This window comes from Theobroma umbraticum, unplaced genomic scaffold (genome assembly GCF_002168275.2).
Source record: "Theobroma umbraticum cultivar Fairchild unplaced genomic scaffold, ASM216827v3 scaffold_50.0, whole genome shotgun sequence".
In the NCBI taxonomy this organism is placed as follows: Eukaryota; Viridiplantae; Streptophyta; class Magnoliopsida; order Malvales; family Malvaceae; genus Theobroma; species Theobroma umbraticum.
In genome coordinates, this window is record NW_018397261.1 from 2,612,445 (window position 1) to 2,756,623 (window position 144,179).

General features: G+C 33.5%; 11 protein-coding genes and 3 pseudogenes across 23 annotated transcripts; 9 read left to right on the plus strand and 5 right to left on the minus strand.

Annotated features, from left to right (window-relative positions):
* Positions 1–14,198: 14,198 nt before the first annotated feature.
* On the plus strand, positions 14,199–31,342 carry AGL8 (AGAMOUS-like 8). Of its 2 annotated transcripts, none has more exons than XM_021429807.2 (8): positions 14,199–14,666; positions 29,325–29,403; positions 29,686–29,750; positions 29,858–29,957; positions 30,041–30,082; positions 30,428–30,469; positions 30,571–30,683; positions 30,856–31,342. In XM_021429807.2, exons 1-8 carry the CDS (start codon positions 14,482–14,484, stop codon positions 30,962–30,964), a joined length of 735 nt encoding a protein of 244 aa, XP_021285482.1. In that variant the 5' UTR covers positions 14,199–14,481; the 3' UTR covers positions 30,965–31,342. The 2 variants fall into 2 exon arrangements, with proteins under 2 accessions (XP_021285482.1, XP_021285483.1); XM_021429808.2 differs by having other exon boundaries at positions 30,840–30,980.
* A 7,237-nt stretch (positions 31,343–38,579) lies between these two features.
* On the plus strand, positions 38,580–39,947 carry LOC110418567 (Adenine nucleotide alpha hydrolases-like superfamily protein). The gene is made up of 3 exons (XM_021431330.1): positions 38,580–38,911; positions 39,024–39,103; positions 39,517–39,947. Exons 1-3 carry the CDS (start codon positions 38,590–38,592, stop codon positions 39,799–39,801), a joined length of 687 nt encoding a protein of 228 aa, XP_021287005.1. The 5' UTR covers positions 38,580–38,589; the 3' UTR covers positions 39,802–39,947.
* Positions 39,948–49,482: 9,535 nt separating this feature from the next.
* On the minus strand, positions 49,483–53,787 carry LOC110417860 (ADP/ATP translocase ER-ANT1-like). Its single transcript, XM_021430427.2, has 4 exons — positions 53,633–53,787; positions 53,164–53,450; positions 50,489–50,858; positions 49,483–50,054 (listed from the first exon to the last, which is right to left on the minus strand). Exons 3-4 carry the CDS (start codon positions 50,567–50,569, stop codon positions 49,743–49,745), a joined length of 393 nt encoding a protein of 130 aa, XP_021286102.2. The 5' UTR covers positions 50,570–50,858; positions 53,164–53,450; positions 53,633–53,787; the 3' UTR covers positions 49,483–49,742.
* A 4,265-nt stretch (positions 53,788–58,052) lies between these two features.
* GAUT11 (galacturonosyltransferase 11) lies at positions 58,053–62,764 on the plus strand. The gene is made up of 2 exons (XM_021431402.2): positions 58,053–58,697; positions 60,921–62,764. The coding sequence occupies exons 1-2, from the start codon at positions 58,545–58,547 to the stop codon at positions 62,373–62,375; spliced, it is 1,608 nt and encodes a 535-aa protein (XP_021287077.1). The 5' UTR covers positions 58,053–58,544; the 3' UTR covers positions 62,376–62,764.
* A 1,309-nt stretch (positions 62,765–64,073) lies between these two features.
* On the plus strand, positions 64,074–65,379 carry LOC110418468 (flavonol sulfotransferase-like pseudogene; annotated as a pseudogene).
* A 10,977-nt stretch (positions 65,380–76,356) lies between these two features.
* Positions 76,357–77,403, plus strand: LOC110417964 (flavonol sulfotransferase-like pseudogene; annotated as a pseudogene).
* An 847-nt stretch (positions 77,404–78,250) lies between these two features.
* ASPGA1 (N-terminal nucleophile aminohydrolases (Ntn hydrolases) superfamily protein) lies at positions 78,251–81,813 on the minus strand. The gene is made up of 4 exons (XM_021430823.2): positions 81,290–81,813; positions 79,927–80,160; positions 79,350–79,436; positions 78,251–78,977 (listed from the first exon to the last, which is right to left on the minus strand). The coding sequence occupies exons 1-4, from the start codon at positions 81,449–81,451 to the stop codon at positions 78,498–78,500; spliced, it is 963 nt and encodes a 320-aa protein (XP_021286498.1). The 5' UTR covers positions 81,452–81,813; the 3' UTR covers positions 78,251–78,497.
* A 1,553-nt stretch (positions 81,814–83,366) lies between these two features.
* Positions 83,367–93,749, minus strand: LOC110418084 (UBQ, helicase-c and DEAD-like helicase domain-containing protein). Of its 2 annotated transcripts, XM_021430698.1 has the most exons (27): positions 93,544–93,749; positions 92,779–93,453; positions 92,315–92,426; positions 92,111–92,208; positions 91,277–91,435; positions 90,780–90,848; positions 90,419–90,541; positions 90,190–90,339; positions 89,976–90,107; positions 89,786–89,865; positions 89,521–89,615; positions 89,376–89,443; positions 88,862–88,963; positions 88,712–88,770; positions 88,495–88,602; positions 88,313–88,388; positions 87,650–87,786; positions 87,406–87,565; positions 87,128–87,307; positions 86,926–87,042; positions 86,162–86,317; positions 85,559–85,726; positions 84,889–84,998; positions 84,571–84,694; positions 83,988–84,083; positions 83,846–83,908; positions 83,367–83,767 (listed from the first exon to the last, which is right to left on the minus strand). In XM_021430698.1, the coding sequence occupies exons 1-27, from the start codon at positions 93,688–93,690 to the stop codon at positions 83,705–83,707; spliced, it is 3,627 nt and encodes a 1,208-aa protein (XP_021286373.1). In that variant the 5' UTR covers positions 93,691–93,749; the 3' UTR covers positions 83,367–83,704. The 2 variants fall into 2 exon arrangements, with proteins under 2 accessions (XP_021286373.1, XP_021286374.1); XM_021430699.2 differs by lacking the exons at positions 83,367–83,767; positions 83,846–83,908; positions 83,988–84,083; positions 84,571–84,694; positions 84,889–84,998 and having other exon boundaries at positions 85,717–85,857.
* Positions 93,750–94,795: 1,046 nt separating this feature from the next.
* On the plus strand, positions 94,796–99,268 carry LOC110418503 (D-aminoacyl-tRNA deacylase-like). The gene is given in 10 exon segments (XM_021431247.1): positions 94,796–94,971; positions 95,082–95,262; positions 95,352–95,429; positions 95,432–95,493; positions 95,825–95,888; positions 96,011–96,063; positions 96,680–96,735; positions 97,306–97,380; positions 97,603–97,791; positions 98,583–99,268. Coding segments are annotated over 10 exon segments (1,008 nt in total). The 5' UTR covers positions 94,796–94,815; the 3' UTR covers positions 98,677–99,268.
* A 14-nt stretch (positions 99,269–99,282) lies between these two features.
* On the plus strand, positions 99,283–100,029 carry LOC110417965 (dirigent protein 22 pseudogene; annotated as a pseudogene).
* A 183-nt stretch (positions 100,030–100,212) lies between these two features.
* BASL (breaking of asymmetry in the stomatal lineage) lies at positions 100,213–102,466 on the plus strand. The gene is made up of 5 exons (XM_021430373.1): positions 100,213–100,372; positions 100,673–101,010; positions 101,134–101,232; positions 101,541–101,707; positions 101,806–102,466. Exons 1-5 carry the CDS (start codon positions 100,285–100,287, stop codon positions 101,912–101,914), a joined length of 801 nt encoding a protein of 266 aa, XP_021286048.1. The 5' UTR covers positions 100,213–100,284; the 3' UTR covers positions 101,915–102,466.
* Positions 102,467–102,568: 102 nt separating this feature from the next.
* On the minus strand, positions 102,569–106,088 carry MPB2C (movement protein binding protein 2C). 2 transcript variants are annotated; one of them, XM_021430370.2, is made up of 5 exons: positions 105,735–106,088; positions 105,443–105,526; positions 104,148–104,492; positions 103,360–103,578; positions 102,569–103,020 (listed from the first exon to the last, which is right to left on the minus strand). In XM_021430370.2, exons 1-5 carry the CDS (start codon positions 105,951–105,953, stop codon positions 102,829–102,831), a joined length of 1,059 nt encoding a protein of 352 aa, XP_021286045.1. In that variant the 5' UTR covers positions 105,954–106,088; the 3' UTR covers positions 102,569–102,828. The 2 variants fall into 2 exon arrangements, with proteins under 2 accessions (XP_021286045.1, XP_021286047.1); XM_021430372.2 differs by having other exon boundaries at positions 102,569–103,017; positions 105,735–106,087.
* A 2,292-nt stretch (positions 106,089–108,380) lies between these two features.
* Positions 108,381–113,163, plus strand: LOC110417556 (uncharacterized). 9 transcript variants are annotated; one of them, XM_089783741.1, is made up of 6 exons: positions 108,382–108,546; positions 109,464–109,697; positions 109,901–109,979; positions 110,378–110,925; positions 112,106–112,527; positions 112,615–112,723. In XM_089783741.1, exons 4-6 carry the CDS (start codon positions 110,380–110,382, stop codon positions 112,721–112,723), a joined length of 1,077 nt encoding a protein of 358 aa, XP_089639867.1. In that variant the 5' UTR covers positions 108,382–108,546; positions 109,464–109,697; positions 109,901–109,979; positions 110,378–110,379. The 9 variants fall into 9 exon arrangements, with proteins under 9 accessions (XP_021285631.2, XP_021285633.2, XP_021285632.2 ...); XM_021429952.2 differs by adding an exon at positions 112,813–113,163 and having other exon boundaries at positions 108,383–108,546; positions 109,464–109,979; positions 112,615–112,712; XM_021429956.2 differs by having other exon boundaries at positions 108,381–108,546; positions 109,464–109,979; positions 110,326–110,925.
* A 109-nt stretch (positions 113,164–113,272) lies between these two features.
* On the minus strand, positions 113,273–118,555 carry OBP4 (OBF binding protein 4). 2 transcript variants are annotated; one of them, XM_089783742.1, is made up of 2 exons: positions 117,281–118,555; positions 113,273–116,801 (listed from the first exon to the last, which is right to left on the minus strand). In XM_089783742.1, the coding sequence occupies exons 1-2, from the start codon at positions 118,291–118,293 to the stop codon at positions 116,798–116,800; spliced, it is 1,017 nt and encodes a 338-aa protein (XP_089639868.1). In that variant the 5' UTR covers positions 118,294–118,555; the 3' UTR covers positions 113,273–116,797. The 2 variants fall into 2 exon arrangements, with proteins under 2 accessions (XP_089639868.1, XP_021285636.2); XM_021429961.2 differs by lacking the exon at positions 113,273–116,801 and having other exon boundaries at positions 116,887–118,552.
* Positions 118,556–144,179: the final 25,624 nt, after the last annotated feature.

Genomic DNA, 144,179 nt, shown 5'->3' on the forward strand with positions numbered 1-144,179 from the left:
AGTTACACTTGAAGGTCCTCAAGCTAAAGCATACAACCTTTATCAACCTTATTTCCCTTACCAACGTTATTATCCCACCTTAAACAATATTTGCACAAACCTCTATCCTTACCAATAGGCCCCACAATCAGCTTTCCATACAAGTGTCCAACCAATACCACCAACACCATCACCACTAAGCCTATCCACTACTCGACCAAACAATACTAAGGAACCTAGAAATACTCCAAAGAAATTCAACCTTAGTCCCATATCTTATACAGCTCTGCTTCCTCAACTAATTGAGCGTCACCTCTTAGCAAAGGTTTACTTAAAACCTTGAAAGCCACCTTACCCAAAGTGGTATGATGTGAAAATTCAATGTGATTATCACTATGGGATTCAAGATCACTCAATAGAAAATTTTGCAACCTTGAAACGTAAGGTGCAAAGGTTGGTTAAAGCTGAACTTTTAAACTTTACAAAGAAACCTAAACCAAATGTCAATGAAAACCTTTTTCCCAATCACTCAGGGGCATCAATGAGTGCTGTGGGAAATGAGGTATCTCAGTACATCAAACAAAATGTGAGTGAAATTTAAACCTCAATGGAGGAAACATAAAAAGCTTTAGTTAGTGTTGGCAGGATTCAACCAGTGTGGATGGACCAACATCTCAAATATCCAAGATACAATTCCAAGCATGTATGTAAGTACCATATGGGAATCAATGGACATTCCATTCAAATATGCAAAGCCTTTTGCCAGAAAATGCAAGAGATGATAGATTCATCCACAATTGAGTTTTACAAAGAATGCGGGGAAAACTTAATAAATGCAATGGTAGAAGATTCATACACTACTCTTTAAGGTTTTGACTATTGATTACAAAGAGAAGACAAATTCAAAGGTCAATGCTATTAAGCCTTGAGGTTCCTAGCCTTTTTCTCTATTAAAGCAATAAAGCAGTCCTTTGGGGGTACGATTACAGTATCATCTCACAAGGGATATTTAATTATTTACTTCAAGAGAAGAGTGATGCTAACATAATTGATGTTAGAGGAATAACTCAAAGTGGGAGATGTTATAGCCCTAAACTATGTGGAAACGTAGAGAAAGCAAAGGTGACAAATGAGAATATAGAATGTCTGTCACAAGGGTAGGCGAGTCAACCTATTGTTGTACAAGCTCTGGAACTCAAAAACTAGTAACGGAGAGAGAAAATTGTGAATTTCTCAAGTTAGTCAGCATAGTGAGTATAGCATTATAGAGTAGTTCAATCGAATTCCAGCTCGCATATCATTATTGTCACTACTCTTAAACTTTGACCTTATCGAAATGCCTTGCTTAAAGTACTCAATCAAACCCATGTGCCACATAACATATTAGTTGAGAATCTAGACCACATTATCGGGAATGTTATTGCAACAAATTTCATAACTTTTAATGACAATGAGATTCCACTAGATAGCAGAGGATATGGTAAGTCGCTTTATATAACCACCAAATCTAAAGACCATATCATGGCTAAAGCCTTCGTTGATAATGGCTTCGCACTGAATATTATGCTGTCAATCACGCTAGCTAAACTTCCTGCAAACATGTCCTACATGCAAAAATCCATATGATTATAAAAGCATTTTATGGAACCAGACGAGAGGTAACTAGGGATATAGATGTACTGATGCAGATTGTCCCTCGCACTTTTACTATTAGATTTCAAGTTATGGACATTATACCATCATATAGTTGTTTATTGGGTCGACCATGTATACATATGGTTGGCACAATACCATCATCACTCCATCAAAAAGTCTAGTTTGTAGTGAATGATTAGTTGACAACAGTCTCAAGCAAAGAAGATATCTTTGTCACAACATCACCATCAAGCCCTTTCTATCGAAAATGTAGAAAAAGAAGTGGAATGCTCTTTTAAATCTTTTGAAGTTGTCAATGCTACTTATGTAAGTGAAGGATCGATGATACCTACCCCACGATTATTGAAAAATTCAAAGATGGTAATTAAGCAAACAGTGGGCAAAAGATGTTGTGCTAGTTTCAAACTTGGTAAAGAATTGCAAGGAATCAGAAAACTGATGGTATTAAAGAGAAAGAAGAGAATTTTGGTTTAAAGTATAGGCCCACAAAAGAATAGAAAATGAAAATGATAGTTGAGAAAAAGAGAAAAAGATTGGATCATTTCCAAGGCACTGAACTAGAAATTGAAAGATTGAGTATCCCTCATCTGAATGAAACATTTCATTCAGTTGGTTGCACTTACCCTAAAAGAAGTCTTGAGGATGCCTTCATTGATTTCTCAATTCAAGCAATCGAGGATAGATAGTCAGAAGTAGAAAAGGAAACACCATTGGTATACTAGGGATTATTAGACATGACACTGAGCAATTGGAAGGTAATTGAGTTGGCAGTTATCTATGACCCTCTTAGGTAGATATGCAATCTTTGATGCTTATGCCCAAAAACATTAGAAAATTTTAAGAAGAATGGGTTTTCTTTGTCTCTTTGTTGTTAAAATGACCCAAGTGGTCCTTTACTTATGCCCAAAAGCACTAGGAAGGTTTTAATATATGAAAGGCGTCTTTTGTTTTATTATTTTAATAAAATGATTTGTGCGATGCATTTTTATATCTCATTCATTTAATTTTCATACATCAATTTCATCAGCTACATTCCTACACCTTTTCCCATTTTACTCATTTTTAAGGGTCTAAATAATGAATATGAAGACAATGAGAATAATCTAGGATTTGATTTTGAAAGAGATATACATATTGATGAACTTAGAAAGAATGTGGATGATTACACCTTGACCCCTGATTTGCTAAGACTTGTCAAACAAGAATAAAGATAGATTGTACCCCATCAAGAAATCTTCAAGACAATTAATTTAGAAGATATAGAGAATAAAAAAGAAGTTAAAATTGGCACATCACTATCATCACAACAAAAGCAAGATTTAGTAAAGCTGTTTCGGGAATATGTAGATGTATTTGCATGATTGTACTAGGATATGTCAGGACTTAACACAAACATTGTAATGCATAAGTTGCCATTGAAACCAAAATGTAAACCAATCAAGCAAAAATTAAGGCACATGAAACAAAGATATTCATAAAAATCAAAGAAAAAATGAAGAAGTAGTTTGATGTTGGATTCTTGGAAGTGGCCAAATATCCAAAATGGGTGGCTAACATAGTCTCTATCCTAAAGAAAGATGGAAAGGTTAGAATGTGTGTTGATTATTGAGACTTGAATAAGGCAAGCCCAAAAGATAATTTTTCATTGCCTTATATTGATACTCTGGTAGATAATACAACCAAATATTCCATGTTCTCATTCATGGATGGATTCGAAGGCTACAATCAAATTAAAATGGCCTCAGAAAATATGGAGAAGACAACTTTTGTAACTATGTCGGGCACATTCTGTTACAAAGTCATTCCTTTTGGGTTTAAAAATGCTAGGGTTACCTACCAAAAAGCCATGGTAACACTCTTTCATAACATGATGCATAAGGAATAGAAGTACATGTTGATGATATGATGACAAAATCTAAAAGAGTGGAAGTTCATACGATTGGTCTTTAAAAATTATTTGAAAGATTGTGAAAATACCAACTCAAGTTGAATCCATCTAAGTGTACCTTTGGCAAAAATACCAATACCAATTGAATCCATCGAAGTGTACCTTTGTCACTACTTCTAGAAAGTTGTTAGGTTTTATTGTCAGTGAGAAGGGAATTGAAGGTTGACCTAGCTAAGATACAAGCTATACAAACCTTGTCACCCCTTCATACTCAGAAAGAAGTAAGAGCATTCTCAGGAAGGTTAAACTATATCACTCATTTTATTTCTCAACTTATGACCAAATGTGATCCAATTTTCAAGCTACTTGGTAAACATGATTCTGGTGAATAAAATGAAGAATGTCAAACAACATTTGACAAAATTAAAGAGTACTTATCCAATCCACCAGTATTAATGCCACCTATGCTAGAGAAACCTTTCATTTGTATCTAGTAGTGCATGATAAATCCATGGGATGTGTACTAGGGTAGTAGGATGAAACTGGTAACAAAGAGTATGTCATTTGCTACTTGAGCAAAAAGTTCACTGATTATGAATGTAAGTATACACGGCTCAAAAAAAATGTATTGTGATTTAGCTTAGGTAGCACGTAGACTTAGGCAATATATGTTGCATCACACAACTTAGCTTATGGCAAAAATGGACCCCATAAATTATATCTTTGAAAAGCCATCTTTGTCAGGAAGGATTATATTGTGTATGTTAACCTAAAAGTAATAAAGCAAAGTGTAATGGTTGATTTCCTTGCAGATAGAGCAGTTGATGATTATGAACATATAAAGTTTGATTTCCCAGATGAGGATTTGATGTGTATCTCACAAATTGATAAGAAGAGTCCCATAATGAATAAAACGTGAAAAATGTTCTTTGACGGAGCCTTAAATGCTTTGGGGCATAACGTTGGGTAATCTTAATTTCTCCAAATGGGGATTACTATTCAACTACCATTAGGTTGGATTTTCAATGCATTAATAACGTAGCAGAATATGAAGCATGTGTTATGGGATTATTGGCAGCAATTGATAGAAGAGTGGATGAACTTGTGGGATATGGGAATTTTGCTTGGTTATCTATTAGTTACGAGGAGAATGGGAGACAAGAGACCCAAAGTTAGCCCTGTATCAGAGGTATATAACAAAGTTAATGAAGAGATTTTGCAAAATTAGCTTTAATCATGTGCCTCGAGATGAAAATCAAATTGTTGATGGATTAGCTACTTTTATTACAACGTTTAAAGTAAGCACCAACTTTAATATCCAACCCTTGCAAATGAACCTACATGAATTACCAACACACTGCTCAAGTGTTGATGAAGAAATAGACAAGAAGCTTGGGTATCATGATATCTTATAATATATCAAATACCAACAATATTCAGAGCACAACTTGGAGAATGATAAAAGGATCGTTAGAAGGTTGGCAATGGGATTTTTCCCCAATGGGGAAGTTTTATGCAAGAAAAGCAAAGATCACGTGCTCTTGAGGTATGTAAATGCCATTGAAGCCAAAAGAATAGTTGAAGAAGTTTATGAAGGAATTTATGGTTCTCATGCAAATGGACACAAGATGGCTAGACAAATAATGAAGGCAGGTTATTACTGATTTACATTGGAAAATGATTGCATTAACTATGCTAGGAAATGCCATAAATGCCAAATTTATGCAGATAAGAGTCATGCTCTACCAGTTCCTTTACATGTCATCGCTCGTCCATGGCCTTTTTCCATGTGAAGAATGGATGTAATTGGACTTATTACCCTAAAAGCCTCAAATAGGCATCAATTTATCTTGGTAGTTATTGAATATTTCACGAAGTGGGTGTAGGCAGCATCTTATGCTAGTGTTACCAAGTTAGTCATCTTTAAGTTCATAAAAAAGGAGGTACTATATCAATATGGGCTCCAAAAAGAATCATCCTGGATAATGCTCAAAATATAAACAACAATATGATGTGTGAAGTTTGTATTCAATTTAAGAGTAAGCACCATAATTCAGCACCATACCGTCAAAAGATGAATGAAGTAGTAGAAGTGACGAACAAGAATATCAAAAAGATCATCGAAAAAATGATAGTCATATACAAAGATTGACATTAGAAGTTACCATTTGCATTACATGCATATCATACTATAGTCCAAACGTCCACAAGAGCAACCTCGTTTTCACTAGTATATGGAATGGAAGCAATAGTTCCACTTGAAGTGGAAATCCCTTCTTTGAGAGTCTTGAGGGAAATTGAATTAGAAGAAGCTGATTGGGTTCGAGATCGTTATGAGCAATTGAATCTTATTAAAGAGAAAAGGTTAAGAGAGCTTTTTCATGGGTAGTTATATCAAAAAAGAATGATATGAGCAAATGACAAGAAAGTTCGCCAGCGTCGTTTTAGAGAATAAGAGCTGGTCCTTAAGAAAATCCTACCTATTCATCGTGATTCTCGAGAAAAATGGACACCAAATTGGGAAGGTCTGTATGTGGTAAAAAAGGCCTTTTCAAGAAGCACCCTAATTTTGACTTAGATGGATGGTGATGATTTGCCAAATCCAGTAAACTCAGATATAATTAAGAAATATTACACTTGAGGTGTACACATAAAAAACAAAAAAACAAGAAAAACAAAAAAAAAAGGATTCAAGTTGAAATCTCCAAAATGGGTGATTTGAACACAAAAAAAGGCACCTATGTTGTAAACCTGAAGTTCACATAAGCAGTTGGCAAGACAGGGGCAAGATCTATTCAAACGCACTCAAAATATCAAGGACATCAATGAATGTGTTTCTTTCCAAAAGAAATCTTAGATCAATTTGAAATTATTCGAATGTTCATTATTTGGATATAAATTTGCTATCTCAGTCACATTTCCTTTTTAATTGTAATGTCCCTTTGAACTTCAATAAAATATATTGTCTCCAATTACCCCATTCCCACCAATTTCCCATTTTTCCATGTACTGAGGAGATTTGAAAGTGTATTGCATTGGTCATTAAATTAAAATGATGATGAACAAAGGACTAAGGTCATACATTAAAATCATTCGAAAGAAAGCAATAGGTGATTAATAAAGAAGGAACGAATAGACTTAATCTTTTGATGATGAAAAAGTGAAAGTAGTCAAAAGAGAAAGGAGGAGTTTAGCGAAATGCAGAGATTTCAAGATCAAACTATAATTTCATTGAAGAAGACAAGAAAAGGGATCAATGATGGAAATTGAGGACCTCTGAAAAGCCATAAATATGGATGCATGACATTATCATAGTAATTAAGCATTTGCATACCATGACAACATTTTACATTATATGTTTATTCCTTTTTAAGTTACATAGCCTCAGTCAAGATGAAAAGTTTTAAGTTTAGTAGCCTTATTCGAGATAGGGAGTTTTAAGTTACATAGCCTCATTCAAGAAAAGAAGTTTTAAGTAATGAAACCTCATTCAAGATAAGGAGTTCTAAGTTACGTAGCTTCATTTAAGATGATGAGTTTTAAGTCACGAAACCTCATTCAAGATGAGGAGCTTTAAGTTACATAGCGTCATTCAAGGTGAGAAGTTTTAAGTTATATGGCCCCATTCTAGATAAAGAGCATTTTCTTTTTATAATAACCTCATTCTAGGTGAAGAGTCTATATCTAAAGTTACATAGCTTCATTTTAGATGAGGAACCTTTTCATTAGAAAATTATTTTGGCCAGAATGGTGTCTATGTCTTTGCATAATTTCTAATTCCCAAGAAATGTGCAAAGAACAGTAGCTGTAGACACCCCAGTTTGTCCGGGTGTAGCAATTTTGGAAAATAAACAAAAAATATAAACATCAAGAAAATATAAAAAAGAAAAGAGAAAAATACGAAAGATAAGATATGCTTATGCTAATCCCACTTCCAGAATAAGTCCAAAAAAGATTAAGATCAAATCAAAACTCAGAAACCAATTCAAATAGAAGTGCAACACATTACCTATAAATATAGCCAAGCTTCAGATTAAAAGGGGGAGGAGAGAAAAGGGAAAAAAATGGAGTGGTGGAGTTTCTTGATTTTAAAATTTTTTATTTTTCTAGATCTAGGAAAATCGCCTTAGTTTCTCAAGAAACTATTTCAATTAAAGAGATGAGAACATTAAGAGGATTTTTCTAAGAAGATTTGGTAAAATTTTATTGTCGGTGAACGATGGCTGATGAAGGTGGACAGTGGTAGACATGGTGGCCGAATTTTGGAAAAGGAAGAGATTTTTTTTTAAATGGGAGATCCTCTTAATTAGAGAGAGAAAAAGAAGTAGGAAATAAAGGAAAGGAGAAAAAAAGAGCTTTTATACTATAAACAAAATGACGTAGTTTTGTTTCATCTAAAAAGAGGAAGTTTTGTTGGTTAAATTTTATTGATCTAGCCCACACTTGTTATTTTGCCCACTGCAACTTATTTGGGTAACTTTGACCTAATAGGTTGGTTTCTTTTTGGGTTTTTTAACCCAATTAGGTGAGTTCTTGTAATTTTTTTATTGATTTGTTTTTAAATATTTTGAATTATTCTCTTTTATGAATTTTTTTTATTTTTTTTAGTCTTTCAAAATTAAAAGCTAATACATAATTTATGTAATTTTTCCAATGATGAAATCTTAAGAAATCTAAAAGTGGCATTTTAAGAATTTATAGGTGAGAGAATTTTTCAAAACTTTACCATGAGATTTTAGGAAATTTTCAATATTAAGAATTTTTATTTATTTCAAAAAACTAATAAATTAGAAATAGGAAGAGGAACTAAAATTAAAATATTAAACTAGATTTTATTTAATAAGGTTCAAAAGGACACATAATTGATAAGGTACTAATTAAATAAGCTTGTGAGGGTGCTAATACCTTCCTCACACAAAAAGGACTTTCGAGCCTAATCTGATTCATAGACTAGAACTTATTATTTTAATTAGCCTAAGTTAAGCCTAGGACATAAAAAAAAAGATTTACCTAGGTGGTCAATCACACCTAATCAAAAAAGATTGACGATGACTCCTTTTAAGTTAAACTGTTGAGTTCTAAAACTCACCACATTATGACAACAGTCTTCACTACTATTCACATCTTTAGTGGAGTGCCAACCAAAGTCCTGAAAAGTAAATCACCATATTAGCTACTATACCAAAAACCACCAAACTATGATTACTTTATAGTTTTTAGATGCCTATGCATTGTTTCCACACTAGCACATAATAGAAAAAAAATTGACAATACAGCCAACAAGTGTGTTTATAAGGTATCTAAATCACATTAAAAGGTACAAGGTTTACGATCTACATGTGTAAAAGGTCATAATATCAAGGAATATTGTCTTCCATAAGAATATATTCCCATTTGAAAATTTATTGCTTGATTCACAACGTTCATCATTTTATCAAACAAATGGTGAGCATACTGCTCCTATAGGTATTTTTTATTCAGATATAACAAATTCTTCCCTTCATGATCATACATTATCTGAATTACCTTTAGATGAACTCTTGTCAGGCTTAAAACATGCCATCACACTAGAAAAATGAAATTTATTCTCATAGTTCATCACTAATGCCTAGGTTACAGGTTAGTGACTTTGAAACAGAAACCATCATTGAACTAATTGATCCTATTCTAAGCTCAAGAAAAGTTTTAGACAAAGACAAACACTCAAGTATTTAGATGCTTAATACACAAAGTTACCCTCTCATACAAATTCAATCACATCATACCTTATAACTAGTTATTTGTCATGCCACAACCTCTCATTAGAACATCAAGCGTGCACAATAGCCTTATCAAATGTTCATGAACCAAATTCTTACTAAGAGGTTGTGAACTGCTCACATTGGAGATATGCCATCAAAGTTAAGCTAAAGGCTTTGGAGGACAATGAAACATGGAGTGTGGTTCCATTACCCTCAAACTCTTATGCAATTGGATACAAATAGGTGTACAAGATTAAGCCAAAGGCCAATGGAGAAGTGGAAAGATATAAGGCTCAATTGGTAGCCAAAGGATATAAACAAATTGAAGGATTTGACAACCAAGAAACCTTCAGCCTGGTGGCAAAACAAACCATAGTCAAAGTTTTCTTGGCCTTAGTAATAGCAAACAAATGGTCACTATCACAATTGGACATAAACAATGCCTTTCTAAATGAAGAGTTGAAAGAGGAATTATACATGGAACTTCAACAGGGGTACATGACCAAGGGAAGAATTCAAGTGGATGTAAACTGGTTTACAGATTGCACAAGTCCTTTATGGACTGAAGCATGCATCTAAACAATGGAATGTTAGGCTAATAACTTCCATTTTAAGATATGGTTTCAAATAGTAAATGTCAAACTATTCTTTGTTCACAATGAAAAAATAATATGGAAATTTTATTGTTCTTTTCGTTTATGTGGATGACATTTTAGTAGCGAGCACATCTGTTAAAGCATCAAATGAAGTGTAGTACCTAAAATCAATATTCAAACTGAAAGATCTAGGAACTGTTAAATATTTCCTAGGTCTTAAGATTGATCAATCAACTAAAGGAATACCCATTTACCAAAGGAAATATACCTTAAACTGAAAAGGAATAAAAATTAGATAATCCTACTAACTACTAATAACTGATAGGGAAACATTTTTATCTCACTTTTACAAGACCTAATATCTCATATGCAATGCAAGTTCTCTCTTAGTTCATGGAAAAACTAGGGAAAAAGCACCTAATGGCATCTCACAAAGTATTAAAGTATCTAAAGAAAGCTCCAAGCTAAGGAATTATGATGAAATCAGATTCCAAATTGAGAATATATGGATATTTAGACAGTGATTGGATTTGTTGTCCAAAGACTAGAAGATCCACAACAGGTTATTGCATATTTATTGGAGAATCCTTGGTAAGTTGGAACTCAAAAAAGTAGGTAGTGGCCAAGAGTTCAACAGAGGCAAAGTGTAGATCCATGGCCACCACATGCTGTGAAGTTATTTGGTTGAAGCCATTGTTAGTAGATTTTGAAGTTAATCATGATGAAGTAGTGACTCTCTATTGCGACAATCAATCAGCATTGCACATATGCGAAAATCCAGTTTTTCATGAACGAATGAAACACATGGAGATGGATTGCCACTTCATCAGAGAAAAGGTCTTAACTGAATTCATTAAACCGACACACATTTCCACTGATTCATAGATAGCTGACTTATTGACTAAGGCCTTACAGCCAAAGCAGTTTTATTGCTTACTGCTCAAGATAAATGTTCTCAATGATCACGCTCTTCTTGAAGGGGGGGTATTAGATGTGAGCTATTGATAAATAAAATTATAAGATAAGCAGAATGAAGAAGGCTAAGACTTGCAGAAGAAGAACTTCAGAAATAATTGAACAAGATTGAAAGAGCTGTATGCACCATTTCATTGAAGAAGAAAATAAAGGAGGAATGGAACACACCGTATCACTAATGCTTGTCTTCTATAGTTACCATTTAAAGCTTTATTCTTTTCACTTTACTTTTTTCAAATGTTAGTTAGTCTATTATTAATAGTTTATTCATTATTATTTCTCTCTCATCAATTGATTAGCTGAAAAATCTTTGTATATATAGTTTGTAATTGAGCTTTTCCCTAATGAGAATTTCTTGACATTCTCGCATATTCTCTAACTCTTTGTGTGCTTTCTTGGGTATTTTTATCAGGGCCATTCTCAAAAATCGCTGTGAATTTCAATGCTGGGAGTAGGACAACTATGTCCAATGTAGTCATGGGATTTTGCATGATTTTAACACTCATGTTCTTGACTCCACTCTTCAGTTATACACCTCTGGTAGCCCTATCTGCTATTATCATGTCTACTATGCTTGGATTAATCAACTATGAGAAGATGATTAACCTTTTTAAAGCTGACAAATTTAAATTTTACATTTGCATGGCGGCCTTCCTTGGCGTTAGTTTCATAAGCATGGAGGTCGGGCTCATGCTTTCTGTAAGGATTTTCTTTAATTTTTTGATAAGCTCTTAGAAGAAGAATTGAATGGACAATATTTTTTGTTTTAGCTTTCTGAACCAAAATATTTTCTATTAGTTTAGGTGGGACTTGCTGTACTAAGAACACTATGAAATCTGACATTTACACTCGTAGTTGAATTTTTGTAAAGGTAAATGCTTTACATCAAGCTTTCTACAATGTACACTTCAGTTTGGATATTGAACATGATTCTTTTATTTTGTTTGCTGTTGGCTTTAACTTTGATCACTCATTGTTGCTTTGCTATTGTGAATCACTTCAATGAAGGTGCTGTCACAATAAATCACTATTATTGGATTGATTTTTTTTTATTTGCTCGATTTGTCAATTGTTGTGCTGCTATAGTTACTGTTATGTACTGAAGGTGCTTATGAAATTAAACTTGAAAAAATGTTTTTGCTTTTGTTTGAGTGTTATTATCATCAATGGCATCGATTATGGTTTTCTTACGATTGATGTGAATCAACTATATTCCCATCCATTCTGTTCCGAAACAGAAAATCTAATTTATTGACTTGCATTAAAAAGGGCATTCCAAACACATCAATTGCCATGAATTGTTTACGGGACAATCCAATTTACTTTGATATATTGGAACACATCACATTCTTAGGTTTATATTTGCGATTCAAGGCTCTATCACTTTCACCAATGCATAGAGGTTGCGAAATTGGAAGAGCTTCGTTGATTTTAGAAATTTGATATCTCTTAATTTGCATATATTTCATAAGTTAAAGCTGCTTACAATCTACCGAACAAACCATGTATTGTGATAGTGCTAAATCGAAATGCAAATCAGGCTAGATGAAATTGATGTACAGACGAGAATGGTCTAAAAAATTATAAAAACACTCAATACTTTTAGAGTAAGACTTCTTTTTTTATGAAAATAATTGTTGGGGACAATGAAACCTTGGGTTGCTTATTGATGCATAGAACAATTATTTTACAGTTTGTAACAATTTTTGTACATTTTGTAACGAATGTTATTTGTAGATATATTGAATATTAATTACCTGTCAAATTAATTAGCAAGATTGTTGCATTTTTTTAATAACATTTTGCTTATTGATGAATGCAGAATAATTTGTACATGTTATGATAATTTTTGTGTATGTATTAACAAATATTACTTGTATATAGGTCAAATAATAATCAATAAAATTATATCAATAACAATATTTACTTTTTAACTTCAAATATTTATAAAATTTTGCAAGCCAGCACTGGACTGTTCTAATTTGAATTTATTTCTCAATCAAAGTCGCGTCATATATGGTATTGCTTTGTTTGCGTGTGAGGTTGTAAGGGAAAGAGTTTCCACTCCTTTTTAATTGGTTCTTCTCACATCTTTTTTAGCGAAATTGTTTTCCTTTTTCTTCTTTTTTTTTTTTAATTTAACTACAAGGAAATGGATATTTAGTAAGTAATCTGATTTTTTTAAATAAGAAAAAATTATAATTCTGTCATTTTATTACTTTAATTATTTTGTTAAATTAAAATTAAAAAATGTAAAACTACTTAACTTAAAGTTCTTAATCATAATTAAATTTAAATTTTAATCTTGTTTTAAAAATTCCAAAAAACCTCTCGAGTGACAAACAATTGAATTCCAGACATTAATAATAATATCATTAAGTACCAACATTGACTTAAAACACCACAAAAAAAAAAACCAGAAAATTAAAAAGAAAAGAAGCGGTGGAAGAAGGCCGATGTGACACATCACGTATGATTGGTTTTAAAAAAAATACCCACGTGGGCCTACAAGGCAACAGCCACAAGTGTATGAGAACCAATAGAAACAATTAAAATAATAAAGAAACTTTTGTTAACGAAATTTTTAGCCATACTCTTTTAAATTATTATATTAATTATATGAAAATTTATTACATTAATTATTACTTATTATATTTAGTAAAGAAATTGCAAATAATATTTCAAATTAATCTTAAAAATGTATTTGGAACAATTGCTAACAAAGCTTTACTTTTACTAACAGTCTTTAAAAGCACTTTTTTAAGTTAATTAAATATTATTTATTATGATAATTTTATATTAAATACAATAATTATTATTAACCTGAAAATTTTTAATATATTAAAATAAAAAATGATACTAAAAAATGCTCTTAAACCATTTAAAAAAATTTAAATAAAATTTTATTCTTATATTATGTTTAATTAAAATAATATTTTTTTATTTTAAATAAAATAAATTTTTATAATTAATAATTAACTAGTTAAAATTTCACTTATATTTTATACAGATGTTACACTGATATAATGTTAGTATATTTATTAATATATCATATTAATATCATGATAATATAAATATTATTTTAATAAATAATATTTAAATTAAATAGATCATTAATTATAAAAATATAATTTCCGTACATTAAAAATAGTTGGAAATGCACGGACAAAATGTAAAATCCATGAGGCCTAGAGGGCAGACAATAACGACTGTTTCAGGGATTGAGCCAATGAGAGTTCGACAACGGTTTTTACGAAACCACCCTTGTTTTGCAAAACCATCCATTTTCTGCATCCAATCTGCTTTTCTGTCTCCAAAGTGGTTTCCGTCTTTTCCATATATATCTCATGTTGTACATATGTATCAACAGATATAAATGACACCTCCCCTCCCCCACTTCCTCCATTATGATTTCATCCCAACGTTTGTGTTAAACAGCTTAGCCTAGCCAGCAGCCAAAGAGAAAATAAGGCAACCATTTTTTTTTTCTTTTTTGACTAAAGATACCCAGAGAAAGTGATCAAGAGAGAGGGCAAACTCTCTCTCCTCTCTCTAAACTGAACTCACTGTCAGTTTCCCGTTTCTGGGTTGTTTTCAGTTGAGTTGGTGGAGGACTTTCGCGAGGAAGAAAGGAAAGGATATCATCATGGGGAGGGGTAGGGTTCAGCTGAAGAGAATAGAGAACAAGATCAACAGGCAAGTGACTTTTTCAAAGAGAAGGTCCGGTTTGTTGAAGAAAGCCCATGAGATCTCTGTCCTTTGTGATGCTGATGTTGCTCTGATTGTCTTCTCAACCAAAGGGAAACTCTTTGAATACTCAACAGATGCTTGGTACGGTCTTTCTTAATTTAATCAATACTACTTCCTTTCTTATTCTATCTTCTTTTCTTATTTCTTTTCCTTCTCAAAGTCTTCATATTTCATGATCTTTTCTTAATTTTCTCTTCTTATTTTATTATTCTTCTTCTATGCTTGATGTTGGATCGATAAATGAAATTGTTTTCTGAATTGCCGATAACAGCATAAAGTGCTTTGATTTTAGCTTTATTCTTGAGTCATGCGTAAAAGAAGAAAAATAATGCAAAAAAAAAAAAAAGATCAGCTGGTACTGAAGTCTGATCATCTTTGAGATAAACAGTAAAAAAGCACACTGAAAATAACACAGAGGTAGCGAGAAAGACAAAAATGGGAAGGAGGGAGAGAGAACTAAACGTGCAGAGGAGATCTCGTTGTGGATATGTTAGGGTACAATCTTAGAACTCCTACTTCAGGTGTAGGCTTGTCTTTGTTTTAGCAAAAGCTTCAAAAAATTATAGTAAACCGAAGGAAAAAAAAAGTTACTCCCATAAACTAATTATTTCCAGTCAACTCTACTATAATGTTCTTGACACTTTCTAAATCATTGGCTAAACTCTTATAAACAAGTCATATGGCTCATTCAACCAGGGAAACTACACTAAAACAGGATCAAGTAGAGCACAGTCCAGTAACTTTCAAAAGAGAAAAGGGGTACAATGGATTAACAAACATGTTTGAAAGGAACAGAAAGAACAATTTACCATTAAACACTAGAGAATTTTCTTGTTTAGCAAAACAAACAGTTGGACAAATATTGGCACATTTAACAAGAAAGAATTGAAACTAATGATAGTTGTCTTAGCTTCCACCCGGTGAGCGGTGGGCCTGAAGGCTGCCAAGTGGTTAACTTGACAGCTGCTTCATGTAACAGTGAGCCGTACATGAGATAGTATAAGACTAGGACACTTGGACCGAAGCATGCTATTGATTAACTGGTTATAATATTCGAAGGGGAAGTTAGGGACGGTAGTCTTTCATTCTCTTTTGGGCAAATACCTATGGTCAATAACTTATGGATAATGTTTTTCTTTTCAGAAAATAAATAGTTCCATTGTTACTCTTTAATGTGTGAAAATCATATGCATCTAACTTATTCCAATGACATTCTTATGATGGAAAAGGTTAAAAAAATTACAAAAAAGAGTTTGGATGGAGTAGCAAGTGAGTTGGAGAGGGTGTGAGTGAAGCCTACTATATGCTTTGATGGTTCCTATCCCAAAATTGAACATATATGATCAGTGATTCCAATTTTTATATGTTGAGTTCCCACGTACCTACTCTAGAGTTTATCGGCTTGCTAGCAAGCTCAGGTCTTTCAAGCGCAAGCCTATAGTGAGCAATCACCTCTTGTTGGACATAACTGTTTAGTTCAAAACCCTGGTCACAAAGAAGATAAAAACAGTCAATGTATTTCTTGGTTAGTGATGCTAAAAGAAGAAACTATTTCTACAGTTAATTAGAAAGCATACTTGAGGATACTTTTGTTATTTATTTATTTTTTGTTGAATTGTTCATTTTATTATTATTGTTTTCCTTCTTATTTTGAAAAGCAAGAAGCAAAAAGCATGTTTGATATAAAAATAAATGATATTGATGCAGAAGTAGCAAGTTTTCTGAACAATAAAGTATATGATTTTATTTTATTTAAAACAATAATGTTAAGAGTTAGGTTTTTTTTTTTAACACCATGTATTCATGTTTAATCAATTTCATAATTTTTATTTATATCAATTGCTTTTTTATTACTTCGTAGCAAATATTTAGAAAATAGAAAACAAATAATAAAAGTAACAATCAAGGCTTGACCCTCTTTAAGAGGGATAAGACTCAAAATTGGGTGCTCTTGCCCAAGAGTTTCTTGTACATACCTCAAAGAAAACCCAATGTAGATTTAACTATTTTTGAGTGTATATTTTGATAGCATGATTAAATAGTAATAACACTGAGGCAAAACAATGATTGGTGACTATTTTGCCTTTACTTGTTGCTGCTATGGAAGAAATCATTGTGATGAATATTTAGACTTGGTTTTAGCTAAAGTGATTAGCTTTTAGGCAAAAGCGGAAAAGTGCAGATAATGCTCTTCTCTTCATAAATATTTCAAAAAGTTAATATTTATTTGAATTAAAAATATATATAAATCTAATAATAAAAAGATAAATTTAACTTCATATTACCAATTATATCAAATTGGGCTAAGGTTGAGGACGTGATTTGAGGGACTTATAGCCTTGGTCAAAGCTAATACAGCATCAGAGTTCATATACTATGAACTGGAGATAAAACACCTGGACAACCAACACCCATTGAAACTAAGTAAAATTACATTACAATCTCAACACAAAACGCATGACAACTGAAACATTCATACAGAAAACCAACAAGGCCCATGTCTCACCAAAACTCCTATTATCAATATGCACTAAACATGTTTTGTCTATCAACTCCCCTTTTTGCAAGTGCATCTGTGAAATGATTAGTTTTTCTGTAGATCTGCTTATATATCCGACTTCTACAATCAACTTCAACATCTGTAAAAACCTTTCAGAATACCTATTACCTAGTATCCGTTTTCGTAATTCATAAAAGTGCAATATAAGAGTACAACTTTTTGCTCCATACTTTTTCCTTCCTTTATATGAATAATGTTCTTTGTTACCTAGCACTACGGTCCATCTGAATTGTAATTTGCTAGCATGTGAAACTAGTAATACCACAATTATTCTAAACACAAACTGAGAAATTTCTAATTTCCCTGACAAAACCCCTAATTTCTAATAAGTTCGAGACTCATGAGCTTCTTCCATCTCTGTGTTTTCTTTAATTTGGGCTGTTGCAAAATTTGGCAATCCAATCACTTGATTCAAGTTCCATCCCTTCTCTTTTTTTCGCGGTTTCACCCATATGTTTTCCTTTTCTACCATTTTCAATAAAAGATAAACTGAAATTTTTAACCTTTTAAACTCATATCATTCTTCTTAACATTTAAATTAATGTAATATTTTGTTAGATAGAGAGAGAGAGAGGGAGGGAGGGAGGGAGGGAGATTTCAAATGGTTATGAGAAAACAATATCCTTTTACATTAGGTTAAGTTTTCAGGTTTCATGTAATGCACATAAATAATAATAGTAGGCGTGAATGTTATAATGAACCCTAATTCAAACGGGTGTTAGGTGTAGGATAGTTTTTATATGGGGACAAGATTTAAGTATAGTTTGTGAAACGAAATTCATAATGTTCTCACTTGCAAAACTAGTTGAAAATTAAAATTAGAAACAAAGACAAGTTGTGACATATCAATTCATTTAAGAGGATCAACTTTTGTATGAGTGAATCATTTTGATGTGAGTAGGAGTTTAAAGTTTAAAGCTTATGTGAACTAGATGGTGTGGCAACTGATAATTGATAGTTTTACCCTCAAAATTCACTCCCTTCACGTGCGTGGCTAATCTAGACATTAAGGTTGCATTTGGTATGAGGGAAGTGGGGCACATTCCCTGCAATGTGTTCAATTAAATTACAGTGTTTGTTTTGTAACAGACCACTGCAATGTAAGATTGCAATGCAATCACATTACAGCCAAGGGATGTAATGTAATTGCAGTCCAAAACCAATGCAATCATATTACATTGCACTCTGCAATGTTCTTAAAGATAATTTTACCCTTCAACTTTATTACCTTATTAAAAATATTTTATAATGTTATAATTAAAATAAAATATATAATATAAGAATAAAAATTAAAATAAAATAAAATATAAAAAATTAACATTTATATAATATAGGTAAAACAAATTAAATTAAAATATATAATATAAAAAATATATTAAAGAAATGAAAATAAAATATATAAGATTATAATAATAAATGAAAATAACATATATGACATTAAAAATATATTTAAGATATGATATTATATAAAAATTAATAATAAAAATATAAATATATTAAAAATAAAATATAAAATATTATAAAAATAAATAAAAATAAAATATATGACATTAAAAATATATTTAAGAAATGATATTATATAAAAATTAATAATAAAAAATATAAATATATTAAACTTGTATTTTAATAATTAAGGGTAATTTTGAAAATTAACATTACATTCCCAGTAAAGTACTTGTAAACCAAACACTGTAATGTTATCTTCCTTACATTTTAATTATTATTTTTCTTGTATAACAAACATTGTAATGTTATTTTTCCTGCAATTACATTACTTGCAATCGCATTACTTGCAATCACATTACCTATAATCACATTGCATTGTAAAATACCAAACGATACCTTAGTGTTTTTAGGAAAAAAGTAAAAAATTAAACTTGTGACAAACCTACTAATTTTAAGAATTGTGATTGATGATTGGTGAATAAATTCCAACAAACAATAATTTATGTGCTTTTAATAACTCTCCAGTTGCATGCGTAAAAAATAGGGTTATTGCGGGGATGGCACATTCTGGCCCTTCAAACCATCAGCCCCACCAGAAATCCAAACTTTCACCCCAAACTTGGTATAAAAATGAAATGTTAAGGATTTAGGGTTGAAAGATGGGAGTAAATTTAGTTGTGAAATTATATTAAATTTATGTGGACAGTGTTTCAATTGGATCTTAAGGACAGATAAGGTTTTATGCTTTAATGAGCCTGTTAGCTATCTGTGTCTAGCATGCATAAAGAAGTTCATATGGGCATTAGTTAGTCGGATCTCGAGATATGATTTAGGTAGTTTGTTTGATCTACAGTTGTCAATGAGACCTGATAAAGAAGTCAAGAACCATCCTCTTTGTTTATATAAGACCATACAAGCTACTTGATAAAAAGTTTGTAGTAGCTTTTGCATTCCATAAACAAAAACCATTTTCTACAGAAATTTTTATGCCTACTGTTAGCTTGCGCAATTTTCTAGTTGTTTGTTCGATACTTGTTTGATTTGTTGGAGAAATCAAACCTTGAACAAACCACACGCAAGAAGCTATATCTCAGTTGCCTTAAGCATGTAAGATGTCATTGTGGAGCATCGGTTTCAAGGCAAACTTAAGTAGAATTTAGCACTGAAAGGATTGTTTTCATGGAAAGGTGAGGTTGTGCTGTACTGAGCAAGTAAGAATCGATGAGGGGCAAGAGCACTGGACCATGTATAGTGCATCCAGGTATTGTCACAAACAAGGAACTAGGGAAAGTACGAAAGTTGAAGGATAGAAGTATGATTCTGGAAAAATGAAGCACAAGTATACTAGAAGGTAGGGAAGCAGAGTATGTGAATTGGCAGGTAGGGAAATGGAAATAATATGTTTCAAGTAAAGCCCTTGTTATTATAACAAAGTGATAAAATTTGTACTATGTCATCCTCATAGATGAATTAAAACAAGGAAAAGATAAAAAAAATCAATATCCAAGCTAAATGGTTAAGCTAGAAAGCTAAAGAGATAAGTTTTGTTAAAATTAATGTTGCCATGCCTCGCTTGTCATGCATGCATCTCCTTAGTAGATTCATTCACATAACATTAGGTGGTGTCGCTAGTTTTGAATGTAACAAGTGGTGTTGAGCAAGTTGAGATGGAGTTTATTAGCTTGCTAAATCTAGAAGGCACAGTGAGCCAAATTATGCAACTGTCCAGTGTCAAATTGTCATGCTTGGATCAAGTGTGTTTTGTTCAAAGGCAAGAACAAGATGTACTATCCATGGCGGTGGAAGGTTTATTCTTGAATCAATCACAGCATGAAAATCATTCTCACTTTGCATTCAGTAGTGGTCAACCTTGAGAATGTGTTTTCAGGGAGTCCAAAAACTTGCCAACCAATCCAATTCTGTGGGATCTCCACATTGTAATTGCTCCAAAGTGCGTTGATATCATTTGATTAAAAGATCAACTTGTTTACACTTAAATTGTTTTCTAACAAGTCTTTTGAACAATTAAAACATCAAGGTAGAGTTCGGGATTCCAAGATTTGACCCTAACGGGAAAGAGTCATCTAAAGGAGGAGAAAGTTGTGTATTAAATCATGGAAGATATAAAAAAAGAAGAAAGAGAAGGACAATATATAAAGTTTAAATAGGAGAAACAATAAGGAACGCTGGAGAAAAAGAAAACTAGTTCTATTCCACTTCTGCTAATTACATCAGATGCAGCACATATATAAAGACTTGACCCATTATCATTAATCTCTTAAAAAACCTCCAACTACTTACAAAAACAATCCTACCACTAACCTATTACTGTTATAACAGAAAATCCTACCACTAACCCATTATTAATCCATTACCCATAAAACCAGGAACTAAACTATTTGACTTAGTCAACAGAAAAGCAAGTGCAAAAAGAACTAAACTATTTAACTTAGTCAACAGAAAAGCAAGTGCAAAAAGCAATGTGTAAGATGTACTAATTTTTAACACTCCCCCTTAATGCATGCTTACGATCAATAGCCTCAAGAACAACTCTGAAACATTCAAACTTGGGTTTTCCTAAGCCTTCATGAATATGTCAGCAACTTGATCATTTGTAGAAACTCTTTTCAACTCAGTTTCTTGATTTAGCACCTTCTTTTGAATGTAGTGATGATGAACTTCAATATGTTTTGTCTGTTCATGAGAAATTGGATTTGATGCAAATTTGATGGCACTTTCATTGTCACATTTGATTTGCACAGCATAGTCAATTTTGCATATTATGTCTCCCATCAAACTCTTCAACCACGTGCACTCTTGTGCAGCCATAGTTGCAGCCACATATTCAGCTTCTATGCTAGATAAAGCAGCCGCAGATTGCTTCTTGCTACACTAGGGAATTACTACTAAACCAATGTTAAAACAATAACTTGAAGTTGAACATAGATCATTTGCATCTCTAACCCAATCTGTATCAGTAAAACCAGTCAACAACAAATTTTCACAACCCTTGCATAAGATCCTGATTAAGAGAACCCTTTACATAACGCAAAATTCTTCTTGCTACATCTAAATGAGGTTTCCTTGGACACTGCATGAACTGGAAAATTACACTAACAAAATAAGTAATTTCAAGTTTTGTGATAGTTAAATCTATAATATACTAAAAGGAAGCCCCAAAAGAGCTTCCAAGTTTGGCTATGTTGTGGCTTTCTTTGGATGACACTTGTCTGGGATATGTTTGGTATTTTTTGATTTGTTGAGGATGCATGTGTGGTATTTTCTTTTTATGCCAACTAAAACCAATGCATGGTCTGACTTTGATTCAATTGAGTCATACTCTAGAAAACATCAACAGGCAAGGAAGCAAAGTAAAAACCGCTCAAAAAAAAAAAAAAAGAAAACAGAATCTTCAGCTCCTACTAATGTGAAGCTAGAATCTAGCTAATCCCTTCAAAATCACCCCCCATTAAAACTTAATCTAACACCTTTTGGAAGAATAAAAACACCCAGATCAAAAATAATACATTAAATACAAAATAAATCAATTTCAGATTTAATTTAGCAAAAATTATTTGTTTTTCAGATCACTTATTGCAAAAGAAAGAAACATGAATGCATAAAGACTAAACTTAAAGGGTAAAATACCTTATTCTCTTAAATTTTAATCAAAATTATGTAGAGATTTATTAATTTTTGAAATGGATACTTCGCACCAAGAGTGCAAACATCATTAATAAAAATTATGAAACAGCAAAAATACCCTTTCTTTCTTTAAATATTTAAAAGTTACTATTATATTTTGAAAAAAATAAAAAAAGAGCACCGATTGATGCTCCCTTTGGGGAGCTAGATTTTTGGCTCCCCAAGGGAGCATTGGGCTTCCTAAGGGGGAGCACCCAGGGAGCTTCGGTGCTCCCTAAATAGGGATCTTTTTTTTAATTAATAAAAAAATAATTATTATTATATAATAATAATTATAAAAATTAATCAAGCATAAAATTATTTTTTTATTGTTATCACGTTAGCAAGTTGATGAAATAACTAACAGTTAATTAATGACTGGACTTATTTGTTCTATGAAAAATATTTTTTTAAGATGGAGTGTTCATTTCAAAAACCTTCGTGTAATTTCAATCAAAACTTAAGAGGATAAAGGTATTTAACTCAAAATTAAATGAGAACTATTGAATTAAAATTACCTTATTCAATGGATAATTAGAGAGAGAAAGAAAAATATGTTTTTTTTTAAGAGAGACGGATACGGATAGGATAGATTTTTAGATATTTATACAATTTTTAGAGTGAAAGAGATCTTGCACTTTGAGAAGAATGGTGGCTAGGGTTTTTTAGAAAGAGAGGAAATTGGTGGCAAAATGAAGAAAAGAGGAAAGGGAAAGAAAGAGGGAGTCGTTATCGGAAATGCTTAGGCCGGTGAAGGCAAGGGCTCTAAGGGTTGAGGAAGGGAGAGAGGGTTTAGAGAAATGGGTTGGTTGCTAGGGTCAATGGGAAAAGATAAAGAAACGAGCAAAAATGAAGAAAAGAGAAAGGGGTTGCCTGCTAGGATTAGGTTATGATTTTATAAGAAAACCAAAACCATGTAGTTTTATGGATACAAAAAGAAGAACAAGAAGAGGTGGGTAGGATTCATCAAAGTCCAAACCAGTTCAGCTTTAGGCTTAGTCAATTTATTTTATTTATGTAATTTCTTTTTTTTATGTATGAATTAAATTTATGAAATTACTTTAAAAAAGGATAAAAATAAAAAAATGAAACTATTTTTTTGATAAGTAAAAAAAAATAAAACAATTGATTGAATAAAGTAAATAATGACTTACTAAAATTATTGAGGGATCCAAAAATTATTTTGACAAGGTGGATTAATTCTAAATAATTATAAAGGCATAAGGTAAAAAAGTAGAAATTAAAATTCAAGATTATTTACAAAATTTCATCATTAAAATTAAGAAAATTTTAATATGTGTAATTACTATTCATTTTATTTTGACTTTCAAAAAAAATATTCATTTTATTTTAATAATTTTATTATATAAATTATGTAGCTTTTTTTTTATTTGGCTACCATATAAATTATGTAGCTTATGAATAATGACTTTCAATATATTAAATTTTCTTAATTTTCATTTTATTTCACTATTAGAATCAGCATAATTAACAAAATATGATTATATTATAATCACATATACTAAGATATAAAAAATCAAATGTTTTTAAAAATTAAAAATTATTTAAATAAAAAAGTTTGCTTAGTAAGACATGGGAAAATATTTTTAAAATATTGCTATTTTAAAATAATTATCTTTAATTTATAATTATTACTATTATTTATAAATTTTCAAATTTAAAATTACTTTTTTTTACTATTTTTATTTTTATTTATAATATTATGTAATTTAAATTTTTTTTTTTATAAAAGAACGACACCCATGCAAAGCGGTGCACCACTCTAGTAAATTAAACTACTAACAAGTTGTCGAAAGTTTCTAGCCTCCTTTAATAGCTACCCTTCATCTTCCATCAACTTGAGATCAGGCTCCATTGAAGTAGCCTTTTCTTTTGACTCCCTTATGCCAAAACATTGTAAGCTTTGAGAAACGAAAAATTGATAATCTAATTTTTCAACCTCTAGACTAAGAAAGCAGCCAACTTCCCACAGATTTTTCATTTCAAATAGAACAGCTAAGTCATTTTTCAGTCAAGTAATTTCATCTTCATTATCTCCAGTGATTATCATGTCATCCACTTACAATAAGACCAACAAATGCATATTCTATTCCAATTTAATGAACAAACTAGAATCTGCATTAGAAACTTTAAACCCACAAAAGATAAAGTACTAAGCAACGTTACCATACGAGGCATGTGGTGATAGTTTAAACCATGCAATGCCTTCTTCCAACAACAACTATGGTGAGGAAATTTCTTTGAAACAAATCCTTGTGGCTGCTCCATGAACACTTAACGATCCAACTCCCCATAAAGAAATTCATTCTTTACATCAAGTTGCCATAGCTTCCATCTTTTAAAGGTAGCAAGAGATATAATGGATCTCACTGTCACTATTTTTGCTACACGACTGAAACTTCCCTCGTAATCCAAACCATGGTTTTGGGAAAAACCACAAGTGACTAAGCAAGCTTTGTATTTGTTGATTGTCCCATTTGCATTTTTCTTCAATTGATAAACCCATTTGCCAACGACTAGATCACAGTTTCTGGTTTTGGCACTAAGTCCCATGTTTGATTTCTGTTTAAAGCTTCAATTTCCTCTTGCATAGCTGCTTCCCATTCTAGATGATCTTTGGCCTTCTCATAACATGCTGGTTCTTCTTCATTTGATGCTTTTCTAAAAAGACATGAAGTAATAGCGGAATGATTTTAGATGTACTTCATAGTCTTTGAGGTAATTTGGTCTTTTTTTCTCCCTTCTAGACCTTTTTACTGCTTATTGCTCACCATCTGAATTAGAGACATTTGGCACTGGATATTCATCAATGTTGGAATCCTGCACGATTTTTTTAGGAACTAGCGACAAATTTCCTTGGTCACCACCAAGAACTTCTTGAATTGAACTTTATGGTGGTGCATAATAAGATGAAACTTCATCAAACACAATATCTTTAGACGTGACACACTTCATTGTTTCTAGATCTATACACCTCCACCCTTTCCTACAAGAATTATAGCCAACAAAAATACACTTCTTTGTTTTCGGGTCAAGTTTAGTTCAATTAGTTTTTGGAATATGAAGATAACAAATTGAACCAAACACCCGAAAGTAATTTACATTTGGCCTTACATCATATAGTCTCAAAAGGAGATGTTTCAGTACCTAGCCATAGAGGTAAATGATTTATTGCATGGCATGCGCTTTGGACAGCTTCAGCCTAAAGCTCTTGAGGAAGATTTTTATCATGCAACCATGAAAAATTTGCAAAGGTGAAATAAGCAAGCTTTCTTTCACCAACTTCATTCTGTTGAGGGGTATTTACACATGTCAATTGTCTCAAAATGCCATTACTATCACAGTGTTGGAAAAAACCCTCAGACATAAATTCACCTCCATTGTCACTCCGTAACCATTTAATTTGGATCCCAAACTCCTTTTCTACACCATTTTTGAATTCAACGAACTTTAATAATGCATCACTCCTTTTCGAAAAATTTCACCCATGTGTACCTCGAACGAACATCCACCAATACCATGACATAGTGTTGTCCACTATGACTTGGTGTTTTTGTTGGTCCCATCAGGTCTATATGAACCAGCTCGAACATTGTAAATTTGCGATTTGATGACTTCTTGAGAAGAAGGCAATGCGATTTGCCGAATTGACAACCTTGACAAATCAAATTTTCATGAATATTTTGTAAAATTGGTATGCCTGCTAACAACTTCTTTGTTGAGATTTGCTGCAACAATGGATAGCCGACATGGCCAAGTTGAGCATCCCAGATTGCAGCACTGTCAGTTTGACTTGTCTTCTTTACATATGCCTTCCCTGCTGAAGTAACAAATAAAGATCCTTTCTTCTCACCAACAAAAAGAACATTAGCTGCTATATTACTCACATCATCAAGCACTTTCACATTATTTGGACCAAATAAAACATACTTTCTAGAATCAGTAATTTATGAAACTGACACTAAATTTTGCTTTAAACTTGGAACATGATAAACATCGCTTCAGCTTGATACCTCTGGCTCTTGCATCATCGATGACCTTTGCAACACCTTCATTCATTACCAAATAAGTTGAATTATAGACGGTCACAATTATTCGATTTCCATTATGTTGACACAGCTCTGAAAATAATAAATCAGTGCCAGTAGCATGGTGGGAGCAACTAGAGTCAATGATCCACTCTATTTCATAGTTGAAAAAGGTTGATTTAGCAGTAACATAGTTTCTTCCTTCAACTACTTTTATAGTAAAGCATTGGCCCCATTTGAGTTGTCCACCCTCTTCATTTACACTTACCACATTTGCTTTGGAGAGCTTCACTCGACAATTTTTCTTGATGTGCCCAATTTTTTCACATCTATAGCACTTGATTTGGTTATTGTTGTGTGAGCTGCCACTAGTAACTTTTTCAACACTTGGCTTCTATTTTTCATCCTTGCTTTCCATGTTGTATTCTTCTTGTTATGCTTTCCTTTTGAGAAAAGAGCAGCATCTTGATCAAAATTCTTTGTCATTTACTTTGTCAAAGCCTCCTAGTTAGAAAGCAAATTCTCTAATTCTTCAATTGAAAGTTGATTCCCCCATCCTTAAATAGAGATAACAAAAGGTGTGTACTCCTTCAATCCTTGAATGAGACATCGGCGCAATCTTGCTTCACTGATTTTCTCATCTGCATCTAATTTTGAAAATTCAGTACATAGACTTTCAACTCATAAGAAATATTCAAAGATGGACATACCTCCTTGTTGTAGCATTGCCAATTCATTTTTCAACAACTGCAAACTTGTTGTATTCTGTTTTGGAAAATAACTTTTCAAGTGTCTCTCAGACTTCTTTTAGTGAAGTAGCATCACGAACGTGATCGATGACTCTTTGCTTATCGATGCCTTCAAAGCAAAAAGAGCTTTACCACACTTAATCTACTATTTCGTACTTGGTTCAGCATTTTCTAGAGTACCTATAGGAATTTCTGCATCAGTACTAGCAATTAATTCCCACAAGTCTTGGTCTTGGAGATAAGCCTCCATGCACATTCTCCAATATTGATAATTTGTGCTTACAAGCTTTTCGACACCATACTTGGTATTTAAACCGTTTCCCCCATTTGCTAACTCCATATTGTAGAGCAAGAAACTTCCTTTCCACAACTTCAAATCTCCTCCAACAAGACTAGCTCGATAGACAAGAAGAAGGAAAGAATCGCAAAGGTGCCTTAGCCAAGCTCTGATACCATACAACAACAAAAAAAGGAAAATATATAAAGTTTAAATAAGAGAAATAATGAGGAACTTTGGAGAAAAAGTAAACTAGTTTTATTCAATTTCTACTAATTACATCAGATGCAGAACATACATAAAGAGATGACCCACTACCATTAATCTCCTAAAAATACTCCAAATCCTACCACTAACCAATTATTGACAAAACAAAAAAAATCCTACCACTAACCCATTACTAATCCATTACCCATAAAACCAGAAACTGTACTATTTAACTTAGTAAACATAAAAGCACCTGCAGAAAACAATGTGTAAGATGCACTAACTTTTATCAAGACATGTATGGCAAGTGTGTACAGTAACATCAATTTTAGTAGAACTTATCTCTTAAACTTAGTCATATGTTTAGCTTGGGTCCTAATCTTTTCTTTTAGTTATTTAATTCATCTATAGGGATTAAGCCATAGGGATTTTATTACCAATTTTTATCAATTTGTTATGGAAGCAAAGGCTATACCATAAAGTTCTCATCTGCATCGGTTGTAGGTGTAGTGAATTCTTAATAAACAAAACACCTGGGGGTAGAGTTCCTTTCTTTTGGGGCTCACTTACTTTGATTTCAAGTCTGAAACTTGCTCCTTTTGCATTCTACACCATAGTTCTTTAAGTGCAAGATAGAAGAAAGGGGGAGGAGGAGGTGTTACTGGCCAGTTTTGAATGTAACATATTATGTGAAGCAGAACTGTGGGTTAAAGTGGTGGTAAAGCAAGAGTAGTTAACGCCAAGATAGGGATGATAGGTCATCCTAATAGTTGGAAGAGTGAGGTATGTTATTTACAAGTTGATACCTTTAGGCTTCGTATAAAGGTAAAGACAGGGACGCTTAAGCACTCTAAACAAAATATAAGAGCAAAATCCTTAACAATCCTTAGATCAAAGTCGGCGCCAGCTCTTACTCGTCACTTTCCCTCAAATATAGGTGCTAGACAATTGTTCGACACATCAATTTGACCCCCAAAATTAAGGCAAAAACTAAGAAAATATTGAACACATGAGGCACATTTATATTTGAGACTTTCTCCATAGTCTGAATAACATAGATCTAGGTCTACCAAGTCAGCAACACTAGTTGTTTGAGATTGATTTGTAATCTTTCTACAATCCCGAGACGGCTCACATCAAGTGACCGTGTCTTAAAAATTTATGCATGCACTCCGAAAGTCCGGATAGTTAAACAGTTGCAACTTGCAGGGCACATTTAATAACAAAAAAGTGGTATTATACAATAATAACTGCTATGTCAGAAACAGCCATCAACATTTAATCTCGCATTACAGAAACTTACCACTATGACCTCCTGATATAACAACCAATGTGTTACAATTTCTTACTTTGAAAAATTCTCCAACATATGGTTTCTACACTGCGACAGTAGTCTTCTGATCCTTTGTTCGTGTTTTCAGCTTCATAAAATTTGTATAGGATGACCCAACGTCTTATCTTATGCATGCACTTCCTTTTAGCTAATTGGAAGAAAATCTTGATGGTGTAGCGTGGCATTTCTTCCCTCATCAGATTGCAAATTTAAGCAAACAAAAAAAAAGTGAAGGAAATGTTACAACTATCCTGAAAGCTCAAAATAACCAGTAAACTTAAATGTTTTATATGGAACTAGCAGATAGCCTAAGAAGTGTGTGCTGTTATTCCCTATTAACAATATGGCAGCATTTTTCCTATCCTTTCGTTAATTTATTTTCATTCTTTAATGGTTGAGAGTTCAATCAATTCTCATCTTTATCCCTTGTGCAGCATGGAGAGGATCCTTGAACGGTATGAAAGATATTCTTTTGCAGACAGGCAACTTGATGCGAATGAAGTTGACCAAAATGTAAACCCCAAATTCTATGGAGAAATTTCCAAACTCTAAAATGTCAAATATGCATCATTTACTTTTAGCGGCCGTCTTTCACATGCTTCAGCAAGCTTTCAAAGGCAGTTATTTTATTCTATTTCAAATAAATAATAATAACAATGTGAAAGAATTCTTAGAATTGCCACTGCCATTTCTGTTGGATGGGATTCTATGAGATGCAAATAATTGCATGTGCCTTCGTTTTACTAATTCTGTATCCTCAAAAAAAATAAAAGATACTTTCCATATGTTTTACAGGGAAGCTGGACTCTAGAACATGCAAAACTTAAAGCCAGAATGGAGGTTTTACAAAGAAACCAAAGGTACTAAATCAATTCCTAGTTTTCAAATGTATTTGATCGTCTTTAACCTTAAAAAAGGAAAAAGGCAAAGATCGACTTATTTAAAAAATGAAAAATTATCTTTGTAGGCATTTCATGGGAGAAGAACTTGACAATTTAAGTCTTAGAGAGCTTCAAAACTTGGAGCAACAGCTTGAGTCTGCCCTTAAACACGTACGGTCAAGAAAGGTAAAATCATTTCAAGAATATATGCTTTTGATTGTGCAGCTTAGGCCCAGAATGTAACTTGGCCTGCAATGTTTCACTTACAGAATCAGCTCATGTTTGAATCAATTTCTGAGCTTCAGAAAAAGGTACACCTTGGCTCATAAGCTTCTGTTAACTTAGCTACTATAAGTCTAGAACATTATCTTAATTATACTATAAAGAGGTAGAGTTGCAATTGTCATAGTGGAGTATTCAGTTGCCTTAAAATTTACTTTTGCATCAATCTGATACTCATAAATATAGAGTTTGAAAAAGAAGTGTCGAAAGCAGCTTTAGAAGTATCATCCTGTGTGGGTAATAATCTTGGTTCTTGGCATATTATTACTTCCGAGCGCCTAAGGATTTCTCACTATTAAAAGCTGTTCTGTTATGTGGAAAAAAGCGTTTGAAATTGTACAGAGTACAGATTGCCTGACTTGTTCCATATGTAGGATAAAGCATTGCAAGAGCAGAATAACATGCTTGCAAAGAAGGTGAAAATTTCGATATCCGCAAATGTGAATTCTATGAAACTGCTCCTGTGCAGCTTCTTTCTTTTGTAATAAGTACTAAAATTTTCTTGATCCAAACATAGGTGAAAGAAAAGGAAAAGGCAGTAGCCCAGCAGGCACAATGGGAGCAGCAAAACAATTGCCAAGACACATCCGCCATTCCTCTGCCACAGCCAATGCGGTCCTCGAACATCCGGTTTCACTCTCTCTCTCTCTTTCTCTCCTAGTGGAAAACTGAAAGATTAAAAAGAAATATAACTCTCTCCAGATACCTCAATTATTTTCAAATCATCTTGGATTGATGTCATTTTTTGACCTGGTACCATGTCTTAACAGTACTAAGGCAGAGCAGTTAACACATTTTGCAGTGGCACCCATGAAGCAAGGAGCAGTGGAAGAGATGGGGAAGGCAATCCAGCACAACATCGTGGAGCCAATGCGCTCTTGCCACCTTGGATGATTCGCCACCTTGAGTGACTAAAACAAAGTAGTGTCCTTTCTTTAGTATGTATGTAATTTTGATGCATAGATATATGCCACGGACCAATTCGTGTGACTTGTATCTATATAGTCCAGTGTTGTAATTAAGTAATGCCGTGTTGATATGCAATAAAGAAAAACTGACATAAATGTAACTACTTATTGCAATTGGACCTAATATTCCCTATACATGACATCACTTTTCGTCCGTAACTTGCAATTTGCAGATAAAGTTATCAACTAAGGAGCAAGGACGACAAGGTTCTAATTGATTGCTACATTAAGTCATTTCTTATGTGGCTTATGCAGACTTTGATTGGTTAGGTTGTCTTAGAATGAAGCTGAAATCATAAAAAGAACATTTTTTTGGTGGTATTTTGTTTGTTCAGTTTTATAGGATATTGCAAATTTATCTTATTTATTTTTGAATATTTTATACTGTTATTTTATGTATATATATATATATTTCAATGACCTTTTTGACATTAAAAAGTTATGGATCATAAATTTTATACAAGCTTCCAAGTTTTTGTAATTGACCTTTCGCTAGAGCTGTATGGATTGCAACTAAATGGGGCTTCAAAGATATTGCTGGTCACTTTTCATCTGTTATTGATTGGTTTAAGCATTTGCTTCAGCAGATGGGTAAAAGGGAGTTGGAGTAGTGTTTTGTGGGCACTTGGGAAAGCAAGGAATGTTTTGAATTTTAAGCAAGAAAGGAAAGACCCAAGAGAGGTGGTTGAGTTGGGTTTTAGTATGTGCCATCAGGCCGAACCGAGTAGCAATAGTCTGAAGAACATTAACGGCGGTGGAGGAGTTCGGCAGGATTGAAGAACAATTGTGATGCAGCGATGTTATGGTCTCTCATATCGTGCTCCCAAGACAACGATTCCAGTTTCAACTATTAAAGTTGATTGTATGCAGGTTATAAATTGGATTAAGATGAGACAGCATAACGGTGAAGTGGAACATGTGATTGAAGATTGTGTAATGGTCATGGGACAGCTTGGATGCTCCTCCATTGAATTTTCTTGAAGGGAAGCGAACATGGTTGCGCATGGATTGGCAAAGTCAGTCAATGATCAAGAGGTGAACCGGATTACATGGAGGGATGTTTCTGATCTGCCAGCTACTGTACCAAGAGCATTGGAGGTGGATAGACTTGCTTTGTAATGGGTTATGTGTGCTAACGGAGTAGAAGGACATAGTAGGGTACTCTTTTTTCCTTTTCATGGTTTTTAATGAGGCTACTTCATGTTATAGGAAATTACAATATAAAGGGATATAAATGTATATTGTAATTTTTTATGTTGAGTAATGAAATTCACTATTTTCTCAAAAAAAATAAATTTTATAAAAGAATTTTTAAAAGTTTAATATAAAATAAATTTAAATTAAAGGTTTTTTTTATAATTTCCATGGAAATTATACAATGAGAATGAATTTGAGATGGATAGAATGGTTAAATGCGTATATGTTCATTTTTTGATGTCAAAATGTCCAAAATAAAGTCATTCAATTTGTCTATTCTTTAATGAAGATATTCTCTTAGAAAAAGATAAAAGGGAGTAACTTAGGAGGAATGTTCTCAATAGGAAAAAGAAAAAGCAAATGGACATTTACGCGCTTAATTTTATATATTATTTTAAGATTTTATTTGCTTTTTATGTACTTTTATGAATTGTATTAATGTTTGGTTAATTGTGATACCAAATCAATCATTCTAATTAAATAAAACAAAAGAAAGAAACCCAGTACTAACCAAATGATGATAGACAGAGGGATTGCTTAATTTCTATTGGCATGGATCGAGGGGAATTTTTTTTTCAATAACTATTATAATTACATTTAAAAGTTAAATTTGTGACATTAATAAAATGAGATATGTATGATATTAAAGGCAGCCAACACCCTCACTTCCACTTTCTTGCCAATCTTCAATTAGCAGTTTTGAATGGAAGAATATATATATACATATATATATATATATATATATGTATTCTTGAGGTCAACGTGCAGGTTTCGACTTTGTCAGTCGGTTTGGGGCTCAGTACTAATCTATCCTAACTTTGGGGTCCAACATCACCAAAAGACATTTGCGATGTAGCCATTGGAGGATTGTTAACAACCATATAATATTCTCAAGTGAATTATTACATGAATATTTTTCATTAATTACATCAACTACAACTTGGGTGCATTATGAACTGATCCATTAAAATTTTAGTTTTTTTTTAACTAACTGAACTAATTTGTGCGAAAGAATATAACTAAAGATAATTAGTTGCTAACTTGTGTTAGGCAACCACAGTATTGCTTTTGCTTGTAATAAGGCCAGCTTAGATCATGGCAAAGGGATCATTGTGAGACGAAGTATATGTTTGATCCTAACAGATTTTGTGCCTCAAAATGGTCAACCACAAGACAAAGGCATGTTTCGGAAGATGTGGTGCTTCGGTTGGACAATCTTACAGTTGTACCAACCAACATGAGCTACTACTAGTCCAATTACATGTATCTCTAGTTGTGAAGTTGTTGATTACAAATATGTAATAGGAAAAACCATGTCTAGCTACTTCTATATTAATACTGATGTGATTTGCCTGATAGCATAGACTCCCTCTCTCTCTCTCTTAAATACTCTCTTAATTTGACTTTTTTTTTAATCTTTGATCTTAATTATTTTAATTATTTGATTATAATTAAATTCTAACAAAGATATATATATATATATATATATATTTGACAACTACTTTATTTATAGTTTTGAAAACGTATTCTTTCAATTTTAATTAATAATGACTAATGAATATAAAAAAGTGGTCAGACTAAAAAATACTTGACCCAAAAAATCAAATTAAACACTAATAATTATGAATAGAAGTAATAAATATCAAAGAAATTACTAGTTCAATGATAACAAAACAATACCTTTACATCCATGAAGAGACAAAGACGACAAGAGTTTCTACTATAATCAAGGAATAAGAAATTTGAGATCGATCCTTCAACCTCTTCAATTCAATTAATTGTTGTGTTTTTTGGTACACATTCCAGAGATAGATAGGCCCTTTGCCTCTACTAATCACCTTTACATCCATAAAATTTAAGGCAAACACATTCAAGTTTCTAAAGTTACACCATATTTCAACTCAAGTCTGTTAGATTTTAAGGGTCTGGGCTTGTCTCCGTTGTGTTGGTAATAGGGGTGAGTGTCATCTTTTGATCTGGGTCTGTCTCTCTGGGTTGAGGGTGGAAGTGAGGCTGTTTAAGGTCTGTCTTTTGAGGCGAGTGGCGATTATGCGTTCGAAGGGGTTGGAATCTTCTTCTCCTCTGCCTAGCGTGTGTATGACGCGAGGCTCTGCCTGCTTCGGACTGCTGTGCCTTCGGTTTGATGTGGTACTTTTCTTTGCTAAGTTTTGTGATGCTCCTAGCTTGTGCTGGGGCTTCCCTTGTCTTTGGATTCTGCTTGTCTTTCTAAGGCTCTGGTGTTTGACGTTCATGTTCTGTGATGATCTGCTTCGTGCCTTTGCTGTTTGGGGCCTTGTCTGCTGCTTGAGGTCCTGTTGCTTCTTTTGTCTCAGTTGGTCTCCGAGTGTTGCTTCTGGGATGCTTCCTCTTCGACTCTCGGTTCGAGTATGGGCTTCACTGCTGATTTTAGGAGGGCTGCTCGCTGTCCGCATTCTCCCTGTGAACTTTTGAGGGTGCTTTCCTTGCCGGCTTGGTCTGTCACCTTCTTTCGATGCTCCTGTTTTTGTGTTTATGTGGCAGTGTTGTTCTTGTAGGTTGCCAGTATCTGCATTTCTGAGTATACTATTCTTTTTTGCGTTGTCTAGGTTTCTAGGTCCTTATCCAGTTAAGCTACCAAATTAGATTTGGTTGCCGGCTTCTCAGTGAAATTGAACAGCCTCTTTCTCCTCCACTCACTGCCAGGAGAGTCTTTTGCAATTCAAACTTAAAAGAATTGAAATGACATTTCAATGAAAACTACTTTTCAAAAAAAACGTCGGTTGGATTTTAAACTGGACATAACCATGACCCTGGCTCTCCCCTGCTATTATTTCTTCGTCCGGACCATTACCACTAATGGACCATAAGAAGAACAAAGGGGAATCAGGATGAGTACCAACAGGTCCAATTCCAATCTCTGTTCGCTCAACTCATGCATCAAGAAATGAAGATGAGATAGCCGACCCAGCAGTGAAAGATAAGAGGATTGACCATGTGATAAGGAGATACTAATGCCCGATCCGGTAATAAACATAGTTGAAGATCACACATGATCGGTCAATTGAGATAGGTTACATGGCAAGGACAGGGAATTGAATTAATTGTGGGACCTTACCCAAATTGTTAGGCGGAATCCCAAAAATTAATTTTACTAAGAAGATTATTTTTAAATATTGCAAAATCATGTACAGAGAAATGAATACATAATAATGCAATAGTTAATTGCATAATGATATTTGTTTGCATTGCCATACTTTTCATTGTAGTTACACAAGCAAGTGAATATCTAATCAACCATGGAATTCAATAAAGTGTTTTTTTTTTTTTTTTAGATTTAGGGAAAAGGACATTCCAACCTTACTCTTTAAATAAGAATATCATACACCAACCAATGAGCTAAATGTTCAAGTGCAAAATTCATTAAAATTGTAAGAGATAATCTTATTGAAAATTAATAAGTGAGGAAAATTTCTAAAATTTACTACAAGGGTCAAAGATTTGGAAAATTTTCCAATATTAGAGGTTTTCATTTATTTTTTTTAAAAAAAAGAAAAGATTGGAAAATGTTTAGTTCAACAAAGAACATTTTTGTTAAAGAATAGGGTAAAGAATGGTGTGAAAATTTTAAAAAAATTAAAATAATAAAAAACAATAGGAATAAGAAGAAACAATGAGAGACATAAAATATAAAAAAAGAAATATAAATCAAAAAGAAAAAAAGTATAAAACTACATAAAATAACAAATAAGAAAGAGAAAAATAAAAATGGCGAAAGGCATACAAAACAAGCAAATAGATGAAAATTTTCCAATGATGGAATTTCAAATAAGTTGTAAGTGACAAGATTCTCGAAAATTCTTAGGTTGAAAATTTTTCTTAAATTCTAATAAACATTTTAGAGAATTTAGAAAAATTTCAATATCAAAAGTTTTCATTTATTTAATAATAAAAAATAAAATACAAAAAGGATATATAAAATCATGATGAAAAATTTAGGAAAAAGAAAAAAAAAAACAAGAAGGAATTAAAGACTTAATTCAAATCTTTTTCATAAAATATCAAATTAATCCAAGGTGGAGTCTTTTCAATAAATGATTTTTTTGAATACTCGTGAGACAAGGAGACTCCCTCCTTTGTTTTTGTAAAAAATGTTGAGAAAACTTTTTTAAAAAATCTAATATTTAAAAAGTGGTTAAAAATGGGAAAAAAGAAAACAAAGGAAAAAGAATAAATGACAATTAAGGAAAATAAAAATGAAAATATGAATTCAAGGACTACTCATCACCATAAAATAAAATAACATAGGATTAATTGGCATATACAGTCATTCGGATGCAGTCAAAAATTTTTATACCTTATTCATGCATAATTATACTTTCAAACTCAAATCCATTTCATAGACCAAAATCTTACATTTTTAATGAAATTAAGTCAAGTTTAAATCTCTATAAAATTAACTAGATAGGCAATCAATTATTGATAGCAACTCTTCTTTACATCAAGCAGTCGAGTTCACAAACCTATACATTGCAACAATATATTTTTAGCTCAAGCGTATCAACACCTATAATTAAGCATAGAATTAAAATTAGAATCCTAGTTAATTCACAATTCCTTCTAGGCTTCAAGTGTGGGCAGGCGCAGAGCCTAGGGTGAACAGTCCCTCTAAAAATTTTCAAAAAGTTGTATATTATATATATATATATATATATATATATTTAAAAAGTATATATTTTTTGTTTTTTAAAAGGAATATATTTATTTTGTCTTAATGACTCCTCAAAAATTTTTAACCTTTATTTCTCTTTATTTTTGACCCTCCAACAAATGTTGGTTAACTCCACCGCTGACTGTAGGTCTATATCTATGTTAATTGTAGACGAAAAACCATCTCTCATTCACACCGGAGATTTGCAAATTTGGTTTTGGAAGAAGAATCAATTTCATATTCTATTTCAACATTAATTGTAACTCTGATTTCTTGGCTTATCTTGGATCAACCGTGATCTCAACCTTAACCATATAATTGCCAACCAAACATTCAATTTTGAAATATGAATTAACTTAGATTAAATCTTTAAGTGAAGCTTATGATCATATCTGTGAGAAGGGAGGCAGGAAAAAAAAAGATGATTTTAGAACACTTGGAAAGACAGTACGGATATTGCATGTAAAGCCAAAGAGGGCATGCAAGCAAGTCACTGGGCAATTATTTTGCCTTGATTGGCTTCTGGAAAACTAATGGAAACACTTAGACTAATTTGTTGTTTTTTTTTCTAACTTAGACTAAAATTCTGGATACAAACAAAAACCAATTCAGCGTGTCACGTCTGCCTCATAATGAATTTTTAAATAGCACATCAAGTAGTTGACTAAATCCATTTGTTTAGGAAATTTTCTTTTAAATTTCATGTATGATTAAAAATCCCTCAAGATATTTATTGTCGTATAACTCATAAGATATGGCAAGTTAAAATAATACTTATAAAAACTTGGCAAAGGAGGAATATGCTTCCCAACATTTATTGGTTGTTTTCTTTTGGGTGGTTGCTTCCCAAACAAACGCACTTCCTTTGTCCCATACCAAAATTATTAGTTGTTTCTTCCTTTTATAATATTGCAGGATAATTAATGTATTTGATTTTATTGTTTCCTCTCTAGGGTTCCCACGCAGCTTAATCGTTGTAAAAGTAAAATCAGAAGTGTAATATTTGGCTGTCTAACTTAGAGCTTAATATAATTAATAAAACTAGAGTGTTATAAAAAGAAAAATGAAAATCAGATATTATTTAATAAATGAGTTAAATCTCTTATCTTTTTTGGTTTTTTTAACGAAATTGAGTGTGGGTCGAGCTCGAATGTAAGAATATCTTATCAAATCTTATCTCATCCTCACCTTTACATAAATGAGTTAATTAAATGCCATCTTTAATTAGAGAAGGATTTCATGTTGTATTGGATAAGTGGCATTCAATAAGCCCAAAGTTATAGCATAAAGCTAATATGCAAATAATCATAAATCAAGATTGAGTTTCGCTGGTAAAGCATTATAAAACGGATAAAAGACAAAGATTAATCATCAACATTTCTTGGAAACGTGTGGAAGCAATTAAAAAAATTCGTCTTAGCAAGGTCTAAATCTCAACGATAATTGAAAAGATATGCATGGCTCTAAATCAATGGCCTACATCTTCATGGTTGGCACGTCTGAGAAATGCCCCACCACAAAGAAAAACAATAGAAAAACAAAGAACACGAGTAATAAAGATTTCGTTGCAAGTCAACGACAATGCCGACGAGTATGACATTTTCATACGGACTTGTCCCTCATTAAGTTTCATATATACAGCAGAATCCCACCCTAGTTTCAACTCTCAAAAAAAGATCAGATAATGGCTCGATCACATTCTAGATCACCAAAATTGAGCCTTAGCCGGTCAGTGGCTCGAGTGCGTGTCCACTCACCGTCTCTCAGGCGAAAACCAGCCTCCAATTGTATTGAAAATGATCAGGAACTCGAGTTCTTAGGTAACGGAGGCGCTGACAACCTTATCAACAATGAGGCTGGGACTGAGTTCGGAGGTGGCAATAAGGTTATGGTGGTGGTTGACGCAAGTGCGGAAGCTAAGGGAGCGCTTGAATGGGCATTATCTCACACTATTCAAAGTCAAGACACCATTGTTCTTCTACTTGTGGCCAAGCCCAGAAAAAGAGGTTAGACTTTGATATATAAATGTTAAACTATCCATTACATATAGAAATTCAGTTCAAGTTGAAGTTTGTCATAACCTTCAAAGTTATTAATACAGGAATTATTTTGATGCAGAGTCTAAAAGGAATCGTAATCCCAGGGTTTATGAACTGCTTCACTCAATGAAAAATATGTGTCAAATGAAAAGGCCAGGGGTAAGCATAACTTCTTTTTAACATTCTCTGGGTTGTAGCTTTTACTGTAAAGTAACAAATGGACTCGCTGTGTTGCACCCGGTCATAGACTAAGAAATATATTAATGTCAAAAAAAAAAATGATGAGTTCCTCCTCCGTTGCGTCTTTAGTCATTACTCATTGTCTTCAGCTACAAGGCTAGCCTTCAAAGAGGGCTGACAACTTTCTTAAAACGAACAAAAAGAGAACATAAAGAAACCCAAAATTTTTTAAGAACTAAAACACTGGATGTTATTGTTACTAAAACAGTATTTTTGTGAGAGAAAAGCAGCGTTCAAGGAGTAGTATGAAGGATTCTGTTTTAGTAATATTGAATGATATTGCAAGAACTGCCATTTTCGTCTAATGGAACGAATCTTTGCGCATTGAATAGGTGCAAGTTGAGGTGGCAACGCTTGAAGGAAAGGAGAAGGGTCCAATAATCGTGGGGGCAGCTAAGCAACAGCAAGTATCACTTCTGGTGTTAGGGCAGAGGAAGGAATTAATGATTTGGCGTCTAATGAGGAGATGGGCCGGAAAGAAAGGTCGCGCTGGAGTGGTGGATTATTGTATCCAACATGCTTCATGCATGACAATTGCAGTGAGAAGAAAGAGCAACGAGATTGGCGGCTACTTGATTACCACAAAGCGTCACAAAAACTTTTGGCTTTTGGCTTGATAAATTGACCTTGTCATTGCTTATTATTATGTACTATTTTGTTTTGAAAATTCAGGCCTAAGCATAAAAACACGCACAATAATAATAGATGCTCCTTATTTTTCCACTTCATAAGTAGATTTCAATCTTCCCTTTACAAAATTAAAGAAATAAAATGACTGCAAATGAGAAAAAGTCCTCCCAAAATTTTCATTTGCCACTAGCAATGACAATGGGTACCTTGTAACAAGGTACTTGCCTGCACCCAACCTAGTTATAGAGGATTAATGTACTTTATAATCAGGTTTGGGATGGGTTCAAGTAATAATCTTATTACTCATATCAAGTTCCGGTACCATTCTTTAAGTACTAGATACTGGAACCCAATTATGTCTTTTAATATATATATTCTGTATATTGTGTTAATTTATAAAGAATATAATTATTAATATATATATACCTTTAATATAAATAAATTTATTTTCTATTTAAGTTAACGTTACAAAATCATTAAAAAGTTTCTCAAACTCAACAATTTCTTTCAAAATATTTTTTAGTACTATTCACCCCCTCTAGCACTCTATTATGACTAACATTGCCATTATTCCATATGTCAATAACCTAAGCTTTCTTATCAAACACAATTGAGAAAAGATTGGGGTATTTTGAACAAAGAGAATCATCATCAAGAATCCATTTATCGAGCCAAAAGAAAATTGATTCTCCATTGCTTACTAACCATCGACAAGATTGGAAACAAACAAGATCGCAACTTTTTCATTGTATTGAAGTTGTTAAATGCACCACCACACATTAGACATTCTATCTTGGCAAGATGTGGATAGAATCCAATTAACTTTGTTAGATCCATATTTTTTAGAAAATTAATCAACGCCATAAAGCATTCTCCTTCATACCAAAATGCCACCACCATTTGCCAAGTAGAGCCTAGTTTTTATGACCAAGGTAAATAGGCATATAATATAATGGTAAAAAATTGAGCATAGAATTAATGAGAGATAACCTTCAGCCAAAAAATAAATATCTTCACTATCAAAGAGCCAGTCTTTGTTTGAATTATGCAATCACAGGCTTCCATGTACTGGCAAGTCTACGATCGGTTTTAAGAGGAAGACCAAGGTATGTAAAGGAAAGAGTTCCAACCGTGCAATGAAGAATGGCAGCAATGTCATTAATCGAGGAGTCGTAAATTCCTACTAGGTAGATAAATGATTTATTAAAATTTACACTCAAACCAGAAGTGAGCTCGAAACAATAGAGGATATGGTTGACAACAAGAGTATGAAAAAGGTCAGACTCCATAAAGATAATGATGTCATGTCAGCGAATTGCAAATGAGAGATAATCATTTTTGAAGAAGAAACAGAAATGGCTCGAAAAATCTGAATTAACTTAGCTCTCTCAAAAAGAAGAAGCAAAAATCACAACAAACAATTACAATGGGAGTTCATCCAAAGGCATTGAATAAAGCTGTGAAAATCAAAATGGAAAAAAGTCCTGAGAAAGTTAAGAAACAGCGTGAGGAGAGAAAATATGTCCCCACAACATAGGTAGAAACCAACAATCAAACATAAACAAAAACCAACCTACAAGCAAAACATAATCACATAGAATGAGCCATCAAACATCTACCCTTCAATAAAAATAACAAGCTGCCAAAACCAAATAAGAAAAAGTTGCCACAAAGCATTTGCAAAATCACCACCAAGTCGAGAATAACAATGGTTTAGCAAGTAAGTCCGTGAAAGTATTTCTTTCTTTAAACACATGCTGAAAGAAGACAGAAGAAAAAAAAGTCTTAATGAATCGATTTCATTAAAGATATTTCATTGTCCCATGGTCTTTAATCCACTTTTTAACCCATGAAAGTGCAATTTTTAAGTCAGATTCAATGGAAAGACAAGGACCTGCATAAGGAGATGCCATAAAAAGTCTCAAAGCGTAAAGAATAGCCATAAGTTCAGCATAATTTGAATCTTAAATACTTAAAGGACCAAAGAAAATTCCAACCGTAAAACCTTTAGAATTATGGAAAACTCTGCCACATCCAGTTGGGCCCAATTTGGCTCGAGCCAATCCATCTATATTTCCATGACATCTATAGATGATGAAGAAAATGAGAACACTTTAAGAAAGAGTTTCTTGGCTCTTAGCACCAACCAACATCATCAATAGCATCGATGCCTTCACATGTGCGAATCTAAAACATAAAACACATTTTAACAAGAAAAGTAATTTCATTGCCATTCCAACTTTCATTATTGAATACAAAGTCCTTATGTGCTAATCATATGGAACAAAATGCAGCACCACATACTGTTATCCATCGCTTATGAATAATGCTAAAGAAAGGACAATCATAACATAATTGGATAAAAGAAACAATAGAATTTAGAATACTCTATGCAGCAAAAAAAAAAAAAGAATTTAGAATACTCTAAGATAAATCCCACCATTTGAGAATATAACTCCACACTTTCCAAGAGATTAAGATTAACTCCTCAACAACTTTCCTTAACAAGTCCACGCTAAGAGCATCATAACTAGTTACTATTAAGATTAACTCCTCTAGAAGCAAGAAAACTTTTGGTGGGAATCGAATCAAGAATCATAAGCCAAAAGAAAAATTGTACCTTTGGAGGAATAGATAGTTTCCAGATGGAATAAATATGTACTTTCCTGTCACTAGGATCCAAGTCTAATAAAGAATAAAAAGATTTTACCAAGAAAGCCCCTTTCAGGTCATGTTGCCAAATGAGATTATAACTTTTACCACTCACCAAGAAAATCGTAGAAAGATTATGGAAAAGCTCTTCATAAAACTCTTTCTCCTAAGAGTAAAAAAAGCATTGAAAATTTAACAACCAAGCACTATTAATCCAAGCTTCAACAACTCTTATCTCTTTTGAGGTGGCTAATGAAAATAACCTCAAATATTTAGAGCACAAAAAGACTTCTTCAATCTATTTATCAAGATAGAAGAATATAAAAGACCTGTTACCCATAATCCAACAAAAAGCACTCATACCCACCAAGTGTTGAAATCCTTCTTTGGATGGTAATTTAACAATGGATCTCCATGCAGAAGCCATTTTGTAAAGTGTTTGATGTGGAAGGAAACCAATGAAGTTGTCCATCACCATATTTTCCTACAATCAAACATCTCCATGGAGTCTTGTCGTCGGTGCCATATCGCCACCACCATTTTCATACAATAAAAATGTTTTTGTAATAGAAACTTGAGATACCAAGACCCCCAATCTTGTAGGCTTGCAAACTATACTCGAATTAACTTTGGATAGCTTTCTTTTTTTAGCAAAACCACCCCACAAGAAAGCATGTCTTAATTGTTCAAGCTTATTAATAACCCTTTTCAGTGCATGAAAGACTAAAAAATATAAAGAGGAAGAAAGTTGAGTAATTGACAAAAGTAATCCTCCCATAGAAGGATAAGTATTTTCTTTGCCATCAAGCTAGATGCATCTTAACTTTACTGATCATTGGATCCTAAGTACTGATCTGCCTAGGATAAGCTTTAAAATGAATGCCCAAATAAGAGAAAGGTAAAGCCTTCATGTCACAATCTAAAGTTTCTGATAAAAGCTACCTCGTTTCTTTCCATACTCCCATAAGGAAGACACAAGACTTTTGGAAGTTAATACGAAGACTTGAAACAAGCTTGAAACAGTGCAAGAGTCATCTAATATTTTGGGCACCTTGCAAATCAGACTCCATGAATATAACAATGTCGCTCGTAAGTTGGAGGTGGGAAACAATAATACCAGATGCTATGAGATTAATACCATGAAAAAGGCAAAGAGCAGAGGTGGAGTTAGCCAACTTTTGTTGAGGGTTAAAGATAACTTTTTGAGGGGGCCATTAAGGCAAAAAATAAATCCCTTTCCCAAAAAGATAAAAAATATATAATATATACAAGATTTTAAAAATTTAGGGGCTCTTCATAAATACACAAGGCTCTGCCCCTGCTAAAGAGATTTCGCCTTTGAAAGTGTAAGGTGAAGTGTCTCAACTACTATGATAAGAAAAGGTGAAAGAGGGTCACCCTGACACAAACCACGTTTCATAGCAAACTCATATGTTGGGGAGACATTAATAAGAATAGAAAGATAAAAAGATTTTATAACTCTAGAGAAAAATAAAGAGAAAGGTGGGGCTCACAGTCCCTATTTAAAATATATCATGAACATGTAACTATACATCCATCCACATCTATTGGGTCTAAGTTCATAATCATCCACATCCACGTCCACATTCATCTATAATCATATAATGAAAAAAAAAAGCATATGTTCACTTCAAGTTATTGATCTTATATTTTTATTTGAAGTAGTATGATTCAAACAATTTGAAAATGTTAATTTAAATTATTTGATGTAAAATTTTCTAATCAAATTAGGTCAATTTCCTAAAACAATTTTGGGCAAGTTTTTTTTTTTTTTGAAAGTTAGGATTTTGTACCTTAAAGGAAAGCAAGCCATCTCCAAATATAAAAGAATCTCAGATTTTGAGTTGCTATATCCCCACAGTTTGGGTATATCAACAAAAAACCTGAATAGTTGCTGTATACAATAACAAGCAAAAGAGACAGTCAAATCGCAAAAAGCATATACATCAAAGACTACGATTAGCCAAAAACCATGACACTAAGCCAAGTAAAAAACAAAAAAGCCAACAAACAATGAAAATCAAGCATAAACCCTTGGGCTGCAACACTTCAAGGTTAGTCTACATGAAATCTAAAAATATTTAGATAATTTTAGGCAAGTTTTCAAAATGCAATTTAGGAAAGTTTCTAAAAATAATTTAGATAAGTTTTCAAAAGAGGAACTTGTAAGAAACAACCCTACTTATAAGCCCATTTGAGAAATAGCTATTAATATAAAGTTAACTGTTTTAACCAATTTTAACCATGAGATAACAAAAAAAAAAACCTTAAAACCATTTCAAACAAATTAAATGCTCCCAAATTTTCTCTTCCGCCATTCGTTTGCTTTGCTCCCCATTCCATTGTGCTCTCCATGTTTCTCTCTCGTCATCCAACTTTCTCTAATTTTACTACCATTACTATCTCTCTGCCTATCTCTCATCATCTCATCATATAATCAAAGAGCATGACATGGAAGGTAACAACACATTCTTGGATTTATTGATTTACATTCACAAAACCCTCTCTTTATCTATCTCTCGCCATCTCATCGTTGATTTATAAACTAAAAAGTATGGCATAGTGAGTAACAACGGGTTCTTGGGTTTATGGGTGTTAAGTTTTTTTAGTAATTCAAATCTAGTAGAACATGTTTTAGTATGTAACAAAGTGATTCATACCTTGGCATATAACATTAGTAGGAAAAAGGAAGCTTTGGTGTGTAACATCTAGTGGGGAAACTTTGACCTTGACATGCAACATTTGGTGCTAGTTGCTAAAGCTTTGACCTTGGCAAGCAACATCTAGTACTAAAGTTTTTGTGTTGCTTAATTTTTTTGGAATAGGATGTGTAATAAAAATATTTTTTAAACATGTACTATCTTTGTATTTTACTACAACATAAACTCTTAGAGTTAAAGCGTGTAATAATTTTTTTTGCAACTGTAACAATATTTTTTTGAACTTGACGTGTAATCAGAACACTTTTTAAATGTAATTTGGTCTTTGTTTTTGTATTTTAATTAGACACAAATTCTTGAAGTTAAATATTTTCACAATAGAGATAAAGTTTAAAATAAAAAGAATTTGAAATGGAAAGGAAAATGTATTAAAAAAAATGGTTGGGATGACTTGGATTTGGACAAAAAAATACCATCCAAAATCCTCAAATTTGGATAATTAGCTTTTAGATTATTTTATTTGTTACATTTTCTGTAATCATAAAAAACATTCAGCATCAAATATTACATGCCAAAGTCAAAACTTCAACACTATGGTGGCGTTTGGTACTTTACAATGCAATGTGATTACAGGTAATGTGATTACAAGCAATGTTATTGCAGGGAAAATAACATTACAGTGTTTGACATACAAGTAAAATAATGATTAAAATACAAAGAAGATAACATTGCAGCGTTTGGTTTACCAGTACTTTGCTGGGAATGTAATGTTAATTTTCAAAATTACCCTTAGTTATTAAAATACAAGTTTAATATATTTACATTTTTTATTATTAATTTTTATATAATATCATCTCTTAAATATATTTTGAATGTCATATATTTTATTTTCATTTATTATTATAATCTTATATATTTTATTTTCATTTTTTAATATAATTTTTATATTATATATTTTATTTTAATTTATTTTACTTATATTATATAAATTTTAATTTTTTATATTTTATTTTATTTTAATTTTTGATTCTTATATTATATATTTTATTTTAATATTTTTATTTTAATTATAACATTATAAAATATTTTTAATAAGGTAATAAAGTTGAAGTGTAAAAATTTCTTTAAGAATATTGCAGAGTGTAATGTAATGTGATTACATTGGTTTTGGACTGCAATCACATTAGATCCCTTAGTTGTAATGTGATTGCATTGCAATCTTATAGTACAGTGGTATGTTACAAAACAAACACTGCAATGTAATTTAATTGAGCAGATTGTAGGGAATATGCTCTCACTTCCCTCATACCAAACGCTACCTAAATGTTATATGCCAAGGGCAAAGCTTCAGCGCCATATATTACACATCAAAGCTTTCCTCTTCTTATTGATGTTATATGCCAAGGCATGGATCTCTTTGTTACACATTAAGGCATGTTCTACCAAACTTGAATCATTGAAAAAACTTAACACCCATAAACCCATTATTACTCACCATGCCATGCTTTTTGGTTTGTAAATCGATGATGAAATGACAAGAGATAGACAGAGAAATGGTTTTGTGAACGTAAACCAATAAATCCAAAAATATGTTATTACTTGCCATGTCATTCTCTTTGATCATATAATAAGATGACGAGAGATAGACAGAGAGATAATGATTGCGGTAAAATTAGAAAAATTTGGATGACAAGAGAGAAAAATGGAGAGCACTGCAGAATGGGGAGTAAAGTAGACAAATGGTGGGAGAGAAAATTTGGGAGCACTTGAATATGAAGAGGTTCATTAAGGGTAATTTTGCTCAAAAATCTTTTCTCTTCGTTAAAAGAAATTAAAATTAAAAAAAAGGTTATTTTTTAAAATACTTTATCTTTGAGGACTAAAAAAAAAAATTGTCCCTTTTCAAAATTAATTTACGAAGGTTTCTAAAAAAAATCTAGGAAAGCTTCATTAAAAGCCTAATTAGAACTCTACTTTTTCCTAGAGTCCTAAACCTTTAGGAGTCCTAATGCAAGAAAAGTTTGAATTATACAAATATCCTAAACAATATAGGTGTCCTAATCCTATATATTAGAAGTTTGGCAAGTATAAAATTCTTAAAACCTTTAGGTGTCCCAATCTTACTAGGAGTCAAATTTCACAGCCTTAATACGAGTCTGATTCAATCAAAAGAGTCTTAATTTAACTAAAACACTGAAACCTTGGGAGTGAAACTCCTTAGGAAAGGAAGACGACTGGTGGCGGTAAAACAATTCTACTCTACCAATCCTGGAGAGTTTGGGTGATTTAGAAGTTAATTTTCTTACATGTTTGGCCATGGGGCACTATCAATCCTTTGACACACATTTTGGACTCAAGCCTTAGTCAAGGAAGGCATTAATTATGAAAAAATTTCACAAGGTACATTCCACCCAAAAATTCTAAAATTCCACCTAAGTAATTTTCAATATGCGCTCTTCAAAATTTAGACTACCAAACAGTAACCAAGTTCAATCCTAACATGCTTTTATATTTTACCAACATGATTACGTAACCTATACACAATTTTGGTGGCTAAACATATAAGAAAACAATTAAAATGAAATAGTAAAACAAGCTATCCAAACTTGAAAACCATTTTTAAAATAGCTTTCAAAAATCTTTTCTAATTCTTTTTGTATAATAGCCTTTGATACCATTGTTGGGAAAAAGTCACACTTCCCTTCGATAGAATCAAGTTTTGGTTACTTGATACAGAAAAACCCTAACTAACTCAAGCCCTCAGAGTCACAATCACAAGGTTTTTGAGTACAAAATCAAACCTCTATACCATACTCGGATTGTAGCCAACAATACTATATCTAAGCGTACAATCTCCGAAGCTAATACATACAAATGAAAATTATTAATAACTCCAAAAGTGAGATCTTTTACCCAATCATACGGGCATGTTAGTAAACACCTTGAATGATATAGATACATGATTTTGGTTAATACTTATTCTCTAAAGAATTATTTTACAACATAATATTATGCAGAGAACAACCAAAACAAGTGAAATGTTACTTCATGCAAAATAACTAGAATAAGTGAAGTGTTATTTTATGCAAAACAATTAGAATAAGAAGAGCCGTACTCCATATGGAACAACTAATACAAGTATAACAGTTACTTTGCAGGAAATAATCATTTCACACGGATGACAGTGAAAATGACTAGAAAAAAATGATAAGGTTCATGGGTTACTTTCATCTTAAGATGTTTTGAAAAGTTTGACTTTGTGGCTTAGATATGGAGACAGTTAAGAGGTCCTGCTCTTAACCTTTTCCTGAAATACAAGTGTTTCACCTTCCTACATTATTCTTGTACACTTGTTCACATACACTTTGTTCTCTTATACCTATTCATGTACAGTTTTTTATATTTATTTTAATATAGTTTTTTCTCTTGTACCTTTTCACATGTACTTTTTCTTTTTTACCTTTCACTCGAGAACAAATCTTATTACACAAATCTTTTTTACCTTTTCTTTTTTCCTTTTACTTGTTTTCAACGCTTCCTCTTCTTATTAGGAGAATGCCTTTTACAAATGGCCAAAAAGCATATTCTATCAATGATAAAAGGTCTCCACGTGTCATAATAGATAGTAATATAAGATCTTGATGTGACATAATAATATAATTAAGTGATTTTTTTTACTTTTCACGTCAACGTCATGTCAATATTATTTTACCTAATAGTAATATACTGATTTATTTTTCATAAATAAAAATATAAAAGTTTGATTGAATGTAATAAAAAGATAAAATTTTATTTAAATTTGTTTAAATAGTTTAGAAATTTTTAAAGTATTACGAATAAGAAAAAACAAAAAGAGAGGGAAAAGAAGCTGAAGATGCCATTGGCAGTTATCAGCAAATCTGCGGTGCAGTTAAGACGTTATTTCTTATTAATCTTATTAATTGGTTTCTAATTTATTAAACAATTGAAATGTATAAATATTTATTTTTAAATACTGTTGGATTTTTCAGTTTACCCAACTTGATGGATCAAATATAAATCTTATTAAAATAATAAATGAACCACGACAATTTCTTGGAACGATAAACCATAGAGTAGAACAGATGCGACAGCCACTCATTAAAATAAATAGCAGCGGAAAAAACCGAGAGATCAACGGGGGCGACTCTCGGAGTCAGAGCCCTTAGGATTCGTGGAACACATGGCTGCTTCAGTCTCAAGTCTCGCTTGAATACCTTATGACCTATTCGATACCAGATTAAAAACCCAGAAGATACTCTGCGGCTAAGTAATCAAAAGCCTAAAGACCGATGTTAGAAGGAGCAAATGCAAGCGTACAAAATAAAGTATCATGGTTGATTTCTTAGTAAAACTTTCATCACAGTTGCATACAAATAAATCATGTAAGTTGATGAACTGTACAGAAAATATACAAGGGAGCCTTTCAATATTCAGGGTAAAACAGTCCCAACAGATCCACATTGAATTCCTAGAAGTTTATGGTCCCAATCCCACTCCCCCAAAGCTCCTTTTCTCACCTCAGTAAAAGTTAATTTAAAAGCTATGCTTGTATATACATCATGAGTACATGGCTTTCACTTCAATGCACCTTGATAAGACTCAAAATCATAACCTTGTCTACTTGCAAGTCGGTGCAGCTGATCATAGCCTGCAAGTACTCCAGCTCCTGCTACACCAAGAAGCATATTAGCAGTAACTCCTCGAAAAAGTGCTGTGAAACCCTCAAGATGAACAATCTCACGAAAAGCATGCATAGAACTGCGATACTTTAAGGACTGTCCAGAGGTTAGCATCATTCGCCTTCGAACAGTGTCAAAAGGATAGGCACAGACCCCAGAAACTGTGGTGATACTCCAACCTAAGAAGAAGCTAGCTAAGAAATTCCCCTGCAATAAACAAATGATTAACATTTGATGTTTGCACATAACATCTTGAGAAATATGAATGTATGATGCAAAGTAATTTGATGTACACTACAATTGAGAGTATTATGATCATGACTGCTTTAATTGCCAAAAACCAACAACTAATAACTATTGTAAACCAATCAAAAAAAAAAAAAAACTATCACGGACTCCTATGTAGCATTTTAAGAAGTCTCCAGATCATAGTTCATAATCATCTATCCAATCATCAAACTTCTGCCAATTATGACCTTCTATGTTGGCTCACATCACATGTTACCGTCCATAGCAGCTCTAAACACCCAGAACATTCACAGACCAGGCATACCAGACCAAAAGCCATATCCAGTGTATTCACTCTCTGAACAAAGAGTTATCTGAGAATAAGGATCCACAAGAAAGAAATAAATGCTCACCTCTAGAGGCCCCACCAAAATTATAGGCTTTATCGTGTCATAAATCCCAAAGTACATGCCACGGTACAGAGTAATCCCCATGATTGAAGCCCCAAATCCCCGATAGAGGCCCACAACGCCATCACTTGATAAAGTTTTACGGTATACATCAAATAGCCCTTTGAACTGGCGCCGACCGTTAATTGTGCACCCTTTGGCATCAGCACCAAGTCTAGTACGGACATAATCCAAATGATACAAAAACAAAGATGTAGTTGCTCCAGCAGCACTCCCTGAAGCCACATTCCAGCGAACACATCATCGTGACCATCTTTCTCTTTGAGCGCCCAAAAATGCTTTTGAAGTAACCTTTGAATGCAAAGTTGAATGCCTATGGATAATCGAACATCTGTTAAGTAACAAAATTAGGCAGGAGCAATATATGCAAATGAAAAATGTAATAATAACAATTAGTAAAAATTTAGACAACTTATAAATGATTACAAATGATAACAAGGTGTATCGCATCATTATGATGTTTACAACAAAAACACTTAATATCCACTAGACCTGGCATTGAGCATGACTCATTAGCACAACACAAGAATGACATGATGTTAAGTGGATTTTGATTTTAAAGTTTTATCATGTTTCATGCATTAACCTCATTGACACATATAAGACAACAATCATGTGTCTTAAACGAATAAAACCTGCTTAATCCTTTTAGTTAATCGGATTACCACGTTGACCCGTATAACTCAATTATGAACCATTTAATATAAGGATTTAAAAGACTATTTTAACCTAGTTAAAATGATTTTAAACAATTAATTTTAGAGTTATTTTCTAATTTATGAGGTAATAAATTATTACCTAGGAAAACCTAATTTCTTCTCTCTTTCGATTTCAAAAAGTGACCTCCAAATCCAAAGGAAAATCAAAGTCTCTTCTTCAGTTCTTCCCACTTCCACCCCTAGCCAGCCCTCCTCAAACAACCACCTTCCCCCTCCCCCCCCCCCCCCCCCCCCCCCCGCCTCTTCCCTCATCGTGCACCCACCAGCCACTGCTGACTGCACCATCTTCGTTTGCTTTTCTCCTCCACAATCTTCACCATTGTAGCTCCAACTTTCTCTGTGTATCACAGCTTCATACTTTTTTTTCCATCAGTTTCTTTTCCTTTTGATGCTTGGGCTCCATCCTAATTCCTAATCTCCAAGGCCACTTCTCCAACAGACCTAACTCAAGACCCAACAGGGAAACACCCAAGACCAAGTCTCCAACACAATCCATCATCAATCTTTCAAGTTTCACTGCCTCTCATACAATGCGAGTTTGGTAAATATGTTTTATGAAATATTTTCAGATTTATTTGAAGAAATAATGAAACTCTAAACTTTTAATGGTTCTTTTTCTAGAATATTTTTTGTTAACCAAAATTATCTTTGTTTATTTTCAGGACTAACAAAATTGTACATGGTCATTTAAATTGCAGGCTATTTTTCTTCTTTTTTCTTTCCAACTGAGTTGAAAAATCTAATTGCATGTGCTTCTCTTAGCTCATCATTGAAAAATGTAACTACCAACATATGTCTTAGGCATATATGTAATCAGTTCTTCTATAAACCCACATTTCATGTACATATCTAGAAGAGAGTTTTTGACAAACACATTAGTGTACAATCCAGATTTTGTTACTGTCCTGTGAATGCAAAGACCTAGTTACAAGTTCCTTGATTCAGTGCATGATTTCAAAGCACGGACAATTGATATTATGTTTTGCTGCCCTTTTATTTTGTTTGCAATTTGATTGGTTTTGATATTAAGCTTTGCTAAAATAGTGAAGCTAAATGGTAAATATGATCATTTGTAAATGGAATCTAAGAATATCTGTATCTACCTTGAATCAAATCCTCATCCTTTGGAGGGAAATGATGACTATGTAGAGATAGATGAAACACAACAGAAAGATGAGAAAAAGCAAGGCAAATGCAGAAGAAAGTTCGCTTCACCAGTTTGGACGTTCTTTGAATGTTTGACAAAGAAAGTTCAATTGATGGAAAAGCAAAATCAAACTGTAAGCAGCATGAAATTGTTTTGAATTGTGACAGAAAGTAAGATAATATGAAACATCATAGTGAAAATTGTGTTAAGAGAGACACAAGTGACATAGATCAAATGATTTTTTTCTAATGAATATAGATCTATTTTAATGTGACTCTTTTTCTATTTCTATGTTTCTAAAGTTATTTTAATATGCTTGAATTGTTTTGTTTTTTGTAATTAGGGTTTGGCACTTGTGAAAGTATTGAGTTAGGGGCTACCATTCAAAAATCTCAACTAGGGCTGTATTTGGATGAACAAAGAGTTGAGAGGAGAAAAGAATTAGATATTTTATGATTTGGAAGGCAAATCAATATCAGTATCTTGAGCTTGTTGCATGGCTCGAGATGCAATGAGTGCCTCCGAATCTGATTTTAGTGTTGATCATAAAGTTCTTAACCAATATCTTATAGCTCATTCAAACTAGATATTATTCAAATAAATCCTCAATAATTAAGGACAAATAAAATGGCAAGCATAAGATCCAACAGGAAAACAGAACAGTTTCTCCAAGGATTGGCTAGTTTGACAAGCAGCAATATAGTAAACAACCGCAAATAAAGAGGGAAAAGTATTTTTTGCTTAAAAAATACCTGAGTAGGAAAATATCTGATGACATTGGCTTGGTTACCTCTCCAGAAAGAGAAGAGACCTTCGTCTCTTAATACCCTTTTGAAGCAATCACCAACACCATTGTAAGGTTGATGAAGCTGTCCCCTTTTTATCATCTCCCCTTGATTTTGCAACAAAAGCTTCACTCTTTCAATGGGTGCTGCAGTGCTCTTTGATACTACAGCTGCCATTCCAGCCATCACAAAATCCATTGAAAATTTCTCTGATTTATGCTTGCCGATTTCCATCTTTTCTCTAATCTATCCCTCTACAAGTGCCAATATAAGAAAAAGCCCATAAATTTCCATTTAACAAATAAACTAACCAGAAAAAGAAACATCCATATCACTCAACCATAAAAAAGAAGACGTAAAATTGAGCAATCCAATGAGTGTTTACAGAAATTGAAAAATTGGAATTGATAGAGAAGGAAAGAGAAAGGAAAAAAACCTGTGGAATACGGGAATTGACGGATCAATATTCGGACACCAGAGAGATAGAAGAGAGGTAAGGATGCTGAGAGGAGGAGAAAGATTTCTGTTCGGATTCCTTGAACTAGGCAATTTTGAGCGGCAGCGGTTTGTTCTAATGAAAAAGAAAGATAAATGGGAAATTGCTATGGCGTCCGTTATATTTTCAAAAATTGCAAATATCTCCTTAAATAGGAAAATTTATCAATCTCTACCTGTTTCACAGTGACTGAAATTTCTGTAAAAATTCTTATTCGAGTACAGCTGTTCTGAAAAGTTTAGTAAAAGAAGTTAAATTAGTATCCGATAATTCAATGCACAGAAGAACTGTTATTCGAGTAAAATTGTTCTCTAAGTTTTGTAAGAAAAGTTAAAATAGTATTTGGTAAATTAAATGTAAAACTGTTGTAAAACACTATTTAATAATGTTTTAATTTATTTTTAATACAAATTAAAACACTTAACTCTAACAAATTAAATCATAAGTTTCAAAGTGAATGAAACAGATAAAATATAAATAATTTTATCAATTAAAAATAAAAAAACAAATTAAAATCAAAAGAAAAAAATTAAATTGTTTCTCTCTATAATTTTATATATTATTAAAAGAAAAAATAAGAATACAAAAAAAATTTCTTTAAATTATGAAACTACAAATTAGTACTTTTTGAAAAAGATTTGATTTATAAGTTCACCCCACGTAAACTGAAAACTAGAAATTGTAAAATTTTGAGAATCAAACACTTTACTTTGGTTTTTGTAGTAAAAACGATGTTATGTCGGGTCAAAACTAATTGGTTTTTCCACAAAGTAAACTAACAAAGCGTGAAAACTTAATTTTACGGCATTGGAAAAATTTCATTACAGATCTAATTAGTAGAAGATATACTATGAAGAGTTCCATCCATGGGAGTGAGTTTAACTTTATGCTCTAAGGGAGTAGATAACGTCTTGCTTTTGTCACGGGGCGATTCTTAAGACCACTCTCCGTGCGGCCTTGGGCTCAACCCTTATCTCGGTACTAGAACCCAAGTCAACCTCAGTGCTTCAGCACTTACTCAGCAAGCACCCAACTCCCACCCGATGGCTTTAAGCCTGCAAGCAAGCTTGCATAAAAGAGAAAGGAAGACAAGAGAAATACTAGCAAAGAGAAGCTAAGCTTGTATTGAATGAATTGAATTACAATGTATTCAATGGGATGATTTACACAAGGAGCATGGGGTTATTTATAGCCAAGGTTCCCCACACATTTCCCTCAAAAGCTTTCAATTCAAAGTATTCCCCCCCCAAAATATTTCCCTCCAAAACATTTGGGAAGTTCTAAAAGTTCGGTTGGGAGGGAAAATTTGAATTTTCCAGCAGCCCTTCTAGAAGTTCGATTGGGAGGGAAAATTTGAATTTTCCAGCAGCCCCCCTTACATGGGTCTAGTGGGTTGGCACCCTCTTGGGCCTCTTGGCGGGTCTGGACTGTGTCACCTTTTGGGCCTCCTGACGGGTCTGGACTGTGTCACCTCTTGGGCCTCCTGGTGGGTCTGGACTGTGGCCTGGTGGTTTTATTTTGAGTTCAGATGGTGCTTGTAAGTCGAGTTCGAGATGTGCCTCTGCTGGGGGCTTGATTCGTGGTAACATTGGGGTCACACAGTTTGGCAGCTGAGCTTTGGGGGGTTTGGCAACGAAACGAAGGCTTCTTTTAGTCTATCCCATATTAAAAGAAACGCCTACATCTTTTTGTTTTTTGGATTTATTAAATAAAGTGTCATGACAAAATTAGTTCCTTCACGTGTCCTAATTTAGGGTGTTTCTATAAAATAGTTCACATGGCTTCATTTAAAAGGTAGCTTCTTATGGTCTTATACATGTGGGGTTTGATTTCACAAGAAACTCCAGGGTTTTAAATTGTTCTTTATTGTTATTCATTTCAAATTAGTAAGGGCCCTTGATCCTCACTCTTGTCACATGCTACAAATGAAAAGGGTATATGAACCCAACCATTCAACGTGCAAAGGAGTCAAGAATGTTTGCTTTTAGTATGGGATAACACGTGATTTATTATTCGCAAGCCCACATAACGTTTATCATCTCACCAGAGCATTTGTGTTATAAAAAATAAATCTTAGTAAAGTGAAACTAATCATTAATAAATATTAAAAATAGTGATAATCACTCACAAATTATGTCAAAATGAATAATCTCAAAAGAAAAATAAAAAAATAGTACTAAATGACAAAGTGGTCTATTTTGCAAGCTGATAGTTTAAATAATAAAAAGACTCAAATTTTATAAATCCTCATAACCCCTAAGAAATTAAACAATGAAATTTACTTGTTGAATCATGACCTAGATGAAGATGTCACTGACACAAAGAAGAACTAGATAGTCACAACTGTCACATGTTTCATAAGCATAAGGAAGGAGACCAACTTAAAACATTTTTTCCCACCTAGCAACATGTCTTAAGAATCATTTTTGTCTGTAGATCTTGTACGTGACAACCAGAGAAAGAGAAATTAACAACAATGCCTAGATCGAATAAGTGACACAATAAGTATAAAAAAAAAGAAGCTACAATGTGAGTCAAAAACATGTCCAATGTAAGTGATATTTATTTTTGCAACATTTGCAATATGAATGGGAGGAAGAGACGAAGTGGACATTGTAGTGGATAAGAGAGAAGAATTAGGAGTCATATGATGGCAACCAGTAGAGTCAAAGAAACTAAAGAGATAACAAATGCTCTGGTGAGATGATAAACGTTATGTGGGCTTGAGAAACAGGAGAAGTGAGTAGAATACCACAAGGGAGAAGTTAGAGCAAATGCTAGAACTGAGAAGGTGGACCAAATGGGCATTAGGGCAGAGACAAACCCCGTAGTAACCAACAGAATTGACATCCTTTGCTTTGTGCAGCTTGGAACAACTGCATGTGAGATATAGACAGTAGCATGATGAATGACTTCATAATATGTCTCACATTGTACCGATTATTTGACCAAGAAAAATGGTAATTCTTTCTTGCTTCCCTTGAAACAAATGCTCTCATTTGTCAAAAAATGGTAATTCTTTCTTGCTCCCCTTGAAACAAAAGCTCTCATTGTCATTGCCATTGCTGACAAATAAAGCTGTGCCCTCAGAAGATTTTAGCCGCGGATTCATGAACACAGTTTAATTTAATTATAAACCGGCTAAGGGGGCAGGGTAAGGATGGTAGTGTACTGTCAAATTAAATATGTTCATCTTTTGCTCTAATATTTTGCACTTGGCAAGGAGGTATAGACAGAAAGAGATGTTTAATTTAGTCATATTACGTACTACTGTATCCTATTAAAAATTGATAAAATAAAGCCTTTCATTCATTAAGTTGTAGCGTACGAGCATGCAAGAAAGGTCACAATATATCTAGTTTGTACCGACAAGGAAAAGTCATAACAATAATTCGATATTTAAACTATGATAAGACGAAAACTTTTGCAACCACCAATATCTCCTAGCACTCTCCACTCTCTTCACTCTTTCTCTCTAATTTTTCTATTAGATAGTCAAGCAGCATTAATCAAACAACAACTGCTGTCATATCAAATTTGCGTTTGAAATTTCAAACATTTGACTGCCAGAAAAAAAAGTCCATCTATTATTATGTCACTATCATCTGTTTGATGAGGACAACAAAAGTTTAGGAGATACTGGTTTGAATTTGTAGGAAATGATCAACTAGACAATGCAAGATATGAAGAGGAAAAGGTAAGAAAAAAACCAAAATAATCAGAGCCAGAAACTTGTTTCAATAAAAGCGAAAACCTCACCATATTAAAGTCTAAATGGAAGCCCCAGTCAAATATTTTATGTGTTGGAGCCCGAAGCTTTGGCTTAAACAACAGGCACAGGTGCAAACAGATCTGCGAGTTGCAAGTGCAAAACCGACCCTTTTGCAGAGGTCCTTTAATAAAGTGAATATTAACTATTAGAAAAAATAAAATTACTGAAATACACCAGCCTATCATGCATAATATACAGAAGTACACATTAATCTATCGTCAATAATGAATAAGGTACAAAACAAGTTAAAAAAAAAAAAACAGAAGAAAAATACCCTTCATTTCATTGCTTTAGCTATTTTTTTCCAATTATTTTATTGCCATAATTTTCTTGTTTTGTCTTATTCTATCTTTCATTGTCATGTGAAAATGTTATAAAACACTTCAATAATTAACCTTAAAGAAGGTAAAATCTAAACATTTTCATGAAAGGTAACTTGCATTTTGTGTTGTGAGGCATTAGTACAAGCAAAACCATAACGGTTCCTATCATGAAAAAATGTAGTGAAATATTCACCTGCAATTTTCGTTGACTTATAAAAGGCAACTAACTGAAATGAAATAAACTCCAAAGTTTTGTATATAGTAGTAAGCTACAGAGCCGAAGTAGAGAATATTACAGGCATTCAACCTAGCAGAGATGGTAACAAAAGCTTCAGCCCATCACATGACCTCATGTGCTGTCCCTTCCTTTTCTTGTTTCGTTTCCCTCTCTTCACATCTCTAATCCAAAAAAAAACCCAACAAGACCCGAAATAACAATCTTCTCCCTGGTTAAAATCTTTGTTCTTTTCCTCTTCTTAGCGATTCATGCAAAGGCAACAAAACGCAGATCCCACCACCGTCAGTTATTATAGGATTCTCATTCACATCCCAAAAACAACCCCAGAAGTTTTTCCTTTATTATTGTTCGTTATCTTTATTTGTTTTATATGTTTACAGCTTTTATACAGTGAAAGAAAGAGTGGGGAGTGATTATATATAATTTCTTTCGAATTGTTTTTTTATATCGCATCTGAAGAAATGGGTAGTGCTGGAATCTTGATTTGGTGGTGAATTGTGGGGGATATTTGGTTCAAAGATGCGGCGGCGGGCTGCCGATTACCGGCGCCCGGTTCGTAGGAGGTTTTCGCATTGGATCTGTGCGCTGCTTGGGCTGTTTGTTCTTGCCGTATTGGTTTTATTTATTGTTCATCATAATCAACATGAAGATCGGGTTGAGCAGACTGTTAATGTAAGGAACAGACAACTCATGTCCTGTTTTTTTTTTCTCTCTTCACTTTGATGTTTTAGTTTTGATCTGGTATTAGTTTTTTTCTCTGATTTTGTTTATGTGCGTTTAGTTTGTTATTGTTGCTAGGGATGTTGATAGGATTGAAAATTTTTCTTTTTTTTTTTTAATGGAACTTTTGGGGGTTTGATACAAACTAAAGAAATGAGAAAAAGGGTCTTTCTTGTATTTGGTTAAAATGGTTATTGATTGAGGTTTTGAGAGTTCTGGATTGATTGTTGAGCTTGGATTTTAGCATGTAATCCGTGATACTTAGTTACTTTAATGTATTTATATATGTAATCTGGGATAGATAGTTGCTTTCATGTATTAATTTACATGTAATCTTGCATTTGCATTTTTAAGTTGAGTTACAGTAGTTATAGTGGATTTCTTATTAGAATTTACAGGGATATTATGTTCATGGTATTTGGATGTCATCAATTGAAGAACGCAGATAGACTTTTTCATTCCAACTCTTGGTTTCAAAACCATTGATATATTGTTCTGTGTGGTTTATTTTGTGAGTTGAATAGAGCCTTCAATGTCTTAAGCAAGGTGGATAATTTTTATTCGTCCATAGGATATAAAACCATAGAGTTTATATATGGTTCACAAAAGGTTGACTGTGAAACATTTATGCATGTTCTCTCTTTTTAGTATTACTGTTGATTCAAAGACTTTTTAGCTATGCTTGGTATCATATTATCTTAACTTGGTCATGGATTGTCTATTTAAATGAACAATCCCGTGTGATCAAGTTGGAGCTTAATCCTCAGTAACTAAGGTTTATGGTCGGTACCCTTCTGAAATTAATTTTCACAGGAATACACTGCAACCTAGCTTAATGAGATTACACTATGCAGCTTAACCAGCCTTTATTAAGACCAGATTTTAACAATATACTTAAATTTCAAAAGCTTATGCAGAAGTGACAACAATAAAAGGTATTTTAACTGTCAAATTTACAGGAACTTCCTGTACACCTCTTCTTTGATAAACACTAAGTAAAAACCTTTACTCCCACAATTTCTTGCGGGGATTAGTTTCGGTGATGGATAATTAGATGTCTGCAACCTATTGACACATTACTTAATATTTTCTGTCTCTGTGTGTATACATGCTTTTGCACGAAACAGAATTTTTTCTTCTTTCTTCTTAGAATTCTATTATGGAGGGAAACCATATGATAAATGCTAAAACTGTCGAAAAGAGAAATCTTCTTACCTTAATAAGGCATTTTTCGTTGAAATCTTTGGTATTTCCATATGATTTATAGATTTACAGGCACATGGTTTTATATTTTTGGTTTATGGAAGTCCTATGATTTGAAAATAGGATTCTTGGTTTTGCAATTCAATTCTTTATTTAGCATAACTGCAACTTCATAGAGAAGTTCTAATGATAAAGGTGCAAACTAGATAATTGGAGGGAGAGGAATAGAGAAATTTTTTGAGTTCATTACCATACTAGTCATGCAGCTGCTTATTTGCTACCTCTGGAAACCATTATCTAGCACTACACTACACCTCCCAGCACTGTGCTAGCAGTAAAGTGGTTCTGCTACTACAACAGTTTATAGTTTTTGCGTTTTCCGCCACCTTCATAAATCTGTCATTACTTTGACATCACGGCTAGCAGCAACTCTTCAACTCTCCAACTCAAGTTGGCATCCTATTTACCCACTTCCATTTTCCTGAATAAGCACACCCTGTTAGTTTGTTCTTGTTGATCAGTCAAGGGCATGCTCTTTCAGCAAAACAGCTGAAAAGGAAAAAGATCTAGTACTTGGTGAAATGGAAAATGAATATGTGGCTGAAATTGCCCTGGTTACTCTTTAAGACCAGAAGGAAGAAAGAGGTGGAATATCTATATCTTCTATGAAACTTGAATCAGATTTTCAAATTGCAATAATAATCTTTGTGCTATTGGGAAATCATTCTGATGAAGTTGGATTCATATGCTAGATCTAGGTGGTGCAATCTGTTGTTCTTTTCTGTAGTGCTTCTGCACTTCTTATTGTGTCTTCCATCTTTCTGTCTTTTAATATGATATATGATATGGATATGATTAGCCCCCAATTATAAGTAATTGAAGGTTAACTGATTAACTAGTATGCTATATAGCTTTTTTTCTTTTAAAATGATTATTGGATGACTTACTCATCCCTGAAATTCCCTCTGCCAGGAAGAAGATTCAAGAATGGAGCAGGTTGTTCATGAGAATTTAAACTTTACTGAAGAAATATTGAGTGCTACCTCATACTCTCGGCAGTTGGCAGAGCAAATGACACTTGCCAAAGCTTATGTCATAATTGCAAAAGAGCACAATAACCTTCACCTTGCTTGGGAGCTAAGCTCAAAGATTAGGAGTTGCCAGCTTTTGCTTTCAAAAGCTGCAATGAGAGGGCAGGCCATTACACTAGAGGAAGCAGAGCCGATAATTAGCAGTCTATCGTCTCTTATTTATAAGGCACAAGATGCTCATTATGACATTGCAACTACAATAGTGACGATGAAATCTCATATTCAAGCCCTTGAAGAGCGAGCTAATGCAGCCACTGTTCAGAGTACTGTGTTTGGACAATTGGTGGCAGAAGCATTTCCCAAGAGTCTTCACTGCCTAATTGTCAAGCTCTCAGCTGATTGGCTTAGAAGGCCATCCCTTAAAGACCTTGCAAATGAGCAGAGAAACTCTCCTCGACTTGCGGACAACAATCTCTACCACTTTTGCATATTTTCAGACAATGTCCTTGCAACCTCAGTAGTAGTTAATTCTACAATTTCCAATGCTGATCATCCTAAACAGATAGTTTTCCATGTTGTCACCAATGGGGTTAGCTATGGAGCTATGCAGGCTTGGTTCCTTAGCAATGACTTCAAGGGGTCCACTGTAGAGGTGCAGAACATAGAGGAGTTCTCTTGGTTGAATGCTTCTTATGCTCCCATTATAAAGCAGCTACTTGATGTAGATTCACGGGCCTACTATTTCGGGGAAAATCAAGATTTGAAAGTTGAGTCAAAATTGCAGAACCCTAAATATATTTCCTTGTTAAATCACCTTCGGTTTTACATACCAGAGATCTATCCACAGCTGGAGAAGATAGTATTTCTTGATGATGATGTTGTTGTCCAGAAAGATCTAACACCTCTTTTCTCATTGGATTTGCATGGAAATGTAAATGGGGCGGTGGAGACTTGTCTTGAATCATTTCATCGTTATTACAAGTATCTCAATTTCTCAAATCCGGTCATCAGCTCTAAGTTTGATCCACAAGCATGTGGATGGGCATTTGGCATGAATGTTTTAGATTTGATTGCCTGGAGGAAAGCAAATGTCACTGCAAGATATCATCACTGGCAGGAGCAAAATGCTGATCGGACACTATGGAAACTGGGAACTCTTCCTGCCGGTCTTTTAGCATTTTATGGGCTCACAGAACCCCTTGATCGGAGATGGCATGTGTTAGGATTAGGTTATGATCTTAACATTGACAACCGCCTTATTGAGAGTGCGGCGGTTGTTCACTTTAACGGGAACATGAAGCCATGGCTAAAATTGGCAATTGGAAGGTACAAGCCTCTATGGGAAAGGTACATAAATCTGAGCCACCCATATCTCCAAGATTGTGTCACAAGTTAAAATGTGCTATTTTTTTTGGTTATTGTTAGTAATTTATGTGATAGTCAATGATATAAACCCATAAGGCTGATCAGGTTTATTTGTAGAGTCGGAAATGAAAATTTTGACTTTGTTAGGAGATTTTAAATTTCTTTTCTTTATTTTTTTAATCTTAGTTTTTCTTTTTCATTATAGTTTCTTGAAAGGAAAAGAAAGATTTTTATACAAGATAAAGTTTGAAAGGTGAAGAGATGTGGGAATTTCATTTTTGGCTGATGGGAATTTCTTTTTCCCCTCAAGCAAACTGTAGGAATTATTTGTTCTTTACCAATTATTGTAATAATCTCTCTGCTCTTTTGGATTATATGTTGTAGCTGAATCCCTATAATATTCACTCCGTGTTCTTGTTATGTCATACCTGAACCACTTTACCAGGTCCATATTTTGAGATGGGTTTCTTTGAGGTAAAATGCATAGAAAAAACAAAGGTTAATCATCATTGCAGTAAAAGCTTTGTTGGCATATATCAAGTTGGTGAGTATAAATCGGATTCGTTTCCTTGAGAAGGTGAACGTATCTTGTGTTCAAAGACATGGAATTTGAATTTCCTTATTCTAAATAAATAAGAAAAAACGCTGGTATATATTAAGTTTTCCTGTATTTCGTCGCCATTTGCGTGGTAGCTGCCGTTGATTAGGACTTCAAGAAAAAACTATCGCTTTCATAAATGCCTGTATTATCGAGATGATACAGACAAGAAAAACCGGGTTCGTTGGCACTTAATATTTTGAAAAGTGAGCTAATTGATGGATGATTGGTGGTTAAGAGCAGAAGCAAAGCAGTAATTTTCCTTTTTCAAAGCTTTACAAGAGTAATTTTCCTTTCCTTTTAAGTAATCTTTTGTACCAAAGAAGTAAGAGTATATTTTTTGTAATATACTTAATTAAATTATACTGTAATATTTATTTATTAATAAATTACTATAATGTATGATTGTAATATAATCATATTACAATTTTTGCATGTAATATGATTACAATTCAAAATCAATATAATCAAATTGCATTACGTTTTGAAGTGTTGTTAAAGATATTTTTACTCTTCAATTAAAAATATTCTATAATGTTATAATTTAATTTTTTTATATAAATTTTAAGAGATGTCTCTTTATTACTCTCAATAATCATTTTGGATAGTGGATGGTAATGGTTAATAAAATTTATATTATTTTTTTTAAAAATAAAATAAAATAAAATATATAATATAAAAAATATATTTAAATAAATATTAAATATAAAATTATAATAAAAAATAAAAATAAAATATATGATATTAAAATATATTTAAGAAATAATATTATATAAAAATTAATAATAAAAAATATAAGTATATTCAATTTGTATTTTAATAAATAAGAATTATTTTGAAAATTGATATTACCTTTTTTGTAAAATATTTGTAATCAAATGTTACAATATTTTTTTTTATATTTTAATCATAACTTTATTTATATATTAAAAATTGTAATGTTATTTGCATTACAATGACATTATTTTCAATCAAAGTAAAGTATCAATATTTTTTTAATTGTTTTTTATTTTAAATTTTATTTATTTATTTATTTATTATAAATAAACAATCTTTAGAACGCAATTATTATCTCTTATTATCTCCACCAAGACCCCACCTTAGATTTGCGAATCACCAGGGGACCTAACTTTTCGATCTTGTCGACAATTAAATATTGTCCTCCTTACCCTACAAATTATGTTTATACTCAATATTGGTTGCTTATAGGATTTGCCTACTGTAAAGAACTAGTCAAGAGTAATTGCCATCAAATGGTATTGTTGCCTTCTCTCAATCAGGCCACACCCCAAGCCTAGATACAAAACTCAAACCCCAGTTTTGATATGGCTGCCCATTTGCTCTCTCCGAAACTTGATAACCCCAGCACCCAAAATAAGCGAGAAGATGCAAACCTTTCATCAGAAAGTGGTGCCATTGAAATGGCCTACCATAAGAAATATAGAGAAATACTCCCAACTCTCCCAATAGGCAAAGCTTGGATGATCACTGAACATCTAGTTCAATACCAAGGTTCTTGGCTTTCGCCTAACCTTGCCTTGAAAGGTATCATTTGGATCCAAGATGAATTCAAGGTTCAACCGACTGATATATTCTTAGCTTCATTTCCAAAAACTGGCACCACATGGCTCAAAGCACTTATTTTTGCTACCATTAACCGAACCCGCTGTGATTTATCCACTCACCTTTTACTCACTAGAAGCCCCCATGAATGTTTTCCATTCTTGGATGCTTACGTACATAAGAGCCATGAAACTATTTCTGGTCTTGATGCTCTTCCTCCACCGCGCCTCTTCTCAATTCATTTCTCTCATACTTTGTTACCCAATTCGATGATTACTTCTGGCTGCAAATTTGTTTACATTTGTCGCGACCCAAAGATGTTCTGGTTTCAAAGTGGTTGTTCTCCAACAAGTTGAGGTCCAAGGAGCTGCCACCCCTTTCGTTACAAGAGGCATTTGAGTTGTTTTGTCAAGGGATATCGCATTTTGGACCCTACTGGGATCATGTTTTAGGGTATTGGAAATGGAGCTTAGAAAACCCAGAAAAAATCTTGTTCTTGAAGTATGAGGACTTGAAGAAGGATCCCTCGGCTGTTGTTAAGAGATTAGCCGAATTTCTGGGAGTACCTTTTTCACTGGAGGAAGAGGATAAGGGAGTGGTCCAAGAAACAATAGGACTCTGTAGTTTTGAGACTTTGAGCAACTTGGAAGTCAACAAGACAAAGACACACAAATTCAAGAGTGATCTGGTTATGGATAACAACATCTTCTTCAGGAAAGGTCAAACTGGAGATTCCAAGAATCATTTAACAAATGAAATGATACAACATTTAGACAAGATAACACAAGAGAAGTTAGCTGGTTCTGGACTAACATTTGTTAGCTAAGCACAAGTTAATTTGTTGATTGATATGTGTCTTCTTTTCATCTATGTTTTCATAATTGTTATTCACTAGCAACAACGCTTCATGATATAAATGATTGTTGTTGGGGAAATTAGAGTGATCTAAAATAATTTTTATATTTATCCAGAACCTTTTTAATCGTAACATCTTACCCCATAATTATTTTTTCCTTTTTAAGTGTGAAAATGTATATTACCCATCCGTTACTATTAGAATTGAAATGAACATGCATGGCAATTGACAACAGCATATAAGGGTTGATGTGGTCACACATTATGAGTTTGTTTTTCATCTCAATTTTTTGACGATTTAAATCTTACCCTTTTTAACAAGAAATTATACACCAACCACTTAATTAATGATGTCATTCTCTTTATTCCTTCTCCGAATTCTCTTCATCTTATCTCTCTCTACTCCTCATCCCGTCATTCTTTTTGCGTATAAAATAATAACCCTATTGTAATTTGCAAAGCCATAATCCAACAACCTCTATTTATATTATATCTAATTATGTTTTTTTAATTATTTATTTAGAGAAGAGAGATCTAAATCAAGGTTCATATGCTAATCACTGAATCAAATTGATGGAGTATTAATTATAAAATAATCAGCAAAACTTCTAGATAGGGGGTGGTGCTTCCAACTAAATTGATGGAGTTCTCTCAACGTGATCATCGTGGGTGTGCTTTGCTGTTGGTGTGGCCAAACCCAATTAACCAGTTCAAGCAATTGCTAAGCTTGTCATCTTCAAGAAGACTTTTGGGGTTTCAGCTTCCTTCTCAATACTATTCTGAGCAACGACGCATCCAACAAAGATTCAACCAGCCTTTCTCGCTTAACTATCAATATTTTTTTGATTAATGCAACACTCATTTGACTTCAATTTCAACTTATTTTACAAACTTTCCAAACCTTTGGAGAGCTTATAATTTCTGGGATATTTTCAAGTTTTATGGTGAATTTTTATGTTTATATCCTTGCTAAAAGAAATTTCATATTAATTTGGAATAAAAATTGTGAAAGACCTTGATTGTAGTGAAAAGTCAACTGAGATGAAAAAGAAATTGATTCAAAGATTAGTTTAAAATGAGAAACACTAAAGCTTACACAAACACGTGTACAATAATTTAAGTTTATTTACTAGTTTTGTTTTTACTGTTATCATTTTATCTTTAGTAGATACTTAGTTTTTTACTAACTAATTTTCCCTCCTTTATAATAGACTCTTTTCCTTGTTTTTATTTTGTGTATAAAAAGACACTCATTCTGTGAATTTTTCATTAAATGAAATAATACAAAGAATTTTTTCCACAATGTTTTTCCCTCAAACTTCCACGATTTTTCTCATAGTATCAAAGCCATGTTCGAGGTAGGGGTTCTTAATTGCGAATCATCGTCAAACTTCCTTAAGGTTTGCAATCGAATTTGATTCATCTTATCTGCAGTGTAAATCTTGGGTTTTTCCATTGTTTCTTTAAAGATCTCATATTTGTTTCTCATAGATCTTGAATTGATATGGAGTGAACAAACGATTTTTACTTGAAGTTTCTATGGTTTTTTTTTTTTGGAATCTTGATTAGTTGATTTAGAAACATTGTCTTGATATTGAATTTTTTAGTATTTTATTAATGGTTAAAGATTCATAAACCATGGTGAATAATTCTTCAAATCCTAGGTCTAGTAATCCGCATCTAGAGGATCTTTAATCTCCTTTCTATGCGCATCAGATTGATAATCAAGGATCAGTTGTAGTTAATCCCAAGCTTACCTCCAGTAATTGTATTGCTTTGAATAGATCCTTTCTACTAGCCTTGTCCACAAGAAATAAAGTTAGTTTTCTTGATGGATCAATTCCTAAACCAAGCATGACAGATCCTTTATATGGATCATGGATTAGATACAATAATCTAATAGTTGCATGGCTTTTAAACTCTATTTCACCACCAATTGCCTCGACTATTTTATATATGGATAATGTTGTAAAAATTTAGGACACTCTTAAATAGAAATTTGCACAACCCGATGATACACATGTGTGCAATTTACAATACACTTTAGGTAATGTAAATCAAGGTATTAGAATTATGGATTCTTACTTTATCGAGTTGAAAGGTATTCGAGAAGAGTTAAGAAAATTTAAACCATTGCCACACTGTGAATGTGACAAATGTAATCCTACCTGTTTTAATAAGTATTCAAACCAATATAAAAAAGATATGAATTTTAGGTTTCTTAATAGGCTCAATGAATCATTTTCTTCATTAAGGTCCCAAATTATATCAATGGAACCCCTTCCGAAGCTAGACAAAGCATATAATACGGTTTTAAGGGAAGAATCTTAAAAGAGTTTACTATTTCAATCGAATCCAGCAATAGAATCATCAGCTATGATGCCCACTGTGGATAATAGGAAGAAAAACAAAGTAGAGTTGATTTGTAGTTATTGTGGAAAGAAGGGTATGAAAAAGAGAAGTGTTAAAGATTAATTGGATTTTCTGCAAATTTTAAGTTTACAAAAGGTAAAGGAAATTTCAAGAAATCTAAATCAACAGTGAATAATGCTTATACTATATCAAATACATTGGCTAGAAGTTCTATGCAAACTGATCAAGAAGAAGAGATTGTTGGTACAAACTCCATGTTTCAAATATTACTCATCAAGCATCGAGTTCAAAAATTGATGACACTTCTCAATGATAGTGGTATAAACAGTGAAGATTATCTTGAAAGCTCATCAAACACTCAGCATGCAAAACTCTCCTTGGTTAACTCAACTTTGGCAAGTATTATCTTTGGTTTTAATACTATAAATAACCTTCCACCTAATTATAAGAATGTGAATCAGTTCATGATTAAGCAAAATTCTTAGATTATGGATACTGGTGCTACTGATCACATATCATGCTCTTTATCTAGTTTTAGTTCTATTAAACCAATTAAGAATTGTTTTGTCCATCTACCAAACAATGTCAACGCTATAGTCATCACTCATAGAGGAACAATCAAATTGACTGCTTTATTGAATTTGAACAAAGTTTAATGTGTTCTTTCATTTCATTTTAATCTTGTATTAGTGACCAAACTCACCTCTCGTCAAAGGCTTCTATTCTTTTCACTGATAAACTTTTTATTATTCAGGATCTTTCTCATGAAAAGTGACTAGGATTGCTAAAGTGTCCTCAGGTTTATACTTCTTACAAGACTATCAAGATGAAAAATGTCTTTCTAAATTTAGTTTTGATAAGCTTGTACATTTTCCAATACAATCTTTTGTTAATGCTTGTAAAGCAATGTATAAACAATTTGGCTTATGGCATTTTGGATTAGGCCATATAACTTTAAACAAAATAAATGTCATTCATAAATAATGTCCTAACATCAATTGTTCAAAAGATTTGGTTTGTGACATTTGTCCTTATACAAAAATGAAAAGATTACCATTTCCTGTTCATATTAAGAATGCAATTTTTCCTTTTAAGCTTGTGCATACTAATGTATGTGGGCCTTATGTTGTTCCTACCATTAAGGGTCAACATTTTTTACCCACTTTGGTGAATGATTTTACACGTTTTACATGGATATTTTTAATAAGAAATAAGTCAGATGTATTATCTATATTACATTTTTTTCTAAGCATGCTAAAAATCAATTTTCAATTTCTATTAAATGTTTTAAAACAAATCATGGAGGAGAATTTAATCTCACTAACTTTTACGAAAAACACGATATTGTTCATCAATTGTCCTGTGTAGAAGTCTCTCATCAAAATGGGGTTATTGAGAGGAAGCACCAACATATATTTGTAGTAGCCAAAGCCTTAATGTTTCAATCCTCTTTACTTGTCTCTTTCGAGGAGAAGCAGTTCTTACTGCAACCCACATTGCTAATAGAATACCAACCAACATACTACATTAAAAATAACCTTATAAATTGCTTTGTTTAAAAATTCCTTGTTATGATCATTTTAGAGCATTCGGTTGCTTAAGTTTTGTGTCTACAATAACACAAAACAAGAATCAATTTTTTCATCAATTAAGTAAAGATAACCAAAACAAGAAAAATAATCAATGAAAGTAACAAAGTACTTGTTTCCACATAAGGTAGCTATAAAAGATCCACTAATAAAGATGTGCACAATTTTCAAAAGGTCCTTCTATGAGTTGCCCTTTTTTTCTTAGTTTTAGTCACTTTACCCCTTATGCAAACTACACAAGTGTCTAACTTTTCAAAATCAAGATAAGGTAAAAGGCCATCTTTTATTAATCTTTCAACTCTCATACTAGAAATGTGACCTACTCTTTTATGCCATAGCAGAGAAAAGTTTTCTTTCATAAAAGATCTTTTAAAAACAGTATTTTTAACATTATGCAACGATATTCATTATTAGGGACCAAGCATAACCTATATAGATTATCAACTAGCTTAAACTCTCCAATAACTTTAAAATTTAAAAGCAAGTCTAATTTTTCGTTAACAATGCCAAAATAATAACCAAGTTTATTCATAATAGAAATTGAGATCAAATTTCGTCTAAATGTCAATCTATGAAAAACATATTTCAAAACAAGTTCAAAACCAAACCCTAAATTTGAGCTAATGGTTCCTATATGACTGACATCTACTTTGGCATTATTTCCAACTCTAAGCTTAGTCTTTGTCTCACTTGGTTTGTATTTGCTTTTGAATCTCTGTAAAGTAATAGTAACATGAACAGTTGCATTACTATCAAGGTACCATGAATTTGGTGGTGCACTAACAAAATAGGATTCAAAACAAATTAGGACCAATGACTTACCTTCTTGTTTATTCTTTTTCTCTAACCAAGACTTATATTTAGGGCATTTAGTTTTCATGTGACCTTTTTCTTGCAAAAAAAACAACTAACATCTTTCTTTATGATTACTTTAGGACCTCCTACCCCTTTAGTTTAACCATTACCTTACCTTTTATTATCTTGAACTTGTTTAAGAACATTCGACACAAACTTCCTAAGTTTCTTAAGATTGATGGTAAGTAAGGCACTCTCACTCTTTTCTTTCTTGAGTTTTTCTTCCTCAGAAATGCATTTAGAGATAAGGTTATTGACACTCCAAACCTGATTCACAACATTCAAGGTAGTCTTGATTTGAGTAAACTCAAGGGGTAAAGAATTAAATGCATGATGGACAATGAATTCGTTAAGAAAGGTGATCTCATGGGAAGCCAATTTGATTTGAATGTGGACCATTTCCATGACAAAATCCCTAACCCCTCCAACACTATCATATTTCATACTCGTAAGCTCACTCATAAGATTCCAAGTCTCAAACTTATTGGATTTTTGGTATCTTTCACTTTCAGCTTCATAAATGTCCTTAGCAATTTTAATTGTTTGCAACCCACTCAACAGATGCTTAAAAACAATTCTTTTAATGGCATGCAGACACATGTGATTCGCTCTATCTCATTTAGCAAAGAACTCTTTCTATTTAGTAGTGCTCTCATCAGTAAGGGCAGCAAGCAAATCAACACATAAAGCTATGTTTATTTCATTCATGAACAAGGCAAAAGACAAATTTTCATTCCATTTCTTATAGTTAAACTTGTTAAGAATTTCAATAGTAGCTTGATTGTTGTTCATAGTAAAAGTGACTATTTAAGACAAGAAATGCAACTATTAGTCAATAGGCAAAATAATTAGCTACAGTCCATGATGTGCTAAAAAATAACCAAAGAGTCTAGGTGCATCATCACATACTCCCCTTTGGACAGAGAATATGACATGCCGATAAGCATTCTCCACATAAAGCTAATATGAGAATATCCTAGATTTCGAAAAACCTATCCCTTTTGAGCAAATAGACCTTCTAGATCGATGTACCCTCAACCGTGATGCTTCATGTCTCACTTTAAATTACCTCACACAATAACCCTTTTTGGATAGGCAATTGTATAAAGTAATTTAAAAACTATCCTATAATATTTTTGCTCAAGAAAATAATCTATCAAGTTTAGTAAATGAGCCACTTTGGCAACCAATCACTTACATCAATCAATAAAAAATTTTCTGAAACCAAAATTTACAATTTGCCCAAAATCCTTAATTTGCATACTCAACTCAATATATGCAATGAACCATTCCAACTGAGACACTAATAGCAAATGTGTGCTAAAATTTAGTGTCTTGAACTTAAATAATTCTCTAAAATTATACATAGAATTACAATCCAAGAGCACACAAGTTTGGAGGCTAATCTACGGAGAGTACATGCTACCGATAAACTCTAAGCATACCAAAATATATTATAATGAAATAAATTCACAAAATGCATGCACATAAATTAGAAAAAAATATGAATATGCATAAAATGCATAAATATTAAATAATAATTATTTTAAAGTCATATAAAATCTAGAAAAATATAAAAAATAGAAATTAAATTCTAAGCTACCAGAAAAAAAGGGCCTAAATCAAATTTTTCTAGCCCCACACATGCCATACATGCCACCTTATGCACATGGGCTTTATCTAAGGATTGATTTAAGTTTTTTCCTACCTCTTGCCAAGTTGAGCCAACCTTACTAAAGCAAGATTCAACCCATTCGAGTTTGAATTTTCTCTCAAATTTTTTGGTTTTTAAGCCTGTTTTAATACAATCAAAATTACCAAAACTTATTAGATCCTAATTTTACAAAAGCCATGCATCAAAACACTCCAAAACTACAAAATTGAGATCAATAATCAAGAACTAGATTTTTAGGTTCTATATGTTCAAACCCTAAACATCACTATCTAATTATTATCTCTACAATACAAGTTAAGAGAATATGTTTATACCAAAACGATATATTCATTGTGAGCAACAAAAGCCCTAACTTGTTTGGGTCTTAATTTCACACAGAAGGCTCTAATACGAAATGTAAGTTTTTAATCCCTAGATCCATATGTGAAGATTAGAACACCAAGAGTCATATAAATATTATTGCATGCTTGTTTGATTCATTAAGGTAGCCATTTCTTGTAGAGGAATATTGAAGAACTATTGGTAGAAGCTAGATTTTCCTTTTCGATCCTTTCCTTTCTGGCCACTTACAATGAGTAGAGACTGTTCGTTAGAAATGAAGAAGGGACCTAGCCAGTTATTTAAATAATAAATCTTAGTAAAAGCCTCCCTATTAAAGTCTTACTGGGCCAAGGGTTACACAACCGCTAAAACACACTGACCCAATAATACGTGAAAAGCCCATCTATTTCTTGTTGTGAAATACCAGAGAACTACTAGTAGAGGCTACATCTTCCTCTTCCATCTTCTCCTTGTTGGCAACTCACAATAGGTAGAGACTGTTTGTTAAAAGTGAAGAGAGAACCTAACCAATAGTATAAATAATAAACCCTAGTAAAAGCACCTCATTAAAAGCTTACTAGGCCAAGGTCTACACAATCGTCAAACCACATTGACCTAATAAGACATGCAAAGCCCATCATCAACAGATCACTTCAATATTAATTAGGCTCTCATGCTTTATCTCACAATCGGATTCAATCTATTTTATTAAATCGAAATTACCAATAGTAGCTCACATAATAAAAAATCTAACACATTTGTCTTGCACTTTACCTCATCGTTTTTTGATATATTGATTGGGAGTATATGTGTAAGTCCACTGTTAATGTAACTGCTTTTGAAACTGGAAAACGAATGGCATAAAATAAATTTGAATGATGATTTCAACTGAAATTTTCTTAATTATTGAGTTAGGTAGTCCTTTCTTTAGCACGTATGATCTCTATTATTGGTTGTCCTTTTCGTTCCTTATTTTTTTGTAGTTATGCTGCAATTTGGCTTTTGGAAATTTTTGCCAAGGATTGCCTTACTCCATGGTTATTAGGCTGGTTTATATATATTATGGCAGGGAGATTAATATCTTTGGGGCTTTGGTTCTATTGTTTTAATACTCTTTGGAAAGGCTCTACTTTGATTTTAAGTGGGCTTTTACCACTTTAGTCTCTAATATGGAGCTGAGTTCACCAAGGTGGGGAACGCATGTGCTAGCTTTGGACATGGAAATTGGAAGCAATGTGATGATATGAGCTTCAATCCACAGAATTATTGGTGTTTGTTTGTGGTAAACTGCTGAGCTTCCATCTATATTGAGTTTGATTGATTCAATTAATGTTGGCTAATTTTCTAGATGGAGCCTTCACCATTCACCAAGCACTCTTCTCGGTGATGAAACGCCTAGCCAGATTTCTATGCTGAATATTGCAAAATGTATGCTTTTGCTTATTTTCTTTTGTAAATATATGTTAGATATTGTGCAAACAGCTTTGAGGTTGGTCCATCTCTGCAGGGATATCTTTTGATGATGTTTGTTCCTAAGTTACGCCCTAGTAGTTTTGTTGGCGTTTTGGAGGATAAGCATGGCCTTGGTTTTGATAGCTTTTATTGGATTGTGGGTAATTGTAAAGGGGCAGGATGGAGTTTAACGCTTGTTGGCTCTCACATGAGACTGCAATTTAAAAACACAACGCGACCAATAAATTCATGGTCCAAATTTGTTCCTCATTTTCTTGATAGACGAGCCACTGTTAGTTAAACATTTTGCCTCACCATTCGATGCAAAGGAATCCCAATACGATTTTCACTCCGATCTTGTCATTAGAATCTCAATCTTTCTTGATTTCATATAACTTTGGTTCTCTCTGGCCATTAACCAGCACACACTGTTTTAGGCATAATAAACAATTAAGATGAATTAAGCTTGAATATATTTCACAGCCTCCTTTACTTTAACAATGCCAGAAATCTTAGTAAGAATCCAAATGTTGCCCATATTTTAAACAGCACACTAACCCATAATAGTAAAACATACGGGTACTTGAACTGTTTGTCTGGTAGTGGGACAAAATAAACATCAAAAGATTATATACAAATAAAATTGAGGTGGTATAAATTTGTAGGAGTAGTAACACTATATCATAGTTAGCTCTTAGTTTTAAATTTTTTAGACTAATTCATCCAAAAAACCAAACTAATTTATATATATAAATAATATTTTTTAGATATATTAAGAAGAATTGATAGTAAATTTAATTAATAATATGCATAACATATATTAACTTATTATATGTATGTATAAAAATCATAATCATAATAATTTAATATTAGCTATATATATTTATTTATTTGTAAATTTGTATTAATATGAAATTACAAGCTATATATTTTAAATGATATAACTTATATATTAATCTTATAATATATGATAGTAAAAATCCTACATAACAATATCCTATAATTATTACACTGTAGTAATGTTTCATAATATAAAATGTTTTATATATATAATTGTATAAATATATTATATATATACATATATTTAATTTATATATAAGTATTATTATAACTTATTATAAACTTTATTAGTTACCACCTTAATTTTATAACCTATTGTTTATAATTAGTTATTATTTATACAAACTTTGACATAAAACATTATAACAGATAACTTGTACCATTAATTTCATATATATATATATAATAAAGTAATATTATATATATTTAATTTATATATAAGGATTACTATAACTTATAATAGAATTTATTTATATAATTACACTTAATAATTTTATTAGTTATCACTTTAGTTTTTGTAACATATTATTTATAATTAAATATTATTTATACAAACTCTGATATAAAATATTATAATATTATTATTTTATTTTGTAGATATTAATTTTATTATTTTTGACTTTTTGTTATATTGAATCTTAAATGTTAATTTGATGATTTTTGTAAAGAGACATAATTATGTGAGTGAAAGAATAAATATATGTTTTTTTTAGATTACTTATACCATGTAAGATAATCTGTATTTTCAGTGACTTCAAGAAAACGAGGCTAAAAAGAAGAACAAAGAAGGAGAAGAAGAAAACAGAGTATAAACTCAAGAAAAATCTGGAAATTTCATTGATCAAAAGAAGTGATCTGCTAAGACTCCAAAATACATTTTTATACTTAGATCTTTCCCCAGATATATTCTAGAGAAAGGATAAACCATTCAATAAAATTGGATCAAAGAAAACAGAAACGGTTAAGCAAACAAAATTGATAACAACCAAGTAACTGTAGGCTTAAGAAAAAAAATAACCACAACGACACTCATGAAGAGCGTTTAACAAAGCAGAAAATTAAAGCACTAAAACGACACTGATGGACATCGTTTCTCTTGACCTGGAACCTTCTTCCAACTTTTAGCTTTTGCAGCTGCTCCCTGCCATTCTTCAGCAAATGACTTCTCCAGATTGAGAGTCACTAAAACGACACTGATGGACATCGTTTCTCTTGACTTGGAACCTTCTTCCAACCTTTAGCTTTTGCAGCTGCTCCCTGCCATTCTTCAACAAATGACTTCTCCAGATTGAGAGTCACTTTCTTAACACTCCCCCATGATTTGAAATCTGGAGCACCCTAAGAAGAGTTCTTAGTGTTTCAAACCTCTCCCTGGACAAACCTTTAGTGAATATATCTGCTAACTGAAACTCTGTACTGCAGTGCTTGAGTTCAACCTCCTTTTTATACACAGCTTCTCTAAGAGCATGATATTTTACCTTGATATGCTTGGTTCGACCATGATGGACTGGATTTCTGGCTATTGCAATAGCTGACAGATTATCAACAAAGATCACAGTATTTTTATCTTGTTTGAAACCAAGATCATCTAGTATTTTCCTTAGATTTTATAATTATGAATGAAATTTACAAATTTTAATATTATAATTTATTAAAAAAATTATAATTTTGATCTGTTAGTCTAAAACTAAACTGACCAAATTAATTATATATTTGATCAACTTGATCTTCTTTTATCTTTGGTCAATTTTGATCAATTTTTTAAAAATATTTGATCTACCCAATCTGTCCATTTGCTCACCTTTATAAATTTGGTGTCGTCCTTAATTAGTCTCTCACCATTAATGAGCGATATAACCTGCCTTCAAAACTAGTGCTTTGATCTTTCCACATGGCTGACTTTGTCGCTCCCTCACCACTGTGTGACAATACCCTCGAGAGCTACGACGAGAAACAAGATTTAGACCTCCAAAGGACGCTTGAGAGATATAGAGAAACGCTCCGCAGCTTTCCCATAGGCAAAGGCTGGATGACTGAACATCTAGTTCATTACCAGGGATTCTGGCTTGCCCCTAAAGCTGCCTTGAAAGGTGTGATATGGATCCAAGATCGCTTCAAGGCTCGACCTACTGATATTGTCTTAGCTACATTTCCAAAAACCGGCACCACATGGCTTAGAGCACTTATTTTCGCTACCATAAACCGAACCCGCTATGATTTTTCCAAGCATCCTTTACTCACCACTGGTCCTCATGATTGCTTTCCCTTCTTGGATGCTTACATTTACGAGAATGATCAATCTGTTTCGAATCTCGATGCATCTCCTTCACCACGTCTCCTCTCAACTCACATCCCTTACACTTTGTTACCCGATTCCATGACCAATTCTTCTGGCTGCAGCTTCATTTACATCTGCCGGAACCCCAAAGATGTGCTTGTTTCCAAGTGGCTCTTTATGAACAAGTTGAGGCCCAAAGAACTCCCACCCCTTTCATTACAAGAGGCATTTGAGTTGTTTTGCCAAGGGATATCCCATTATGGACCCTATTGGGACCATGTTTTAGGGTATTGGAACGGGAGCTTAGAAACCCCAACGAAAATCTTGTTCTTGAAGTACGAGGACTTGAAGAAGGAGCCATTGGCTGTTGTTAAGCGGCTAGCTGAATTTCTTGGTCACCCTTTCTCATTAGAGGAAGAGAGCATGGGTGTGATCCAAGAAATAGTAAGGCTGTGCAGTTTTGAGAATTTGAGCAATTTGGAAGTCAATAGAACAAGCGCACAAAAATTCAGCAGAGATATCATAGTTGATAATCGTCATTTTTTCAGAAAGGGTCAAGTCGGAGACTCGGAGAATTATTTGACAGCTGAGATGATAGAACGTCTAGATGAGATAACAGCTGACAAGTTAATTGGTTCTGGATTGATATTTGGTAGCTAATTTCACGATGCACAATTGTGATAAACTATCACTTTATTAGTATTTTTGTTTTTATATTTCATTAGCTCTTTGATACTCTTTGGAAATGAATGAAATTTTCTTCGCCCTGTTTCAATGTTATTGTCTCGCTCACGTAAGTGCATACAATTGGTCCTTCCTCCTGCTAATATATATATATACCAACATTATGGTTTCAATTTTTTTAATTATAAATAGTGATTACGATCATAATTAAATAAATTTTAATATTTTATATATAGTAAATAGTATATTTATATTAATAGAAGAAATCATTAACTAAACCAATATGTTGATTTAAATGCTAATTTTGTTATTTTTTGCTTTTAAAAGCAAAAAGTAGAATATATTATCAGTGAGCCGTTCATATTATTATCTTTACATATAACTATTGTTTGTTGAAGATTTCTATATTATTTCAAGATCATATGAACATATTATCTATCAAATTTGGAATGCGACAAAATAAAAATGAAAAATTTGTTATAAAATACACAATTGCTAATAAGTTCTAAATAATATACACTTTCCAAAAGGAAAGGTCGCACATAGAGAGAATTATTTGACTTCCGTGGTGGCTGTATGCATGAATTTGATTGCGGTTCAGGCTTAAATCTGATTTATCGTAAACTTAGTCAGTCAAAATATCCTGCTTTCTTCAGGAAAGTTGGAGAATTGCAGGAATCATTTGTCAGATGAAATGACACTGATTACACCGGATCACAGAGGGCAGGCAATTTATGGTGCAGAGTTTATCTCTGTTTGCTGTCCCGAAGGTATTCCTTTACATGCCTTGCGTTATAATGTGATCAAACAAATGATTTTCATTCTGAAATTAAGAAATGAATTATTATTTAAGAAAATGGGAACTTAAATGTAATCGTTTGCAAACATATGATTATTCCTTGAGAAGAAATTTTATAATATTAGCATTCAAGGCTAGAAAAGCAATTACATGATCAACATTTCATGCCACCAAATGGCAACAACAACTACATGAACCGCTCCATGTTTCAGAGCGATCTTCCAGCTTTTCAAGGCAAATAAGTTGCAAATAGCTACTACTCATCAATTGCCTACTTTGATGGAGAATCCCATATGGCAATTTCTGAATATCCATCTTCAGTAGCACATGCACGAAACATGCCCGTGGTGTTGAAGGGCATGGTGACTTCTCCAGTGGAAGAGACAGCAACCAGCCCAACATTGCCTGGTGGAACTTGCCCTACAACGTAAGCAGCAGCTTCCTTGAGGGAAACACCTTTGAATTCCATAACAGCAGCAACATCCCTTGCAACAGTACCACGGATTATTAGTTCACCTTTGCCTGTAGCAGAAACAGCACAGAGATGGTTTGCATAAGTCCCTGCACCTATGATTGGTGTGTCCCCAATTCTACCCACCATTTTGTTCACTAGTCCACCAGTAGATGTTGCAGAGGCCAAATTCCCTTCATTATCAACAGCTACACATCCAACAGTGCCTATTTGGCTGTCACCATCACCAATTGCATCATCTTTCTTCACCTCCTTTTGAATTGGTTGTGTGTAATCAATCTGCAGATTCAAACAAAGTAGGAGACCAACAACCCAAACCATTAAGATACTTCATCTGTTAAAAATCAGACTTTGGGCAAGACAAGTTGAATGGTGGGGAAATTACTGCCAGGACATGATACAGGTAGAAAATTACTCTGCTTTTTCTAGTGAAAAAGTCTAATGCCCTACTTTTAAAAGTCATATTTTCTAAATATGGTAAAAGAAATAGACAGTTTTGGTGGTAGCCCAAAAGGATCTGTAATAGCAAAGGCACATTAATGGTAGTAGAACACACTGCAAAGATGGTTGAGGTAATGCAATTTAACACACCAAGACTATTCAAAAATAAAATTCAGTCATCTAGATGGGTAGGGAATATAAGAAAAATACCTGAACTCTATTAGCTTCTTGTGCCTGCTTAAGCCTTTCAATGTTTTCTGGAGTGACAAAATAGCTCGGATCAACAGTCTCAAGACCCTGATCAATGTAAAAGAAAACAGACATATAAAATACTGGTCATAATCATTTAGTAGTCATTCCAAGGGATAAGCACCATATATCGAGTTTGATGTAACAACAGCTGACGAGAGCATCATTATGAGCTCAAATGACATGTTTACCTCCACTCAAATTGGAAAAGATAACAAAGGAAAAAAAAAACAGCATTGTCGATGAACTTGGTTGTGAATCAAGCTTGTAAAGGGGAGGCTACAAGAAGAAGAATAAAACTGACTTATGAGCAGCATATGTTGCCAACGTCCGACAAATTAGAGCCATAAATTCTAACATTTTAAAATCCTTATTTGATTACTTCAGTGTACACTGAAAAAAATACTAAAGGCAAGCAACAAGGAACTAAAGAAATTAACATTCAGATTTTGAGGCAATTTAAGAACAGAACAGAGAGACCTTCAGCCACATGGATGTTAAAAGAGCATTAGCAAATCAAAGTATGCTTGTCACTTACTTGTTCCCTTGCAAAGGCCTCAGCCCCATCAAATGCCAGATAAATATGAGGGGTCTTCTCCATGACTGTCCGTGCAAGGGATATTGCATTAACAACAGTGCTGAGGCCAGAAACAGCTCCACATTTCTTTGTCTTGCCATCCATAATGCAAGCTTCCATCTCCACTGTGCCAGAGGTTGTTAGAACAGATCCCTTGCCCGCATTGAAATGTGGATGGTTTTCCAGTTCACGGACCTATATGTGGCAAAAATCAACAGTAGCATAAAACAAACAGAACATGAATCCAGAAAATTTTAAATTCTACAACAAACAGATTTTTTCTTTTTGTCTATTCAGATAAACATCAAAGAGATATTTAGGTGTCTGAATGCAACAAACAGCAAACACACATCAGTAGCATTGAGATTTTAATTTGTACCCAAGAAACTGCCAAAGATTTAAAGCAATAAAAAGTTAGAAAAAGAAGAAGAATCCATTTCAAGTTGACAAAAAATTAACCTCTTGAAATCTAGTACCTCTGCTTTCTGTGCACTACACTAAACATTAAAGAGAAAGTCATAAGTCATGACGCATATTCCTCAAAGAGGGATTGTTCTAATACCAAGCCAAGTGAAATTTAACCATGCAAAGCTCAATTCAGTTTCCTCATCATAATCTAAACCTTGTACAAATATGTCTATACTTCATATAAAGCTCAGACAATAACTGAGGGAGTAGTAGGTTAATTTTGGTTGTTACTTTTGCTATTTGCTCTTTTGCTTCCTAAACCGTTGTGATAAAGCAAAAAAAAAAGAGAGCAAAACCATAATTTACTGAAAACGAACAAATGACTAAAATATAATGAATCTAACATAATTCTTGTGCATAAAACATAAGACCAGTCATTTTGTTCCCGGAAAGAAAATTAAACATTTACCTTACTAATTCTTGGAAAATATAATTTGCTCTTTTATCAAGACCTTTTTACCTTTTGTCTCTAAAAATAGAAAAACAAGTAACAAAACTAACAAACATTATAGTTCCTTTGTTAACCATTTAACTATTTAACATTCTCCCTGAAGCAAAGCCACTAATCTTAAAGTAGATCGATCATATTTGTTTAACAGCTGCAGAATTTCACAATTGAATGCCCCTCAAATTACCACGATTGTTTGATAAATAAAAAAAATGGTTACGTAGAATCAGAGCATCCAATTATTTGTCAATCTAATTGTATTCCCCAGCCATAGGTCATATTGGAATCTCCATTGGCACCAACACCACGTCACAAAAAAGTAAGAAGCTCTACTTATTTTGGCATAAACCCAGAACACAGATGCAGTCAATGAACAAAAATACTAGATATAGTAATATAAGCATATACCACTAGTTCAACAACGTCCAAGGGGTGCTTATGGGCTTTGAGAGCGGCGATGCCAACGTCAAGGCAGTGGCGGAGGCCGGCCTCACGAGGAAGGCGGCGGTCAGAGGGCAGAGAAAGTGGGATGTCGCCAGCGCCTCCATGAAGAGCTATTGCCCACCCCATATGTGCCTCTCCCTCTTTTCTGTTTCTTCAAGTGTTTTACGTCTAAAACCTACTCCCTCTGACCCACTGCCTCTAGATACTATTGGCTTCGCTCTCTTGGTTTTCTTCTTTTGGTAGTAGTTACATTTTAGACGTGAGAGACTGCACTTCAATTCTAGTTTGAACTACTAGCAAACAAAAAAGAAAGAAAGGAAGAAAGGAAGAAAGGGTGCGTCACTTTGGAGATTCCCGCTTTCTCTTGTTGCTAATTGGTCACGAGCTGAACAAAATTCCACACTTAAATGAGTAGCAGCAGAAAATAGACTTGACATTTGCGAACAGAATTTTCTTGTATTCCGCCTTCCTCATAAAGAGACAAAGTGAGCAAAGATTGTATAAAATGTGTACTTCACCCACCGATGCCATCAACAATAAGTCATTTTCATTACGTTGTTTTAACAAGAAATAGAGTAGTAGTAGTAGTATGGTAGTAAATCATTTTCATTTACATTCCTGTAACAAGAAATAGAGTAGGAGTGGCAGTAGTAGCAGTAGTAGAAAAATATTCTTCCCATAAAAATATGTGTTTAAAAGTGCTTTCAAGGTTCCAATGGTATAGGATAGGAAATCCTGGAAATTGGAACATAAGCCATAAGAGTATTTGATTGATTTGGGATCAGATTCTCTCATTTTAAACGCCAAACAAAACCTGTCCTCTCTCTCCTCTTTTCAGGAACTCCGAGTTGGCACATATGCGCAGGCGGTTGGAACGTCGAGCTTGGAGTTGGAGTTCTGCTATATATGTCGGGACCTCAACTGTCACGTGGCCCATTACCTGCATTTGAGCGTCGGTGCTAATAATGTCCTAATGATACAAAGCGAGTGTTAATAACAGGTTGGAGACCTGCATCGGCCTAATAACTTGTTTGTTCATTTTGATTTTTTCACGGGCCGAAGCTTTTTACTCTTTAGATACTCCAACCCAGCCTTTCCAAGTCTGCTCTTAATGCCAACAATTTTCCATTATCACCAATCTCTGAAACCTAATCTAGTACCAAATATCGAAGCGCCTCGAGGTGGGATTTTTTTATTTCCAGACTGCTGACAATTAAGGTAATTTGGTTACAAAGTTTTTGTATACAGATCTCGATCCATCAACAATGTTAGGATTCTTTAGGGTTCATTAGCTTGCCGCCGCCTTTAACTGAGCTTGATTAAACTATGAAAACCTAGCTCGCTGCGCCGGTCATATATTATTAATCCTATTCAATCCCAGTCCAGCTTTCATGCAAGCTTAGAAAATACAGGTTTAAGCTGGGCACGCGATCAATTTGCCAATTTCAAGCTAGACGCAGATTTCAATGCGCTTTATATATATGCATATACATATGTGCAAGCTTAGAAAATACAGGTTTCAGGTGAGCACGTGATAAATTTACCAATTTCAAGCCAGACGAAGATTTCAATGTGTATGTGTGTGTACTCGCATGTGTTCAAGCCAGACGAAGATTTCAATGTGTATGTGTGTGTACTCGCATGTGTGTGTGTGCGTGTGTATATATATATATATATATATTATTAAAAACTCAACTAAGTTTGATATTTCTAATAAGTCCGACTGAATCTTTGCACTATAATGGTAATGTTTTTAGATAATATAGTTTTATGCATAAAACTTATATTTTATAGATTCACAAGCTTTCAAATCAGAGTTCAGATTGATCAATTAAACAAACCTTATTAAACTTAGCTTTGTTTAATTAGCTAACAATTCAACATAACTGTTCAAATTTATATGTGTGTATATATATATTAAACAAAAAAAAAAAACCTAAAGCAAGCATGAATCAAACCTCTCTCGAGCAAACTGCAAGCAGTTACCACTCACCAGTAGTAACTGCCTACGAAATAGTACAAAAGCAACTAACTGATGACGTAGAAATGAACTGCAAGGTCTTGTTTGAATACGATCTTTTGGATTTCTAAATATAATTAACCCCAGATCTATGTAAGCAAGTTGAGGAAAGAAGCTTAAAACATATATTATATACATAAATATTGTCATAATCAGTGACATAGCAGATCATGATCATCTAAAACGTATGGTGTACAAAAATCAATTCTGATGATGTTGGTCAAGCCTACCTGGTAGTTTCTGGGATAGTGGGGGTTCAAGGATGAAGATCTAACAGGCCACAGGAACCAAGAAACGTAATTCAACATAAAAAATCAGCCCTCCATGATTACGTATGATGTTGAATTGTTTTTCTATCCTCAACAACTCGGTGTGGAATCAGGGTGTCCTTCAAAATATAATTTTTCTGCATCCAAAACACCCTGAACAAACAAGAATTTTTTAGTCACTATCATAAAGCAGCAGGTAGTTAATTAAATCCATGGGTTTGAAGGTAGAACCTTTATAATCATGATGGCTGCATCCTTGTTTATGAGCTCATTATACTCATGACAAGCCAGATTCTGAAATAGACAAGACCTATAAATTACTACAGTGGCAAGACAGAAAGTAAGCAACTAGGTTCTGAGAATTAACACAAACCTGAACACAATTTGGGCAACCTGAGTCTGAGGAGCAGTGGCAACAAGTTAGAAGTTCCAAAGCAGAACACAAAAGCTCTGTGAAATATGGTTGGATCTGTTACATATTCAGATGTTTCCCTATTAGAAATTGCCTAAAACTCAAAATTTATCTCCATAATAATCCAGCTGGTTATAAGCTTGCATACAAACTTTCCATTCCATCAAAAACATATAATTGCTTTATCCCATTGCTGAGCCATCATTTACTGATCTACAATAATGAAGTTTGAAATTGCCTCTAACATACAAGAGCATATATCATTAATGTGAAATTTTATAATGGCCATTCAACCTAAATATAATTCACAATAGGTGAAGAGACTCTTAATATATTTAAGTTACTAGGATACCCCAGATATGGACAACGTGGGATTTATCTTTTATCAGCACTTTAAAAATTCAAAGCTTATTCAGACTTTCAAAAATAAAACTAGTTCAATTAAAATATCACTAATTCAACAAGCCTCAAAGTCTTCAAATATAGATCCAGACCCTTTTTCAGTAGGACTGTGAAGCAAGAATTAAGAGTTACAAGTACTTACCTGTTTTGAGACACCAGTCCCTCCAGGATGCTGATCATACAATAGAATTCTCTCAGGAAAGAAGCGGGTATCATGAGGATTTGGACACTCTGGGGCCAAGTCAGATAAATTGCATCTGATATATCTATATGTCAGGGCATTACAAAAGGCGTCAGGCACAGAACCACCCATGATAATAAGATAAAAGATTAAATAGAGTACCAATGTCTAATGTTTGTTGGTAAAAAAGCCTCAAAAAGGTAAAAAGACTTTTCCGACCTCAACATGTTTACATGTAAGACTTCAATATCGAAAAGATCCTACATGTAAAATACTTACAATGGCACTACATGTAAGACTGCATGACAGGCAGCATGCAGACCTGCACAGAATGAGTACTTCTTCTCCACTACTGTTTTTATGGATTGTGGAACGCTAATCCAAACTGCCTGCATGCATGTGAATCGAGATGAATAAGACATGCTTGTAACCACATACATTATACATATGGCACATCAAGGGATAATGACTTAAAATGATTGTCAAACAACAAATGCAATAAAAAGGCCCTGAACAATGTCCATTGATGCAACTAAGCCCCTGTTCTTTCATTGTACCCAAACAAGTCCTTATCCTTTGATTTGTACTCACACAAGCCCTTAACCCTAACGGATAGTTAACAGCCATCCAACCCAATGCCAGGTGGCACTTTCTGTCCAAGTGACTTGATGACATGGCTACATAGCCCATTCCACATTAGCTGCCACATGGTCATGTCAGCTGCCAGGTGGCTATCATATGCCACATGGACAGAATGCCAATTGGCATTAAGCTTGATGATTGTTAATTTTCCATTAGAATTAAGGGTTTGTGTGCTACAAATCAAAAGATAAGGGCTTGTTTGAGTATAATAAAAGAATACGGGCTTAGTTGCATAAATAGACATAGTTCAGGGGCTTTTTTAGTACTTAAGTCAATTAAAAATGGTTAATAATGCTCCTAATAGAACCTGAGATTCATATGAATATCTAGGCAGCCAAAGATCAACCGTGTCTAAGATTTGTTTGCTTCCTTTACGAATTCGGCGGAAGCCAAACCATGTAGTTGTTACACTGCAAGTATTTGCTTGAGCTGTCGTTCTTGGGAGCTGGTCCTTTGAGACCCTGGCTGGATAGGCCTGAGGAAAAGCAGGACGAATAGCCGGTGAAGCTTTCAACATTCCAATTTCCAACAGGAGCCATGTTGAAAAGGTAATAAAGAGTGCATGCGATATCCTTAAGCAAATTATGCAGTTTCAATTCATTTCAACTGTACATCACACATGAAACACATTATGTACCTTCAATCATTAAAGATTAACTTTCATTGCTTTTTAGTCTATTTCAATGTTAGCCAAATCAGGTTATAAAGTTCTCTCCCCAATCCTACACCTGGTCATACAGCTATTTTCAAATTTCCATAACTTACTGGCAAAGAAAAGTAGGCTTTAATAGCAAATTCAGCCATCTTACAAAAGACAAGTGTAAACATATCAATAAAGTTGATAAAAAGAAAGACATGAGCTCTGAATCAGCTAATTTCCATGTAACATATATTTAATAGCCTGACTTACAATTTTACCACCAATAATATGTATGTCTGTATAATCACGAGTCTTTGTGTAATAGTCCAGAACAGCTTTTTCGCAATAAGCAATTTTTCTTGACAAATCTAAATCCTTCACCAGATAGGTCCTCCCTTGGTGCATGTAAACAGCACCTTCATATACCTGTGCCAAATGAACAATTTATAAAAGAAACCCAAAAAAGACAAAAAAAATAAAATAAAGGGAGATAGAGAAAAGAAGAAAGAAAGAGAATACAGAACATACATGTAGAGGTAATGAGCAACAACTAATAATCTATTATAAAAGAAAACCACACCAGTGTCTAACAATTAAGTTCTAAACAATAAGCAGAAGAGGGGAAAACAAAGAAGTGATACCGAAAAAATTGGAAGAGAAAAATAGACAGTGAATAGAGGAATAAAACAAAGAGTGGAAAGGCAAATCAGAGGGAAAGGGGGAGAAACAGAGAAATCTAGGGAGAGGAAGGAAATGAGGAAAAAGAGAGGGACAATCTTGACAATTTCTTTAACAACAATTCTCAATAGCTAAATTCAACATCAACATAAATTACTGAAGACTGAAAATAAAGTAAGTACACATAAACAACTTCCTACCCAAGCACCGGGTAAATAAGTCTAATTCATTGAAATAACCAAAACACCTTAAAATATATGTAAATTACAATTGACACTTAAAATATATATATAATCAATAAACTAAATATCTTAATCTTTAAATTTGTGATCTTGTCATGCATCAAGAAGTTACACCTGAAAGAAAGCCCTGCTTTCCTCAATCTCTTCTAGGGTTTCATTCAGTTGTGTATCTATGACTATGTATCTCTCTGCCTCTATTGCTCGTATGCTGATTGAACGTGAAGGCATTTTCTGAAAGAAAAAATATAAGGAAGTATTTAATCCTTAGTAAGTGAGAAGCAAATAAGCAATCAAACCTAAACAGTTAAATTGTTACCTCGTGCCCAATGTAACTCCATATTTTAGCCAAAGGATCACTTGAATGATCGGAAATTAAGTATCCTCTACTTTTAAGAGCAGTTATGGCACTGTTCAGACCAGACCCAAAATATTTCTCATCATAAAGCAAACTCAACGGGTGTTCAAGAGCTGCACAAACCAGATGCTGTTCAAGCACCTGAATGAATAGAGCATCTAAGCACAGATTTGCCAATTTGCTGGAACCTATTAGATAAAGTGATATAGGGGATATCTCCATCATAGAAAACCTAATACCTGCTGGTTTTGACTGTCAATATGACAACATTCAATTGGACTCCTGAATAATTTCTCAGGGAATTTCATAAAGTATTGATCAAGAGGTCCTTCAAATGCAACATAAACAGCAAGAGATGGCCTTTCTCTTCTGCCAGACCTACCAGCCTGTTGCCATAGGCTATGTTCAGAAGAGAAAACCCCCAATTAGAAATTATGAAAATAACACTAATATAGACAGCAGGATAAAGAATTTGCACCATACCTTGCAATACTACCAGGAAAACCTAAATGCAGAGTTACATCAATGTGTCCAACATCAATTCCCAATTCAAGTGCATTTGTTGCAGCGATACCACAAAGCTTTCCACCAAAAAATTCACTCTCTATTTTCCTCCGATCCTGCTCTACAGTCAACAAATATTAAAATATAAAAAATCATGCATTAAAAGTAGGTTTTGCACATGATTAACTCATGTTTTCAAACAAAAGGCCCAAAATGTAAACATCCAGTGCTGGCAATACTCCATTAGGCTATTAAGAATGCTAAATGAATGAAAATACCAAAATGAAACACATTTAATTGGAACAATTAATACAGGAGTGTCACTAAAAGAACAATTAAGAAAACTAGGAAAACTGTTTAAATAAATTAATAAACTTTCACCAATCTTTAAGGAACCAACAAGGACAAGACTTGAGTAGGATAATAATCTTTGCCTTTGGACAAGAAACCATGTCACACATCCAAACCAAGACTTCATAATGGAAGGTCATGTTAGACATCCATCTTTAAGAGGGTTGAAGGGGTGGAAAAATTTAGGAAACACAAAACAGAATTCACTGAGGCAAGAGGTTGTAACTTAGGCATGTCACTGACACCATAACCAAAATTTATTGACAGTAAATGACAACAAAAACAACTGACCTCAGCAACATAGCCAGCACGATAGGCACTTATGGAATTGACAAGGTGGGGAGCTGTCTCTTCAAGAATTTCACGCCTAACACAATAATAGATATTTGATATAGTTATACACTGTTTTCTTGCCTAGCATAAATGCTTGAAGAATGACTAGTACAGGCCCGCAATCATGATGTCAGACATACGTATAACATAAAACAAGCTCACAAAGTTTACGCGATCCACAAAAAGCAATACAACGAAGTCCATGCTGAACCATTTCCGCAAAAAGGTATGAAACCTCTGAAATTGGGCTGAAGAGCAAGAAAGATAAAGATAGTTATGATATGCCAAATGAATAACAACTTAGGACCCCCAAATATCATTCTTTTCAATGAAGAGGGAAGATTATTCTCATCATACCTCAAACTCTTATCTGAAGCATTTCTATCATCTATGCCATAGTCACTTTTATCCAGCTCCTGTAAGCTAACAGTGTCAGTAGGTATATCATATAAGCTGCTCAAGCAGTAGCTCAATAGAAAAGACAACAATATTTACAAAAACACCCACATTTCTCAGACATAGAGCAGGATTCCAGAGAACAAAAAGCTTTTCAGAAGAAGGACTTCCATCATTTTCAATCAGCTCTAATGTTGACAGATTTGCAAGCTCCTGAAGCATCACAAAAATTATGTTCAAATCCAAAAAAAACAATTATAAAGGTAACTGACTAGAGCAATCCAATGGAATAAATTAAAACACTTGGGAGAGCTACTATAAACCTCAAATCTAAGTACCAAAATGTGAAAATAGTTAAAATTTTAAATATCCTGAAAATTCAGGCCAGACCATGAGGCAAGCTACATACAAACAAATCCAACAATCTGGCAAAGTAACTCAACTGGCAAATAGTCACCCTTCAATTATGGTGGTTCTTTTTCTGAAAAAGCGGGAAAATAGATATCTGGGAAAGAAGTAGAGGTGGGATGGATGTCTGAAGCACCACCAGAATACAACTCATGACAGAATACACACAGTAATAGAAGCAAAAGCAAATTAAGAGATTACTCAATAGAAATCTTACCATACAGTGCTCACGAGGATTGGCAGAAGTTGCCGTGGAGAAAACAAAAGAAGGATCGCCACCATACACTAAAGAACCCACCTCACCGAGTCAAGAAAAGACAAAAGGATATGATAATAGGAATTTCCTAAATCTTACTTAGTACCATGAGAGCAAAGCCTGCGAAGTCTTCTTAGTATAAGGGCAGTATGGCATCCAAAAGCTCCCTTATAAGTATGAGCTTCATCGACCACTACAAAACTTTACAATAAGAAGATAGAAAGAACTTTGGTGATCACAACCACAAATGATGACTAGGAATATCACAAACAAAGGCCACAAATTGAATCAAACATTGACCAAAAAGAAATAACCAAAGTGAACTATTCCATAACTAGTAAAAGTAAAGATTGTGTTCTGATGAATCTGACCTAAGATTTGATAGTATTCGACTAAATTGTCTATGTAATGGAAGGATTGTCATGTGTAACATATCAGGATTTGTGATCAACTGCAAGCAAAATGACAGGGATTTCAGATAAAAGATGGCTAGATAGCCAACTGGGATGGGGAATGGGAAAAACTATACATTTGTTACAGCCAACACTTTCAATAAAATACCAGTCTAGCATTGTCTCGAAGCCATGTCCTTTCTTTCTGAGAAGTGTCACCATCATATACGCCAATATTTATGCTACAATCAAATCCATTTATTATAGCTAGCAAAGCTCTTAGTTGATCTTGAGCTAAGGCCTGCATCAGAGAACAATTTGTCTAATAGAGATACTGCTCATGCACAATGAACATAAAATCAAAATGCCTAACTGCAACAAACCTTTGTGGGAAACAAGTAAAGCGCACATGATGACAAATCATGGGACAATGCCTCCAACACTGGTAGATTATAGCACACAGATTTCCCACTAGATGTCATTGTTGCTACAACAACATTCTTCCCAGAAAGGGAAGCCATTATTGACTCTGCCTGTACAGACAATGAGGGTTCAAACACATGCAAGATCTATTGCCTTTAAAAAGATAGACATAGAGGAAAGCATCCATACCTGGTGGCTGTACAATTTATTAATGCCAATACTTTGAAGGGCAGATTTTGTATTGTCCGAGAGTTCTCTAGGGATCTCCACATAGGAAGCTTTCCTAGCACCAATATTTTCGACATGAACCATCTGCATCAGTCATACATCAAGAGTTAAGTGTTAGGAAAATTATTTCAAATAAGATATGCTAAAATGCTAGCATGTTAGGGCATTAGGTAGTGATGGCATAAGACATATGCATGATTCCACAGGAGTTTCTGAGAAAATAAATCCAGTATGTTTTTACAGCAGCTTTCCAACTAGTTCCTATGAAATTCAATAGGAGTAAATTTTCTTTCCTCGAACCCAAACTAAGTGTAGAAAAAACCTGTCTATCCAATCCAATGCTCTTCCTGAGATGCTCGACCATTTCTGCTGGTAGCAATTGGCTTGTATCCTGCTAAGTCACTAAGGTGTTACAATGATATAGGCCCCTTTGACTTCAAAAGCTGTCTTATAACATTAATAACAAAAAGGTTAAGGAAAGAGCCCACATAGTGAATTCTAAATGTGGCCTTCTTTCTTAGCAGAAAAGATTTCAAAATCCCTAACAAATAATAACCTCTTATGCTTATATAACATAGAGCTAAAGAAACTATGATAGTCAAACAGCATGAATAGAGAAATTATCATATGTAATTTAAGTATTTGACATACCATTTAACTCCAATATGGCATAGAATACTATTCCAATAAGTTTAAGGGGAAAATATCTAAAGTCTCTTTTTTATTTTTCCTTCTTTTCCTGTATTTATCTTATGCACAGATAAGATTATATCTTCAAAAAGCACCTTAACCATTTACTAAGAGAGAATATACACATACATGACATCGTCTTTTGACTGAATGAGACTTTGAAGCAGAGGACCAGCTTCTCCTCGCCCGTTTTGTTTCATTTCTTTCTGAAACCTTATCACCTTCCTTCCAAAATATGAGCAAATCCTCTAAGGAAAATGATGTCAGATTCTCATATTTCTGTTTAGACTGCACAAAAGAAAATATAATTATTCAGCAATTCATAATAGGAAAAAGAGTTAAATGCCTACAACTGGTAGCATGCCATAAGGTAAAACAAACATTATGCAGGGGTGGTCAAGAAAATGAATTTAGGCCAACCAATTACATGAAACTTCTTCAAGACTATCCCCAAGAAAAATAATGATATTTTCCCATTGAATATGTAAAATGAAAATTGTAGAACTTGTTCCAGTATACCAGTTATGATCTTGAAGCACATAATTTTTGCAAATGATTCATAACTTTTCAATAATAAAATCCAGTGGTTGAAAAAATAGCATATACACATATTAAAGCTTCCCTTGGCCCAAAATAGAAAATCCTGTCATTCATATTATCTGTTATTTGGGAGCAGCTGACAAAAATCTGAGCCTGGATGGATCAAACTCAGCTCTTGGTTTTGGGTTAAGTTGTGAGTTATGATAGGAACAGAAGATAATTTGGAAACGTTTGACAATTAATAGAAACAACAACACTGACTGCCCACAGAAAGTGAGGAGATGGCAAAAGAGCTCATGAAATCACTCCAATATACAAGTCCTTGTAGAGTTCAAACATCCTAAGAATCAATAGAATCTTGATGTAAAAAAATGTATGCATGCTATGGAGTAACAATGCAGGATTGGAAGCAGGAAATACTACCATTAACAACTTGATAGTCTCCCACAAGCTAGTTTTGAATGACCTTTCCCATTTCTTCATTATGCTAAAGATCTTTGAAAGAGACAAGCAACTTTTACCTGTGAACAGGAAAGTTGAACCAGTTCAAAAAATTATACTTGCTTGGAAGCTTATCTAAAATTAACTTAAAAAAACGGAAGGAAATGTATATATCTTCAATAATACCAGCTCCGAGTTTGTTGTCAACTTTGTCTCCCTCCTTTGTTGAAGTTAGGGTGATCACAAGTGCATCACCAAAATTTTTAGGCTCCATATCATTATTTACAAAACATACCACCTGAGTAGGCACAATCAAACACTTCACTCAAGCAGACGAAACAGAGAATCTACAAGAGCACTAATTGACAGGTGAAAAACTAAAACTGCTTTTAGAACATTGTCCTAGAAAGTTAAGGGACAACAGCTGAATCAAAGGAATTCAATATGATGAAGAAACACTATAATTTGCAGCAATCTAACCATCTAGAGAAACCTAAGTAGAAAGGACTTGTGATATAAAAGCACATATGATGAATATTGCAGTATGCGTTATATCACAAGTCACTAACACCCAATGCTCAGAGATAGGCTTATTATCAGCTGGAAACTTAAGCAGGAGGTGTTTATTAGTATCATAGAAAGTAACGAACCTTGGGACAAAGAACAGAAAGACACTCTATGTCCTCCATACAAACGCCAAGCCCAAATTTCTTTAAATGCTCCAGCACTTCCTTCAAACAAGCTGAAGTCATTCTCTCCGTTCGCAGCTGAAGAAAAGCAGACAAAATGCTTAAGAAAGCAAACGCCTCCACAATTTTCTTCAACCACACAGGACACAAACACGAAGCCTGTTCATCACGACTCCGAAGTTTGGCCTCACTTAACAACATACATTTCCCTGAATAAGGACTTGACAAACAATTTACCGACTGCAAAACCTCAACAAACTTCTCACAATTCTTTTCCTCAAACAAATCCCCATCAGAAGTCCGCAATACATTCCATAAAAAGTCATAAGCACGCCCCTCTTTTTTCTCATCCCTGTCAATTGTCACTCCTTGTCTTCGTTTACTCTTAAAATAAACATTATTATTATTACTAGTATCTTCACTAAAATTTCCTGATTCGTCCCGTAAAGATGAGAATTCTTGCATCATATCAGAGTAAGTAGAATCTGCAAAGCTTGTGGCAGTGCTTGCATTGTTGGAAAAACAAGGGTTTTCAATTCGAGGCTTGTCTTTCTTTGTAAATGGAATCAAAACAAAGAATTCACCGGACCGAATCGAGAGACTGCTCACTTTGCTTTGCAAGTTCAATTTAGTACCCTGAAACAAAACAATTTGGGGGAAAAACATTAAATTAATGTGTTGTGAGAATAAGAAATGTTTGAAATGTTCAATTTTGTTGCTTTTTACCTTGAAAAAGAGGTGGAAATTGGGAGAAGAAGAGGCCGGAGGAAAAGAGAGTTTCAATAGAAGCTTGAGATCGTTAATTGTTTTTTCTGGCGATGTGGTTATGACGGTGGATTCATCGCTCAGTGTTCGGACTAGGATTTCCATCATTAGTTTCTATTTCTTTCTCTCAAGCTTCCAATTTTCATCATCTGGAACAGTTGGGAAAGTCAAGGGGTTATGTTTTTCGGGACTCGCGACAATTTTACATATATATATATGGCGGCGGCGGGGGCTTTGGCGGGGATTCTGTTTTATTTTGACAAATTTGGAATTTAGTCCCTCCACTATAAGAAAATGCTGGATTTAACCCATGTATTATAATTTTATATAACTTAAGTTCTTCTACTTTGAAAATTTGTTACTGTCAACTCAATTGCTAACACCGTTACAATTTTAACATTAATCAGGCTAATGTGCTGCTCAGTGAAACTTTTCACCCTTTTTATGCTACATATCTAAACCTAAATTCAAAACTCAAACCTTCATTTGCTTCTCTTCTTTCTTGTTTCCTCTCTTTTCTTATAGAATAAGGATTAAATTCAGAATTTGACCTTAAATATTTTTATTTTTTTTTTCTTTTCGTGGCTTGCAATAACAAAAGACCAAGAGTGTCATTAGGTAAAATTCAGTTGATATGGTGCGACACTGAATTTCAAATATCCAAAGCTATGGTCTTCAAATATAATTCCCGTAATTCTTTTTTTAAAAAAAAAAATCTACTAATTGTTTATAAGATTTAATAAAATGTATATATGTAACATCATTTTCTTTATTTTTATTACAATTTTGTAATAAGTGATCCTTAAAATACATTTAGTTTGATTAGATTATAATTGATTGATTAAAAAATGTGTAATTTTATATTACGTTTAAATATTTAATTCATTAATTGATATATTATCCTCTTACTTAAAAAATAAAATTTGAATCTTTTCTCTCAATTATAAAAAAAATACATATATATAAATTCTTAAAAATGTTTCAAAAATAAATATAGATATCTAATTTTGTTTGAAATCATTTAATGTGAATTAATTTTAAAATTTTTATTTAAACAGTGAGAGAGAAGAAAGAAACCAAAATTATTTAAATTGAAATAAATAATTTAAAAAATATTATTATCAAGTCATATAAAAAATATTTAAAAAAATTAAAATTATAATAAAAATAATTTTTGAAGTGAGCTTCACAATTTCCTCTTTACACTCTCATTTGGCGGGTCAGTCCCCATAAATGACAACCATACCCGAAGAAGCCTCCACGGCTGGAGCCTGGACAGGCGGACTGATGGTGACACTGGTGGTGGCAACCAGCGCGGACCCGGCCTCAATCGGGCCAGCCTCTTCTCTGTTAGCCATGCCCGGCTGGCACCCTGGCCCCTCCCTCCAGGTTCAATCAACCCCCCTCTATTTCCATTCTCTTCTCTGAATATTCACAGACAAGAAAAACTACCCAATCTATGCCCTAATCTTGCATTTGTTGTCTAATATCGAATTTAGGATGCAGCGAGTTATATCAACAAGGAAGTAAGGCTAATAAAACTCGACAAACGACTTGTCGTGGAGAACCATTTGGACAAGCGTTGGGAGGAAGCCACCGGCGAGACTGTTGACGACGTCGTCTTTCTCAGCAAGCATGTCGCTTCCTCTAATAGACCTGCCCTTACCATTCACCCCATCGGTATTCAATTTTTTTTTTATTGCTACAACTTCTGTTTCTACGTTGTTATTAGTAGTATATTTTTTCCCTAAACTTGTATACTGTTTTAGGCACGCCGCACGTGCGTGAGGGTGAGGCTTTGTCTGCCGGCGGAAAGCCAGGATGGGCTGCACCACCGAACCCACGGATAGGCCGTGGTTTAGACTCTTGAAAAACATTGCTCATTCACATAATTTAATTCCTGAATTTGAGGTAATCCAGTGCAAGAACTTGTAAAAGTTTATATTAATTGATGTATTGTTAAGTGAACAATTCTATACACTGTTATAGTAAATTATAGCTCGCCTTCTAGTCCAAGATTTTTTTCAAATCTTTATTACTAGTAACTTGTGGTTTATTGATAATATAAAAACTTGTGGTTTATTGATGATATAAAAGTTATACACTTACAGTCTATTTGTGATCTATATTTTTTGACTTGTGAATTACTTGGAATATTATTGCAGATATTATGAATATGTATAGATAAATAGGTTAAATTGTTTCTTTTATGTTGTTTTTAGTATATTTTATCATAATGTAGGTCACATTGGAGGCTACTCATCATGGTCCTGAAATCAATTCACCGACTATGTTTGTGGAAATTGGTAAAATCTTAATCACTGCTTGTGTTACTTTCAATGATTCTATGATTTTTCTGTTTTTAATTGTTATTGCTGTTGCTCTTTTTTCACTCGGTTTTGAAACTTGCATTTCTGTTTTTTATTAGGTAGTACAGAAGAATATTGGAAGAGACAGGATGCTGCACAAGCCGTTGCTTTAGTGGGTATCTATTTGTGAGCATAGTCAAATTACCTTACATTAATTTATGCCTGATTATATAAAGAAAATCTAATTTGATTGAGATTTTGTAAAGACAACCTGTTTGAAACATAATTGTTTAAAATCCCAATAATTCTCTCTATTTAATCAAATTGACTTCAATCAAGCATTAGCAAATGTAATGCAACCGTTTTATAAAAGCCAAATAGTTGATTGAATTCTCTGTACAAACTAAATGCTGCCTTTCTCACTACTTAAGTCTGCATATTTACCATACTTATCATATCTCTTCAATATGATCATGAGGGCACTTGTGCACCCTCATCAGCATGAACTGCATGAGCATGTATTGTATACATAATTGAGGTTACCAGAAGGAACTTCATTTGACTATATCCAGCATGTCAGCAGTCACCCTTGTTTGTCTTCTGATCATCTCATGCATTTAACTTTGAAAACTAACCTTCTTCTTTTCCTATAGCATGTACTTCTTTTCCTTTCACTGTCTTTGAACTAGTGTCAATTTGGAATGCTAATGTACATGTGATGGTGACATCAAGTAATTAAAGATGTTTGTTCATTTTCCGAATGAATTTGAACAATATGGTATTTGAAGTTAGTGTGGGAAGGACTGGGTCTTGGAGGAAGAACTGCAGTTGGAGACTGGAGCAGGTATGGTCTTGCCAACCATTTACCTGCTTTGTTGTGAGGAGCTGCCCGATTCGAATAATAATAGGGGACATTTTCTTTTTGAAAAATAACCTCAGCTCATCAATTTATTATGGCTCTCTCTCTCTCTCTCTCTGCTGCTTAGTCATTAAATAAATGAAACGCAAGGAAATCTAACCCCAGTTAATGGCTTTTCTAAAATCATCATCATTTTGTGTGTTTCGTGATTGATTTGCTTTGGAAGATTTCATGACATTGACATCATTGTATGAAATCTTCTTTCTATTTTGTGCTGTCTATATTTTAGTTTATAAATAATGAGAGAACTTCGTATTGTAGATAAAAACTATGGGAGCAATCCTTGGTAAAACAATGACATTGAAGTCAGACTGACATATGGGATTGAAATTAAAAGGACATAGTGGAAGAAGTCAAAGAAATAGATGGAAAAAAACCTTTTGCTTTTTCATTCTACCTAAACTTTTACAGCAGTTTGATCTCAATAAAATATTATAATAGTTTCTGAAACTCACTTACTTTTGCCCCTGTTCATTAAAGAATATAATGATGCAGGGACAATGATGGAAACAAAATCCTTCTTGGCATAGGTGGTGGTCATTATGTACCCAGGCATATGGATGTTGTGCAGTAAGTTACAACACAAGCTTCTGGGACCCTCTATGCTAGATTTAATTTTCATTTTGTTACGCATTGAGAAATTGGATTCCTAAAGTACTGTTTATGATTTTGACAAGTAGCACTTGGTATAAAAATTCTGATATAAGCCCAATTTTGAACCTGTTTGGATTTTTTGACATAAAACCTATATGCCAAACTTTGCGCTCTTAATTATTCTCATAAAATTTTTAGGAAAGATGGCGTTTGGGCAGGACATCTGCTGCCTGGCTATTCTCTGTTGATGGAAGATCCTGGAGAAGCGAAAGTACCAATGAATTCAGTGGGTGTTGGTGGAACATGGAGAGAAACAATCAAAGTTGCATTCAAGACCACCAAATTGGCTTTTCCTGGAGAAGAAGTTCTAGCCCATCTTGATCACAAGTTAGTCACTGGTGTTATAGAATTTTTTGTTTGAACTTAATATGATATACACTGTTAATAGAATCTACCTTAAATTTCTAACAGAAAAGAGAGGTGAAAAAACAAGGCTACCTCACTATCATATCCATGTTTCAAAGAAACGTACATCTGGACTCATAGCAAGAGTTCGTAAATTTATCATAATTTCTGGCTTATTGTCACAGAAGATTTTCTCAATCAAACTGTGCACTGATGCTTTTGATCATTGAGAACTTACTACTTATGGAGTAACTCTTGGGGCAAACGTCACCCTAATGACTGAAGTATAAATTGTGCTAATGTATGTTTATGCATTAAGTCGTACTCTTGCCAGGGTATAAAGGACAAGTTCTCTGATGGGATCAGCGTGTGAAATATTCAGTTTAAGCTGGTTCTTCAAAACAATTGTGATCTTCAATTTGCAGTAAGATATGGAAAAAGGATATTTAATTCGGTTTAGCAAAGTAAAGATTTCAGGGTCATTCAAGAACATCACTTGTTTGATATTAGGAATTTTGTTTCTTATTTTGAACATGCATGTGGGGATATTTTATGTTGTCGCCACCTATAACCACCATGTAAGCCACGAGCCAAGCTCCAGTCATACCAATCAAAGGTAAAGTGTATGAGCACGTTCGTTTGATTCAACAGATGCTGAGTTGTTTAGGGGAAGATGGTTTCACATTGATTTTATATCATCTCTGGACTCTAGTTTTCGAGTCCAAAAGAGGAGGAAAGAAAAAACTAATACTGCTACTTTTTAGTGATATCAGGAGTTTCAAGAGTTGGCAGAGAAATGCCGTTAAAGGGTTCTTTGCAGAGCAGAACATAAAGATTGGCAAACCCGGCGACTTCTGTCCCTTTTAAATGCGGCCTATGGTTGACCGTTGTAAAAATAGGTTTTTCCTGTCAAAGCACTTAAAAATTACAGCCTAGGGCAATATAAAAGTCTTTGAATTAACAGTGGATTTAGAGTTAATTCTATTTTTCGACTGTACAGAGTGCTTTGTCAAACTACGATGCAATTGTTTTCTTTTATGAAAGTGACATAAGTCGATATATTATTGGCCTAAATGCTCACATCTTGAGGGGCTTCGCAGGTTAAAATCCAATACCTTTTTGGCAAAATGGGAATTTTGGGGTGGACGATGTGTTTGTTAAGATGTTTCAACTGTAAAGATTTCTTCTCCTACCGAAACACTAGTCTAAGCCCGTAAAAATAGACTTTTCAGCAAACGTGATTCTTGGTTTTGTTCTAGATTTGTCCTTGTCTACCGTGGCTTTTTCGGTTTGAAATCACGAAGAAAAATGGATGCAAAGGAGGTTTCCTCCCAAGAAACTCTCTACCTGCTCCAAAGCCCAGGGGTCTAATCTTCATTGGCTTTTTGGCAAGTAGCAGAAAGAATATTGAATTAGGCATCCTAAACGTGTCTGACAGCTTTTTCCATTCTACTTTGAAAATCAGGGCAAAGCTTCAGTCAACTAGGTAGGCCACTCCATTTTATAAGGCATCTTCCTTCTCCCTAGAGTTGCACGAGTAAGGCATTTATCTTGGGTGGTAAGCATGGCCTATGCAAGCAAATTTTTGCTTCTCATAGCGTTGGTTGCAGCTGTTTACAACACAGATGCCGTGAAGCAGAAGGTGACTCGCTTCCAATTCTACATGCATGATATCGTTGGAGGCCCAGAGCCAACCGCTGTCAGGGTCGCTGGCCGCTCCAACTTCACCGGTCAAGACCCGATCGCAGCCACGTTTGGGTCCATTTTCATGATGGACAACCCTCTGACGGTCACCCCAAACATAAACTCAACACTAGTTGGGCGCGCTCAGGGGATGTATGCTATGTCATCACAACAAAAGGAGTTCAGCCTTCTTATGACCCTTACTTACGCCTTTACTAGCGGACCTTATAACGGTAGCACCTTCAGCGTCCTCGGCCGCAATCCAGTAATGAATGAAGTAAGAGAAATGCCGGTGGTTGGAGGCACCGGAAAGTTTAGGCTGGCTCGTGGATATTGCCTTGCCAGGTCCTACTCAATGAAAGAAATGGATGCAGTGATCGGATATAATGTGACATTGCTACACTAGTAGCCACGTGAATATGATTGTAAGAGTAGAGTATTGGAATTTTGGATGGGAGATTTTCAGTCCAAATCTTTGTAACAGTTTCTTTTATTATTTGTTAAAATAAAGGGAATAGTAAAAAGTTGAAATATTTGTTAGCCATAATTAAGACAGGTTGCCAACTATACTATTACCTCCACAAATTTCTCTCCTTTTTTACCATAACCGACCCTTCTAGTCATCATCATGCCCTCGCACTGTAACTCCCTTATTCATTCCATGCATTTCTCTAATTTTCAAATTCAAATGGTCATTTCCCTCTTCCAATTCCACCTCTATCTCTCCCCCTCTCAAACTACTGTTACAGAAGCATAGGAAAGACAGCAAGGAAGATAAAAAGGACAAAAAGAATGTCCACACCATGGACGCTGACAAGGTTTGTTAGATGGAGAGTAAGGGATTGGGCTTCATGTTTCTTGGCTTGCCGGTTCCCTTTAGGTAAAACACACGACAAAAACCTGGTTAGCTTTTAATCCATTTTTCCTTTTCAAAACTCGCGAAAGTTTTTATATACCATTTTCAGGAGGCTTGAAGCTATTGTAGTAAACCTTACCATATAAAATTTTTCTATAGAATGATAAGACATGCATCACAATCTTGCACGATGGTATACTTGGAATCTTGGTGACCATCAAAGTTTATTAACATTGCCCAATTTTCTTGTCCCATTATCTGTGTTGATTTTATATATATATTATATATATATATATATAATATGTGTGTGTATTAAATTTGCAGAAGAAGAAACAGAGACACATCGCTCTTCATCGCCTCAACTGCCAATCAGAAACATGGTTTTCGAAACCAAGGAACACACCGGAGATAAGAAGAGTAACAAAAGACTGTCACGGCAAAACAGATGCACCAAGGATAGACAGCTAAACCTGAGTCCAGCAGTGCCTAGGAATACTGCTTCAGTAGAAAATGGGAGTGACAACTCAAGCTGGGCACGTTTTTCTGATGAAGAATATATAGTCTTCTGCTTTAGAGAAGATGGAGCCTTTGATATTGTGAAGGATAGCAAATCAGAAGATTCCAATCACTCCAGTAGAAGTTCATGGCCTGTTAATCGAAAGGTTTAACCATGCGATTGTAATTTTTTTTCTTTCTTTCTTTTGGCTGGCTTTTCCCCTTGTTCAACATGACCAAATTACAATTTGGGTTAATGTTTCCTTTGTCTGCTTTTTGGTTGGGAACAGCTTAATTATGCTGAGGAAGCAGAAAGAGATAAGCAAAGCAGCGATGAGGGAAGATCAAATGAAGATGGAAATGAGGAAGAGATCATTCCTGCTATAGAGGTGAGGCTGTGTAGCTATATTCTGAGTGGACATACGAGTTTTTACACCAAAATACAATGTTGGAATCTAAGTTCTCATGTTTTCTCTGTTGAATATCCGTTTGCAATTATTGTGACTTATCTGCAAATTAAAATCTTGGAGACGTACAAATTAATGAAACAGTGACACAACATAGAACAGTAACTTGTGAAAAATAACATGCTAATATATACTTAGTAGAAAGGCAAGGCCATATCCTCTATTGCGTAGCAGTTGAGAGTGTTGTCCTTGGAGGAATTTTCAAAGGTGGCATTTCGCTTACTATTTAGGGTGACGGAGAAGGGAGCAGCATCTGCTTGGAGGTAGAGTTAGCTTCAGGTGGCATAAGGAGAAGACATTACCAGGTAGAGGAGACACCTAACCGCGGGATGGTTTCTGTTGAATCAAGTGACTCTAACCAATCTGATGGCAGCACGGGATCATTTGCCTTTCCTGTGTAAGTTGAGGAGAAGTTCGATTCATTGATTGTAAGTTCAATAACTTTCTGGTCCTCGAAGCTTATGGTTTGATCTTTGATGAATGCTGCTGTTGCAGGCTGGGATGGGAGTGGATGGGAAGTCCAGTGCAAATGCCGAAATCTGATGGCAGGAACCCAAGGAAGAACAAGGCCCTCTCAGTGCGTTTTCAATGTTTCAGATTCTGATTGTCCTTGTGTCTTGTCTCAATCTATGAAGATAGTAGCCATGTTTATCATTCTTTTAATAATAACTACATCTGATCTAGCGTTATAACACCCTTCCTCTCCCTCCCCCTTCCCGCTGGTTTTGCTCCAACAAGTAATTCTCTCGTGTCTACGTCCTTCCGCCATCTTGGTGTTTCCTTTTGCATACTATTTTTTATTACGCAATGAGAAGTAACCTGAAACAAACTTATAAAATCAAGACTCGAATTCTAAGGGCTAGGACACAGAATTGGTGTTTTTCACTCAATTAGATGCCTATTTGAACAGGCCTTTTGGTCTACTTGAGCCGGTTCCTTGTAAGACCTGGGTTCAAAATAAAGAAATTGATGTTCTTTCCTTGCTACTTTTCATCCGGGTTAACAAAAATTGGTGGGGGTGGCTTGACAACTTTCGATTGAGGCACTTGAAAATCAAAATGAACATCCCAAGTTCTGATCCTCCTCCCAAGTGCAAACAAAACCTTTCTGCAAGTAGACGGGTGAGAGAAATATGAAGATTTAAGTTATGCCAGAAGTTGCACCTACTGCAGCCAAATGGAGAGGCAGCCATAGTAATTAGGGAAGTTTCTTTGCCGGCCTTTTAATGAGAGCAATAATAAGTGTTCAATACGTACTGTAGCCAAACATCAAACGAGAGAGTATATTCCAGTTTTAAATATAAAACAAGTGCAAAAATTGGATGCCAAACAATTGAAAATAAAAAGCCATATAAACATACAAGAATGGCATGCAATAAGTAAGGAAAAGGATACAGAAGCAGCCATCAAAAAAAAAAAAAAGGGAAGTGAAGGGGTAGATGAGTTACAGTAAATAAATGCTACAGCGTGAAACTGATAATACCAATACATCAATGAGCTCGTGTGAAATGCTTCAAGCTTATGAACTGATTATATTGCTTTCTTCCAAACATTCTGATCTGAAAAGAAATGATTGAAGATATAACCTTGCACTGGCTGCAGCAGCAAGGGATTCTTCATCTTGCTTCTCTTTGGCAGCAGCAAGAGCAGTAACATAAGCTTGCCTTGCTTCTTCCATTTTCTGTATCTCATTGTCATCTGCATCATCCTGCTTTACACCAAAGTGGATGTTTCATGATTAAACATGGCAAACAATGGTTCCACAAAGCAATGATCTTTGTTAAAACAAATCAACAATAGCCTAAATACAAATACTTTTACTTTCAACTCTGTCTTATGGCAAATCCAAACGAATGAAGAGCCATGAATAGAAACAGAAAAGGTTATGCGACACAAGCCCTTATAAATGATATTGGCAATTAATGCAAGACAACATATATTTGGACTTCTATTCCCTTCTACCATATAAACCATTTGATCTTTTTGAACAGTGCAATAGGAAAAGTCATATTAAAACAATTTGATAATAGGCAGAGGATAGAGAGCTTACTATATAAGGGAGATGATCCAAATGGTACGAAGCTACATCATAATCTTCAGCATGTTTAGTGGAGGTATTCTTTGTCAAACCATTTAATAACAGCATAAATGATGAAAATTCTCCTTGCATCGAGTCTATATCATTTTGCAGCTTCTCCACCTTCTGCTTAGATGTCATTGCTTCCCACTGTGTCTTCTCCAAGGCAGCCTGCTTGTCTGCAAGCTTAATCTGGGGAAAAGCATATTTATCAATAATGATCTGGGATAATTTCACAACTAACAATTGAACAAAAAAAAATTCACAATCAATACATTATATATACACATCTCTATTCAGCAGTCAAATACCTTAAAGATAAACAGAAATCACAAAATGGAAAATAAGAACCAGGTATGTTGCAACCTTATATAATGGATGATACTCATATATTTAAATCACACACTAAACATTTTTAATGATACTCGTATTTTAACAACCTTTCAACAGACAATAATTACAAAATCATTCAAATTCTTCCAGCAATACAGTTAATGCTTGTAGTTGTAACAGCCTTTTCTATGTCTATTATGCAAGAATATCCGTCCTAACTTTCTCTTAAAAAAATTGTAAATCTTACAACAAAATAATGTCAATCAAATAAGCTCCAAGTTTATATTCAAAAAAGAAAAAAGTTTTTGCTGCCTCCATCAAAGTTTCAAAGATAAATACTGAGAAGGTAATTACAATGCACTAACTATTTGTACATGAAATGCATAAAAAAAAAAAAAGTCTAGAAGAAATACATAACAATTGTATACCTTGGCATCAGAAAGTTGTAGCTGAATAGACTTGACCAAAGAGTCCTTTTCTGCAGCATGTCGCTTCAATTTATCAAGTTCTGCCTGAATATCATTAAACTGATTCCTTGAAATCTCTGCTGATTTGAGAAGCTCATCTTTTTCCAGTAACTTTCTTTGCATATCCTCCAGTTGTTCCCTCAAAGCAACTAACTCCTCATCTTCTTTTTCTGCTGCCAAAGCCCTCGAGGAAAAGATTGAAAAGCTGTCACCATCTTGGTTATTACTACCATTCCTGTCTCCTTGGTCCTTCTTCTTTCTCACTGGAATGGACTCAGCTGCATTCCTCCCTTTCATATCAGTAGCCTTCTTGAATGAAATGAACAGAGTTATAGCCCATTCATAAAGAGAACATAAACATCATCTCACAGAAGAAAAGTTATCAAATTAAAATATAGGAACATGAGCAAAATTTTGATAGTAAAAAACAATTTCATATTAAAATTAATGAAATATTGTAATTGAAACCTATCAAACACTGGATATTTCATAAACCTGATTAAAACCTATTTGTGATGCAGTTTTCTGTCGTTTTCTTTTTCATCCCTCATAGGAACTAGCTTTACGTCTTTGCTCTGAATGATCAGAAATATCTAATGCAGAGCCAACTATGCCTACCATAGTGGGATTAAAACTTCAATTGGCAAGGTGGCATGCTAAATACAAGAACAACAATTGCAAATCAAACAGAAAGGAAACAACAATTTGATCCGAGTAGCCAATATGTCACCAATGACTAGTCAATATAGACTAGTAACAAGTTATCAACTAGACAACTGAAAATGGTAGCCGAGCAGGTCTAATGAGGCATTATAGTATATTACGAAAAGACACCACTTTCAGTTGCTTATACCTAATAAAGGTATAGCAGAGTGTGTACAAATTTTTCCAGCAGGTACTACGATCTAGAAAGGAGATATGACACACCATTTTTTCATCGTAAAAATATAAAAGCACATAATACAATAATATAATCATAATTTCCACTTAAATATGTATAACATATAAAAGATTTATATTTGATTCACTCTGTGATATATAATTACATACACAATCAGAATATAACAACAACTCGCGACATTAACAGGAGAATTTTTAAAAACCTTACTTATAAATGCAAGTTTTGATGAGGTGACAAGCTCTAACTCACTCTAACAGTATAAGGATGCTATTTGGTAATGCAAGCAATACATAATTCTACAATTTTTTCAATTAAATACAACATATAAATTGAAACAAGTATAAAAGAATGTTACTTTCCGGGTCAGGTATTCCCTTGAAGGCGTCTTAGTATATATCATCGAACCACGCCTTGTAAATGAACTGTTTGCCTTCCGCTCCTGATCGAATACAAATTTACAAAAGAAATAAGAAAGTTAAATTTAAAAAGAAATCCTTTTTCTTCCATTTTTTTAAATGGCGCGAGGTAAATAGAATAATTTCGCATACCATTTTCTTTTCATTTTCTCTCTATTCTTCTTTAATTTAAAAAATAAATAAATCAAATATAACGAAGAGGTAAATTAAGTAAAGAGAGAGGGAGATTACGATGAGGGATTGAACGAGAGGGATCATCTCGACGAGATCGTTGTAGAGGACGCGATCCACATTGCCGTTAGAGGGGGCCGAGTTAGTGAGTGAGGACTGAGTTTGATGGTGAGTCGGGGACGAGTTGTCGTTGATGTTGTTATCCCCTGAAAGCCAGGATTTGGGGTCCCCGAAGCCAGAATTGTCCTGCAAATCTACGAAATGTTGCGGCTCAAACATTTTCTTTCTAAAAAAGAAAACGACGAAGAATCGGAAAAACACAAAGAGAAAAGAAGTGGTATTTTGAAACTTGAAAGAGTGAAGAGAAGAGAGAGTTAACGATTTGATGTTTTTTTTTTTTTTAATTTTAAATCGCTTTCGTTCGTGCCCTTTTACGGACAACGGCTCTCCAAACGTACTTTGGAAGGTAATTTCCAAGATTACCAAAATACCCCTGAACCACCATGAAAATAACTGAATAGTAAGGGCCGGTTGATGAATTAAAATGGCAAAAGAAAAAAAAAGTGGTTTCTTTTCTTTACTTTTTTTTTTTAATAAAAAAATTTCCTTTTACATTTTGTGATTATGGCCGCTGTATTTTTTTAAAAAAATTCAAGAAATTAATTTTTTTTAAAAGAAATTAAGCTATGCCTACACTAATATGCAAAAACAAAGTTAGTGGACATCAACTAATTTGCAAGATTATAACAAAAAGTTCATATAAAAATAAGAATATGTCAAACATTTTGTTTCTCCATGAGACTACAAGTTAGGATTCGATATGATTTAATTATTTTAATTGTTTTTTTCTCTCATAAAGTGAATGTCACAAAACTATAATATAAATCACCAATCACCTTCACTAACCACCTAAATAGTGTGATTAATTAATTTAGCATGCATAAAGGGGAGAATGCCACAAAATTTAAATTAATCAAGTAAATTTTGTTTCCTAATGAGTTTTGTTTTTTGTTTTTACTAATGCTCTAAAATGAGCTTCAATCCTTATGCCTTAACCATTGAAACAAAGACACAAAATGAATGAAATTGCAAGTGATGGGTCGCTTTGGTCATGTTCTAAAATGCAAAAAGAAAATTTACACGAAAGAATTAAATTAAAACTATCATTATGTTGTTAGATTAAATTGATCATCATTGCATTTATTAGGACTACTGTCTTTTTGTTGTCAACAAAAATGAATGTCCTTTTGCTTTTTACACAGAAAAACAAAATTGAGGGCTCAGGGCTGTTGATTCATTAGGCTAATACATGTCTGTCCAAAGCAGTCCAACTGAATTCAAATGGACTACTAATGGACCCAAACCCAGTCTCTATCGTCTCGATATATACCCAAGCCCAAGCTCATTGAACCCTTTAGCCTCACTTCACTTCCGTAAACCAAAAGCAAACAAAACAAAATTAGAAAGAATAAATAAATAAATAAATGTCTCGCTATTAGTCTATCTCCCATTGAGCTTTGTACTAGAATTGTACTTGGATGAAATCAGATATATTTCATTCCTTCCACCTCGTGAGTAACATATAGAGTATTAATAGATATATGAGTAAATATAATATAACATGATTAATTAATTATGTTAAAATTTTAAATATGTATATAAATATATTTAATAAATGTATAATATGATATTATACGATTAATATATTTATTAAACATATTTGATTAACTTTTATACAAAACAACACGATTAATATGATTATAAGTTATGAGATTTATAACCTATTTACATAATTAATATGATTACTATAATTAAAACGATTAAGTCAAAATATATACAAGTAAAATATAATTTTATTATTCAAATATATAATTAAAAATAATAAATATCATAAAATTGATCAAATATAATAAAATTCAATATCAATAAATCTAAATTATTATAAAAATATTAATATTTATATAGATCAATAAATAAGCCTTAACCGTGTACTAAACATATCTAAACAACATGTGAACACGATTAACTAAATAGATAATAAACGGATTACAGGTTATAAGGAAATATGATGACACAATTAACTAATAGCGTTTTAAACAGATTAAGCGGGTTTGAAATGATTAAAACACTATTTATTTGTATTTTAACTGTATTAATACAATTATAAATCTGTATCATTTCGTATTATATACAAAATTATCAAATCTAGTAGAACATGGTCAAAATATAAATAGTAAAAATAAAAATGCAAAAGACAAGTACTTTCTAGCTTGAGTGCTTGACCTTGTGACCTCTATTCACATGCGAACTTATAACTAATGGTGAAATATAATCTAACAAAAGATAAAGGCCAAGAGGGTTCAAACTCCAAATTATTAATTATGGCATTCAATTGATTAGTAAAAAGTCTTAAACACCCAGAGCTACGAGTTGCAGTTAATGGAAAAGCTGTGTGTTTGGGTAAATTTTGTATAACAAAGGTTACAAAAATGATTGATGATAATGAGGAAGTGGCAAGAGAGTGATGGGAGTCATAACGTTTATGTTAACAAATTTTCAGTTTTATTGTAACTGAAGTTGTCATTTCGTGGTTTAATGGATATTTAATATTCTGAACTGTCCATTTATTTCATTCACCTTTTCTTTTACTTCTCTCTCTGTACCACCCTCTTTCCTTAAACATGAACTTTAGCCATCCCTATAACTTGTAGGACTCACTAAGCCTCTATTGCCTCCCTACCTTCCTATATGTGCTTTTGCCTTTCTCCTCTCTCTGTCTCTTTCATAGGTATTTTTGATCAATGACTAGTTTATCAGATATATTTGCAGAAGAAAATTCACAACTTATGAGTTTGTCCTTAGCTGGTTCAAGGTACCGTGCAATATATCAATTTTGTTTTCTTTAATTTTGCCTACGGAACGATTCTTTTGTCATGGAAATGAGAACTATTAACATGATTTTCTGTAAAGTTTATACATTATTTAAGTGCTTCATTTGTTTGATGAGAAAATTCATAGTTAAGATGGAAAAGGACTACTGTTTATTAATCTTTTGGCTTACTAGGAGAACTTCACATGCACAGAAAGAAGTTATAGAGTTTTGTTTTGCTTTCTGTAGTTTTTATGTAAATGGAAAACAGGGTTAATTTCGATTGCACCTTTTCTTTGCAATAATGGAGTATTTTACAAAGGGGAGGATGTGACCACTAGCAAGAGGCACAAAGAGGAGTGCCCGCCAAAGCTTGAAAGGTTCAAAGGACATGGAGGTTTTGGTGGAATCTTTGTTTTCCCTTAATGAAATTAAAAATTAGCTTGAACATTTTAGGAATACCATTTAAGGCAGGTGAGGAGATAACTGTTTGACCGGAAATGGAGAGAGATTATGTCTCCTAAAAGATTAGTTTATATAAGGAGTAAAGAAATTTGTCAACAAGCATCTGCAAAATCCTTATTCTAAAGTGGCAAATACACAAATCCACTAGCACAAAATTTGCAAAATTCCTTATGCTGGGTTCTTATTGCTATCTATGAGCCTTTTCTCCATTGGGCTTCTTTAAAGTTTTGTGCCAGGGAGATCAATTTTCTAATTCATTCTTCATAGTGAATAGCCAAATTCAGCTACTTATTTTATTTCATTCCTGTCTGATATGCTTTCGTTTCATTGATCCTTTAAACTTTCTTTGTGGTTCTTGATTATTGCTTCTCTTTCTCCTTGACTCTTGAGGTAAGCAACTTAAAGGTGGCATTTTCTTTTCTAATGATGAATTTGACCTTTATTCACTTTGGCAGCTGGGCTCAAGTAGATGCAGATATTTAACAGAACAATGTGTTTTTGCTGAAAACTAGTGTCAACAGAAGAATACCACCTTGGCAATTTTGTACAATGCATAAGCACCTTTTATACTATGAAAACTTTATTACCAATGAGGCATTCATGTTAATATAAAGTATCCTTTCTTGACCAAGTTCCCAGCTTCGTTTTTCCTTGTTTGGTTGCCAGTGAATGCTATATGGAGGGAACAGATAAGATTTCTCAAATACTTTCATATTCATTTACAACCATGGATGTTATAGAAGTTGGTTTTTATGCGATTGCATTGATCTTCAGTGATGGATTGATTATGGTTTTAATTTGTATTTTTTATATCGATATACTCTTTTGATTACTGTGTGACTATGTTATGGTTTCAAAAATTCCACTAACACCAATAGTTGTGGTGAAGCAACAGTTCTTTGTGATGAGGCTATCTACGCAGTACCAACTATCAGATTTGCCAATCCATTCAATTTTGTAAATCTTAAAAGGTACAATAAACTCCGCATTAGCAGAAAAGAAAAATTGAAACCATACACAAGCATTTTAAATTGAAGGCTTCCCATATCTTACTGTTAATTTAATCTTCAAAAAAAAAAAAGATATCTTACTGTTAATTTATGCATTAGATTGAAACTTAATAGCTCACTTTCATTTTCTATATGAGAAGAGGTCACAAATTCTTTTCAGATTTCAGAATACATACTCCATCATCCTTTCTAACTTTTTACTTATCTCGAAAATACCTTTTCCCTCCTCTTTTTGGTTATACATTTATATTGGAAATTTGTAATCTCATCACTGTTTCTTTTCATACTGCCAATCTATGCACATCAGAGGCAGTCATATAGAATCCATGCTCAAGCTTTTGACTCTGAAGGCTCTGCAGGGATGAGAGCATTTAAGGTAAAGACCAACATAGAAGTCAAGGGACAGAGGGGAGATGGAGGAGTCAAGGACCACGGAGTTAACGATTTCATGGCTTGGAAGAATTCAACACAAGGGGCATCATACACTGCAAGTCCTGGTGAAGCGGAAAGAAGTAAGGAAGAGAACCATCTTCTTAATGCCAGTGACATCTTTTTAGCATCTGATGCGCCAGAGCTGGTTGTATTTATTCAAGAGAGTGATTATCAGTCTGTCAAGGATATTTTCATAGATAGGGAAGTTACTTCACGGAGTGGATTGAACGACAAAGATATCTCTTCCAAGTTTCACACGGATGTCAATGGTGACAGCGAAGAACCCAGAAAAACTCTCAGGTTAATGTCATCCATTTCCAATGAGATTGAAGAGGACTTCCAGAATTATGTAAGGAAACAGCATGCTCTCAATGCTTTAATGAAGGATGGTGAAGAAGAATCTGATGGAAGAGATGATCGTTTACTTTATAAGTCCACTGAGAAGATGATTCCTGAGATGCAGCACGTGAAAGAGGTAAGAAGCTACATGCTCCCATGCTTAATACATTATCACCTAAGATGAGTGAAAACAGTAATTTCATAGCTCAATCTTCTTGCAAATGATTTCAAATTGACTTTCTTACTGCAGCATTTGGTTGTTTTTTAAAAGACAGTAACAGTTCATTTTACAGGCTGTTTTCAGCAGTTCCTGGGAATTCGTTATTTTATTACTTCAGAAGAAAGGATTTGTTATTTCTGCCATCTTCTACTTTGTCTATGCTGTTCTGTAGAAACAAATTGCATTTTATCTAGGATTCAGGTTCTACAGGCTGAGAAAGCATGGTGAAGGCCTCCATAGTACTGTGTGGTGCCCACCATGAAACCTCTCACCTATGATCTATCCCAAACTCCCTCCTGCACCCTTCCCCTTTTTTCTCTGGAAAAGAAATAGGAAGAAACAAAAGCCAAAAGTAAAAGGAAAGAGAAGTAAACAAAAGAAGTCCCAGCTTATAGAGGAGTTAATATTGGTTGCATTCTAAGAAGAGTTTCAAAGGATAGTTTCCAGAACTTTTTATGTTCAGGTTTTCATATACTATTGTCTGCCAGTACAAGGAAGCGGAAAAACCTAGTCTCTCTAGCCAGATTGCTTATGCTTTTGTGCTGTCTTCAACTATCATTGGCATATACCACCTTGTATCAGAAAATATGATAGAAACCTTAACAAAGCTCCATCTTTGATGTGTTTTTCAAGATTTGTCAAAGAGGTGAGAGGTTCATATCTCAAACCTTCCGGGTGAAGTTGAAACATGTTTCTTGTTCTAGGTTAGTAATTATAGGTTTTCAAATTTTGTCAGCCATACTTCTGGTTGTCACCATAAATTGTGTTTGGGAAAATTTGTGCTAAAATGGAAACTTGAATTGGTGGCAATGGTGGCTAAGGTGAATAGTGGTAACAACCATTGCATAAAAGGTATTCTCGTTGGTCCCGGTGAGAGATATGGCCAAAGTTGTGGCTAACGTATTAGTTTGTTGGTATGCCTGGCTATGTTGTTTGTGTTATTTTACCAGCTGAAGATTTTTAGTATCTATGGTAAGTACTGCATCTCCAACCTGTAACTTCGCCTCTACTAGATTTCCCCTGCATCATCTTTTCAATATGCAATAGCAGTTTACCAAAGAATTTCCAGATTTTGATTCATTGAGCACATCTGCAGGTTCAAATTCAGGATGCCATTTCATTGAACCCTGTGGAACCATCTGCAACTGAATCAATTGAAGACAATAGCCATTTAAATGAGGTCTCTTCCAACACTGGAGCCGAGAGTGGAAGCACCATTCATCTTTCTGATTCGTCCGTAACCACCATGAGTAGCCTTGAGGAATTTTTAGAAGGTCCAGAGTGTCAACAGCCTCATAATACTGAGCGCTTATCCAGGACTGAAGATAGGACGTCAAGAAGTCTAACAGGTCCAAGTCAAAGCTTTGTTAATCAGCTTGCTCATGGGGATTGTGGTTCCTTTGCAATTGGTCCTCTTTCAGGCCCAATAACATATTCAGGACCAATACCATGTTCTGGTAGCATTTCTCTGCGATCAACTAGTAGCACTGCCAGCTCTAATTCTTTTGCTTTTCCCATGTAACTTCTTATTCGTCATGATTTCATTGTGCTCTTCACAGTTATCCGTAAAAAACTGTTGGCTCATTGTTTGGCTTTTATGAGCAGATTGCCATCAGAATGGAGTGGCAGCCCGGTAAGAATGGTGGAAGCTGACCAGAGACAGCCGAGGAAGCAGCAAAGTTGGAGAGCCTGTTTTCTCTGCTGTAAATTCTGAATGCTAGCTACATGTGCCCTTCATTGCTTGCTTATACAACACTAATATTTCCTCCTCCCTGATTTTGTATTCATATTTATGCTGTGCAGGATTCCAAAAATCATGCTTATGGGTTCATGGTGTAATGTAAATGATAAACCTAGCAACGGTGCTTGTCATACGATTTTTTGCCTTTGGAAGTCTTAGGAATGTGTTCTTTCCATATTCATACCTTCCAGCACTGTCAGTGAGCAAGTTGTGAAGTTTGTTGGTTGCGAAGCAATTAGACAGAAATTTGGCTCCAGCCAAGTCAATAATTTAGACAAAGCCTTCTCAAATTTCCTTTTTGCTTTCCAAAGATGTAATAATCTTAGGTTATAATTCTTTCAGTTGACAATAAATGCTTTTGGATCATTGGTGAGTTGATATACAGTCAATGACTGATAGAAGGTTAGCTCTAATTTTGTCATTTCCGTTAGTTTCCGTATCTTATCTGCTGTTCCAGAGTTGCATAGTTTTGACAAGTTTCGCCTGACATCAGTGAATAATGACCTTATCTGTTACACTTAAGCAACTGATGATGGTCCAGTAAGAATCAGACTGCGAAGCACTATCCTAGAAAGTGGCTTGTAATTCCTGGTGTTGTTGCTTATACCAAGCTATAGATACCAAGGCTGTCATCATGGGTGGCTTTAGATAACTGGGACTTGTGCTTGTGCTTGAGTTGATGAAAATCGACATTGACAAACACGTGCATAGCAAGGGTTGATAGTCGCTTGGTGCTTACGGCATTCCTTATGCAGTTGATTGACCCAAATCCCATAATCTTCTTTCCCTTTCATGCCATAACTGCTTTCCTCTCACATGTCCAGCTAAGGCACAGTGTTCTTGTCGCCTTTGACAAGTAAATCAATGCCGGGTCTTCCCTTTCAGACTTTACGTACATTGGATTATTGCAGACATAATTTAGGTGGAAATCTTAACTGCTTTTTTATTCTGGGATGGTGGTTTCTTATTGAGCAAATGGAACTGTTTTTGGGCCAAGCAAAAGCTACCTTGGGCATGGACAGGCAAAAATCAAGGATTCTTGACACAGACATCAAATCTGCAAAGTGTTAGCCGGTACCAGCACGGGTAATTCGTTGTCAGTATTGTTTCCTTGGAGGACCACTTGACCTCTTATTTATATGGCCCTCCTAATCCAAACCAGGTTGCGAGAATTCTCAAATCTGTAACATCATGTCTATGACCAATTTTGGAGGTCAAATCCCAGTCTGATAACAAGAAATCAATCTCGGAGCAAATTTCGAATATTTGCACAAATTTGCAGGACACAAATACCATTTCAAGTTCATGCCATCATTTGAATCAGAGTAAAATCACCATTTACTGCAAGTGTAGCGTATCCATCAAGGTAATCCAATGGATGTTCAACTAATTTCTGGTGACCTTAATTCTTAAATTGCTCAACCCCGGTTCTCAAAAGTTTGGTGGAACCCAATTTCGCAACCATAATTGGCTCACCAGTTGCACACATCAAAATCAGCGCTACCAAAGATGAGGGCCAATGGCCAAGACCACACAGCAAGGAGTTAAGGACCACCTCCATGTGCCAAACTTCGAGGTGCTAATTTTCTGTCGCGATCCATGCCACAGTGTTGCTTTGGCCATGCCAAGGCAATGTTGGACCCAGTCTGGTCCATTGCCAGTGAATCTTTAAATGATCCTTCCCTTGGCTATCAAGGCAAATAAGATGCATGGGCAAACCAGAAGCCTCATTGGTCACATGTGGCCTAAGCTCACGTTCGCAAGCCGTGACCATTCCGGGCGTCTTAGACTATTCCATGGCCGACCATTTCCGTTAGTCTTCAATCGGCAGACAAGTAAGATATTTGGGCGTGAATTAACTAAAATTTCACCTACAGTCCTTCACCCAATAATAGTAAACTCTAAGAGGAACACTTGAATTAACCAAATAGAGAACTTGGTTCTTTGCCTCTGAATAATCGACTAAATCCTGACGAAGACAAAGAGCGAGCCAGTAAAACCAGTTAAAACGGGTTTAAGACTATTGTCATAATTGTCTCACTTTCATGACTACAATGCCTTTTTAAGAATTCCTGGCGTGCCCACTTAGAGGAACATTTTCCCTTTTTACAACTGCTATACATTCTGTTCTCACTTCTTTCTGATGGTAAAGACGTTCATGTTTTTACCTTTAAATGATCCGGGATGTAGTGCTGCGAGTGCCTACTGGAGCCTGGACCTTCTTGTTTGGAGAATTTATTAGGCAAAGTCCCTGTCAATGCACGGGCCGAAACTTTGATTCATCGGGCTTTTCAGGTTCTGTAATCTCTGGATCAATCCAACACAACATCAAATCACACTGACAGCACAGTCCCGCGGACACTGTGAGAGAGAGTGAGGGTTTAACAGCGGAGCGGAGACTCCTAGCAAGGACCACCATTCACCAAAAAGATCTTTTCCTCTCTTCTGTCGTAATTGTCACAAACTGCAGCCGCATAAAGCTTCAATCTGTTCTTTTCAGCCATGGGATGAGATTTTAAAATATATAGCTTGCTGCTCCTCAAGGTTAGTCTCTTGTAGTCTTATACCGTGCTGGTTTGGGCATTTGGTTAAGCTATATGTCACTGGCAGCGCACATGACTATAATCTGTCAAGCCAACACTGGGTTTCTCAATCAATATTCAACAGCCAAGGTTTTCTTCAAATGAATTTACAGGAGGGCCACCAAGTTCATGGGAATACTTTAATGTTGTAGCACACCAAAGCACAACAGATATGAAGAACATATAATGAAGGATCATTTACGTAATTTAGAGTGCAATTAATCGAGATTGAGATAAAATGAAAAAGTACGTTTCGATTTAGCAACGGTAGTTTTCAGCTGGAAACTTTGACTGACCACCGCCCTATCAGCAGCGGCAGGATTTGGCCAAACTAGAAGGACAGCAGAGGACCAGGACCAGTGGTGGTCCAGCCTCATGCCCTGACCCCTCCTAATAGCCAAGTTGATGAATGACAACCCCGTAAATTTAGACTATGTAGCAAACCCCAATCTCCTTCAAGCTTGTACCAGAACTTCAGATCAAGCCCCATGAAAGCTTCTTATCATTGTTTCAGCCAAAAAGGGACCACTCCAATGCTCAGCCCCCAATGCCCCAACATCGCAAAGATCAATATCCCCTAAAGGACCACATCAAATCCCTCACCTAATTTACCACCCCCCCCAACCGCCACACCTTATCTAGAGTCCAAGGTCCGAAAACCACATTTAATGTGGGCAAACATCTAAGCAACGATGAAAGATAAGACGAAACACTGAATTCCATTCCATCATCAATTATCATCCATCTAGACGTTGGGAATTGAACTAAAGCTAACCAAAAACAATGTGCCAATGTGGTACGGCAAACTCGCTTCCCAGAAAATCTCTGCTCAAAATCAAAGGGCCCTGGGAAATAGTGAGGATCACATCAGACTTCAGAACCCAAACTGATACATGACTCGTATGGCCATATGGGGGTGAGACTTGCGAGACCACTTCTGCACATGCCCTGGACCCACCGATCCCCAGTTTACCAGTAACAACCACCACCACCACCACCCACCTAAATCGCCACATCATCGTCTTCGTCATCATCACCATTGCCGATTTACAACCCGGTTTTCACATCCCCATCAATCCACACTGTGAGCACTCAAAAGTTTCGACCCGACCCTCCCCGAGGTTTAATCCACGTGGCCCTACGCATTAAGACTATCCCCGGTGTCTCACCACCGCCACGTGGAGTCATAGTCGCGCATGGGACTAGTCTCTTCCTTTCCGGGGCCCAGCAAAAAAAAACACTTCCCAACCAACGTCTTACATAGGAGTAGTAGCCTCAACACTGCCTCTTTATCCGTACATTTCCCCATCCCTTCCCTTCCTTCCCTCCATCAAAATCAACAACACCGCCGTTTGCAATTATCATCACCGTTTTCCTTGTTTCATGATGACGTGGCACATTTTGAAGCCAAACAGCGATGCTGTTTTGGCTGCCATATTAAGCCGCTGATTGGTCATATCTTGCACTATCTACAATTAATTAATTAATTAATAGAACAGAGATTAGGGATGATGATTACCATTGCCATGCACAAAGCTACAAATAAAACTATCATTAAGAAAAACAAACACTCTATATTTTGATTAATTTAATTCCAGATACATCAGAAAAAAAAAAGATACCCTCCCAAAAAACCAATTAGGAAAATAGCCAAAAACAAGAAAAGAAAAATACTAAAAACTAATATGAAAGTTAGTTGCACATGAACACCAAGAAGATCAAACTCGCAACACCTTCCAATATCACCAAAAGAAAACTTCAATATTAAAAAAAATAAAATTTAAAAAATTTACACAAGAAGAAACAGTCACATTCTTATATCCATATAACTCTCTTCAATTTAGGCTTTCCTTCATTTTTTTTTTCTATTTTTTTTCCTGAGAGTTTTCACTTTTGTAGTTAATAAATAATTTAAGGGAAAAAGGGGAAAAAAGGTAAGATAATTTACGGGAGATAGAGGTTAGGATGATCTTGATCAGTCCATTGACTCTGACTCCAATACGTCTCATCAACAGCGTTAGGAAGATCAAACAACCCTTGATCTCCACTCCCTTGCCAATCCAACGGTCCAAATCCTCCAGAGCCCTCACCCTCCGATCTACTATGCAAATTTGATAGCTCAACCTGCACCGTCTGATCAAGCAATCCCCCGCTGATTTCCTCCCCTCCTACACTCATCATCTTTTGCTGCTGCTGCTGCTGCTGCCACTGCCCTTGCTCAAGTCCTTGCCCATTCAATACCGTACTGAAACCAAACGACAAAGTTTCGTTGTTTGATGAAGTAATCAAGCTCGTAAAACTCCCAATCTCGGAAAATATCCCGCAGTCCGATCCTTGTTCCAGCAATCCTGGCTCGAACCCTAAATTATTAGGGTTTCCATAAAACTTCGACTCGCTTACATTTATCAAGTTAGAATGAGATGTTACTGCCGACACCGCCTCAGCAGTGCCACCAGCAGAACTATTATTGTTGTTGTTGTCGTTGTCGTTATTGTTATTATTATTAGTCACTGCAACGTTAGAATTGGCTGCAGTAAGACTCGAACTCTCGCTGCTAGAATGAGAATTCGCTTTACGTTGATCACAGTGCTGCTGCTGTGGCTGTGGCGGTGCGGCGGCGGCCGCCGCAGCTGCTGCTGTGGCGGTTTCGGGTGAAGGTTTGGTTTTCGAGCGCTTGGCTTTGCGGCAGCCACCGCCCACGGGGACGTTACGGAGGACGCCACCTTTTGTCCAGTAACGACGGCAGCTCTTGCAGAAATGACGTGGCTGAGAGAGGTTGTAGTTGTTGTAGTAACAGAATTTTGTGTTGAGAGAATCGCAGCGTGGACACTTGAGTGCTTGGTGGCTTGGGTGGTGGTGCGGTCGTAACCTTCTGTCTCCTCCGCCGCCGCCTCCTCCTCCTCCTCCTCCTCCGCCGCCGTTGAAGATACGGCCACCTCCGATTGTGTGGATGTCTTGCATTACTCACAACAATTTCGCTCCAACAAAAAAAACTGAAAGCGAATTTGTCGGAAACTCGGATCTTAATCCGGTATATTTATTTGAGCTTTTATATACACAAAGATTCCAGAGAAGTTTTGCAAGAAACAAGAAAAATAAATAAATAATCACGAGTGAAGAGCTTCTGAGAGGAAAAATGCACACAGAACAGTTTTTGAACTTGTCTGACAAAAACCCCTTTGCATATTCTTCTAGTAACAAGATCGTATTTCTCAATTACCAAATCAGCCTTTTCAGAAAACCAAATTACCTAAATTTTGGTATAGGATTCTTAATTACGAAATTGACCTTGTGCAGATGGGTGGGAGATGGGAGTGGAGAGTGGGATTGTAGGGAGGGATATGGAAATTGCGTAACTGTACGAAGAGAGAGATCGGGACCGTTGGTGGGAGACACTGGGAGGGTAAAGGAGGAGAGGTATTTGATGTCCACAAAATCAGGTTGTCGAGTTTGTCGGCCACCCCAGTCTATCTGCTGGGACTAGCCTGGTGTCAGCACAACTGGTCTAGAGCCTCCCACGTTGCACAACGTAAATGACCGGTTGTAAAAAAATTAAAAGTATAGTACTACCAGGTTACTGTACCATGTATCCAGTGATTCTAGTCAGTGAGTCAGTCCCCTGAGATTGCGATACGCCGTAACAGGGTTGCTTGGGATCTGATACTGGAATGGGTTTTTTTTTATGTTTTTCTTTTTGTTGCTAAAAAGCTTATTGGATGTTTGTTGCATATTGATACTGTATATTAATTACTTGTACATAAATTAAAAAAATAATTATACATTGTGCCAAAACAACAATCAAACCAAACACAGACCAACTGTTCATTGCAAGCTCAAACTACCTTCTTGTTGAAATTAGCTTGGTAACTAGAATGCCATCAAGAATGAGTTTCTAATCATGCATGCTCCTCTTTTAACACCATTAATCACTTTTTTTATACCATTTGGCAAGCTAAAAAGGGGCATTCATGTTTCATTATAAATTTGCAGATGTGTCTTTAGAAAAAGTGAAGTCATTTCTAGCTACTATATGAACCCTTTAGAGGTAGGATCTGTCACTATCTTTCCCATGAAGAGTTAAAATGAAATCCCAAGAAAATCCCATACTAGGTTATATTTTGAGGCTGTGGGAAGTACGCCTTCTCACGTGTGTTTCATATTCACATATTCAAAACAAAACAAAAAATAAAATAAAAATTGCTTGCAATTTTTCAAATAGATATTTCTAACTTTTTGTATTGACAACGCATTTAATCTAATTTAAGGACACTCTCACAAGATACCATGGAGTTAGGTCTCACTGAAGGCTATGTTGATATTGCTCCAACCCCACTTTGGGTCACAATCCTTTAGAGTCCCTAACCCTATTACATCTCAACCCCAACAATGAATGCGACAAGGATGCAAGAATGCCATAATCTGGTTCTGCAATATTGCACCACTTGTTTACTCCGCAATATCACATTATACATCAATATCCCCTAGGCCATCCAAGATTTTGACATTTTAGAGTTTCTTTATACATCAATATCCCTAGGCCATCTAAGTTTCTTGATATCATCTTATCTAATAGTATTTTTTTAAAAAAAAAAATTTGAAGAAAGAATCGAATTTTATTTTTTAAGTAAAGGATTATATATCAACCAATTAATCATATATTTAAGTACTCAATGTATCTAATAGTTTGATTATCGATTTTGTAATATTTTTTACGTGTCTTTAAAACACATCTTAATAGTTATTATTTGAAATTTTAACTTAAAATGGATAGATTTTATAAGATGAGAGAAGATTATTCTTTTAATTGGGCAATAAAGGATTGAATAGAAGAGAGTACAAGACAAGGGAATGGAGGAGAATGAGATTTGACAATGATCATATGCATTAATCGTCTTTAATTGATTTTCCCTTTGGGTAATGTGCCATTATTAAGGTTTCCTACTTGTTACAAAACCAAAGACACACAGAGGCGCGCACGCCATAGGTATGACAAGCGCTGTTGTTCCAAAATGTGACTTGACCTAAAGTTCATCGAGAATTTATTAGTATCAATAAAAATGTAGGCGCCTATAACACGACTTTGAGAGGTTCCAATCCAACTTGTATTTATTAAAAATCTTGGATCCCAAACCATCTCCTGATTCAATTCTTGGTCTTTGTCACCAACCCCAAGCCTGTTTGCGGTGATTAATTCAGTGGTCAAGGCATTAGTCATCTAATGACATCCTTGGAACAAAATTAAGAGCACACAATTAGGGCTCTAACGTGGTGCATCGTGGCAATGACAAGTGGCGCAATGTAGCTCCAACATTGCACTAGATCATTAATTCATACTCGAATCATCTACAGCGTTTGTAAGCAAAACACGTACTTGTCCGCTTCATACATAATTGAAATCAAGATCAGTGAGGTGAAGAATGGAAATTCTCTACTCCTCCCTGCCTCTTTTCTGTCATATCTCTATTTTAATGTCAAGTGTCCAAAATGTTAAGGTCTCCCATAATTACAAGCCACAGAGCAGGGTGGAGCGTCCCTTTGTTTGGGGGGCCATGACCTTTTAAAATTTTTAAAATTTTTTATATATTATATATTTTTAATAATTTTTTAAAATAATTTTTTATTAAATAATTAATATAAATAAAAAATAATAAAATAAACGTTTTATTGAATTTTACTTAAACTCTTAAATTTTTCCTTAACTCTTTAAGTTTCTTCACACTTTTTTTTTCTCTTCTTTTCTCTTTTTCATTTTTTTTGTCATTTTATTGTAAAATTATAAAGAGGTAAATTTTTTAAAAATATTTTTATTTATATTATTATCTATATATTTTAAGTTTTTATAATTTTTTTAAAAAAATTTTTACGAACCATCAATCATATTTTTTTTTTATATTATGTACGTTATATTTTCTACTTCTCATGTTCTTTATGTTTATTATGTGAATTTTATTTTCAATAATTTTAGTCTTTCAAAATTAAAAAATTATTATGTAATTTTTAAATATAAGTTCTAATATTGTATTATTAGTTATTACTTAAAATTTCATCAATATATTATTTTTTATTAATCCTAATTATATAAAAAGAAACTATCTTAAGTATATCATTTTAATGTGCTTTACATTTTATGTTTAGTTAAAAAAAATGATCTTAAGTGCTTAATCTTTAAACAAACTTGATTAAATAAGGGAAAATTATTAATTTTGTATATCATATTTAATTATTTATATTTTTTACATTATAATTTAATATTTAGTATTTTAAGTTTAAATAGAATAAAATAAAAATATTAGATATTGATTGTATTAATATTCTAATCATTTATATTGGAAAAGGCATTACAATTATTGAATGAAACTTTCTCAGAGAAATATTATAAGGTTTTTTATAATTTTTTATTTCCTTGTTATGTAAAATTATTATTTATTATGAATTTTTTGATTGTTAATGATTAAGTTCAATATATTAATTTTAAAAAAAAATTTATTTTTTTATTTTTGATTTTTTAATAAAAATTGACTAATGTCGTTCCTGACAATGATTTTATTTACTTGAGAAAAATAAGGAGTAATGTTACTACTACATAGTCCTTTTTGCGTTGTGCAGATTTTGTTTTGTTCTTCACATGGGCACTGAGATTGGTGAGGGGATTTTGCCAATAGGACTCTAAAAAGTTTTTCATTACCTTAAGGTCATCCATTAAACAAGATTAATAATCCTAAACACATGGCATTAAAATATAGATAGAACAAGAAAGGGGTACGAAGAACGGACAGAGGATTTTCATTATAGGTGATAAGATGGTGAGATTTTAATTAAATTTCAATAAAATTTAGAGATAAATATCTAAATAGAAATATATTTATATTTTGATTTGTAGATAAATATGTGTCATTATGCAACGAAACAGAATAAGGTTAAGCTTTGCTTTGGTTGGTAGTACAATGAAAAGCTTTAATGTCATCAACGCTTGACTTTCTGGCACTATGTCAGCTGCTCATTAACAGGCATAGATCAAGCCTATAGATCAAGTCTGGCTTGGTAGAGAGGGGTAAAACATTTGAAGATGGAAGAGACCTTTTAAAGCTTGATGAAAGGACAAAACTGTGATAGACATAAAAGTCTTTCAATGTACTCACAACGTTATGCTTTAAGGGTGTTAATAATTTTTAAGGAGACAACTTAACAATTTGTTCTTTAAACTTTCTAATTTGGAGGTTATCTAAATTTTAAACATTCAGATTTGTTGAGAAGAGAAGGTGGGAATTTATAATCATTTATCTTTTTAAATAAAAATTGATAAAATAGTTTTCTTCTTAAAATATTTGTTAATAATAATATAAAAAATATTTTCAGGGAAAAACTAAGTTGATAATCATATATAAACAATTTTATAGAACTTTAATGAATTTGAATATTTAAGGTGTCAATATATCAAGAAAACAGAGTCAAATACAAGTATTGATGATAATACTTCTAAATCTCTATGGAATTTAAAAAGGTATTCCACACTTATCATTTTCATAACATCAATTTTTATTTTTTAAAATCAAGGCTCACTTCATTTATTTATTTGTAGAAGGATATAAACAGCTCAAACACAAAAGAGAACCGTTCAAAACCAAAAGAACTTCTCAAAATAAACTTCCTCCAACTCCACAAGATAGAGTTAGACTTAAAACCCAATTGGTTGTATTAGAGGAGTTTTTTTTCAATCATTAACCAACGAGAATTGACCCATTTGAAAGCAACAAAGACAACAAAAGTTTCTTTAATTGTAAGTAATTCAGCAAGATTTGAATCTCCAATGTCAAACATTTAGAAATCGTAAGCTTAATGGAGCCTACCTCATCACGTAACGCCTCCCCAATTTTCATAGCACCAGGATTGCCCCTCAATGCTCCTTCAATCTTTAACTTGAGAGAGTCATAGGAAGGTCATTCCCACATAATCTCCTTCGTATTGTCAAAGACAGACCTAAAAATATTTATGAGTGATGTCATAATTAAAATAACAATAATAATTAAAAAATATAAACATGTTCAAATTCATAAACTAGAAGTTTTAACATTAAATTAAAGAAAATGTAAATTTAGTATATTTATTTAATATTTCAAAGTAAAAATATCTAAGATAACTAAGGAAAAAAAAAATCTAAGATAACTATAATTGTTTATGACCATTTTTCATATTATAAAACAGTGTACAATAATATCAATAGAAATCCTATCAAACACATTTTTTCAATACATGTCACTAAGCAATTATTGACCCAAAATTACAATTCATTAACATAAAATAAGATATCATAATTAAATAAAATATGATCTTACATAATAAATTATCAAGTTCAATTAGTATCAAAGAAAATTTTCTATTCATTGATAAAAACTAAATATAAGCATCCACAAACTACATAAAGTTAAATACAAAAATCAAATAATATATTTACAAAATAAATAAAAAAATAAAGAATCATAATTTCAAGATATTATTTGAAATGCAATGCTATCTTTTATTAATTAGATTATAATTATGGACCCAAACTATCAAATTAATAAAAAAAAATATTTAGACGTAAAGCATTTAAAAATTTAGTTTGGGTTAAAACTTACTTACAATTGAAATATAGATGAATTGTTTTGAGATGGTAAAATTCACAACAAGGACTGAGAAGAGGAAAGATTTGAATTTTTGGATAGAAACGGTAGTTTAGGTTTTAACCTTTTTAATAAAAGAAATTTTGTTGTCTTTCCATGTAGTATTTCAATATTAATATATAAATTACTCCTTAATAAATTACTTTTACTTGGAGTCTTTGATAGAGAGGGCAAAAAGTATCTTGTTATAAGATACTTGTGGATACTCGATCCGGTTATATAAAGTTAAGATACCTTATAACCGGGTTCGGGACGAGTTCGGGTAGTGAAATCGGATTTGAGTATCACTTCTTGGATACCCACTATCCAAACTTGATTACTATTTATAAATATTTTATTATTATTTCAAGGATTAAATTAAAAATATACAATTTTTACCAACCTACAAGTAATTCTTTTTGTTAAAAACTAACAAATATATGAAAAGTATGGTTACTCTAATTATTAATGTGATGATATTAATATCTTTAAATTAAAAAATTATTAGATTATTAATTATGTTTAAATAATATGAATATCATATTTTAAAGGAGTATAATTACTATTATATATTTACTTTTAATATAAATATATTTACTTTCTATTTTGTGTTAACATTACAAAAATTATAACTTATAAAACTATTAATTACAATATATATACCATTGTTTATATAAACTTATAATAATATATATATATATATATACGTATATACTTAAAGAGAGCTTGTGAAATTAGAATAGTTTTGGAATCTAACTATTTTTTTTAATTTCATGAAATTAAAGATAAATCCATATAGTTAATTAAATTAATTTATGAAATTATGATTATTAATTAATTTGTAATATCTTGTAATATATATATATATATATATAGTTTATATATATATTTGTGTTAATTTGTAAGAAATATAATAACTATTATATATATACTAAAATATTTTTAGTATATATACATACTTTAAATATAAACATATTTACTTTCTATTTTGTATTAACATTACAAAAATTATGACTTATAAAATTATTAATTATAATATATATTTTTATTTATATAAACTTAAATAGAAATTGTGAGATTAAAATAGTTTTAAAATCTAGTTATTTTTTTTAAATTCATGTAATTAATGACAAACTCATATAGTTAATTAATTAATTCATGAAACTATAATTATGAATTAACTTGTAATGTCTTTTAATGTATATACGTTATATATATTAGGTTCATTTATAAGGAATATAATTACTATTATATAAATTAAAATCCTTTTTGTGTGTGCTTGTGTGTGTGTGTGTGTGTATATATATATATATATATATATAATATATATATAGACTTTAAACACGAATATATCTACTTTTTATTTTGTGTTAACATTACAAAAATTATAATTTATAAAATTATTAATTACAATATATATACCTCTATTTATATAAACTTATAATATATAAATCTAAAGGGAAGTTGTAAGATTAGAATAGTTTTGAAAGCTAGTTATTTCTTTTTAATTTTACATAATTAAGGACAAGCTCATATTGTTAATTAAATTAATTAATAAAACTATAATTATTAATTGACTTGTAATGTCTTTTAATATATATACTTTATATACATTGGGTTCATTTATAAGAAATATAATTACTGTTATATATATACTAAAAGTATTTTAATATATATACACTTTAAATATAAACATATTTACTTTCTATTTTATGTTAACATTAAAAATTATAACTTACAAAATTATTAATTGTGTTTGAGATATTTGTTTTTGATTATTTAACTTTAAATTTTATTATTAATTTACTTGTTATTAAATTTTACGAAATATGTAGGAAAAATATTATTGTATGTGGATATGTGTTGAGTTTTAGGTTGACTAGAATTCTATATCTTATTTGATTAGAATTTTGGTTTATGTACAACATTAAGTAGTTTAGTTTTAAACTTCTTATTCCACATAGAATCTTAATCACATTCTACTTTGGGCTTTTATACTATAAAAGTATATCTCTAGGCTTTAGAATTGTAAGTAGTGCTTTGAGAGCTTTAGAGAAGTAACACTTTGTAACTCTGTCTTTTACTCTAGGTGGAGCTAGAGTGGTTTGGGTGAGTGTTCTTGGGAGGTTATTGAGAAAGAGTGTGCAAGGGATCTTGGGTTGGTTTGGAGAGCCATAGAGGTCAATTTATTGTACTTTAATTTCTCAATAATATAAGAATAGTTTCACTCCGTGGACATAGGCAAAAGGTCGAACCACGTAAATTCTTGTGTTTTTCTGTTTGTTTGATTTCTTTGGGTTTTATCTTTGTTGTTTCCTGGGCAAGTTTCTAGATCCAACAATGTTCAGTGCTTTCGATGCAAAGGGTATGGACATATTAAAAGGGGTTGTCCTACAAAAGGGGATGAAAGTAAGGAGAACAAAAGTGAGTGTGCTTTCGTTGCTAAAGGTGATGATTGTGATGTCTTTACAATCTCAGAAAATATGGATGCAAATTCTTATTGGTATTTAGATTCTGCTTTTGCCACTCACATATGTTATCAAAATATGTTATCAAAAGAATTATTTTGATTTACTTCAAGGGGGGATGGTTGGGAATTTGACTATAGGTAATAAGTCAATAGTGAAAGTCATGGGTCTTGGAATAGTAAAAATCAAAATGTTTGATGGGGTTGAACACTTTTTGGGTGGTGTGACCTATGTCCCAAAGATGCGTAAGAATCTAATATCATTGAGCCTGTTAAACTCCCAAGGTTATGAATATTCAGCTTGTGATGGAGTAGTAAAAGTCACATAAGGTGACATGGTCCTAATGAGGGGAAATTTGTAAAATGGCTTATATCGTCTAGAATGTGAGGCCTCGAAAGGATGGGAACAGTGCACAGGAGATGGTAGCTACCAAAGTGAGATTTCATTTGCCGAGGAGGTGATGAAAGGTTTCCATGATGTAGACGATGGTGAAAGGACGAAAAAACTTGCTAGTGGTGAATTGGAAGGGTCGTCGAGGTCCCTTTCAGAAGTCAATTAGTGCCATTGACTTGATGGCTACAAAGGTGCATTGGTTGTTTTGTGGAATCGAGTGTTGGACCATGCTTGATTCGATATGTGTAGTCATGGTAATTATAAAGGCCAATGATTTGAAAAGTCTTGTGTTTGGAAAGTTGTTTAAAGTGTTGAAAAGTAGGTGGAGTTAGGAAGTTGCAATTGGATGCGACTGGGGGAAGAAGTTTAAGGAGTTTGAATTCAAGTCAAAGGTGGAGATTTGTTGAGTTTTAGGTTGACTAGAATTCTATATCTTATTTGATTAGAATTTTGGTTTATGTACAACATTAAGTAGTTGTATAGTTTTAAACTTCTTATTCCACATAGAATCCTAATCACATTCTACTTTGGGCTTTTATACTATAAAAGTATATCTCTAGGCTTTAGAATTGTAAGTAGTGCTTTGAGAGCTTTAGAAAAGTAACACTTTGTAACTTTGTCTTTTACTCTAGGTGGAGCTAGAGTGGTTTGGGTGAGTGTTCTTGGGAGGTTATTGAGAAAGAGTGTGCAAGGGATCTTGGGTTGGTTTGGGGAGCCATAGAGGTCAATTTATTATACTTTAATTTCTCAATAATATAAGAATAGTTTCACTCTGTGGACGTAGGCAAGAAGTCGAATCACGTAAATTCTTATGTTTTTCTGTTTGCTTGATTTCTCTGGGTTTTATCTTTGTTGTTTCCTAGGCAATTTCCACAACAATATGGATACGGATTATCTTGGATTTTTTTGAAGAAGATAACACTCCTTAACTTACCAACAACACTTTTGCTCAACCACTCCATTTCATCAGCTAAAATTTTTGAATTAAAACTTAATATCTTCAAAACAATCTTTCCACTCTTTCAACTTTTCATTGCTTTCAGTTCTCTCTGTTTTTTAAGAAGCCTTCTGCAATGTCTTGCCATTGTTGATGTTTGAAGTCTCCAATCCAACAAGGGCCTCCTCACACGAGCTTTCATCTCTTTGAGCTCCATGTGGGATCATCCTTGCATGCTTAGTTTTTGCATACTTTTGCCCCTATCAAACTTGTCATTCCACCCCTAAGAAACCCTCCTATTATTCTCATAAAAGATTGCTTTTTGACCCTCAAATTCCTCCTTGTATCTAACAAAGGTAAAGTTACATATATGTTGTTCCATTTTCTATTATGTTTGGGAATGTAAATATCCACAACCCTTCCACACACATCCAAAACCTCTCATAATGCCTTCCATGAAACCTTGTAACTGAAACTTTCAATAAACACAGATCTCCAATTATCCTTCGATGTTTTCCTCCCTCCACCGCCATACTTACTTCTTTCACGAAAAAAGACCGTAATCTCCCTATTACATCAAATGTCAACATTTGGTGTTATTAGAAATTAATAATTTAGATATTTCTCAAGCTAATTTTTATTGTATGTTTGTTAACATATTACTTAAATTTTGGTTATTTTATTTGAATTTATATGTTAAATTTTATTATATGATGCTAAAATATGCATAAATATATAGATGTACATATATTAAAAGTTTGGTTTGACTTTTTAATTTATACCACAAATTAAATATATCTATAGTTTTTAGTTCCAATACTTTTGTCATATTCGTATCTAACAACATTAATATGTCTAATAAAATTTGAGATCATAATTGTGACCTCTAGGTAAAAGTTGAAGGGATAAATATGTGTTGGTTTTTTTTTAATAAGTCGATGGGATAAATATGATGTTAGGCTTAAAGGATATTTTGATACATTCATTTAAATTATCTTTTGCAACAGTAGACACAACATACCTAAGACTAAGACACAATTACAATGTATGAAGTACGTGCGCACTCACATGTTGAAGCAAATGGTCATTGATATTTGACAACAAAAACAACACTAAAATCCCAAATGGGGGGACCTTTGTCTAAGACATAATGTAACAAATTGGTGACAAAGGTTTATTAAAAATCTATATATGTCAATCTCAATGGAAAGAACACGATCAAATTCAAAGTCCTTATCCTTATCTCACGTAAATTCATACATACATATATACATATATATATATATATATATATATTTGATTATTGATATCAAGAAATGAAATCTCCACTGCAACCCTAACAGCATCACCCCTCAGAACACGAGGGCCGCGTTTGGCTACGTATGTTATCCCCAGATGTCTACCTCCAATCTCCTTCTTCCTCAACCATTGCAATACTAAAGCACAATTATTGTCTTGTTAGGGCAAAGGGACGACCGTGGGGACAAACCCAAATTCCACCCATCACCTGTTCCAAGATGTGATAATCAGTGCATTTTTCTGAGGTGTGGAGCCCGAAGTTCTATCCCCTGTTAATTTCTCACCCCATCTATTGCATCTTAATGAAGGTGATTGTCATCATATCAGCTTGATGTTCAAATTTTGCTGTCTATGGTACATTTTGAGAGTGGGGAGATTGCTTTCGACCGTTGGGACTTTAGTGCACAAGGACATTTTCCACGTCTAAATTGCCTGTCTAAAAATGGTTCACAACGATGCATTACTCCCCCTTTTCATGTACTTAAACGATAACAAAATTGCAAGATACATGTGTTCGCCCCGGGAGGGTGTCAAAAGAGAAAAAGGAAAAGAAAAAGCACCAACTCTATTATTTACTTTTTCTTATTTAGTAAAAGAATGCTATAATCAAAGCATAAAAATTAACGGAAAATTTCCTTTGTTAATGAATCAAGTAATTTCTTCTACTTTTCATTGAATTATTGAAAGTAAATTTGTTTTTATCTCAACGCTTTTGTCTCATTTGATGTGATAATAATCTATTGATTTAATTATAATATTTCATATATGAATTTGTAGATTTTACTTGTGAATAATTCAATATTTGAATACCATGTTAGGGACTACAAATATTTAAGACAAAAGTAATGGGATAAATAGTATGACTCTTATAGAAAAATTGAATATTAATTCCACACATCTAGTAAAAAAATCAATAAACAAATCAAAATAAATATACCAACAGATCAATATAACCTCTTTCTGTCGGACTTATTGAAAAGTCATTGCTCTCTTAGATCATGCAATGTATTGAACAAAAAACTTAACAAGGCTTTTAAAAGTAATAATTTGGAATTCTCTAACTTCCCATAATTAAAATAAAAAGGAATTTGCAATCCTATAATACATATTTTAATTTGCACTTAATCAAATTCTTAACAAGGGTTATCGACGGTTTTGTATATTATTTTATCTTTTAATCAATAATACATATTTTGCCCTGCCTGCTTTGTGAAACTAGAGAATTTGGAAACTCTATCGACAATGAAACATAGGGTGCTGGTAAAAGTGTAAATGACAATAGGGTTTTTGGTTGGTGCCATGCAATAAACTCGATAAACAAACATATATGGGTTGGCTTGAAACAGAAATAAATTATGGATTATATTCGGATTTTGTACTCATTGTCAACATCCAAATATTGATTTTTTGAATTATGGTAAGGTGGGAATTAATGAAATAGAGTAAGAAAATTTCAAATGTGAAGCAAAAAGTGTCAAATCAGAAAGGTTGAATATTGAATTGAATTTCAAATATAAAAGAAAGAAAGACAGTTGATCTATCTTGATTTTATTGCTTGAGTGAACAGGTATGACGGGAAACATGATCACATGCACATGGGACGGTGTGGGGGGCTCCCCCCGCATTAGGTCTTCTGGTACTTGTCCACATCAACCTCTCTTTTTCTCTCTCTTTCTCAAATTTCAATTTTGAAAGCCTACATCTTACAACTATTATTTATAATAAATAAATATAAAAGTAGATGCTCATTTATTTTGTAAGAAGCAAGAAGGTTTTCAGCCCTTTTTTTTTCCTTTTTTTGTTGCTTAGGACACTCCCTCCATTTCAGAAATGGCTTTCACGATCCCTAAGATTGGAAAAGATATGGGTGTTTTTCTCAAGAGTCTTGCTGATTTGTACCCCTGTAATGGGAGTCATTGTCCTAAGCCACCCAATTTGGGCTCACTCTCTCCGGCCCAGTCGGTAGGAGTAAGGACAGCCTCTCAGCCTTAGGCCCCACCAACCACCTATGTCCCTACCTATCACTTGTCTCAGTAGGCCCCAACCCCATCATCGTCCTCTATCTAATCACCCATCCGCCCCTACATTTAGTTAGTAAATATATATATATATTGCAATAGGAAGGACAGCCCTAAGGTAAATCAATTTGCATTTTTTCCCCAAAAAAAAATCAAATTTGCTTAATTTAGGATGTGATTTTTATTGTTTTTTATTTCTATATTAATTCCTAAGTTAGTAGCAACTGTGTGTGGTGGATTCCTCCCTTTTTTTGAGCACTTGGGACATAGCAGATTTTGATCATTCATTATGTAATGCTATTACCATATTCTATTATTAACAAGATGAATGGTTGAGATTTCCATAAGAAAATTTTTTAAAAAAAGAAGCAAAACTCTTGATGCTCAAACTATATTCTGAATGAAACTTTTAAAAAAAATATATATCACTGGATAAAATAATTGAACGATATTATGAGTTTTTTCATATATATGTTAAAAAAGTATTTCATAAAAACCGAAAATCCATATAAAAGACATACTAGAATTCCACGATTCTTTTTGCTTTTCAATAAAAACCATAAGCTTGTACTTAACGACTCATGCTCGATTAATTTTGAAATTTTTGTAATGAATAACGTGGTACGGATCATCTAGAATGTAAGGTGTGAAATTCAAATACAATGAACCATAAGTCGGTGAAATATATGACCAAATCAGACGTAAAAGATTCAAAGTTAAGGCTGTCATATTATTAGACTAGAAAATTTTGACTTTGTTTCATGCATTATTTAACCACGAATTTAACAAGTGTTGGAGATTTATAAATGCTTTCTAGCTAATAGGACCATTCAACAAAATTCTATTGACATGGTCATTTAAATGGGTCCACAATGGACCTCTGTTAGATACTAACAGTCCAACCCCTCTCACAAAAACAAAAAAATCTAATCCATTGTCAAAAAAAAATTAAATAGGCTTTGACACTTGTGGATATAAAAACAAAACACATGACATAAAATAATGAAGAAGGAGGGTCCTGTTTTAATACTGCTATCAATCACAGATAATCTACATTGGACCATGTTCCCCAAAGACTTTGAGTGGGAGCTGATTAATAAGAAAATAAGCACATGAGCTAATGATGCAAACACAAAGTTTAAGATTGTATTATTAATAAGAAGAACTAGAAGAAAGGGGAAAAAAAGAATCTAAACATGACTAATCAAAATTAAAAACAATTACTAATTGAGAATGTCTTTTTTGGTGTTTTATGATTGGAGGGGAGTATTACACTGAAGTGGTCCCCAAGTGCGTTGGATAGCAAGCGTCCAATGAGCGGCTGCTCTGACAGGTCCGATCGGGCGCTTTTGGAATTCAATAATTTGGGCCCGAACCTTCGTGTTGCTCCCATCATACCAATTGCACTGCTGCTGTCCCAGTTACTTGTCCCCAACTGTAAAAGCTTTGCTTCACCAGGCAACAGTGGGGAATTCATGCATACACACAGCCGGCCCTGCAAAATTCTCTCCATCAATCAAATACTTTTCACACCATTTCTTGTTTTCTCAGTCATCCACTCATGGGTTAGGGTGCGGTAAGAAGCGATGCCACTTCAACCTTTAACTACATTTAGTTATTACATATGATGGCGTTCGTGAGAGAAAAGAAAAGATATCATATATGATTCTGTAGCCCAATGGTTGTCGTATTCCAGTGATACGTACGTCTCCCATTTTAAGGAAGCTTGAGAGAAACTCACAGATTCTTCTTTTCACGTCCAATTTGGAATATCTTTATGGAAAACATATATAAAATGAACCCAGAGGATTATCTCTATGCACTTTTAAATGCTTTTTAATATAATACATTAATCGTCCCACTACTTAAAAATGTTTTATAGAAAATAAATAATAAGTTTATGAACATTAATTAATTTTTTGAGTGTAAATAAATAATTGAATTGTAAGACATTTTATTAATTCTTTCATATTCACGAGGTCATATATTTAAGTTTCATCATAAATCTTTGTATGAAATTCAGTGCAAGAGCCAAGACATCAGCAATCTCTTTACATATATTAAGGTTTGGAAAGAACCCTTTTCATCCCATTCTCTGTATCAATCAATGAGCATTATTTCAGTAAAGCATTCTTGTGGATTGTCTCCATAGTTGTTCTTAAAGCGTGAAACGTCGAGTGGCAGTTCATGTGTAGGTACATATTTGCTCCCCTTATTAAAGCAACTGAGTTGAAACAAGGGAATTCCGAGCGGCGGTACCCATAATAATATATCTGAATTAAGTAGAAGCATGTCATTTAGTAGTGGACAAAGCAGGTTGAGCTGGCCATGCTACTGCCTCCTTTGCCATGAAATCCGCAGCTTGATTTTCTGCCCTGATAGCATGTGTAAGGATTACGCTACAGTTGCTGGATCAACTGTCTTCTACTTGTACATGCACTTCCCCGACCACGTCATCACGCATTTGTCACCAACGATGCACCCTCAAATGCTCCAGTTCCCTTCCTTACAAAATGTTTTGGTGGGGTCAGAAATATTATATATGTTTGATTTGATTCCCAAACAATGTAATTGTATAGAGACATGAGAAACTAGTCCTTTATCCAACACGTACGCTATGGTTTTACACAACTTCGCAGACATATGTAGGTTCGTCGGTACATTCATTTCCGTAACTTGTGATAAGATAAGGATATCAATGAGTAAAATTGATTGATACACACATGAACGTCCTTGAATTGTGTGTGTTCGCATATACGGCTAAGAAAGAAGAGGACGGCCGATGGGGCGAAACATACAAAACATGGATCTGATGGGGTTTTGCATGAGGTGATGCCACACACATCTGCCTTGTGGAGCAATATATATATAGGTCCCCCCAACCAGCTGCCATTTCACAACAAAATGCAAGCGACGTTTCGTTATTTTTCACTTGTTCATACGAATTAAGCCCCTCGATGGTAATGGAAGATAGAAACTCCAAGATCTCGTGGTCACATCTGTTTTGATATTCTTAATCAATTTCATTACATACAAATACATTGTAACAACTCTTTTCCAACACATCTAGTTATGTCTTTGTCATCTGTCATTAAATTAATTTTTTAAACAATGATGTATAGAATGATAAAATTTTCATCTAAAAAGTTGTGATTAGAGCTCTTAATTAATCATGGTCAAATAGTGCATTTGATAATGATTTATGCATTGTCTACTTCTTCCATTGGGTCCCATTAAGAGTTAGGTGAGGGTTGTGTCCATTTAGTTTTGATTGGGGACCAGGAAGGAGAGTAGAGAGAAAACTCTTCATAGATTCCATTATTAGCTAGCCAGGATTTATAACAAGCTGTTGATAAACAAACACAACATCAATTATCTCTCTTCTCAACATTAATGGTATAAGCCTATTTTCCGTACCTGATTTTAGAATATCTACGTGCTTATAACATTTATCATGGCAAACCTAAGAATAGTACCCTATAAAAAAAAATGAATCATCTATACCATTATTTACTTAGCCATATACTCATACTACTTTCTCTCCTCTTACCTTTTCATTTATACTGAATTATGATTTTGTTTCTCCTAAGAACGCTATAGGGTGTGCTGTTGATGTATAATTGAGAAATGATGTGTTAGAGAAATCAAAGGAAGGCTGCTCAAAATTAAACTACCTTTGACAATAATTTTGACCCTTCATGTATGATGTCACCAATGACGTTCTACTTAGGAGAAAAAATTGAATGCAGATTGTAGGGATGACGAAATTTTGGAATCCGAAAGATTGAGGCACTGAAAACTTGGTAATAGAAACATCCATGTAATATTCAATTTCTGTACAAAATGTAAATGACCCATAATTCTTTCTTCTATATGCTTGTTAAATGTGGAATCTCAAGCTATTTCTTTCATACAACCCATAGGAATTTTTACGAGTATAGTTTCTTAATACATTTCCAAGCACATATATGCAAAAATGATTAAATGATATATACTCATTAGTAACACTGAAGTAAAAACTTGTAAGAATTTGAATAGAAGTGTTTGGACTTGACTAGAGGTGTGCATGGGTTGAGCTCGATCCCTCGATTTAAGTCTGTTTAAATTAATTTTATTATTAGAATATTAAAAGAGTTTTATATTAATATTTTAATATCTTTAAACGTAAAAAAAATAATTTTTATTGATATATTATCTCAAGTAGGGCAGAATCAAACCTAAACCTAAAATATCTTATCTAGGGTTCACCCCCAGTCGAGCTTGATTCGGATCATGGACTAGTCTAGACTTGAGGCTCATTAATTTGGATTTGTTCTCTTAGGCATTGGTTGATACTTTTGTTATTTATTTTTCTTTTTCAATTCATTTTTACAAGAAAAGTAAAAAATAAAAATTAAATTATATAATTAGTCCCTATACTTTGACATAGTGATAGATTTAGTCTTTGTATAATAATTTGTAAAAATTAAATATTTATACTTTTTAAAATTGACAATATCAATTTAATTGTTAACAATTTTAAATTTTTTTATTATTTATATTGAGATGGTATTTTCTTATTGATGTGGCATTAAATATGATGGTTTATTAATAATGATGTGACATTATTTTATTTATTTCATAACATTAAATTATTGAGTATACAAATTCAATTATTCTCTATTTCACAACACTCTTTTCCTAAGTCTTATAAAACTATTCCTATTTTTTATTTGTTTCTTTTCCAATCTTATTTAAAACTATGAACTCATATTGGATAATTTCACGTTTACACTTATACTATCCATGTTAGTATATGATCATGTCATGTCAACAACATTATTACATCATTTGTGAAAATGTCACATCATCAATTTTGAATTGATAATAAAAAATTTTTAACACGTTGGATTAACATTGTCAATTTTAAAAAATATAAAGATTCAATTTTTACAAGTTATTGTGTAGGGATTAAATCTATTATTTTAATAGAATACAAAGACTAATTGTATAATTTGACAGAAACAAATAGTATAAACATCAACCAAAAGTCTTAACAAAAGAAAACAATTTATTCATTGACTTATTATGCTTAGATTTTCATTGAATCTTAGTGGGGTCATCAAGAAAAGTGCATTGAAATTTTCCATTATCTCATCTATATACATTTAATTCTTTTTTCAATAAATCTAACTCAATTCTTTTTTTCTTTGAAAACCATAGACTTTATAGAAACAACCTAAACAACCAGCCTTTGCAACAATTGTTTATAAAATGGAGTAGACTGAACTTTTTTCTCCTACAGGGGTGCCACGCGTAGCTAAGGATGGTTCAGATAACTGCCCATTGTGTATTTCATGTTCGAATTTAATGACAAAGGGTCCCTCTTCATTTCGTTTCATGCATGCATGGGTGAAGCACCATGATTTTTTGCATATTTGTTGAGAAAAATTAGAATGCTCCCATCCATGGTTCAGGTCTTGCAGTTTTTTGGTTGAAACAAAAGCAGCTCGAGAGTGCCTTAAAATGGTGGAACAAAGCAGTGTTTGGGGACATCTTCTCCAAAGTTCGGGCAACAAAGAAACAGGATTCAAAAAGCGAGATTACATTTCAGAATGCACAAACCGCAGCTAATAGGGCATCAATGAATTTAGCCTATGTCGAATTGAATCACATCCTTGGCATTGAAGAATTTTTCTGACAACAAAAATCAGGTGTGAAGTGGACAGTCAGAGGTGAAAGAAATATGAAATTTTTCCATATGGCGATGCGGAAGAAAGAATTCGAAATCATATCTTTAAAATCCGAGATAACGATGGGAACATGACTGATGAACCATCACTTATTCAATCTTCAGCTGCGGATTTCTTTTCTAATCTTTTGAAACATTAAGCATGCCATATCTCAGTACTTAATGGTTCACTAATCCTTTCAATTGTGTCCAGGGAAGATAATGATGTCCTTTGTGCAATTCCATCATTACATGAGGTTCAAGAAGCGATATTTGATATTGATAAAAATAGTGTGGTAAGGCCAGATGGATTGTCTTCATTGTTTTATCAACACTGTTGGAGTATAATTTCAAAAGACTTATTGGAGGTAGTGACTGATTTTTTCCAAGGTGCCACTTTGCCAAAGGGTGTGACGTCAACTACACTAGTTCTGCTGCCCAAAAATTCGAATCCCTTGAATTGAAGTGATATTCGGCCTAATAGTTTGTGAACTGTACTCAATAAGATTATCACCAAAATTCTTGCTAACCGTTTATCAAAGCTCTTACTTGCTCTTATTTCAGATAATTAAAGTGGCTTTGTTAGCGAAAGGTTCATTAGTGATAATATTCTACTTGCTTAGGAACTAATATATTGAATCAATCATAAGGTCCATGGTGGACATGTAATCTTACAGCTTGATATGATGAAAGCTTATGATCGGCTGAATTGGGAATTCTTGTACACAATGATAAGACAATTTGTCTTTAATGAGCAGTGGATTGATATGATTAGGCGTTGCATTTAAAATTGTTGGTTTTTGCTTTTGTTTAATGGATCCACGATAGGATACTTCAAAGCAGGAAAGGGGATGTGGTAAAATGATTCTATGTCCCATTCTCTATTTATTATGGTTGCCAAATATCTCTCTTGGGATTAAATGCACTTTATGACCGATATCGTTCACTACATTACTCTTCGAGATGTTCCATGTTGGTTAGTCACTTGTCATTTATAAATGATATGTTCCATGGTGGTTAGTCACTTGTCATTTGTAAATGATACTATTATTTTTACTAACAATAATAGGTCTGCTTTGAGAAGGATTTTGAATTTTTTGAAAGAAAATGAGAAGGTATCCAAACAAAAACTAAATCAATAGAAAAGTTGCTAACTCAAGGATTCAGATCATTAAGTCAACCACAGGATTTATTCAGAAAAGGATGCCAATTAGACATTTAGGAGCTCCACCTTATAAAGGTATGAAAAAAGCCTTTCTATTTGACTCTCTTATTTCTAAAATTAGATATCGTATTTCAGTGTAGGAGAATAAATTACTGACTTCAAGAGGACGGATCACCTCACTGAGGAGCGTTATTTCTTCTATGCCGATACAACTATTACAAGTTCGTAAACCTCCATTATGTGTAATGGATAAAATTGACAGTTTGTTTAATAATGTCCTTTGGGGTGATTCGACTGGCTCTAAACGCATTCACTGGACTACATGGCAAAAATTCTATTTCCTTGGTAATAAAGGAGGTCTTGAGGTTCAAAGATTAACGGATGATTTTGAAGCCTTTAACATGAAATTCTGGGCGTTTCGCACTCCTAAGAGCCCCTGCGCATGGTTTATGAAGACCAAATACTGTGGTGGTCAAATTCCAATGCAAGTAATTACAAAATTCCATGACTTCCCAATATGGAAATGCTTGAAGGACGATTGCCAAATTGTTAAAGAAGACATTCACTGAAATATAGGTGTAAATGTGGTTCTTGTGATGAGAAGAGGAAGTGACAGAGAGGACGATTGGAGCAGTTTCTGAAGCATTAAATGTCGTAACAGGTAGAAGAGAATAAGAAAAAAATAAGTGTTCTGAGTAAGAATAGACTAAAGAGAAAAGCTATAAGTCAGAGTCCAGTCGTTCTGAAAAAAGTCATCTTTTGAGTTGTGAAGTCTCTATATATATAGTGATAAAAAATAACAGTTACAAGAAAAAGTTTTAATACGGGTAATGAATGATATCATTAAGGAGAGTTTTAATGTTAGGTAACTGTTACTAAAAGTTAATGTTGAGTAACGGTTAAAAACTTATTATGTAACCATTGAAATAATTATATTTAATAAAACTTGTTCTCGAGTAGAAGTTAAAAAAAAAAAGCTGTACGTGAACAGGTACAAAAGAAAAAGCTGTACATGAACAGGTACAAGAGAAAAGCCTGTACGTAAACAAGAATAAGAGAACAAGGAAAAAGCAGAAACATTTGTACTTCGGAAAAAGGTTAAAAGAGACCTCTTAACTACCTCCATATCTGAGCCACCAAGCCAAACTTTTCGAAACATCCCAATATGAAAGTAACCCCTGAACCCTGCCACCTATTTCGGAGTACTTTCACTGTCATCTGTGTGAAATTATTATTTTGTACAAAATAGTTGTTCTACTTATATTAATTATTCCATATGGAGTAATACTTACCTGTTCTAGTTGTTCTGTGTGAAGTAGTATTTCACTTATAATGATTGTTCTCATTATTCTTTATATAATATTATGTGATAAAATGATTTAAATAATAAGTATTAACCAAAATCGACTATCTACAATAGGCAAATGAGAGCTTTTTTTTTTCTTTTTGCATGCTTATTAGATAGGGGAGCAGCCATTGGCAAACTCTTTCCCTTCTCATTTTTATTCAAATATTAAAGTTCATTATTATTATGATGATGATAAATGGGATGTGAATAAGTTAAAGGGCTTTTTACCGGAGGCAGAGCTAGAGCATTTTTAAAGGAGAGCCAAATAGATAAGACACTAGATAATAACTTTATATATAATTCAATTCTCACTCATCTAAAAGATTAAATAAAATTTAAAAGACATTGGACATACAAAAAATACACATTAACAGTAATGATGATGTCATATATATATATATATATAACTGAATGAAACTTTGAAAGGAGTCTCTCTCACTCTCTGTGCAAGAGTGGAAGAGAAAATAATTTTTTAAACTCAAATAAATTATCTCTTTACTTTGTGTGATTTACACGAAATGGGTAACTTTCTGAGAAAGCTCTGCTCTTATTTTTTATTTGCCTCTTAAATTGCTAATTAACATATCGGTTATTGAGTTGAATTATTGAGATATAATATGTTAAGATAAGTTAATGAGTAATACTGTTAAGATATAATATGTTATGATAGTTTTAGATTTATATTAAAATTTAGTGGGTTTGGGTTAATGGACTCAATTTTATTATTTTTTTTAAATTTGATAGGCTTAACATATTAAGTTAGAATTTATTTGCTAGGATTAACTAGCAATATACTGACCATAATGACTCTAATTTTATCAAACAGTTTATGACTCTAATTTTATCAAACAGTTTGAGGAATAAAAATAATTATTAAAAAAAATATTTTGAAGTACACTAAAAAGTATATATATAAAAAAAGTTTATTGAAAGAAATACAATCATTTCATTCTATTAATTTGTATGTGTATCCTTATTACTTAAAGTTTGTAATATATATGTTAGAACGCATTGGTTATTTTTAATAAAAAATTATACATTGATGAAATTCTAAGCAATAGTGTAATACAACAATTTATATTTAAGAATTACATAATAATTTATTAATTTTAATTATTAAAATCATAAAAAATAAAATACACATAACAGAAAAAAAAAAGAACATGACAAGTAGAAGATAGAACCCATATATGACATAATACAAAAGAAAAAAAAAGAATATGATTGATGGTTCCTAGAAATTTGTGGAAGAAAATTTATAGAAATATAAATATATGAATAAATAGAATAAAAATAAATAAAAATAAAATAATAATATAAATTGAAAAAAATAAAAAAAAATAAAATTGAAATCATTTTGTTATTTTTTATTTGTGTTAATTATTAAATAAAAAATTATTTTGACAGTCATTAAGAGAATTTATAAAAAAATTTAAAAATTTTGGAGGGCCCATCCCTTAAAGAGGCTCGCTTTTTGCTTCTTACCTAAACTTTTGATTGAAGATATAGTTAAAATTCTTATTGAAAACACAAGTAATGATGTCGCTTACTGGGTTCCTTCTTTAAACGGTGAATTTACCACCAAGAGTGCCTAGCAATCAATTCAACAAAAACAGCCCATAAATAATGCATTTGATTTAGTATGGCACAGAAGTATTCCATGAACGATTTCACTCCTCTTTTGGAAAGTTATTAATGGATGGATACCTGCTGAGATGAGATTAAAAACCAAGAACTTTCAATTGGCATTGAAATGCTAAATGCAATCATTCTAAAAAGACCCTCCTCCATGTTCTTTGGCAAGGTTCAGTTGCATAACAGGTTTGGAATTTCTTTGCTCATTTTTTCCAAGCCTTTGTCATTTAGCCGTAGAATATTATGCAAGTGTTGTGGGCATGGTTTTATTCTAGTGATTATACAAAATAAGGACATATCCAAATTTTATTGTCAATTTTTATTCATTGGTTCTTATGGGTTGAGAGGAATGATATTAAACACAAGCAATCAGGTATGTTCCCTTAACATATTATATGGAAAATTATGAATTTATTGATGTAGCTTCACAAAGGGAACCTTATGCACAAACAACAATGGAAAGGTGATATGCAGATTGCTAAGTTGTGGAAAATCACCTTTCTGAGTCAATCACCCTAAATTATTAGTTGGTTGAAGCCCTACTTTGATGAGTTCAAGTTGAATGTTGATGGGAGCTCAAAAGAGCATGCTCAAAATGCAGCTAGCGGAGGTGTTGTGCACGACCACAAAGGCATGTTGCTATTCGGCTTTTCAGAAAATTTTGGTGGCCATAATTCCTTGAAAGCCGAGTTTCTTGCATTTAAGAAAGGACTTCTTTTATGCCATGACCACAATTCGACCAAAATATGGGTTAAGATCGATGGATTCCATGGTTGTTGTAAACATGATAATGTAAAAAAGTATCGGATCTCATGATTTTTGGTATATCTTAGCTTTTACTCGAACTTGTTTGCAACACTTTTTCTTCATGATTACTCATATTCACCATCAAAGTAACTCAGCTGTTGATTTCCCTTCAAATCAAGGTTATTCACATGAAAGACTCAAGATTTTCTTTAATGCTGAAGGTGGGCTTAATGGTATTCTTAAATTAGATAAAATTAATTTATCATATTCAAATAACTGTAAGAGAGTGGTACTCCTTATTTATTTTATTTCTTGTAAGCAAACAATTTTATTTAGCTATTACAGTTTAGAAAGAAAATTATTAATTTTTTCTACTGGTTTTATATCCCAAATTACCTACCACCCATTAAAAGAGAATCTTAAGCAAAAAAAAGTTCAATTCAAATTATACATTTGAAGCAAATCCTCACTGTCAAGAAATTTAAAAATCAAAATTTATCTTTACAAACAATTTGAAATCCATCGGTCAATCAACTTAGTGGCATTAGACCAATCAACTTCCTTTATTAAATTTGCAGCTTACTGGCATATTGATTAGGTTTGATTGATAAAAGTGTTATGTTATTTGGAGAAGAAAGGGATTAAACCAATTCTATTTGTTTTTGGTTCTGTTTTTGTTATGTTGAATGCAAAGGGCATGGTTGTGTATTGCTCCATCTTTTTTGTCAAATTAAGCTTAAAGGGTAAAAAAAGGAGAGATAGAGTTACAGCTGGAAAAATTGTCCTATCAGACTTTGTTTTAAGGTCTTACCCAAGTCTGCTAGCCATTTGTTGTTGTAAAGAAAGTTTAGAAAGTTTGAAACAAGTTATGGGGTCGAAAATGAAAAGGTGGGTTTATGAAGGGACTCTGTTATTATGTTTGTTATGGAAATTGCCCAAGAAATAACAAAGATAAAACTCAGAGAAATCAAGTAAACAGAAAAACACAAGAATTTACGTGGTTCGGCCTCTTGCTTACATCTACGGAGTGAAATTATTCTTATATTATTGAGAAATTAAAGTACAATAAATTGACCTATATGGCTCCCCAAACCAACCCAAGATCCCTTACACACTCTTTCTCAATAACTTCCCAAAAACATTCACCCAAACCGCTCTAGCTTCACCTAGAGCAAAAGACAAAGTTACAAAGTGTTCTTTCTCTAAAGCTCTCAAAGCACTACTTACAATTCTAAAGCCTAGAGATATACTTTTATAGTATAAAAGTCCAAAGTAGAATGTGATTAGGACTCTATGTGGAATAAGAAGTTTAAAACTATACAACTACTTAATGTTGTACATAAACTAAAATTCTAATCAAATAAGATATAGAATTCTAGTCAACCTAAAACTCAACAATGTTTTTGTAACTTTGGTAGTGGTTTGGGCTTAATCGTGTCTACCATGGTGGGAGAGAAAGATATAAAAAAGGAAAATTAAATGAAAATAAGCTATGAAGGGAAAAAGATATGAGAGAGAAAAAGGAAAAAAAAATAAAACCAAACATGCATTAACTCAATAAAAAAATAAGCATGTATCAATTTGTGAGAGTTAGGACACATAATGAGGTAGGGAATAAGGACAAGGGTTTTAAATGTTTTTTAAAAAAAGGTATAGATGACCAAAACAAAAGGACATTATCACTTTTTCATCTAAAAGACTTATTAATCATCCTTCGTTAATCACCATTGTTCATGATAGTTAGCAATTCTTATGGTTGTTGTACTTCTACTTTAGTAAGACCATTAGCTAAGTGATAACTTTATGATATAGAGTTATTTAGACTTTATTTTGATAATAATTTAGTTTAGTTCTTGTTATAATACATATAAATTAGTAGGTTTCAGTTAAATTACTTTAGTTAATTAATTTAGATGAGTCAATCTAGTTTTAGTTATTTTTTTATTTAATTTAGAATTAATGTGATTAATATAAGTTATTATTGGTTTATTTGTTCTTTTGTAGGTGTTTAATGAAGGAAGAGAGCAATTTCAAGGTGTAGACCTTCAATGCATATATTTCAGTATTTTGATAATAACTCTTTTCAAAAAACTCCAAATAAGATGATTCTTTGACCATTAGAAAGATAAGAAAAAATGCTACAACTTTTATATTACCACTTCACCCAATTCAGCCAATAAAATGGTCAAAATTATATTGAAGTTAAAGCGCTACAGTAGTCCTAAGGCAATTACGATTTCTGCTGATTAATGCGTCGAAGCTACGACTCACTTAGTCTGATGAGGAAATCCTTATTGAAATTTATTTCTTTCTTCACCCAACTTAGCATAACTTTGAAATCCTATACAAATAACCTTTCAGAAGATTTTTAAAAGAGAGAGCAAAACACCATATTGAAAGTTAAAAATCAAGCCACAAAGTCATTAAAACTGAGAAGAAATTAAAAGATTCAAGAAGATTTGGAAGAATAAGATTACAATTCTTGGGT

Excerpts from the sequence above, each read along its gene's own strand:
- GAUT11 (XM_021431402.2), top strand. The coding sequence starts at position 58,545 with ATGCGGCGGCGGGCTGCCGATTACCGGCGCCCGGTTCGTAGGAGGTTT. Across the intron at positions 58,698-60,920 it reads GGGTTGAGCAGACTGTTAAT|GAAGAAGATTCAAGAATGGA; the intron begins GTAAGGAACAGA and ends TCCCTCTGCCAG.
- ASPGA1 (XM_021430823.2), bottom strand. The coding sequence starts at position 81,451 with ATGGGGTGGGCAATAGCTCTTCATGGAGGCGCTGGCGACATCCCACTT. Across the intron at positions 80,161-81,289 it reads TGGACGTTGTTGAACTAGTG|GTCCGTGAACTGGAAAACCA; the intron begins GTATATGCTTAT and ends TGCCACATATAG. Across the intron at positions 79,437-79,926 it reads AGGCCTTTGCAAGGGAACAA|GGTCTTGAGACTGTTGATCC; the intron begins GTAAGTGACAAG and ends TACATTGATCAG.
- MPB2C (XM_021430370.2), bottom strand. The coding sequence starts at position 105,953 with ATGTTTGAGCCGCAACATTTCGTAGATTTGCAGGACAATTCTGGCTTC. Across the intron at positions 105,527-105,734 it reads CTCTCGTTCAATCCCTCATC|GAGCGGAAGGCAAACAGTTC; the intron begins GTAATCTCCCTC and ends GTATTCGATCAG. Across the intron at positions 103,021-103,359 it reads TGGATCATCTCCCTTATATA|CAGGATGATGCAGATGACAA; the intron begins GTAAGCTCTCTA and ends TTTGGTGTAAAG.
- LOC110417860 (XM_021430427.2), bottom strand. The coding sequence starts at position 50,569 with ATGGGGATTACTCTGTACCGTGGCATGTACTTTGGGATTTATGACACG. Across the intron at positions 50,055-50,488 it reads TTTTGGTGGGGCCTCTAGAG|GGGAATTTCTTAGCTAGCTT; the intron begins GTGAGCATTTAT and ends TGTTTATTGCAG.
- LOC110418084 (XM_021430698.1), bottom strand. The coding sequence starts at position 93,690 with ATGATGGAAATCCTAGTCCGAACACTGAGCGATGAATCCACCGTCATA. Across the intron at positions 90,340-90,418 it reads ATAAATTGTACAGCCACCAG|GCAGAGTCAATAATGGCTTC; the intron begins GTATGGATGCTT and ends TTGTCTGTACAG. Across the intron at positions 89,616-89,785 it reads CGAATACTATCAAATCTTAG|TTTTGTAGTGGTCGATGAAG; the intron begins GTCAGATTCATC and ends CTTATTGTAAAG.
- LOC110418567 (XM_021431330.1), top strand. The coding sequence starts at position 38,590 with ATGGCTCGATCACATTCTAGATCACCAAAATTGAGCCTTAGCCGGTCA. Across the intron at positions 38,912-39,023 it reads GGCCAAGCCCAGAAAAAGAG|AGTCTAAAAGGAATCGTAAT; the intron begins GTTAGACTTTGA and ends ATTTTGATGCAG. Across the intron at positions 39,104-39,516 it reads GTCAAATGAAAAGGCCAGGG|GTGCAAGTTGAGGTGGCAAC; the intron begins GTAAGCATAACT and ends CGCATTGAATAG.
- LOC110417556 (XM_021429956.2), top strand. The coding sequence starts at position 110,380 with ATGAGAGCATTTAAGGTAAAGACCAACATAGAAGTCAAGGGACAGAGG. Across the intron at positions 110,926-112,105 it reads AGATGCAGCACGTGAAAGAG|GTTCAAATTCAGGATGCCAT; the intron begins GTAAGAAGCTAC and ends GCACATCTGCAG. Across the intron at positions 112,528-112,614 it reads AATTCTTTTGCTTTTCCCAT|ATTGCCATCAGAATGGAGTG; the intron begins GTAACTTCTTAT and ends TTTTATGAGCAG.
- AGL8 (XM_021429807.2), top strand. The coding sequence starts at position 14,482 with ATGGGGAGGGGTAGGGTTCAGCTGAAGAGAATAGAGAACAAGATCAAC. Across the intron at positions 29,404-29,685 it reads CGAATGAAGTTGACCAAAAT|GGAAGCTGGACTCTAGAACA; the intron begins GTAAACCCCAAA and ends TATGTTTTACAG. Across the intron at positions 30,684-30,855 it reads ATGCGGTCCTCGAACATCCG|TGGCACCCATGAAGCAAGGA; the intron begins GTTTCACTCTCT and ends CACATTTTGCAG.
- BASL (XM_021430373.1), top strand. The coding sequence starts at position 100,285 with ATGTCCACACCATGGACGCTGACAAGGTTTGTTAGATGGAGAGTAAGG. Across the intron at positions 101,011-101,133 it reads CATGGCCTGTTAATCGAAAG|CTTAATTATGCTGAGGAAGC; the intron begins GTTTAACCATGC and ends GGTTGGGAACAG. Across the intron at positions 101,708-101,805 it reads GGATCATTTGCCTTTCCTGT|GCTGGGATGGGAGTGGATGG; the intron begins GTAAGTTGAGGA and ends CTGCTGTTGCAG.
- OBP4 (XM_089783742.1), bottom strand. The coding sequence starts at position 118,293 with ATGCAAGACATCCACACAATCGGAGGTGGCCGTATCTTCAACGGCGGC.